This window comes from Spea bombifrons, chromosome 10 (genome assembly GCF_027358695.1).
Source record: "Spea bombifrons isolate aSpeBom1 chromosome 10, aSpeBom1.2.pri, whole genome shotgun sequence".
Lineage (NCBI taxonomy): Eukaryota > Metazoa > Chordata > Amphibia > Anura > Pelobatidae > Spea > Spea bombifrons.
The window spans coordinates 37,270,186-37,403,843 of NC_071096.1; the positions used below are offsets into that span (position 1 = coordinate 37,270,186).

Here is a 133,658-nt window from a genome sequence, read left to right on the forward strand (position 1 = left end):
GTGTTCGTGGACATCTGCAAAAGGATGAGTATATAATGCAGATTACCCTATTCACTATGATACAGAAATGATCGCCCAGCAGAGCACCAGGCGGTGGCAGAGCGTTCAGATGTGATGTATGAAGAGTCCTTTCTGGCAGAGCTTTGGCCACAAACATTCGAATGGATTCCTTGATGATCGCACCGCGACTCCCCATTTTCCAATAATCTACACTGTACTCTGGACATTGACAAAGATCTCCCGGTTCAGGTGAGTCTTTAATATAACATAAATATTGGCATGAGAATGTTTTTTAATATAAAACCCATCTGTATATTGGGAGACATTCTGATATCAGCGAGGTGGTGGAACCATTAATTCAGGTTTGTCTCTCCTTTTTAATGTTCTTGTAGAGTTATTACCTGTGAGCGCATCGCTGTAAGCCAAGCCTGTACCTTTTCCGCAGTCCTGGTGAGCGGGTGGGAAATCACAGCTGGGGGTCCAGGGGTCACTGGCGCAAGGAGAATCGCAGGGTGCAGGTGATGAGCAAGCTGTACCCTTCCTTTCGCAGCCTGGGGAGCTATTAACGGTCTCCAGTGGGGCTCCTAGATCATACACCTATGTTTATAAAGGAAACACACGCTGCATTAAGAAAATTATTGGATATCATTCTGCAGGTCATCACCAAGTAGCTCAGATAACTCGGTGGAAAGCTTTGATACGGACCTACCTGTTACGTTCTTACGGTTCAGTTACCCTTTGTTACCCTTAGAATGTCTATTGAGCTGGCTCCTCACACACTCTGGCTGCATATCCGCGAGTTGTGTTTTATTGCTCTTCATCGCATTTGTTGATGCTTGTTGAATTCAAGTTGTCAATTTCTACCGCGTCCAACCAGAAGGAGCCCCCGTCTGCTGCTGAATGTTAATACACATTACTAATCAAAATACTTTCTAATGTATTCGTGTCTTATAGGAATCATTACCAACCTCTGTCCTATGTGACACCAGCCGGGACTATCCTGCTAACCCACTTGTTTATACCACATCCCTCTGCTCAGAGACCCCCAAAGTACCGAAGCTGATCCAGTTTACCGGATCCATCCGCAGCTCCCACGTCCACTATAGAGCAGCTGTCTGCAGTAAGAGGTAAGCGATACTCTGCGGGATAGAAAGTCATTACCTGCTTATTAAGAACGACGTTGCGGAGACAGACTTTAAAGGGTTTGTGCGGAAGGAGATTGTTGGAACGAGGAGATGACTGCTTAACGCCTCCGAGCTGCAGAACGGTATCCGGCTCCCAAAACCAGCAGAGAATGGCATGCATATCAGACACGGGTCACAGTAACACATGGTGTGGGGCTTTACTATTGCAGATAATATTAAACATGCATAAAAATTATGTCATGACTCTTCAACACTTCCTTTCTCTTCATCCATGCAGATTACAAACCTAGTGGAGCAGCCGCTAGGCATTAATCCCGGTTTATCGTCTGTGACTGCAGTAAAGTCAGCCCTGATCACCAGCCCAAGCTGTCCGTGTGCTCCATACCTTCTGTCCTGCATGATGACTCAGTGGACTTCACAACTCGTTCGATCCTCTGGAAGTAGCTTTCCTCCGATCCCCTCTGTCTCATTTATCAAAGCCGTGCGCCAGCGATCCAGAGTCAGGCTGATTCCCTGCACCGAAGTAAATTAAGTCAGTAATTCATCTTCCCTGACTGCCTGACGTTGACATTTCCTTAAGTAAATGTGACTGCGTGAGATGCGAATCGTTGTGTATTATTTGGTTCCGTGTAGAGTTAGCTGAGGGTCAGTTAGTTGAGTATAATGCAGCTCTGTGTCTGCTCTCAAAGATTCGTCTTCATTCTACTTTTGTGAGTAAAGGAGAATATTTAAGCTTTCCTGTGGCTGCATTAATTACAGGTCTGGCTCATAATGTGATAATTAACTTACTTTATCTTTTATGCGCAGGTCTATCCGATGCCGTTCTGTCTGTAACGTTCACCTGCTCTGGAAAGCCAAGCCTCAGCGTGGTCAGGTCTTGTCTGAAGATGTGCAGGAGCCGGCCCCTCATAATGGAATGGAAACAAAACCACATTAACAGCAGTGCGGCTGGACCCAGAGCAGACTAAGAATGTAATTCAACTGTGATTGTCAATATAGATTTATTACTTTCACTTCATGTTACTCATGACTTCATAATTGTATTTGTAACTCTATGCCTTGTGATCTGTAACTCATTGCACTGTAATTGTGATTCTTTGCATTGTGATTTGTATCTCTATGCTTTGTGCTTTGTTACTCATTGCATGGTACTTGTTACTTTTTGACTTGTGACTTACTTGTTACTCTTTGCATTGTATTTGTGATTCTTTGCTTTGTGATTTGTAACTCATTGCACTGTATTTGTTACTCTGACTTGTGATTTGACTTGACTCTGTATTGTACTGTGTAAACATTCAATAAAAGTGGTTTAGCTCTCTAGTTCTTCTCAGTTTGAATTAATTAAATCACAGAAAGAACCATCCAGAACTAACACCTTCTAAAGAAGCATAGGGGGTATATAATAACTATTTAATAACCATACGTAATAAGTATATAAGGGAGAGAAGGTGCTCTGCCTCTGCTCTCTCGTTGATACTGTTCACCCTTTCTCGATACTCACCCACTGCGATGAAGTTCTTACTGTCTCTTGACACTCCGCGGTGTTGTAATCTGTCTGTGCTGTCGCTTACGAACTCCAGCGATAGATGGCTGTCCGAGCAGTGGCCGATAGGATGAATCCATGCATAGCCGTTACCATGAAATGTTCTCTTAGTCTGCTGGCAGCGTGGCCCAAGGAACGAAGTCAAACAGTGATACCTAGAAAGACAAATGGAAATATTTTAGCTTCAATGGTAGGCTGTCTGAAGTTGGTGATGTAAGGGATAAGTCACAGAGGAACATGGTCCAGAGAATCTGCCTACCTGTAACCGGTAAGAGTCGACGTGCAAGTCCCACCATTCAGGCAAGGGTTTTGGGGCAGAGAATAACAGTTCTGGTAAAATTGTTTCTGTGCAGGACACGTTTCCGACTTGGGGAATTGAGACTATAGATGCGCTACCTCCATCCACGAGAGGCGGGGATCTGCTGACTGCGCTATGGATTGTGCACCCGCCATCCTGCAAACAGCCCATCCATGAACAGAAATCAATGGATACTTGGGAATTCCTTTCCTTCAGAACCGATCGGATCTGTCATTGAGAAGAATACAAAAAAACTCAGTTAAGACGGCACCAAAAACTTATCTAGACACCATCCCAGTTCTGTTGCCATTAGGCACCCCAGGACCAGCTCCCTCCCACAACAAATGCAGATAAAGATGATAAAAACGCATCGCTCTTAGATCTTTACTTTTGTTATAAAGTAATAAACCCCCGGCTGTACCCTCAGAGATTCAAAACCAAGGGAATTATTTCCACAAAACTATGAAAGACAAACAGGATACATCTAGATATCATGAGACTGATAAATATTCTGCGTTATGTAATATCATTAATTTTAAGAGACAGCCGACGTTATTCTTACTCAGTAATAACGCCATAAACACTCTGTCCATACCTTCTCTCTCTGGGCTGTCAATAAGCTCCGTAAGATCTCGGGTTTGTGGCAGGAGGCAGCTCCGCATACTGAAAATGTCACGTCGGTCGCGTTATCCTCTGCGTTCACCACACTGAAGATGTGGATATGGCTGGGATGGGCAGCTGCCATGTCTGCCAGGACGGCCTGGAGCTGGTCACGTCTGCTGACTCCAAACTCATCCATCTCTATGAATTCCTCTGCTGTGATGCCTAAAATGCGGGTTAAAAAGTTGTGACTGAGAAGCAGAGATAGTAACGTATTTACCCAGATAGGAGCGGGGAAGGGAATTGGGGTTACGCACTGAGTAGGACAGGGGTCACTTAATGCCAAGAGCGTTCCTGTCCCACCCTTTCCTTCTATCCCTATGCAGGGATACTACATCATTTTAATGTCTTTATGGTACAATGTACAGGAGTCCAGGGAAATGGTTACATATATATGTAGCTCTGGTGACCTGTACATCACTTCTTTATCTAGTGCAAACTCTATGATGGTCAATCCCATCAAATGTCCCAGCGGAGTCCTACAAGAATCTACCTGAGACCCCTCTGCACGACTTATTACTTACTTGTGAGTCTCAGAGACACCGAGCTGCGGAAGGCGTCACTTCCAATCTCTTGTACATAAATTTTGATAGTAGAGAAGGTATCTGGCCACACACCGTCAGAAACCGTAATATTGAGGTTGTACGTTCCCTGCGGAGGTCTCTCGGTCATTAGGATTGTCCCGTTGTTTTGGTTCAACCAAAAATACCTACAGAAAACAAACTGTCAATGTTATCTTCCTCAGACACGCCTTCTAACTCCCACATACACCAGACACGTCTTCTCTCTCCCTCATACACCAGACACGTCTTCTCTCTCCCTCATACACCAGACACGTCTTCTGTCTCCCTCATACACCAGACACGTCTTCTCTCTCCCTCATACTCCCTCAGACATGTCTTCTTACTCCCTCACACACCAGAGATGTTGTCTTCCTCCCTAATGAATCAGACATGTCTTCTCACTCCCTCATACACCAGACACATCATCTCTCTCCCTCATACACCAGAGATGTCTTCTCACTCCCTCATACACCAGACATGTCTTCTCATTCCCTCATAATCCAGACATGTCCCCTCACTTACTCATACAGACATGTCATCTTGCTCCCTCATATACCAGACACTTCAGCTCGCTCCCTCATACATCAGACACTTCAGCCTGCTCCCTCATACATCAGACACTTCAGCCTGCTCCCTCATACATCAGACAATTCAGCCAGCTCCCTCATACATCAGACATGTCTTCTTCCTCCCTCATACATCATTCTTGTCTTCTCGCTCCCTCATACACCAGACAAAGCTTCTCAGTTCCTCATACACCAGACACGTCTTCTGTCTCCCTCATTAACCAGCCATGTCTTCCATCTCTCTCATTAACCAGACACGTCTTCTCTCTCCTTCATTAACCAGACACTTCTGATCACTCCCTCATACACCAGACACCACTTCACTCTCCCTCATACACCAGACACGGCTTCTCAGTCCCTCATACACCAGACACGTCTTCTCTCTTCCTCAGAAACCAGACACGTCTGCTCGCTACCTCATACACCAGATATGTCTTTTCCCTTTCTTATACAACAGACATGTCATCTCGCTCCCTCATACACCAGACACATCTTTAATCTCCGTCATACACCAGACACGTCTTCTCGTTCCCTCATACACCAGACACTTCAGTTCACTTCCTCAAACATCAGACATATCTTTTTCCTCTCTTATACACCAGACATGTCTTCTCACTCCCTCATCCACCAGACATGTCTTCTCCCTCTCGTATACAACAGACATGTCACCTCGATCCCTCATACACCAGACACGTCATCTCGCTCCCTCATACACCAGACATGTCTTCTTCCACTCTAATACAACAGACACGTCATCTCGCTGCCTCATACACGTCTTCTCTCTCCCTCATACATTAGACATGTCTTCTCTCTCCCTCATACACGAGACACGTCTTCCCTCTTCCTCATACACGAGACACTTCTTCCCTCTCCCTCATGCACGAGACATGCCTTCTCTCCCCCCAAACACCAGACACGTCTTCTGTCTTCATCATACAGCAGACATGTCTTCTTCCTCTTTAACTCAACAGACACGCCATCCTGCTCCCTCATACCCCACACACATCTTCTAGCTCCCTCATACACCAGACACGTCTTCTCACTCCCTCATACACCAGACATGTCTTCTCCCTCTCTTATACAACAAAAATATACCAGACATGTCTCCTCACTCCCTCGTACACCAGACACGTCACCTCGATCCCTCATACACCAGACACATCTTCTCTCTCTCTCATACACCAGACAAGTCTGCTCGCTCACTCATACACCAGACATGTCTTCTCTCTCCTTCATACACCAGACATGTCTTCTCTCTCCTTCATACACCAGACACATCTTCTCTCTCCCTCATCCACCAGACCTGTCTCCTCTCTCTCTTATACAACAGACATGTCTCTTCACTCCGTCATACACCAGACACATCTTCTCAATCCCTCATACACCAGACACATCAGCTCTCCCTCAGATACCAGACATGTCATTCCGCTCCCTCATACACCAGACATGTTTTCTCTCTCCCTCATCCACCAGACATGTCTTCTCCCTCGCTTATGCAACAAATACGTCATCCTGCTCCCTCTTACTCCAGACATGTCTTCTCACTGCCTCATACACCAGACAAATCTTTTGTCTCTCATACATCAGGCATGTCTTCTCTCTCCCTCATACACCAGACACGTCTTCTCTCTCCCTCATACACCAGACACATCTGCTCGCTCAATCATACACCAGACATGTCTTCCCTCTCCCTCATACACCAGACATGTCTACTCTTTCTCTTATACAACAGACACGTCTATTCTCTCCCTCATACACCAGACACGTCTTCTCTCTCCCTCACAAACGAGACACGTCTTCTCTCTACCTCATACACCAGACACTTCTGCTTGTTCCCTCATACACCAGACACTTCTGCTTGTTCCCTCATACACCAGACATGTCTTCACTCTCCCTCATATACCAGACACGTCTTCACTCTCCCTCATACACCAGACATGTCTTCTCTCTCCCGCATACGCCAGACATGTATTCTTCCTCTCTCATACACCGAACATGTCTTCTCTCTCCTTCATACACCAGACACGTCTTCTCTCCCGTATACACCAGACACTTCAACTCTCTCACTCATACAACAGACATGTCTTCTCCCTCTCTTATACAATAGACACGCCATCCTGCTCCCTCATGGACCAGATACATCTTCTCGCTTCCCTCAGACACCAGACATCTCTTCAACCTCTCTGACACAACAAACACTTCATCCCGCTCCCTCATACACCAGATATGTCTTCTCCGTCTCTTATGCAACAAACACGTCATGTCACTCCCTCATTCACGTCTGATCGCTTCCTCATCTACCAGACATGTCTCTTTACTCTCTGATACACCAGACACGTCTTCTCTCTCCCTCATACGCCAGACATGGCATCTCAGTCCCTCCTACACCAGACACATCTTCTGTCTCCCTCATTAACCAGACACGTCTTCTCTCTCCCTTCTTAACCAGACACATCTTCTCTCTCCCTCATTAACCAGACATGTCTTCTCCTTCTCTAATAATACAGACATATCATCCTGCTCCCTCATGCACCAGACATGTCTTCTATCTCCCTCATACACCAGTCACGTCTTCTCTGTCCCTTATACACCAGACATGTCTTCTCTCTCCCTTATACACCAGACACTTCAACTCTCTCCCTCATACAGCAGACATGTGTTCTCCCTCTCTTATACAATAGGCACGTCATCCCGCTCCCTCATACACGTCTTCTCTCTCCCTCATACACCAGACACATCTGTCCTCTCCCTCATACACCTGACATGTATTCTCCCTCTCTCATACACCAGACATGTCTTCTCTCTCCTTTATACACCAGACACTTCAGATCACTCAATCATACACGTCTTCTCTCTCCCTCATACACCTGTCACGTCTTCTCTCCCCCTCAAACTCCAGACACATTTTCTCCCCCCCTTATACAACAGGCAAGTCTTCTCTCTCTCTCATACACGGCTTATCAGTTCCTCATACACCAGACACATCCTCTGTCTCCCTCATTAACCAGCCATGTCTTCCATCTCCCTCATTAACCAGACACATCTTCGATCTCCCTCATTAACCAGACACATCATCTCTCTCCCTCATTAACCAGACACGTCTTCTCTCTCCATTGCAAACGAGACACGTCTGCTTGCTCACTCATGCACCAGACACGTCTTCTCTCTCCCTCATTAACCGGAAACATCATCTCTCTCCTTCATTAACCAGACATGTCTTCTCCTTCTCTTATAATACAGACATATCATCCTGCTCCCTCATACACCAGACATGTCTTCTCTCTCCCTCATACACCAGACACGGCTTCTCAGTCCCTCATACACCAGACACGTCTTCTGTCTCCCTCATTAACCAGCCACGTCTTCTCTCTCCATTACAAACGAGACACATCTGCTCGCTCACTCATACACATCTTCTCTCTCCCTCGTTAACCAGACATGTCTTCTCCTTCTCTTATAATACAGACATATGATCCCGCTCCCTCCTACACCAAACACGTCTTCTCTCTCCCTCATACACCAGTCACGTCTTCTCTCTCCCTCATATATCAGTCACGTCTTCACTCTCCCTCATACACCAGACATTTCTTCTCTCTCCCTCATACACCAGACATGTCTTCTCACTACCTAATACACTAAACATATCTACTCCCTCTCTTATACAACAGACATGTCACCTTGATCCCTCATACACCAGACACGTCTTCTCTCACCCTCATACACTAGACACGTCTTCTCTCATCCTCATACACCAGACACGTCATCTCGCTCCCTAATACACCAGACACGTCTTCTCTCCTCCTCAAACACCAGACACGTCTTCTCTCCCCCTCATACACCAGACACGTCTTCTCTCTCCCTCATACAACAGACACGTCTGCTCTCTCCCTCATATACCAAACATGAATTCTCCCTCTCTCTTACACCAGGCATCTCTCTCCTTTATACACCAGACACTTCAGATCACTCCCTCATACACCAGACATGTCTTCTCTCTCCCTCATACACCAGTTATGTCCTCTTCTCTCCCTCATACACCAGAAACCTCTTCTCACTCCCTCATCCACCAGACATGTCTTCTCTCTCCCTCATACACCACACACGTCTTCTCTCTACCTCATACAGCAGACATGCCTTCTCCCTCTCTTTTACAAAAGGCACGTAATCTCGCACCCTCACACACCAGACGTGTCTTCTCACTCCCTCATACACCAGACATGTCTTCTTCCTCTCTAATACAACAGACACGCCATCCCGTTCCATCATACACCGGATACATCTTCTCGTTTCCTTCATACACCAGTCATCTTTTCACCCTCTTTTATACAACAAACACGTCATCTTGTTCCCTCATTCACGTCTGATTGCTCCCTCATATACCAGACATGTCTCCTCGCTTCCTCATATACGAGACACGTTTCCTCGCTCCCTGATACACCAGACACGTCTTCTCTCTCCCTCATATACCAGACACATCTGTTCTCACCCTCATCCACCAGATACGTCTTCTCTCTCCCTCATACACCAGATACTTCAACTCTCTCCCTCATACAGCAGACATGTCTTCTCCCTCTCTTATACAATAGGCACGTAATCTCGCACCCTCATACACCAGACATGTCTTCTCTCCCCCTAATACAACAGACATGTCTTCTCTCTCCCTCATACAGCAGACATGCCTTCTCCCTCTCTTATATAATAGGCACGTAATGTCGCACCCTCATACACCAGACATGTACATACACCAGAGGACTTCTTCTCTCTAATACAATAGACACACCATCCCGCTTCCTCATGCACCAGATACATCTTCTTGCTTCCCCCATACACCAGACATCTCTTCACCCCCCCTTTACAACAAACACGTCATCCGGTTCCCTCATATACCAGATATGTCTCCTTGCTCCCTCATATACCAGACATTTCTCCTTGCTCCCTCATATACCAGACATGTCTCCTTGCTCCCTAATACACCAGTCACGTCTTCTCTCTCCCTTATACACCAGACATGTCTTCTCTCTCCCTCATACAGCAGACATGTCTTCTCCCTCCCTCATACACCAGACATGTCTTCTCCCTCCCTCATACAACAGACACATCTGCTTGCTATCTCATACACCAGATATGTCTTCTCCCTTTCATATACAACAGACATGTCATCTTGCTCCCTCATACACCAGACATTTCTTCTCGCTCCCTCATAAACCAGACACGTCTTCTCACTCCCTCATAAACCAGACACGTCTTCTCGCTCCCTCATACAACAGACACGTCTGCTCTCTCCCTCATATACGAAACATAAATTCTCCCTCTCTCATACACCAGACTTGTCTCCTCTCTCCTTTATACACCAGACACTTCAGATCACTCCCTCATACACCAGACACGTCTTCTCTCTCCCTCTTACACCAGACACGTCTTCTCTCTCCCTCTTACACCAGACACGTCTTCTCTCTCCCTCTTACACCAGACACGTCTTCTCTCTCCCTCATACACCAGACACGTCTTCTCTCTCACTCATATACCAGACACGTCTTCTCTCTCCCTCATATACCAGACACGTCTTCTCTCTCCCTCTTACACCAGACATGTCTTCTCCCTCCCTCATACACCAGACATGTCTTCTCGCTCTCTCATATACCAGACATGTCTTCTCTCTCCCTCATCCACCAGACACATCTGCTTGCTCCCTCATACACCAGACATGTCTTCTTGCTCCCTCATAAACCAGACACGTCTTCTCGCTCCCTCATACAACAGACACTTCTGGTCTCTCCCTCATATACGAAACATGAATTCTCCCTCTCTCATACACCAGACTTGTCTTCTCTCTCCTTTATACACCAGACACTTCAGATCACTCCCTCATACACCAGACACGTCTTCTCTCTCCCTCACACACCACACACGTCTTCTCTCTCCCTCATATACCAGACACGTCTTCTCTCTCCCTCATATACCAGACACGTCTTCTTTCTCCCTCATTCACCAGACACGTCTTCTCTCTCCCTCTTACACCAGACACGTCTTTTCTCTCCCTCATACACCAGTCACGTATTTTCTCTCCCTCATACACCAGTCACGTATTTTCTCTCCCTCATACACCAGACACGTTTTGTCTCTCCCTCATACACCAGTTACGTCCTCTTCTCTCCCTCATCCACCAGACATGTCTTCTCTCTCCCTCATACACCAGACTCGTCTTCTCACTCCCTCATACACCAGACATGTCTTCTCTGACCCTGATACACCAGACACGTCATCTCGCTCCCTCATACACGAGACACGTCTTCTCTCTCTCACACATGAGACACGTCTTCTCTCTCCCTCATACACGAGACACGTCTTCCCACGTCTTTTTGCTCCCTCATAAACCAGACACGTCTTCTTGCTCCCTCATAAACCAGACAAGTCTTCTCTTTCGCTCATACACCAGATACTTCAGCTCACTCCCTCATACATCAGACATGTATTCTTGCTCCATCATACATCAGACATGTCTTTTCGCTCCCTCGTTCACCAAAGACTTTATCTTGCTCCCTCATACATCAGACATGTCTTCTCATACCCTCATACATCAGACACATCTTCTCTCTCCCTCATACACCAGACGCGTCTTCTCTCTCCCTCATACACCAGACACACCTTCTCTCTCCGTCATACACATCTTGTCTCTCCCTCATACACCAGACATGTCTTCTCTCTGCCTGATACACCAGACACACTTCTTCTTGCTTCCTCATACACCAGACATGTCTTCTCGGTCCTTCATACACCAGACACGTCTCCTGTCCCCCTAATACACCAGACACGTTTTCTCTCCCCCTCATACAGCAGACATGTCTTCTCCCTCCCTTATACAATAGACTCGTAATCTCGCACCCTCATACATCAGTCACGTAATCTCGCTCCCTCATACACCAGACATCCCTTCTCCCTCTCTCATACAACACGTCATCCCACTCCCTCATACACCAGACGTGTCATCCCGTTCCCTCATACACCAGACGTGTCTTCTCTCTCCCTCATACACTAGACATGTCTTCTTGCTCCGTCATACACCAGACATGTCATCCCATTCCCTCATACACCAGAGATGTCTTCTCGCTTCCTCATAGACCAGACACATCATCTCTCTCCCTCATACAGCAGACACGTCTTCTTGCTCCGTCATACACCAGACATGTCTTCTCTCTCCCTCATACACCAAACACATCTTTTCTCTCCCTCATACACCAGACACGTCTTCTCCCTCTCTTATACGCCAGACATGTCTACTTCCTCTCTTATACAACATGTCCTCTCACTCCGTCATTTATCAGACACATCTATCTCCCTCATACACCAGACACATCTGCTCAATCCTTCATACACCAGACTTGTCATCCAGTTCCTTCATACACCTTATAGACCGCCACTAAAGATCGTCCTACCTTAGCAGTGATCCACCTGAATGATCAAAGTCTGACATCTCAAACGCTTGTCATGACATAGAGTATTCCAATTTACCTCTGGATTGATGAATAAATATCCGTGAACTTCTCTGAGACCTCTTTAAGCAACTGGTCAGCCACCGGCCGACATGGTCAACCTATAACCCATTGCGTGTCAATAGTGAAGTGCATTAATGACCATGAAATGCGTGTGTTATTCGAGCAATGGAACTCACCTGGGTATTTGAGAGACGGCGGAATAGTGTTTTGTATCCCATTCATCTTCATCCAGCACAGCGACCTTCCCAATCTCTGCTGATGACCACCTGGCTGTTTTAAACAAGAAAAAATGGTAAGACATTCATAAGTACGTCTGCATTAGCGCCCATCTGTATTTTTAATCATTTGTCCTACATTCTGCTGTCAGGAACTGTACAATATACGATCAGCATGCCCTGCCGGAGAATTAACAAGGACTAATTTCCAATACGTCCCTCCTGTTTAGCTCAGTTAACCGCGGAATGAAAATAACTGACAGCCATTAACGTTGGCTAAAGATCATTCGTTCACTGTTGCTGGTCACTTTCACTTGGCGGCGTTCGCCAGGAGGGATTTTTGGATGTAAACTCATTGTGCAGATTTAAAGCGATCTAATAAATATCAACTCTTATATTTTACATGTCATTAGCCTACTTAAAAAATGTAAAAAAAATAAAAAATAAGAGTGGGCCTGCATGTCTGTCCTTGACGAGGAGATTAATTATTTTATCCTTTGTTTCGATCTCTCGTATGCTTAAATTATTCATTCATTTTATGTACAAATAAAAAAATTCATATTTATAAATCTTCTAGCAAAAAATGACGTGTCTAGAACGACCTTTATCTTACAGCCACCATTCGCCGTGGGTCTCTATAATCAATTTAAAAACAAACATTATTCCTGCCTCTTTATCAAGAGAACGTACGTATAACCAAACTGATGTTCGGGGGGGGGGGGATAGGAAGGGTTATTAAAGACTTGGAGCCAAAACATGTAAAGTAATGCATCTGGGACAGAGAACGTAAAGATATAATTAATAGCTACAATACTGGTCACAACAGCAGAGAAGAGACTATTGAGGCTACTCACTTACAATGTTTTCCCAAACAATAGGTTTGTACAGAGCAGCCAATGCTGGCCCGTTGTCGTTAACATCCAGAAGGTCTAGAATGACAGTTGCGCTTCCTGTTTGAACTGGGATACCCCGGTCTGAGGCTACAATGACCAGGAGGTATTGGGAAGTCACCTCCCGGTCTAGGGCTTTCACCACTTTGACAGCCCCACTTTGGTCAACATAAAACTGACCCAAGACATCAGACTCCGCGTGAATGCCATAAACAAACTGTCCATTTAATTCGGATCAGGCAGTGGGAAACTGAAGAAAAATCACAGTCCCGGACCTCGATGGAAAGGTTAAATCTCCGTTCCTCAGGGATCTCATAATCCAGCTTCTTATTAAGTTTAATTATCACGTGTTTCTCCTTTTGGTTGCTTTCAATAGTGAATGCTTGGCCTGGGTCTCCTCCAACGATGCTAAATGACAATAAAGCGTTTTCTCCGTCATCTTCATCTACTGCCACCACCTGAAGGACGTTAGAGTTGATTTTACTTGTCTCCCAGACGGTAGCATGCCACGTATCCTGGGTGAACACCGGTGCGTGATGGTTTATATCTAGAACATGAATAGTTGCCGTACCGGTGGAACTCATTCCTCCGCCATCTTCAACTTCAATAAGAAGAAAGTATCTGTCTCTTCACGGTCTAGGTTCCCGAGGGCTGTAAAAATAACACCGGTGGTGGAGTCTATGCCGAAGATGCTTCGGTTAAGCAAATCCAGGGGATTGTTAACGATGGAGTAAGTCAGAATAGCATTGGAACCCTTGGTTCAACTGCACTCATCTCCATGACAGACACGTTGGCAGGAGCCTTTTCCAGCACATCTCCACTGCAGGTGCTTCTCTCGCAGATGAAATGCGGTACGTGGTCATTCACATCATCTACATAAATGATCACATCGGCAAATCCTGTGAGGCCATCTCCTTCTTCATCTGTGGCAAGAACCACAAATCCAGAGAGCGTGTTCCTCGCGATCCAGAGGCTTTTGGGCAAATATTCCTCCTGTCCTTTCATTTATGGTAAAAACATTACCGGCTCCGCTTCCATGCAGAGAATACTTCATGGTTCCTTGTTCTCGGTCATCTGGGTCTACAGCAGAAACCTTCACATACGTCAAAGAGTAAACACAGTAGTATTGTTATTATTGGCCAAGAACATTTGAAGAATACCCCTAACCCCCTTGGTTCTGAGAGTTATAAGGAAGATGAAGTCAAACAAATTCTGGAAACATGTTCAAAGTACAAGAGACAAGTGGTGTAGACAGGGATACCTGCAGTACCAAAACCGGTAAGTGTGACAGCTCTTCCATTATGTGACCTTGGTACTCGTTCTGCGAGAAAACCGGAGCCTCATCATTTTTGTTCAACACGTTGATCATGACCGTGGTATAATCTTCCCACTTCCCGTCCGACGCCAGCGCAGTGAGTTCATAGACCGGCACCTCCTCGTAATTCAGTGGCTGGAAAATGAAGACAGCGCCGGTTTCTGGGTCTACATCCAGGGCTCCCCCGTTATTCCCAGCTGTGATCTGATAGCAGATCTTTGCATTCATCCCTGTAACATAAACAAACATTCCGAGAGCTTCTTCCAAACCAAAGAGCTTCCCTTTAAACGGAACGACTTGTATGTCGAGTCAAATGAATGATCCGCATTACTGATAAGCACAGGAATGAGATATTACTAGTTACTGATAATTCCTTTGCTCACCAAACTTATGTAACATGGACTTTATGTAGATTAGCAATTTCTTCTTGGTACAAAAAATCAGTTTATTACCATTCTTTTCTCTTTTGAGAACTAGGGGTGGAAACCCCTGGTCTAGGGGTATCAGTTGAACTATCCTTGGTCACATTCCTAGACCCAGCTGAACTATCCTTAGTCCCATTCCTACATTTATAACTCTTTGGGGGCAGAGCTCTGTAACTCTCTTACAACTCGGTCAACACTTATTTCACCTTCGTCAAGATCAGTGGCACTGACAAGGGCAGCAATGGATCCCACGTCCTGGTCTTCCTGCACGTTAACGTGGTGAACGCGCTGAGCGAAGGCCGGCTGGTTATCATTAACATCGCTGATGAAAACGCGCACGTACGCCGAGTCTGCAGAGACGAGAGGTAGGAGATTAAAATACTTCACAGAGGCACTTCTGTCAGCCGCAATTCCTTAAACTGTCCGCCCGCACGTTAAATGAAAACTAATATGCAGACAATCCGCGGACAGACCCTGCGGCTCGGAAACAACTTATACAGCTGCGTTATTCCAAAGCTCTTGAAGATGAGATGAATGTGGACGGGAATTTGTTTCAATGGATAACACGAGTATAACTGATGCCCCATGTATTGACATGGGGCATCAGTTATACTCGTGTTATCCATTGAAACAAATTCCCGTCCACATTCATCTCATCTTCAAGAGCCATTGGGCTCATTAAAAAAAAAAATTATTTCTGGCCCAATCGCCCCGATAATGCATTTTATTGGGGTTAATTTGTTCTCATTTGCAAACCGTGCTGCTCTTCAGAGGAGCGTTAGGACGTAGATCCTTCTGAACACCATTAAAAATTCATGATATTAGTGAATTTCATTAGCATTGCATAAAAGAATACATTTCATTTTTTGCGCATAACTTAATTTAAATACACAAAAAGTAACATGATTTGCATAAGATTCTGGCAGCTTAAAGTCATTTTATACGAACAGAACTGCATGAGTTAATCCCGGGGTTTCTTTACATGTTGAAAGGTGTGCCCAACCCTAAATATTTAAAAGGTGAGGAGGTAACAGGGCTGAGAGTTACCAACGTAACAATTGACCATCCCTCTGGCACTGCAGCAGGATCAGACTTTGGGGTATCTCAGCAGGATCAGATGTTGGGGTAAAGAGGGGCATGGATATCTCAGCAGGATCAGACCTTGGGGTATGGAGGGGTATGGGTATCTCAGCAGGATCAGACGTTGGGGTATGGAGGGGTATGGGTATCTCAGCAGGATCAGACCTTGGGGTATTAAGGGCTATGAGCACCTCAGCAGGATGAGGCATTGGGGTTTTATGGGCTATGGGCACTGCTTTGTGAACATACATTGGGGTGGTTTGTGGGCAACTTCGCAGGATCAGACCTTGGCGTAGGGAGGGCTATGGGTATCTCGGCAGGACCTTGGGGTGGGGATGGTTGTGGGCAACTATTTAGGAATAGATCTTGGGATTTATGCTGCATTTCGGTTGAGCAGTAAGGCCACTGTGCCAAAATAAACCCCATATTATCCTCACCAGAATTGGGTTGCCCATGTTTTCCAGGTCGAGCAGACTCTGATCCATCTGACGACATAACTTCTAGGAGATACGAGCCCTTGGTCTCCCGGCCAAACGCGGCAGCTGTGTAAATGACTCCCGTCTGGGGATCGATGTGGAACAGAGCATGGTCTCCGCTGCGATCTTCTAAAATAGAATAGGTGATCTGGAGCAAGACAATCAGACCACAGTTAGCGCAGGCTGGCCTGAAAACACTTTGCTGATATAAGGTGGAACTGATGGAAAATCACTGATGCTCTTTGTTGCAAAGGCCTGGAAGCTTTTACTGAACATGTTCTGCCAGGACTACATATATTATTAACGTAACAGTAATGCCGGTGCGCAGGAAATGCTGCGATCCGATGAGCAAAAGGTCTGTCTGCTCTGCCACAAACCAATTTAATTTCTCTTTATTATTTATTTGTGGCTTTAACTGACACGTGACCCCTCGACAATCAACAATCTGGCCCTAATACCAGACAGTGTTATCAGGCGAGAAAACCCCCCTATGTGGCATCAGTAACTCTAATTAACGTGCTGACCCCCTGATCTAGTGTAGATATTGGTATGGCCGTGTCCCACGGATCAGTATGGCCCTGTACTATGAACTGGTATACACCCCTCTCCTATGGATCCGTATGGCCCTGTGCTATGAATTGGTATACACCCCTGTCCTTTGAACCAGTATGGCCTGATCCTATGAATCAGTATTGCCCTGTCCCATGAATCGTAATGGCCCTGTGCTATAAACTGGTATGCACCCCTGTCCTCTTGATAGGTATGGCACTATGCTATGAAATGTTATGGCCTTGTCCCATGGATCGGTATGGCCCTGTCCTGCTGATTGGTATGGCCCTGTCCTGCTGATTGTTATGACCCTGTCCTGCTGATTGGTATGGCCCTGTCTTACAGCTTGGTATGCCCCTGTCCTACAGATTGGTATGGCCCTGTCTTACAGACTGGTATGGTCCTGTTTTACAGATTGGTATGGCCCTGTCTTACAGATTGATATGCCCCTGTCCTACGGATTGGTATGCCCCTCTCCTACAGATTGGTATGCCCCTGTCCTACAGATTGGTATGGCCCTGTCCTACGGATTGGTATGGCCCTGTCCTACGGATTGGTATGGCCCTGTCCTACGGATTGGTATGGCCCTGTCCTACGGATTGGTATGGCCCTGTCCTACGGATTGGTATGGCCCTGTCCTACGGATTGGTATGGCCCTGTCCTACGGATTGGTATGGCCCTGCCCTACGGATTGGTATGGCCATAAAGCACATTGTTTTACATGTGCAAATTACAGGAATATATGCTATGGCTAGAAGGACCAGGGATATCTGAAGAACATGCGTAAATGGGTGCAGATTTTATAAATTGGTACCGCATTTAGTATACCTAGGAACACAGAGCTATAGGAGTCAGAGTGTGCGTGTGATGAGGTTTCACGTATGAACTCACCTCTCCATTCAGTCCGAGATCTTGGTCAGATGCAGACACCCGGAGCACAAATGTTCCCAATTCAAGGCCTTCTGTAACGGTGGCCTCATATATGGACGACGTAAAGAAGGGCACATTGTCATTCACATCTGCAATATGAACAAGTACGGCTTCACATTTGCTCTTCTAGCAGCGCAGGCACAGAATCGATATCCGGAGATTCTACCTGTAATGTTATTGTACACCGTAGTGAAGGCAGCCAATGGCACAGCAGCAACGGTCTGAGCTTAGATCTTCAGGATAAAAGTCCTGGTTGTTTCATGATCTAAAGGTTCAGCTACAAGAACGGAGGCAGAGCCTTCTTCTCGATTTACCGTCAGGTAGAAACGAACGGGCATGTTAGTCTCCGGGACCAATCCTTCCTCTAAATTGTACGTCACACGAGGGTCTCCCAGCAGTGAGGAAGCTTTAACGGTCTGTAGGAATGGCAGAACATTGTGTAATTAACAGTAAATTACAGTAAAAAGAAGCCCTCAACAGCAGGAAGTCCACTCGGAAATGACAGACATTAGAAGGGTGATTAAGGCTCCTTAGAGGTGATGTCTCCATACCCGGTTCCCTCTCACTAGTTTCATATCAGGCCTAACGGGAAGCAGATGTCTAGATGGGTACGATCCCTGGTAGCCGGGCATTCCACTGGTTTCCAGGTCAGAGGTCACGTCATACCACAACAGGCGTATCTCTCATGGTATTTTCCGGAATCACCAGGTCATATCTTTCTTTTTCCCAGACCGGAGGCTGATTCTGAGCATCTTTGATTCGAACGGCTACTTCCACCTGCGTGCTTCTATTTCCTCCGTCCATGGCCGTGACCTCTAGTGTTATTAATGATTTCTGATGGGGAAAAAAAGGTTAAGACAAAAAACTTAATTACATTCACTTAAACCTTCTCCATTCAGCAACCTCCCCGACAAAAAAAACAAACCCAAAAATGCTCTCCCAATTGATTTAAAAGCTGTGAGTGACAGATGGTTGAGGAGTTTCATGCACCACTCACATACTCTGGTACTCAAAGTGTTAATTAGTGGTATGGTACTTGTCCTATAGGGTTTTTCATTCTATCGCCCAACCGATTTCCAATTACAGAGCTAACCAGAGGCACGTAAAAAAAAAAAGACAGTGGACGATTCCCACCAAACAGCTGGCATTCTGCAATGGAGAGTCTCATTTAGCGGTAACCTCGGGGACTCACACGGGGGCCTTCCAATCAGTGTCCAGATGTCATCGTCTGGCCGTAGAGACTTTTGATTTCAGAAAAAGCAAACATGACAGCTTGACAATGCCTTAAAACTATCCAAAAAGCCCCGTTACGTCCCCACTTAAAAAGCATAAAGTTGAAATATCCAAACACAAAGCCACTCGCTGTCATAAGAGATACATTGTAGTTTTGCAACATGTACATTAAACCGGTTACTTAATATTAGGAACAAAAGAGAGATACAAGTGTGCCATATCTTATTATTGCATTATATATAGCGGCTTACAATCCTACTATAAGTCATTATGTATAAAGGGGTCTGGGGTCAGAAGGTGACCCCGCGATATTTTCATTTAAGAGTACTATCACTTGTTGAAATGTAAGGTTCTCTAAACACGGCATGTAAACGCTTGCTACGTTACCCGAGATATTGGCTGGCGAACATAAAGCCCCCCCGTAGAGGTGTTAATGCTTTAGGCCACTGGTTCCTCTCCAGACACGGAGTATGTGATCGTTCCACTCATGCCATAATCGTCATCACGGGCCGCAACGCGGAGGAAGCTGGTTCCCACGGCAGCATCTTCTCTCAGGAAATCTGGGACAAGAATGAAAACATTTGAATTCTATGTTATCCACTGGGGTCCCAAATACCCCATGGGCGAGCCGGCCAAGCTCTTGTGGACCAGTAGATCTAGGAAGACTCTTAACGCTGAATTCCACTTAAAGCTATAATTAGAAGAGGACAGAAGAACATGATGGGGACTTGGTGCTTGTAGAGATCTCATACTCTACCCACGGAGACTCAATTACATTCGTAGTGGTTGTTCTCAAAGCTGGGGTCGTTGTCATTTTGGTCCTGGATCTGTATGTTGACCTGGCACAGCCCGATGAGAGGCTCGGCCGCCTGGTCTGTGGCTTTGATGGTGACGGGGAACTCTTTCTGCTTCTCCCGATCAAAGCTCTGAAGGGTTGTCAGGACTCCTGCGTGGGAAACGTGTTAAAGAAAGCACGGAGGCGATGTGACTGGCAATTCCTGCTATAACACGTAAAAAACATTTTCTCATAAGCTTTTGAGAAAAAAAGCTTGGCTGATTAACCTGACCTACAACCATGGTTAAAACCTGCATCGCCGAGCCTATCTGACCCACTGGTTTTAACAGAATCAAATGAAGCTCCAAGATGTCACCTCTGTTGACCCTGGGGTAGAAGGGTAGAAGCGTATACACCAATCCAGCAAAAAGCATATTAAAAACCTAGAACACAAATACACCGGGAGGAAAGTGTGTCCTCGGTCACCGTGCCGCAGCCCGTCTCTCCATGCAATGTATAAAGGGCTTTAAGGTATAGGAGGCGGTGGCACCTGTGTCCGGATGGATGCTGAATGCAGGAAGAGAGCCCTCGCGATGAACGATCCCGTACTTCACTTGACCGTTGACGCCAACGTCTGCGTCTTTCGCCTCCCCCTGCAGCACAAACGTTCCTGGGGGCCGGTTCTCCAGGACTACGGCGTGGTGACGGTACTGGGCACACTGGAAATAACGTTAAATCCACACATTTCTTTTAGGATCTGGCTACATCTTGGAGCCAAGGACAGTTCTAACACGGCTTTAGTTCATTGGCATCCAGTAAGGGATTATTCTCCTAAGCGGTTTTCTGGAGTTAATGTATGAGGTACCTGATGGAAGATGGGCTTGTTCTGGTTGACATCATCGACTCTCACGACGACCGTAGTCGTGCTGGTGAGGCTGTGAGGACCCCCCGAAGCGTTGTCATCTGTGGCGGTCACATACAGAACATACTCGGCTCCATGATGCTTTGGAAGCAGGTTAGAACCAAGACGGATTATTCCTGTTAAATGGTTTGAGGATAAATCAGTCCATTGTTACAAACCCTTAACCCAGGGTAAGCGATCCCCCTACTCAACTATTTAGGAACTTCAAGTTATAGTTACTGCGATGGAATTCTGGTGAGGAACTCGATTTTATCTTGATGACTCATTTTCTTCTTTATGTAGCAGAATATGCGAGAAATCGTCAGGTCTCTGTAAAAAGCATCGGTGGCATTGGGGGGGGGGGGTTAGTTATGGATGTATACAAAATATAGCTCTATGTACCTTTCTCGGAATCAATAATAAAGCTCCCTTCTTTATTTCCTTCCAAAATGCTGTAAGTCACATGATCTCCATCTGGATCAAAGGCATGTACGGTGGCAACCAGGGTGTTGGGAGCCGCTTCCTCCGATACAAACGTTCTGTATCTGGAAAACAGAGAAACGCTGCCAAGAGACCCATTCAGTGCTACCTCCTACCCCGAGGCTCGGCCAACACCAAACCTATAGGTCTTCTCACCGGCTCTGGCAAAGAAGTTATAGAATGAAGTCTATGCAGTCGCCTTTCATTTATGGATTGGGACAAACTCTCGAGCCTTCGTTGGGAGAGACCTGATGAACCGCAATGTATTACAATGTATTATAGGAACCTTTGGAAACATTAGCAGATATTTCTACGCAGAAACCTAATGGACACAACATTTTTTCCATTAAAATTATCAAAGGAAAGATCTGGAGGCCGGCTCCTAAAACTGTCAGTGTGAGAGATTCCGAGGAAGAGTGACATAGCCCGTCTGCTTCTATAGGAGCTTAACAAGATCTGTGAGCGTTCGGCTAAATAATGTGTGGCAAACGTAATGACTCGTAGAGCCGTAAGCCGCTTACGATGTCATTTGTACGATGCAGACTTTGGTGTATGATACCCCGGGGAGTTATTCTCAAGTACTATTTATTGAGGGGCATTACAGAAAGCCCCAGGCGAGAGCATGGAGCAAGAAGGGCGCATGACTGAGGGGACGACAGGCAGCCCTCTCCCCCTCCCGTTTTCCTGTTTTTCACTAAATTTGCTGAGTCAGCTAGGGGGGCCGGCGGGCAAGGTTGATTGACGGCCCTGAGCTGGCGATTGATAGGTGTGCATCACCTCACTGGGCTTAGGGGTGGGGGCCACTATCTATATAGGAGCCCACCCCGGTTAGGTCACTTTTCTATTGACCAGGAAAGCTTTCCCTCCCTCCCACCCCTCTCTTTTTCTGTTTTTGGCGGTTGGTTATCAAGCTGGCATAGCGCAAGGGTTAACCACCTTAGGTGTGGTTTGACCCGTGGTGCACAGGCCCTCGGCCTAAGTGCAGGACACTCCTTGGGCTTGTGCTTTGGTGAATCCTAGCCGTGACAATGGCTGCCGTGCAGGGGACGCCGGTGGTCTCTACGTTTTACGGTTTTACGCCTGTGCCAGCCGGTTCGGTTGTTTACAATTTAGGGTTATGATTTGTAGCCTTTATATTTGGTTTACAGTTGTTAGTTTTAAGGCTTGTACGTGTCATAAGTAAGTCGGGTGGTGCGGCACGTGCATTGCTATATTATATACTATGTTATATGTGTTTACAAATAAAGTTCATTTTACTATGAATAAAGTTATTTAGATCTGTGTCACGGTGTGGAAGGCGTACAACGGACTGCACCGTGGCCTTATTTTTCCATAGTTGACTATAATAAAGCATTATATTATTTATTTTGTGTTTGTGTATTTATTTCGGGAAGGGGGGTAAAGAGGGCGTCGCATTGGCGCTACCTCAGTCAAGAACAGCCCCGGAGGGAAAAGAAATTGGACGGAGGGGCCACATGAATTTAGTGCGGACAAGGTACCCATGGTCAGGCCTGTTGAAGGGGTTAAGGCATGACTAAGGGAAATTTTGGCACTGAAAGTGTTAAGTTAGTGGCACGTGCAGGGCCAGAAGGGAGGGGGTAATTACCCTCCCTTGGGGGTATATAAGGAAGGGTCGTGGCCTATAGGGGCAACCATTTTAAAGAAAATTTTCCCACCCGTCCCTCCCCTGATTTTGGCATTTTGCCGGGTACTCTGGTTTTAAGCTGGTACGGTGCAGGAGTTAACCATCTAGGTGCGGTTATTTGTGGTGCACAGAGGTGTAAGTGCAGGACACTCCAGGGGCATGCGCCTCTGTGAATCGTAAGGTCATGTGACTGCCGCGCTGGGGGACGCCGGCAGTTTCAGCAGGGATACAGGTGGACACGCCCATACCAGCAGGTTACTTATTTGGTTATTAAGTGGTTATTAAAATGTTTACAATTGGTTATGTTATTTATATATATTGTGTCAAATTTGTTGTGTTTATAATATTTGACACTTTGTAACATGTAAATAAAGGTTGAGTGTCGCGGTGCTGAAGTTATTTCAAGTCCGCACCGTGGACAAATAATTCCATATCTGACATTTAATAAAGCTTTTAAAATAAAGAAGTGTCTCTTGTTTTATTTTGTAAAGAGGTACCGAAACTGGACGCTACTACATTCAAGTTTATTACCTCTCCGAATGGGCTACACATTGAGATTGGCTGCCAGCTTTTAGACCACAAATCAGGCTTTAGATAACCCTCATCTTTCCTCTGCGTGCAAATAGATCCGATGATATCTACGGCAATGAAATCTACAATCCCACTCGGCGAGGTCAACGTGGGGTCTCCATAAAGACCTCAGAGCTCATGCAAACTCAAGCAGAACTGTCCGTCATCAACCATCCTCTTTGTAAAGCTCATAACTCATGCTGCAGATCCTGAGAAACCCGACTTGTAGTCCACTGCCGCCATCAACATCTTAGCTTCCAAAGAAGATCTGCAGCAGCTGTAGGGGTTGTCTGGTTTGTGTAAACCATCACAGCGGGCCGGCATGCATGGGCAGCGGCCCTGCGGTCAGGGGGGCCGCGGGTAGGCGCTCAGGGGCAGCGGGTCCGCGGGCAGGCGCGCAGGGGCAGCGGGTCCGCGGGCAGGCGCGCAGGGGCAGCGGGTCCGCGGGCAGGCGCGCAGGGGCAGCGGGTCCGCGGGCAGGCGCGCAGGGGCAGCGGGTCCGCGGGCAGGCGCGCAGGGGCAGCGGGTCCGCGGGCAGGCGCGCAGGGGCAGCGGGTCCGCGGGCAGGCGCGCAGGGGCAGCGGGTCCGCGGGCAGGCGCGCAGGGGCAGCGGGTCCGCGGGCAGGCGCGCAGGGGCTGCGGGCCCGCGGCCAGCCGCGCATGGGGCAGCGGGCCCGCGGCCAGCCGCGCATGGGGCAGCGGGCCCGCGGCCAGCCGCGCATGGGGCAGCGGGTCCGCGGCCAGCCGCGCATGGGGCAGCGGGTCCGCGGCCAGCCGCGCATGGGGCAGCGGGTCCGCGGCCAGCCGCGCATGGGGCAGCGGGTCCGCGGCCAGCCGCGCATGGGGCAGCGGGTCCGCGGCCAGCCGCGCATGGGGCACCGGGTCCGCGGGCTGCCGCGCATGGGGCAGCGGGTCCTCGGGCAGGCGCGCAGGGGCAGCGGGTCCGCGGGTAGGCGCGCAGGGGCAGCGGGTCCATGGGCAGCGAGTTGGCGCGCAGGGGCAGCGGGTTGGCAGAATATCAACATTCCAAAGCGGATTTCTTGCATCCAGTATCGGCGCATAATTATACAAATCTGCAGATACAAAGTTATAATATAAAGACGCAGATCTGCAGATATAAAGTTATAATATAAAGACACAGATATGCAGATATAAAGTTATAATATAATTATACAAATCTGCAGATACAAAGTTATAATATAAAGACGCAGATCTGCAGATATAAAGTTATAATATAAAGACACAGATCTGCAGATATAAAGTTATAATATAAAGACACAGATCTGCAGATATAAAGTTATAATATAAAGACACAGATCTGCAGATATAAAGTTATAATATAAAGACGCAGATCTGCAGATATAAAGTTATAATATAAAGACGCAGATCTGCAGATATAAAGTTATAATATAAAGACGCAGATCTGCAGATATAAAGTTATAATATAAAGACGCAGATCTGCAGATATAAAGTTATAATATAAAGACGCAGATCTGCAGATATAAAGTTATAATATAAAGACGCAGATCTGCAGATATAAAGTTATAATATAAAGACGCAGATCTGCAGATATAAAGTTATAATATAAAGAAACAGATCTGCAGATATAAAGTTATAATATAAAGACACAGATATGCAGATATAAAGTTATAATATAAAGAGCCAAATCCAGTGAAAGTAACGCGTGGCCGAGCCAACTACCCACAGCCATTAATATCACATTTGTTGCACGAAGTCAGAATTATCCGGCCAATTAAACACGGAACGTCCAGAACACGGCAGAGAACCGAGGGGCATCTAGGGGCGTGCGGGAGGCTTTAAATAACACATAGCAAACAAAAATGGCAGACGGCATTATTACTATTATTATTATTACTTATATACACAATATATACAACGTATCAGCACCAAGAACTTGGAACGATCAGCTTTACACACGAGAGGGGAACCGGCACGCCGCGGCCCAGCGAGCGAATCAAACCCCAGAACATGGACATAAACTCTGCACAAAGAGTAAACAGCGCTACAATATTAACCCTCTGTGTGCCACAGCGGCGTGCGGCCCATCGCAAGGCAAACACAATCGTATCGTTAAAGACATATAAGCGAGCGGCAAACATCTCAGATGCTACATCACAACAGCATAAAACACAGGGTTTAACCCTTTCGGCCCAGTTTGTAAAAAACAAAACAATTTATTGATAAATAAAACCACATGCTTGTCTTATAAACAAACCACTCACCGGCCCTCCGTGTCCTTACTGTAACAGTTCAGCCGGAGTCCAAACAATCCCTCCACGGGGTAGATTTCGGTGTAATAATCCAGACCCCAGAGCTCCACCGATCTGCAACCAATATTATATTCCAGGGCCTTGGCCTGCTGCTTGATTGAGCAGATAATTCCCCAATTCACCCCAAACAGGCTTTTCTTGGGGGGGGGCAGAAAGTTGACAGCAGCCCCCCACACAAACTTGTGGGGTCTTTTGGGTTTCCATTTCTTAATAGAAAGAGTGGATTAAGCGGCAACATCAAAGCAGCTCTTTGGAAATCACTGAACTGCCCAGCAGTCCTGACCCAGGTGGATCAATCAGGGCCGCCCTCTACCTGCAAGATCCACCTCCATTCCTACCAGGAGATCCTGACAGCCTGCGGGGGGCAGACCTCGCAGTAACAATACGTGAATAAACCGTGATATTCATCGGAGGACAGCTACAGGAGCTGTAACAGGGCACCTACAGCATGGAGAGGGGCAATAATAATCATTATTATGTGAACGATGTATAACGGGGCAATATCTGCGCTTTATGCTATAAGATTGGATTATAGTATGTGCTATATAAGGTTTCAGACATGGCGTCTGTTCATCCTCACCCCAGCCTCAGGGTGCACCGGGAAATTAATGGGGTTCATTGTCAACCAACATATTCAATGATGCAACATTTTTTCAAATAAATTATTGTATCGATAACAATAGTAATAATATTATTAATAACAATAATAGCAATACTAATAATAATAATCATAAAATATAACAATACTAATAGTAATAATATTATTTATAAAAATAATAATAGTAATAATAATAATAATAATGATAGATGCCGGAATGTATTAGGGATGTAACACTTGGTGTAATAATGTATCAACGTCCTGATTACTCGTGCTGCATTTTATTATAGCTGAATCATTACAATTGTCTTATTTTTATGACCTCTCAAGTTCTTCTTGACCAGACGGGCTACAGTTCCTTTCATTCAATTGGATGACACCAGCAATAGCCAATAAATCCAGCTACAGACCAAGATCGCAAGCCTCTGTCACCGTCCGCCACAATCTTATACATGACCTCTCTGCTCAGAGAATTATCGGTGAAGACTGGATGGACCGTGATTAACCAATAGAGGGCAAAATGCTTTATTTCACGGGAACCCAAACGGTTAATACAGCATAAGAATATCTCATGACATCCCAATGTTGGAGACCAACGGCATTGACGCGTTGGCACCTGTGACAGTATATTATCATAATGCTGTAGCAACCTATTCTGCAGCACTGCAGAAAATGCAGGCGATCTGCAATTTGCCTCCGCACACGCAGCGAGAAGACAAGAAAGCTACACTGTGTCTCATCTTCTGTTACTGTAACGTCCCGAGAAGATTGTCCCGTGTTCCTTTCCTACTCTCCACACAGATGAGCGCGCCTACGTTCATCCTAGAGAAGACACTCGTGATTAGATGAAGGGACTGGATGTCTTTAAAGGGTTGCGGCAATAATCTTAATTGTCTTGCAGTTGTTTCTTCCTTGTAACTATACTGAGGGATGTTCTGGTGTTCTCACCCTGTGACTGCAGAAGACAAACTTCCGGTGTTTTTTTTTTTTTTTTTTAAGTTTTTAGAGGGTGTAAATGTGTTTCTTTGTGCATGCCCTCTGTATCCGTTCTGGCCAGAGGTGTCATCTTCCCAGGGGACCCCTGTGGTGATTCGTGGCCTAACAGACAAGGACCCCGAGTTATAGGAATTTCATTCCTCTCTTAAGTGGAGGGGTTTCCATCACCTTTACCCCACCATAACTTATTGGCACAGCAAAGATGGGACCCAATTCTTGGGGATGGTGTCATATAATCGGTCATGTGATCAGAGGGGTGTGTTCTTGAAACAGAGTCTGATTTAGGGGCAATGCAGGGACCTCCATGATATATTCTGATCGGAACAACATTATAAGAAACCGTCTGGACTTAAGGACTTAAGGCGAGAGGGGATGCAGAGTGTGGAGATGCAGAGTGATGGCGAGAGGGGATGCAGAGTGTGGAGATGCAGAGTACAGGCGAGAGGGGATGCAGAGTGTGGAGATGCAGAGTGTGTGTGCGCGCGAGAGAGAGAGGACGCAGAGTGAGTGTCTGTGCGTGCGCGAGAGAGAGGGGACACAGAGTGTGTATGCACGCGAGAGGGGGGAAACAGATTGAGCGCAGTGTGTGAGGTGGCGCAAAATGTGAGGGGGCACAGAGTGTGGGCAAGAGTAGACAGAGTTTGAAGATGCACACTGCGGGCAATAGGGGATGTAGAGTGTGAGCGAGAAGGAATGCTGAGTGTGAGCTTGAGGGGCCGAAGAGTGCTGGCGAGAGGGGATGCAGAGTGTGAGGACGCAGAACGAGGGCGAGAGAGGATGCAGAGTGTGAGTGTGGAGACTCAGAGTGTTTGCGCTGAGGGGACACGGAGAGTGCGAGGAGGGTCGCCGAGTGTGAGAGCTCCTGAGGAGGGTCGCCGAGTGTGAGAGCTCCTGAGGAGGGACGCCGAGTGTGAGAGCTCCTGAGGAGGGACGCAGAGTGTGAGAGCTCCTGAGGAGGGACGCAGAGTGTGAGAGCTCCTGAGGCGGGACTCCGAGTGTGAGAGCTCCTGAGGAGGGACGCAGAGTGTGAGAGCTCCTGCAGAGGGACGCAGAGTGTGAGAGCTCCTGAGGAGGGACGCCGAGTGGGAGAGCTCCTGAGGAGGGACGCAGAGTTACGTAGTATGTCCACACGACGGCGCCAAAGTATAACAAATTCTAACTTAATATTGTTAATGGAACTGTCATGCGTACCAGTGACCAGCAGGGGTCAGCATTTTCATGACAGTTATAGATGATATATTTGGGCCTTGCTGCCCTCTGGTGGAGATGGATGATTATTGCACCGAGAGAAGATTCTGGTAAAAGAAATAGTGAGTGTGTTCTTCATGCAGCATACAGATTATGGAAACAATAACATCACAGGGTAAATCAGACTCCATTAAATATATATGTATTCACAGGTTGTCATGCAGTATATGGTGTAATACAGTACATGATGATGCCAAAGGATAACAAATCCTAACTTTACACCATTTAACCTGACATGTAATTACATAGTATGTCCACACGACGGCGCCAAAGTATAACAAATTCCAATTTAATATTGTTCATGGAACCGTCATGCAAACCAGTGACCAGCAGGGGTCAGCATTTTCATGACCGTTATATATGATATGTTGGAGCCTTGCTGCCCTCTGGTGGAGATGGATGATTATTGCACCGAGAGAAGATTCTGGTAAAAGAAATAGTGAGTGTGTTCTTCATGCAGCATACAGATTATGGAAACAATAACATCACAGGGTAAATCAGACTCCATTAAATATATATGTATTCACAGGTTGTCATGCAGTATATGGTGTAATACAGTACATGATGATGCCAAAGGATAACAAATCTTAACTTCACACCTTTTAACCTGACATGTAATTACATAGTATGTCCACACGACGGCGCCAAAGTATAACAAATTCCAATTTACGGTAATATTGTTAATGGAACCGTCATGCAAACCAGTGACCAGCAGGGGTCAGCATTTTCATGACAGTAATATATGATATGTTTGGGCCTTGCTGCCCTCTGGTGAGGATGGATGATTACTGCACCGAGGGAAGCTTCTGGTAAAAGAATTAGTGAGTGTGTTCTTCATGCAGCATACATATTATGGAAACGATAACATCACAGGGTAAATCAGACTCCATTGAATATATATGTATTCATAGGTTGTCATGCAGTATATGGTGTAATACAGTACATGATGATGCCAAAGGATAACAAATCCTAACTTCACACCATTTAACCTGACATGTAATTACATAGTACGTCCACACGACGGCGCCAAAGTATAACAAATTCCAACTTAATATTGTTCATGGAACCGTCATGCACACCAGTGACCAGCAGGGGTCAGCATTTTCATGACCGTTATATATGATATGTTGGAGCCTTGCTGCCCTCTGGTGGAGATGGATGATTATTGCACCGAGAGAAGATTCTGGTAAAAGAAATAGTGAGTGTGTTCTTCATGCAGCATACAGATTATGGAAACAATAACATCACAGGGTAAATCAGACTCCATTAAATATATATGTATTCACAGGTTGTCATGCAGTATATGGTGTAATACAGTACATGATGATGCCAAAGGATAACAAATCTTAACTTCACACCTTTTAACCTGACATGTAATTACATAGTATGTCCACACGACGGCGCCAAAGTATAACAAATTCCAATTTACGGTAATATTGTTAATGGAACCGTCATGCAAACCAGTGACCAGCAGGGGTCAGCATTTTCATGACAGTAATATATGATATATTTGGGCCTTGCTGCCCTCTGGTGAGGATGGATGATTACTGCACCGAGGGAAGCTTCTGGTAAAAGAAATAGTGAGTGTGTTCTTCATGCAGCATACATATTATGGAAACGATAACATCACAGGGTAAATCAGACTCCATTGAATATATATATGTATTCATAGGTTGTCATGCAGTATATGGTGTAATACAGTACATGATGATGCCAAAGGATAACAAATCCTAACTTCACACCATTTAACCTGACATGTAATTACATAGTACGTCCACACGACGGCGCCAAAGTATAACAAATTCCAACTTAATATTGTTAATGGAACCGTCATGCACACCAGTGACCAGCAGGGGTCAGCATTTTCATGACACAATTAAATATGATATATTTGGGCAGTGCTGCCCTCTGGTGGGGATGGATGATCATTGCACCGAGAGAAGCAGCTGGTAAATGAAATAGTGAGTGTGTTCTTCATGCAGCATACTGAATATGGAAACAATAACATCATGGGGTAAATCAGACTCCATATATGTATTTAGGTTCATATGTATATATATACATACAGGGCCGGCCGAAGTTTAAAATGCCGCTTCATTCTTTTTAAACTTCGCCGACGCCATAATCTACCCCCCCCGGTACTTACCTTTAAACAGTCCTGCCACGGTGCCGGCTTGTAATGCTGAGCGCCGGAAATTGACGTCACGTCTGGTATATGAGGGAGAGAGAAGACATGTCTGGTGTATGAGGGAGAGAGAAGACGTGTCTGGTGAATGAGGGAGAGAGAAGACGTGTCTGGTGTATGAGGGAGTGAGGAGATGTGTCTGGTGTATGAGGGAGAGAGAAGATGTCTCTGGTGTATAAGAGAGGGAGAATACATGTCTGATATATGAGGGAGAGAGCTTAAGTGTCTGGTGTATGATGAAGCGAGATGATGTGTGTGGTGTGTGAAGGAGTGATGAGACGTGTCTAGGGTATGTGGGAGCTGGATGACTTGTCTGTTGTATAAGTTTACAAGGAGACATCTCTGGTGTATGAGAGAGCAAGAAGACATGTCTGGTGTATGAGGGGGAGAGAGAAGACGTGTCTGGTGTATGTGGGAGCGAGATGACGTCTCTTGTGGATGAGGGAGAAAGCAGACGTGTATGAGTGAGTGAGGAGACATGTCTGGTTTATGAGGGAGCGAGAAGACGTGTCTGGTGTATGAGGGAGAGAGAAGACATGTCTGGTGTATGAGGGAGTTAGGAGACGTGTGTGGTATATGAGGAAGAGAGAACTGGTGTCTGGTTTATGAGGGAGCGAGAAGACGTGTCTGGTGTATGAGAGAGTAAGAAGACATGTCTGGTGTATGAGGTTGAGAAAAGACGCGTCTGGTGTATGAGGGAGTGAGAAGACATGTCTGGTGTATGAGGGAGAGAGCTGAAGTGTCTAGTGTATGAGGGAGCAGGATGGCGTGTCTGTTGTATTAAAGAGGAAGAAGACGTGTCTGGTGTATGAGGGAGAGAGAAGACGTGTCTGGTGTATGAGGGAGAGAGAAGACATGTCTGGTGTATGAGGGAAAGAGAAGACGTGTCTGGTGTATGAGGGAGAGAGAAGACGTGTCTGGTGTATGAGGGAGAGAGAAGACGTGTCTGGTGTATGAGGGAGAGAGAAGACGTGTCTGGTGTATGAGGGAGAGAGAAGACGTGTCTGGTGTATGTGGGAGTTAGAAGGCGTGTCTGAGGAAGATAACATTGCATTGACAGTTTGTGTTCTGTAGGTATTTTTAGTTGAACCAAAACAAAGGGACAATCCTAATGACCGAGAGACCTCCGCAGGGAACGTACAACCTCAATATTACGGTTTCTGACGGTGTGTGGCCAGATACCTTCTCTACTATCAAAATTTATGGAAGAGAGATTGGAAGCGACGCCTTCCGCAGCTCGGTGTCTCTGAGACTCACAAGTAAGTAATAAGTCGTGCGGAGGGGTCTCAGGTAGGACTCCGCTGGGACATTTGATGGGAAGACTGCCTGGTTTGACCATCATAGAGTTTGCACTAGATAAAGAAGTGATGTACAGGTCACCAGAGCTACATATATATAACCATTTCCCTGGACTCCTGTACATTGTACCATAAAGACATTAAAATGATGTAGTATCCCTGCATAGGGATAGAAGGAAATGGTGGGACAGGAACGCTCTTGGCATTAAGTGACCCCTGTCCTACTGCGTAACCCCAATTCCCTTCCCCGCTCCTATCTGGGTAAATGTTGTTACTATCTCTGCTTCTCAGCCACAACTTTTTAACCCGCATTTTAGGCATTACAGCAGAGGAATTCATAGAGAAGGATGAGTTTGGAGTCAGCAGACGTGACCAGCTCCAGGCCGTCCTGGCAGACATGGCAGCTGCCCATCCCAGCCATATCAACATCTTCAGTGTGGTGAACGCAGAGGATAACGCGACCGACGTGACATTTTCAGTATGCGGAGCTGCCTCCTGCCACAAACCCGAGATCTTACGGAGCTTATTGACAGCCCAGAGAGAGAAGGTATGGACAGAGTGTTTATGGCGTTATTACTGAGTAAGAATAACGTCGGCTGTCTCTTAAAATTAATGATATTACATAACGCAGAATATTTATCAGTCTCATGATATCTAGATGTATCCGGTTTGTCTTTCAGAGTTTTGTGGAAATAATTCCCTTGGTTTTGAATCTCTGAGGGTACAGCCGGGGGTTTATTACTTTATAACAAAAGTAAACATCTAAGAGCGATGTGTTTTAATCATCTTTATCTGCATTTGTTGTGGGAGGGAGCTGGTCCTGGTTTCTAGATAAGTTTTTGGTGCCGTCTTTACTGAGTTTTTTTGTATTCTTCTCAATGACAGATCCGATCGGTTCTGAAGGAAAGGAATTCCCAAGTATCCATTGATTTCTGTTCACGGATGGGCTGTTTGCAGGATGGCGGGTGCACAATCCATAGCGCAGTCAGCAGATGCCCACCTCTCGTGGATGGAGGTAGCGCATCTTTGGTCTCAATTCCCCAAGTTGGAAACGTGTCCTGCAGATGTCCGCTACAGAAACAATTTCACCAGAACTGTTATTCTCTGCCCCAAAACCCTTGCCTGAATGGTGGGACTTGCACGTCGACTCTCACCGGTTACAGGTAGGCAGATTCTCTGGACCATGTTCCTGTGTGACTTATCCCTTACATCACCAACTTCAGACAGCCTACCATTGAAGCTAAAATATTTCCATTTTTCTTTCTAGGTGTCACTGTTTCACTTCGTTCCTTGGGCCATGCTGCCAGCAGACTCAGAACATTTCACGGTAACGGCTATGCATGGATTCATCCCATCGGCCACTGCCCGGACAGCCATCTATTGCTGGAGTTCGTAAGCGACAGCACAGATGGATTATTACTATACAGCGGAGCGTCAAGAGAGAACTTCATCCCAGTTGGTGAGTATCAGGAAAGAGTGTAGCAAGAAGGAGCAGCATCAACTAGAAAGCAGAGGCAGACCACATTTTCTCCCTTATATTGTGTACTTTACATATGGTTATTAAATTGTTATTATATACCCCCCATGTTTCCTTTTGAGCTTTTTTATTAGGAAGATATTTTCGTATGTTTCTTTCTATTCTTTAGTAGATTCAAGCTGAGAAGAAATCGAGAACTAAACCACTTTTATTGAATGTCTACACAGTACAATACAGAGAGTCAAATCATGAGTAAATAATGAGTAACAAATCACGAGTAAATCACGAGTAAATCACGAGGCAAAAAGTAACAAGTACAGTGCAATGAGTTACAAATCAAAATGCAAAGAATCACAGATACAGTGCAATGAGTTACAAATTACAAGGCATAGAGTAACAGATACAAATATGAAGTCATGAGTAACAGTAAATCTACATTGACAATCAGTTGAATTACATTCTTAGTCTGCTCCGGGTCAAGCCGCACTGCTGTTAAGGTGGTTTTGTTTCCATTCCCAAAGAGATTACGAGAGGCCAGCTCCTTCTCATCTTCAGACAAGACCTGACCCCGCTGAGGCTTGGCTTTCCAGAGCAGGTGAACGTTACAGACAGAACGGCATCGGATAGACCTGCGCATAAAAGATAAAGTAAGTTAATTACCACATCGTGAGCCAGACCTGTAATTAATGCAGCCACAGGAAAGCTTAAATATTCTCCTTTACTCGCAGCAGTAGAATGAAGGTGAATCTTTAAGAGCAGACACAGAGCTGCATTATACTCAACTAACTGACCCTCAGCTAACTCTACATGGAACATATAACCAAGACAAGTCACACCAAATACACAACGATTCACATCGCACGCAGTCACATTTACTTAAAGGAAATGTCAACGTCGTGCAGTCAGGGAAGATGAATTACTGACTTCATTTACTTCGGTGCAGGGAGTCAGCCTGACTCTGGATCGCTGCCGCACGGCTTCGATAAATGAGACAGAGGGGATCGGAGGAAAGCTACTTACAGAGGATCGAACGCGTTGTGAAGTCCATGGAGTCATCATGCAGGACAGAAGGTACGGAGCACACGGACGGCTTGGGCTGGAGATTAGGGCTGTCTTTACTGAAGTCACAGACGATAAACCGGGATTAATGCCTAGCAGCTGTAGCACTCTGGTTGCAATCTGCGTTGATGAAGAGAAAGTGTTGAAGAGTCGTGACAATTTTTATTCATGTTTAATATTATCTGCAGTAGTAAAGCCCCACACCACGTGTTACTGTGACCCGTGTCTGATATGCATGCCATTCTCTGCTGGTTTTGGGAGCCGGATGCCGTTCTGCAGCTTGGAGGCGTTAAGCAGTCATCTACTCGTTCCCACAATCTCCTTCCGCACAAACCCTTTAAAGGCTGTCTCCGCAACGTCGTTCTTAATAAGCAGGTAATGACTTTCTATCACGCAGAGTATTGCTTACCTCTTACTGCAGACGGCTGCTCTGTAGTGAACGTGGGAGCTGCGGATGGATCCGGTAAACTGGATCAGCTTCGGTACTTTGGGGGGTCTCTGAGCAGAGACACGGTATAACCAGGTGGGTTAGCAGGATAGTCCCGGCCGGTATCATGTAGGACAGAGGTTGGTAATGATTCCTATAAGACACGAATACATTAGAAAGTTCTTTGATTAGTAACGTGTATTATTACCAATATTTAGTAGCAGACGGGGGGCTCCTGCTGGTGGAATGCGGTAGAATTTGGCAACTTCAATTCAACGAACACTCGACAAATGCGATGAAGAGCAATAAAATACAACTTGCAGATATGCAGCCAGACTGCACGAGGAGCCAGGTCAATAGACATTCTAAGGGTAACAAAGGTTAACTGAACCGTAAGAACGTAACAGGTAGGTCCGTATCAAAGCTTTCCGCCGAGTTATCTGAGCTTCTTTGTGCTGATCCGGCAGAATGATATCTAATAATTTTCTTTATGGGGTGTGTGTTTCCTTTAACACAGGTGTATTACCTAGCAGCCCACTGGAGGCCATTAATAGCTCCCCAGGCTGTGCGAGGAAGGGTACAGCTTGCTCATCACCCGCACCCTGCAACTCTCCTTGCATCAGCGACCCCTGGACCCCCAGCTGTGATTTCCCACCCGCTCACCAGGACTGCGGAAAAGGTACAGGCTTGGCTTACAGCGATGCGCTCACGGGTAATAACTCTACAAGAACATTAAAAAGAGACAAACCTGAATTAATGGTTCCACCACCTCGCTGATCAGAATGTCTCCCACTATACAAATGTGTTTTATATTAAGCCAGTTAGAAGAGGTGCTATTTTTCATGCCAATATTTATGTTATATTAAAGAGACTCACCTGAACCGGGACATCTTTGTGAATGCCCAGAGTACAGTGTAGATTGGAAAACGGGGAGTCGCGGTGCGATCATCAAGGAATCCATTCGAATATTTGTGACCAAAGCTCCGCCAGAAAGGACTCTTCATACATCACATCTGAACGCTCTGCCACCGCCGGGTGCTCTGCTGGGCGATCATTTCTGTATCATAGTGAATAGGGTAACCCGCATTATATACTCATCTTTTTGCAGATGTCCACGAACACTTCTTCCATCCTGGAGGCCACATCCGGTACCTGCTCCCTCATTCTCTCCATCCGCAGCGGACACATTTTCAGGCAACGTTCAGAACATGCAACGCCGACAGCATCATCCTGCGTTTGTCTTCTAAGGACCGGAGCGAATCCATCCACCTGCAGGTACCAAACACAGCATGAAGTCCATACCTTGACACGCGTCATGCTGCACATTGGGTAGAGTCGCGTCCACATCTGAAGCTCCTGATTCAGAGCAGCCGGTAGATGGGACAGCTTTAGGGTCATTGAATTTCAGCCTGTAGATCATAGCGATGGTTCAGCATGACCCGGGGATCTAACGGCACCGTTTGTTTTGTCGAGGTGAGGCATGGGCTTCTAACGGTCTCCTACAATCTCGGAGAGTGGAACAAAGTTGGCTTGGAAAGGATGCAGAATGAGTTCACGCTTCGCTTTAATGGAGGAGGGGAGCACAGAGAGACGACAGCAGCTCACGGGACCTACAAAGAAATTAGTCGTTCCGAGATGCAAGACTCTGGGAAGTCTCAACCAATTGGGTTATCAAGGTTAAAAAAAACAATAGTTACCGATAGTAAGATAAGCATTTACGCTTTCACAACAATGGGCTTTAATAAAACTGTAAAAGCATTTCTAGTGAATGTAAGATTAGAAGCCATCTGTAAATCCATGGGGTATAAAGACTCTCCCTGCCCGTCATTACCTTGAATACACCATGCTGAATTCTCACCGTCCCATCATGCGCTGATCTCCAATTCCTTCTGTGTAATCAGGATGCATAAAGAACGAGAGACTGAACTGGGCAAGTTAAGATTGGTAGCAACCCTGTTATTCATGATGGATCAAGAAAAAGCATTAAAATATAAAAAATATTCAGTACCTTGCATGCTGCAAGAGGATAATTCTTGTGTCTCCATTCGCAGCGCTGATTGCCGGAATCCTGTTGTGTTGCAAGAGGAGGAAGACCATAAACCAAGGAGTTTATCACGGATCTGGGCATAGCCAGGACCTTGAGGACACCAGAAAAAACATCTTCCATTACAACGAAGACCACGTGAGTAAAGCGTTTGTGGGATACAATGTTACATTTTTTATATGTAGTTTGTAGCAAGTTTAAGACTTTGGTCCACTCACCAACTAATACCAACCATGGACAATTACAGGCAGATAATGGGTGGGAGCTGCTGCTGATCCTGGAATTCTGATACAATCCGTACTCCATACGCCTTAAGCCGCTTCATACACAGCTGAAAAGTTAAGGGATAAAGGCCTTGTGTAACGAGATGGAATGTTTTAATTACCTAAATCACACTCAAAATACATTTATGGGGGGAGTAAGCAAGCACAGATTTGGTGCAGGACAGGTTAAATTGGATGAATGCTCGTTTGGCAACTTGCTGAGACGAACGAACCAATCGGTTTTAATTTGAGTGAATGTTCTCTGCAGGACGCATTCAACGTGACAGAGCTCCAGCTGTGTGATCGGAGCAGCGCCGGGCACGCTTTCTGCAGGAAGACCGGAGGGCTTCATGGAAACGGTCCCTTAAGCTGCGATTACGAGACGTCTGTCAGCCTGAAGGAGCCGTCAAAGTACCCCACGTCAGAGCGGAGCTGTTCTTTTACCAGCGGAGATTTCGGCCGATACTTCTACGACGTGTTCCAAGAAGCTGCCTACATCCAGCAAGCGCTTTCATGCGACAGCTTAAAGGTCTATCACGTGGAAGGAGACGGCTCCCCGGCGGGCAGCCTCAGCACGCTGGCGTCATCCGGAGCCGAGGGGGACGTGGAGTACGAGGAGGAGATGAGACGGTGGGGGCCAAAGTTTGTGACTCTCTCTAAACTCTACTCTTACACGGCCGCCGATGATCTGCAGTGAAAGAGCGATGATCGGGAAAGACATCCTATGCTTTTGGCAGAGACTTGCGGTGATATCATTGAGGATTGTGCAGCCGAAGCAACAATGGTTTGATCGGGAGAAGCTGCAGAAATAAAGGAGAAAGCGGACCAAAGAGCTTACAGTCTAACCCGTGGTATCCCCTCGCTCACCTTGGGACGGAGTCCACCGAGTCTGAAGATGTCCAGAACAGCAGCAAACAGGTCTGCAAACCTAGAGCCGGGACAAGAAGCTTGCATTAGTTCTCTAGTTACCCTTTATACCCCCGCGTGACTCCAATTAACGTCTGATCACCGCACCCCTATCAAAGCTTTAACGAGATCCATTTAACGAGCTCCACCCGGGACTGGGATTCGATTTCCTTACGAGGGCCCAATAAGGATACAGGATTTATTTCATTTTAACATTACGGGGCTCATTCGGCCCACCCACGTGGCCCCCCCTGTTCATGCCTTACCGCCGGCATGCATTCACCTGTGCCAAAGCCCCAGCTCCCGCTTCTGTTTTCACCCTTTAAATAAACTCAGTAAAACAATCATTCGGCTCTTTGACCTCAGTTTGTAGTAAAACATTGTCAGGGGCCGGCGATTAAAACAAAATATGCAGACAATTGGAGACCAGCCCAAAACTTCATGAGGCCATTTTTGCTGCACGTGGTAAGTTCCAGCCCCAGTATTTGTTTTGTATAGCGCCATCATATTTAGTAGCGCTGTACAATAGCTAGACAGGGTATAAGTAGTATGTAACATAATTTGACTTAAAACACAGGTGAGGAGGGCCCGCTTGTGTTAATTGGGGGCAAACCCTGCATTTTCAAAGTATATTCGACAAACACATTATTTCAAATAAAAAATACATATATAGAACACCGCTTCTAACAGGATTATGGCCCACGAGAGCTCCTGTATACTGCGAAAGAGCATCTAAAAGTACGAAGTTAACCATTTAAGTGTAACCAAACTACTGAAAAACGTATGTAAAAAAGAAATTACTTTCACAGTATTAACAAACACGCAAATAAATTCCACAACAAACTATGCATACCCCGACCATGCGAGACACTCTGTGACTGAAAGAAACGATCTCTGCTTCTGGGGGGTAGATCTAGAGGGCTGCATTCATTTCAAAATCACAGAATTCACAAACCTTTGCCGGTCCTTCTCCAAGCTCAAGACCAGAGAATCAGCTCCACAGGACCAACCCGCAGCACCAAGAAACACAAAGTTCTGGCTAGAAGACTGGAGAAACGCCCGGGTAAAATAGACTTTTGATTGATTGAGGAAATGAGGTGCAGGTGTGAGTCAGGAGCAGGCAGCCATCTTATGTCCATGGAGAGGTAAATAGTACAAAATATAGCAAAATACATGTAGATATAGCTTGTTTCATGGCAAAACAGCAAAAAGTCTAGTTGTCTTGTGGCGTAATGGTGATTCTATTCCTGGTAAATATATATTATTATAGCGGCTGCGCGTATATCTAAGTCTGCCATCCGTTATATTTCCAGAATATGAACTTTACTTGTTAATCACAAATTCACCCGGCTTTTTGCAATCCATTTATTAAATGCAAGGTTTTTTGTAATATAAATAAAAAAAGGACATATCTCTTACTAATAAAGCTTTCCAACACGCTTGGATTAGAACCAGCAACCCTTGGGATGGAAGGTTGATAGCTTACCATTACGCCACACGGCAGTCACACAAACATTTCTGTTTCACATTTATATACCGCGTCCGTGATCCAGACACAGGCAGGCATTATATATCCACGGGGAGAGTGATTGTCTGTGAGAACTTTGTGGTGTGATGGTTAAGTGGGCTGCCTATGATGCTCAAGGTTGTTGGTTTGATTCCTCCTGGTTGCGTTTGGAAAAAAAATAAACTGCTGTGTAAATATATAATTAGCTGTATGCACCAATTTTTTATTTTTTTTCAGCACAAAATATCTTTAGATAACGGCATAAAAACAGGTGCCTTATCTTGTGATTCATTTCCCATTAGTCCTGACATACACACCGTCACACAAACACATACACAACCACACCGACTCATTCATTCAACCTTAGGCCAACACCACAGACACTGCTACTGTTAGGGCTCATGGGAATTGAACCAGCAACCTTTTGTATGGTGCATAAGACACCTGGCCATTGTGCCACCCGCGTGGCCGAGAATTTCCTCTTTCCGTAGTCCTCTTATACTCACATGCACTCGTTCTAAAACTTATATATATTTACATAAGTCAAGCCGGGGGAACAAATCAGTAACCTTCTGTATCGGAGGATATACACCTAACCTTTGCACCACCAGGTAGTTGGAAATTTCTCCACCCCACAGATATATTACACTCGCCTGCCGCCCCTATGCACATCTCCTCAGGAACAGGCAGGCTTTATACGCCAAATGGGGACACAAAGCACATAATAATGGTGTGGCGTTGTGGTTAGGAGCGATGCCTACAAAGGACAAGGTTTCTGGTTCCCTACCTAAGGGTTCTTGTACCGTGTGGTTGTGTAAATATGAACACAGCCACTCTAACCTATACACAGCTCACAAAAGTATTTTGTCTTATATTTTTAGAGCAAATATTTTTACATAGTGGCATAAAAGTCAGGTGTCCTATCGACTGTTTTATACTTTCCATGATTCCTGACTTACACAGCCACTCAAACACATACAAACACACCAACACCGCAATGTTTATTTGAGCAATCCCTGAACTACAGGGAAAATTGTAAAAGAGAGGTGCAGCTTAGTGAATGAGGGGACAAAGGGACTCAGAACGATGGAAGAACGATGGAAGACTGCATTAACTCTCACAGTCTTCACTCAGCCAGTGTGGCAAATATTTTATTTTGAGTTGTGGGAGCAGAGGGAGTGATTGCATGCTAGGGAGTGTGGAAGGCCCAAGTTTTGTTACAAACATTGCACTGTTACCGGTGTTTAATATATTACTGCACTTGTTTGCACATAAACAATCTCTCATTAAACTATCGGTAGTTGTTTGTTACAAGATGTTTTCCTTACGTTTGTGTGGGGCGGCAGAGCCAGAGTAATCGTCTGCACGGGGACCCGGAACATTCTAAACGTAACCTTCAAACAGGGGGCGGAACCAAACTTATATAAAGGGTAACTAGAGAACTAATGCAAGCTTCTTATTTAGACATAATACATCTTTAACCAAAACATTGCACTGCTAATAATCTTAAACATAACCGTACATTAACCCTAAGCTATTTTTTAGTTCTTGTCCCTCATTTTTCCATTCGCATACCTGCCAACACACCCAACATTTGTGTGGACAGTCCTGCTTTTTTCCAGTTCTGTCCCATCAAATTTAGCTAAATTTAGTATACTAGTGCACGTAGGTAGGTATAGCTGGGTAGTGTAGCACTACAACATTAAATAAATATAATAAAGTAAACAATAAATATAACTTTAAAATAAAATTAAATAATTCATTTGTTGATGCCAGACCAGCCCCCTTCCGGCAACCAATAGAGTCGCACACACGTACCTTCACGGCGCGAACGCATCTGCTGCTGCGGCTCCGATGTGTTCTTAACCCCGTATTAACCCCTGCTACGCAGCCGGGAGAAAACGAAGATGTGTAACGAGATGGAATGTTTTAATTACCCAAATCACACTCAAAATACATTTACGGGGGGGGGGGAGTAGGCAAGCACAGATTCGGTGCAGAACGGGTTAAATTGGATGAATGCTCATTGGTCAACTTGCTGAGACGAACAAAACAATCAGTTTTAATTTGAGTGAATGTTCTCTGCAGGACACATTCAACGCAACAGAGCTCCAGCTGTGTGATCGGAGCAGCGCCGCGCACGCTTTCTGCAGGAAGACCGGAGGGCTTCATGGAAACTGTCCCTTAAGCTGCGATTACGAGACGTCTGTCAGCCTGAAGGAGCCGTCAAAGTACCCCGCGTCGGAGCGGAGCGGTTCTTTTACCAGCGGAGATTTCGGCCGATACTTCTACGACGTGTTTTAAGAAGCTGCCTACATCCAGCAAGCGCTTTCATGCGACAGCTTAAAGGTCTATCACGTGGAAGGAGACGGCCCCCCGGCAGGCAGCCTCAGCACATTGGCATCGTGCGGATCCGAGGGGGACGTGGAGTACGAGGAGGAGATGAGACGGTGGGGGCCAAAGTTTGTGACTCTCTCTAAACTCTACTCTTACACGGCCGCCGAGGATCTGCAGTGAAAGAGCGATGATCGGGAAAGACATCCTATGCTTTTGGCAGGAACTTGCGGTGATAACATTGAGGATTGTGCAGCCGAAGCAACAATGGTTTGATCGGGAGAAGCTGCAGAAATAAAGGAGAGAAAGCGGACCAAAGAGCTTACAGTCTAACCCGTGGTATCCCCTCGCTCACCTCGAGACGGAGTCCGCCGAGTCTGAAGATGTCCAGAACAGCAGCAAACAGATCTGCAAACCTAGATCCAGGACAAGAAGCTTGCATTAGTTCTCTAGTTACCCTTTATACCCCCGCGTGACTCCAATTAACGTCTAATCACCCCACCCCTATCAAAGCTTTAACGAGCTCCATTTAACGAGCTCCACCAGGGACTGGGATTCCATTTCCTTACGAGGGCCCAATAAGGATACAGGATTTATTTCATTTTAAAATAACGGGGCTCACTCGGCCCACCCACGTGACCCCCCCTGTTCATGCCTTACCGCCGGCATGCATTCACCTGTGCCAAAGCCCCAGCTCCCGCTTCTGTTTTCACCCTTTAAAGTTTGAAATAAACTCAGTAAAACGATTATTTGGCTCTTTGTCCTCAGTTTGTAGTAAAACATTGTCAGGGGCCGGCGATTAAAACCAAATATGGAGACAATTGGAGACCAGCCCAAAACTTCATGAGGCCATTTTTGCTGCACGTGGTAAGTTCCAGCCCCAGTATTTGTTTTATATAGCGCCATCATATTTAGTAGCGCTGTACAATGGCTAGACAGGGTATAAGTAGTATGTAACATAATTTGACTTAAAACACAGGTGAGGAGGGCCCGCTTGTGTTAATTGGGGGCAAACCCTGCATTTTCAAAGTATATTCGACAAACACATTATTTCAAATAAAAAATACATATATAGAAAACCGCTTCTAACAGGATTATGGCCCACGAGAGCTCCTGTATACTGCGAAAAAGCATCTAAAAGTATGATGTTAACCATTTAAGTGTAACCAAACTACTGAAAAACGTATGTAAAAAAGAAATTACTTTCACAGTATTAACAAACACGCAAATAAATTCCACAACAAACTATGCATACCCCGACCATGCGAGACACTCTGTGACTGAAAGAAACGGTCTCTGCTTCTGGGGGGTAGATCTAGAGGGCTGCATTCATTTCAAAATCACAGAATTCACAAACCTTTGCCGGTCAATCTCCAAGCTCAAGACCAGAGAATCAGCTCCACAGGACCAACCCGCAGCACCAAGAAACACAAAGTTCTGACAACGCCCGGGTTAAATAGACTTTTGATTGAGGAAATTAGGTACAGGTGTGAGTCAGGAGCAGGCAGCCATCTTATGTCCATGGAGAGGTAAATAGTACAAAATATAGCAAAATACATGTAGATATAGCTGTCTCGTGGCAAAACAGCAACAAGTTTAGTTGTCTTGTGCCGTAATGGTGATTCTATTCCTGGTAAATATATATTATTATAGCGGCTGCGCGTATATCTAAGTCTTCAGAGTAGGTGAATTTGAGTTTCTCTATTATGGACGAATGCACTTGGGATGTAGAAATAGTGAGGCAAACTATAGCATTGGGAATGCCGTTCTGCCGGTGACAGCAGACGAGACGGATTTAGAGTAATAATTACTGATGACTTAAAGGTAAGCAGACAATGCCGTAAAGTGTTGGAAAAATCAAGCAGGGTGCTGGGTTGTATAACAAGAGGCGTTGGTAGCAGGAAGAGTTTCTGCCTTGTATTGTAAAATTATAAATCATCCAAAATGTTATACAAGGAAACATGCTTCTCTACGTATATATTTTGTGCTGTTTCAATAGCATGAGCATCCTGCCATCGTGTACTATTCACCATACATCAATGGGCCCATCAGGAAATACTACTTTACAGAAAGTGTAGTGGATGCATGGAATCAACTTACAGCAGAAGTGGTAGATGTTAATACAGTGAAGACATTTAAGCAAGCATGGGATAGGCATAAGGCTAAGCTAGATATAGGATAAGGCCAGATACTAAGGAAAGGATTCAGAGGTTGGGCAGACTGGATGGGCCGAATGCTTCTTATCTGCCGTCACTTTCTATGTTTAACACAGGCAGGCAGAAGGGACCCTTGCGCTCTCTCGGAAACTTTACTAAAGGAGCCGGTCGACGTTGGGTGCTCATTGACTCTTACTATTAGGTCCCTCAACATCGACATCCCTCACATCACAGTGTAAAAAATACACATCCTGACTGTAAGCAACGTCTGCCATCCGTTATATTTCCAGAATATGAACTTCACTTCCTAATCACAAATTCACCTGGCTTTTTGCAATCCATTTATTAAATGCAAGGTTTTTTGTAATATAAATAAAAAAAGGACATATCTCTTACTAATAAAGCTTTCCAACACGCTTGGATTAGAACCAGCAGCCCTTTGGATGGAAGGTTGATAGCTTACCATTAGGCCACACGGCAGTCACACAAACAATTCTGTTTCACATTTATATACCGCGTCCGTGATCCAGACACAGGCAGGCATTATATATCCACGGGGAGAGCAATTGTCTGTAAGAGCTTTGTGGCGTGATGGTTAAGTTGTCTGCCTATGATGCTCAAGGTTGTTGGTTTGGTTCCTCCTGGTTGTGTTCAAAAAAAAAAAACTGCTGTGTAAATATATAATTAGCTGTATGCACCAATTATTTTTTTTTGAGCACAAAATATCTTTAGATAACGGCATAAAAACAGGTGCCTTATCTCGTTATTCATTTCCCATGAGTCCTGACATACACAAATACGCTGTCACAAACAAACACACCGACTCATACACTCAACCTAAGGCCGACACCACCACCACCGCGGACACCACAACTGTTAGGGCTCATGGGAATTGAACCAGCAACCTTTTGTATGGTGCATAAGCGGGTGTTTGTGAGTATATGTGGGGCAGGCAGGTGCCAGATTTCCTGTTCTGTCTTTTTTCCTGTTTTTTTTTTTTTTCTGTCTTCGTTCCTGTCTTCTTTTCGGGCGAATATTCGTGGACATTCTTCGTGCTCGTTTCATCTTCGTTTTCTCCCGGCTGCGTAGCAGGGGTTACGAAGATTTTTTCCCCCCTGAAGACGAACACGAAGAGCTCCCTGGTGCCCAAGTCTAATAGTTATAGTGGATCTGTGTATTTGTATCATTTTATACTTGGTGCATATGATTAAATGTGGAGCAGGCAGACATCGTATGCATTACTAACCATATAAAAGTATTTTGGTTCTAAACTCCATGAAAGCTGGATCTACGTGTGTAGCGCGTCTGCATGTTCTTCTTATGTTTTTAGAGGGGGTCCGTATGAGTAAATGTAGAGCAGGTGGGCGGCTGACGCCATGTCGTGGTGTGGCGTAACGGTTAGGTGTATCGCCTAAACTGCGACTGGTTTCTGGTTCGAACCCGCTTTGCTCCCGTAGGTAACTGTATAGTGCTTCTAACCCCCTCCTTCTCGTGGCTAATTTATTTCTAATGTTTTTAGAGTCGGGAGATATTAGTATATGTGGAGCCGGTGAGCGCCCATCTCCTGTAATGGAATGGCGTGATGGTTAAGTGAATTGTGTAACGTGTGGCTGGCTGCTGGTTCTCACCCGTCGGTCTGCTGTATGAGCTGATTTCTAATCTTTTAGAGCGGGTACATGAGAGTATTGTGCTGTGGAAACAGCAGCCAGCAAAGATCAATTTGCGCCGGTGATGTAGATGTTAGGTGCGTTACCCACCACCCAAAACGCTACCGGTTCTAATCTCCGTGAAACCCGTGTTGATGTGTGCAGCGTGTCCGTGTGTTTTCTTTTAATGTGTTTAGAGGGGTATATATGAGTATATGTGGGGCAGGGGAAGATCAGGAGCCGTGCTGCAGCTTGGTGTACCGTTTAGGTGCGTCACCTGCCGTTTCTCTTGTTGTTGGTTCTAACCCCCTTAACTCCTGTCGGTAACTTGATGTTGGCTTGAATGTTTTTTTTCTTAAGTGTTTAGAGTGGGGTACATAAGAGTATTTGGGGGACAATCAGTCAAGTCATAACCTGCTGCAGTGGTAGGTTAGGTGTTTGGTGCATTATCTACCATGCAGCGCTTTGTTGGCTCCAACCCCGTGATCTCAGTAAACAAACGTCTGGTGAATGTGTTTTTTTAAAATGTTTTTAGAGCGTGTGAATCTAAGTATATGTTTATCATGCCATGGTGTGGTGTAGTGGCTGCGTGTATTACCTGTAATACAACAGGTGAACTCGCTGTGTATAGTGTGGCTGAGTTATAGTGAGTGTTATAGTGCGTGCGTGTGTGACTTATTTTATATTTGGTGCATGTATGTGTATCAGGCAGCCGGCGAGCTCCCGTTCATGCGGCGGCGTAAAGGTTGGGTGCGTTATTCATGTTGTGAATGATAATTTTAGTCCCTGTGAATGTGTGGTGCGGTTGTGTTGATTGTTATAGTGGATCTGTGTATTTGTATCATTTTATACTTGGTGCATATGATTAAATGTGGAGCAGGCAGACATCGTATGCATTACTAACCATATAAAAGTATTTTGGTTCTAATCTCCATGAAAGCTGGATCTACGTGTGTAGCGCGTCTGCATGTTCTTCTTATGTTTGTAGAGGGGGTCCGTATGAGTAAATGTAGAGCAGGAGGGCGGCCGACGCCATGTCGTGGTGTGGTGTAACGGTTAGGTGTATCGCCTGCAGTGCGACTGGTTTATGGTTCAAACCTGCTTCGCTCCCGTAGGTAACCGTATAGTGCTTCTAACCCACTTTGCTTCATGGCCGATTTATTTCTAATGTTTTTAGAGTCGGGAGATATTAGTATATGTGGAGCCGGTGAACACCCATCTCGTTTGGTGGAATGGCGTGATGGTTAAGTGGATTGCCTAACGTGTGGTTGGCTGCTGGTTCTCACCCGCCGGTCTGCTGTATGATCTTATTCTTAATCTTTTAGAGCGGGTACATGATAGTATTTGTGGAACTGGCAAACCTCCTGACCCAGTTGAGATGGTGGTCTAGGTGTTTGGTGCGTTACCCCCCCCCTCCATACAAGTGGATGCAGGTTCTATTCTCCATGTATCCTGTATATAAACTAATGTTATGTTTTCAGAGTCGGTATAATTTGTATAATTGTATAATTGTATAACAGACAAGGCCCTTTTGCCCCATGGTACTGGTGGCGCATGTCTTAGCTGTGTTCATCACCGTGCTCTTGGCCCCTGGTTCTAATCTCTGTGGTTCCTGTATAACGTATGATTTTATGTTTTTTGGAGTAGGTAAATTTGAGTATATGTGGATGGGACGAGGGCAGCCATCCAGCCGCGTGCGTGGCACGTGTGTTAGGTGTATCGCTCGCCATGCGTGAGGCTCCTGGTTCTAATCCCTGTGCGGCCTGCGTGTAAGGGTGGATATTTGTAACATTATGTTTTTCCAGTGGGTGAATTTGTGTATTTGTATTAGGGATGAGCCGCTCTTCTTCATCTCGAAGGTGGCGCGTGTGATGCGTGTGTCGCACACAGTGCCGTGAGTTCCGGGTTCGAGTCCCAGGAAGTCCTGCGACTAGAGACATTAAGTTATGTTTTTAGACTCTGTGAATTTGAGTATAAGTATTACGGACGAGCAAATTCGGCCTGCCACAAGGGTGGCGCAGGTGTCAAGTGTACTTACTTACCAAGCGGTTTGGTTTCTAGTTCTAATCCCCGTGAGGCCTGGCGAGTGGTTGCGGTGCGGTATGGTCGGTGCGGTGTGTAAGGCGTATGGGTATGTTCGGTGCGGTGTGTAAGACGTATGAGTATGTTCGGTGGTGTGTGAAAGTGCTGTGTGCGTATGTGCGGGTCAGGATGATTGGGGGTTAGAGCCAGTCGGTAGTACACAACACCTTTTATGCTTTTTTCCAATAAATGCTAAAAAAAATTATAATAATACGGCAGCGCACATTTTTTTTTTCAGGGTAAGACCACTGTACGCACAGAGACATTGTCAGTAGCTGTACCGAGCCACACGGAAGTGAGCTATCAGCGCATCATCTCGTAGGCAACACACCGAACCTTCAAGCGAAACCAGACTGGGACCGCAGCATCGAGTACACAACACACCAAACCTTCAAACCACCGCATGGCTGGATGCTCCCCACGGAGCTACAGGGAATCGAACCGGGACCGCAACATATGGCAGGCAGGGCACCTAACCATTACACCATCAGATGATTGAAGGCTCTTCGTCGCCATGAACATATGACGCCTGCGTGTGATGCACCAATACTTATACCATCTAACATAATGCACACAATCTAAAAGGTGCACTACCTATTGCTTAGTGTGTCTAACTGCTTAGTGTGTAGAATTATGGTTTCGGGGGGGGGGCGAATTTGAGTATTTGTATTACGGACGAGCAGCTTTGTCTGTTGCAAGGGTGGCGCAGCGGCAGTGTTTGTTACAGGCCATGCAGGTTGGTCCTGGTTCTAATCCCGTTGAGCCCTGTACGTAAAATTATGTTTTCAGATTGGGCGAATTTGAGTATTTGTATTACGGACGAGCAGATCCATTCATTGGAAGTGTGGCACGCAGGTAAGTTGTGTTACTCGCCGTGCGGAAAGTTACAGGTTCCAATCTCATTAGAGCATCTGTCTCGGTGTATGTTGTGTTTTGTGAGTTTGAGTATTTTTAAGGGACGAGCTCATTCGGCCCATCCAGTCTGCCCAACCTCTGAATCCTTTCTTTAGTATCTTGCCTCATCCTATATCTAGCTTAGCCTTATGCCTATCCCATGCTTGCTTAAATGTCTTCACTGTATTAACATCTACCACTTCTGCTGTAAGGTGATTCCATTTATTCACTACCCTTTCTGTAAAGTAGTATTTCCTGATGGGCCCATTGATGTATGGTGAATAGTACACGATGGCAGGATGCTCATGCTATTGAAACAGCACAAAATATATACGTAGAGAAGCATGTTTCCTTGTATAACATTTTGGATGATTTATAATTTACAATACAAGGCAGAAACTCTTCCTGCTACCAACGCCTCTTGTTATACAACCCAGCACCCTGCTTGCTTTTTCCAGCGCTTTACTGCATTGTCTGCTTACCTTTAAGTCATGAGTAATTATTACTCTAAATCCGTCTCGTCTGCTGTCACTGGCAGAACGGCATTCCCAATGCTATAGTTTGCCTCACTATTTCTACATCCCAAGTGCATTCGTCCATAATAGATAAACTCAAATTCACCTACTCTGAAGACTTAGATATACGCGCAGCCGCTATAATAATATATATTTACCAGGAATAGAATCACCATTACGCCACAAGACAACTAGACTTTTTGCTGTTTTGCCATGAAACAAGCTATATCTACATATAGTTTGCTATATTTTGTACTATTTACCTCTCCATGGACATAAGATGTCTGCCTGCTCCTGACTCACACCTGTACCTAATTTCCTCAATCAATCAAAAGTCTATTTAACCCGGACGTTTCTCCAGTCTTCTTGCCAGAACTTTGTGTTTCTTGGCGCTGCGGGTTGGTCCTGTGGAGCTGATTCTCTGGTCTTGAGCTTGGAGAAGGACCGGCAAAGGTTTGTGAATTCTGTGATTTTGAAATGAATGCAGCCCTCTAGATCTACCCCCCAGAAGCAGAGGTCGTTTCTTTCAGTCACAGAGTGTCTCGCATGGTCGGGGTATGCATAGTATTTTTGTAGAAGTTTATTTGCGTGTTTGTTAATACTGTGAAAGTAATTTCTTTGTTTTACGTAAGTTTTTCAGTAGTTTGGTTACACTTAAATGGTTAACTTCATACTTTTAGATGCTCTTTCGCAGTATACAGGAGCTCTCGTGGGCCATAATCCTGTTAGAAGCGGTTTTCTATATATGTATTTTTTAATTTGAAATAATGTGTTTGTCGAATATACTTTGAAAATGCAGAGTTTGCCCCCTATGAACACAAGCGGGCCCTCCTCACCTGTGTTTTAAGTCAAATTATGTTACATACGGCTTATACCCTGTCTAGCCATTGTACAGCGCTACTAAATATGATGGCGCTATATAAAACAAATACTGGGGCTGGAACTTACCACGTGCAGCAAAAATGGCCTCATGAAGTTTTGGGCTGGTCTCCAATTGTCTGCATATTTTGTTTTAATCGCCGGCCCCTGACAATGTTTTACTACGAACTGAGGACAAAGAGCCGAATGATCGTTTTACTGAGTTTATTTCAATCTTTAAAGGGTGAAAAAAGAAGAGGGAGCTGGGGCTTTGGCACAGGTGAATGCATGCCGGCGGTAAGGCATGAACAGGGGGGTCACGTGGATGGGCCGAGCGAGCCCCGTAATGTTAAAATGAAATAAATCCTGTATCCTTATTGGGCCCTCGTACGGAAATGAAATCCCAGTCCCGGGTGGAGCTCGTTAAATGGAGTTGTTAAAGCTTTGATAGGGGTGCGAACGAACGGATTGGTTCGTTCGTCTCAGCAAGTTGCCAAACGAGCATTCAGCCAATTTAACCCGTCCTACACCAAATCTGTGCTTGCCTACATATCCCCCCCTTTTAAATGTATTTTGAGTGTGATTTGGGTAATTAAAACATTCCATCTCGTTACACAAGGCCTTTATCCCTTTAACTTTTCAGCTGTGTATGAAGCGGCTTAAGGCGTATGGAGTACGGATTGTATCAGAATTCCAGGATCAGCAGCAGCTCCCACCTGTTATCGGCCTGCAATTGTCCATGGTTGGTATTCGTTGGTGAGTGGACCAAAGTCTTAAACTTGCTACAAACTACATATAAAAAATGTAACATTGTATCCCACAAACGCTTTACTTATGTGGTCTTCGTTGTAATGGAAGATGTTTTTTCTGGTGTCCTCAAGGTCCTGGCTATGCCCAGATCCGTGATAAACTCCTTGGTTTATGGTCTTCCTCCTCCTGCAGCGAGACCACAACAGAATTCCGGCGATCAGCGCTGCGAATGGAGACACAAGAATTATCCTCTTGAAGCATGCAAGGTACTGAATATTTTTTATATTTTAATGCTTTCTTGATCCATCATGAATAACAAGGTTGCTACCAATCTTATCTTGTCCGGAGCCACCCTTGGTAGGAATTCCAGCGCTGTATAAACCAATGGCCTTGGGTTAATGAATGACCGATCCGCTGAGCCCCCCCTCCCGGGTTACATGGGAGCTACTGAGGGAGACAATGTGTAAAAGTTTACCTATGATTGTCAGGAGGCAAATCAAGATGATATAAGTATTGCTGATCCAGAGTCCGGGGCTGAAGACGTGACATCCGCTCCCGACGTACCCCTCTGCGCAGAGGTGGGTGAATTCGGCTGGCGAGCGTGGCACGTGCCGTGTTTGCAGGGGTGCCTGGCACATACTGTGTAGACAGTGAGCTTCTATGCTGTTCTCTGTAAGCAGGTATCCGGGGGGGGGCACCTGTGGAGTTACAGGGAGAGAAGGGGTTAAATCTACCATAACAGTGGAAGATCAGATACATTTTAAGCCAGTAAAACTAAATCATGTAAAGTGTTTCAAAATGTTTCTTCCTCTTTCATACAGGAAAACGATTCTCATTATCCCTTGACACATGGGAGTGGTGGTTTAACAATCGAGTGGAGTGAATGCGGTGTATGGAGTGCAGCTGAACTGGGAATGCTTAGAAAGCACAAGGTAGGACCCCAAAGCTCTAATCTCTTCTGAAGTCTTGTGACCCCAGCACGCGTTGGGTGATACCTGCATTCGTGGCTCATCCATAGATCAACGCAGACAAAGCCGCGGCTGCAGGGGCTGCTGCTACAGACGTCTGAGACGCAGCCTTCGGTCACTCCTTCCCGGCTTATAACGGACACCGGCGAGGCCGTCGTGTACTCCATGGGCAGGCGGTAGCCGTTCAGTCTCACGTTCTTTATGCATCCTGATTACACAGAAGGAATTGGAGATCAGCGCATGATGGGAATTCAGCATCGTATGGTGTATTCCAGGGAATGACGGGCAGGGAGAGTCTTTATACCCCATGGATTTACAGACGGCTTCTAATCTTACATTCACTAGAAATGCTTTTACAGTTTTATTAAAGCCCATTGCTGTGAAGGCATAAACTCTTACTATCTAACAATTTTGATTTTTACCTTGATAATCCGATTGGTTGAGACTTCCCAGAGTCTCGCATCTCGGAACGACTAATTTCTTTGTAGGTCCCGTGAGCTGCTGTCGTCTGTGCTCCCCTCCTCCATTAAAGTGAAGCGTGAACTCATTCTGCAGACTTTCCAAGCCAACTTTGTTCCACTCTCCGAGATTGTAGGAGATTGTTAGAAGCCCATGCCTCACCTCGACAAAACAAACGGTGCCGTTAGATCCCCGGGTCATGCTGAACCCTCGGGTGCTGAAGCTCCGCTATGATCTACAGGCTGCTCACCATTGTTGCGGACCTGGACCACCTAACAGTGGAGCACTCTGGGCTCTCGCAGCGAACGCTGAAATACAATGACCCTAAAGCTGTCCCATCTACCGGCTGCTCTGAATCGGGAGCTTCAGATGTGGACGCGACTCTACCCAACGTGCAGCATGGCGCGTGTCAAGGTATGGACTTCATGCTGTGTTTGGTACCTGCAGGTGGATAGATTTGTTCTGGTCCTTAGAAGACAAACGCAGGATGACGCTGGCGGCTTTGCTTGTTCTTAACGTTGCCTGAAAATGTGTCCGCTGCGGATGGAGAGAATGAGGGAGCAGGTACCGGATGTGGCCTCCAGGATGGAAGAAGTGTTCGTGGACATCTGCAAAAGGATGAGTATATAATGCGGATTACGCTATTCACTATGATACAGAAATGATCGCCCAGCAGAGCACCCGGCGGTGGCAGAGCGTTCAGATGTGATGTATGAAGAGTCCTTTCTGGCAGAGCTTTGGCCACAAACATTCGAATGGATTCCTTGATTGCACCGCAACTCCCCATTTTCCAATAATCTACACTATACTCTGCATTCACAAAGATCTCCCGGTTCAGGTGAGTCTTTAATATAACATAAATATTGGCATGAGAATGTTTTTTAATATAAAACCCATCTGTATATTGGGAGACATTCTGATATCAGCGAGGTGGTGGAACCATTAATTCAGGTTTGGGTCTCCTTTAATGTTCTTGTAGGGTTATTACCCGTGAGCGCATCGCTGTAAGCCAAGCCTGTACCTTTTCCGCAGTCCTGGTGAGCGGGTGGGCAATCACAGCTGGGGGTCCAGGGGTCACTGGCGCAAGGAGAGTCGCAGGGTGCAGGTGATGAGCAAGTTGTACCCTTCCTCACACAGCCTGGGGAGCTATTAACAGCCTCCAGCGGGGCTGCTAAATCATACACCTGTGTTTATAAAGGAAACACACACTGCATTAAGAAAATTAGATATCATTCTGCAGGTCATCACAAAGTAGCTCAGATAACTCGGCGGAAAGCTTTGATACGGACCTACCTGTTACGTTCTTACGGTTCAGTTACCCTTTGTTACCCTTAGAATGTCTATTGACCCGGCTCCTCACACACTCTGGCTGCATATCTGCGAGTTGTGTTTTATTGCTCTTCATCGCATTTGTCGAGATGCTTGTTGAATTCAAGTTGTCAATTTCTACCGCGTCCAACCAGAAGGAGCCCCCCCGTCTGCTGTTGAATGTTAATACACATTACTAATCAAAAAACTTTCTAATGTATTCGTGTCTTATAGGAATCATTACCAACCTCTGTCCTACGTGACACCAGCCGGGACTATCCTGCTAACCCACCTGGTTATACTGCATCCCTCTGCTCAGACCCCCAAAGTACCGAAGCTGATTTACCGGATGCATCCACAGATCCCACGTCCACTACAGAGCAGCCGTCTGCAGTAAGAGGTAAGCGATACTCTGCGTGATAGAAAGTCATTACCTGCTTATTAAGAACGACGTTGCGGAGACAGCATTTAAAGGGTTTGTGCGGAAGGAAATTGTGGGAACGAGGAGATGACTGCTTAACGCCTCCCAGCTGCAGAACGGCATCCGGCTCCCAAAACCTGCAGAGAATGGCATGCATATCAGACACGGGTCACAGTAACATGTGGTGTGGGGCTTTACTACTGCAGATAATATTCAACCTGCATAAAAATTGTCATGACTCTTCAACACTTCCTTTCTCTTCATCCATGCAGATTACAAACCCAGTGGAGCAGCCGCTAGGCATTAATCCTGGTTTATCGTCTGTGACTGCAGTAAAGACAGCCCTGATCTCCAGCCCAAGCTGTCCGTGTGCTCCATACCTTCTGTCCTGCATGATGACTCCGTGGACTTCACAACTCGTTCGATCCTCTGTAAGTAGCTCTCATCCGATCCCCTCTCATTTATCAAAGCCGTGCGGCAGCGATCCAGAGTCAGGCTGACTCCCTGCACCGAAGTAAATGAAGTCAGTAATTCATCTTCCCTGACTGCCCGACGTTGACCTTTTCCTTTAAGTAAATGTGACTGCGTGCGATGCGAGTCGTTGTGTATTTGGCGTGACTTGTCTTGGTTATATGTTCCATGTAAAGTTAGCTGAGGGTCAGTTAGTTGAGTATAATGCAGCTCTGTGTCTGCTCTTAAAGATTTGTCTTCATTCTAGTTCTGTGAGTAAAGGAGAATATTTAAGCTTTCCTGTGGCTGCATTAATTACAGGTCTGGCTCACGATGTGATAATTAACTTTCTTTATCTTTTATGCGCAGGTCTATCCGATGCCATTCTCTGTCTGTAACGTTCACCTGCTCTGGAAAGCCGAGCCTCAGCGCGGTCAGGTCTTGTCTGAAGATGAGAAGGAGCCGGCTGCTCGTAATCTCTTTGGGAAACAAAACCACATTAATAGCAGTGCGGCTGGACCCGGAGCAGACTAAGAATGTAATTCAACTGTGATTATTGTCAATATAGATTTATTATTACTTTTACTTCATGTTACTCATGACTTCATAATTGTATTTGTAACTCTATGCCTTGTGATCTGTAACTCATTGCACTGTAATTGTGATTCTTTGCATTGTGATTTGTATCTCTATGCTTTGTGATTTGTTACTCGTTGCATGGTACTTGTTACTTTTTGACTTGTGATTTACTTCTTACTCTTTGCATTGTATTTGTGATTCTTTGCTTTGTGATTTGTAACTCATTGCACTGTATTTGTTACTGACTTGTGATTTGACTTGACTCTGTATTGTACTGTGTAAACATTCAATAAAAGTGGTTTAGTTCTCTATTTCTTCTCAGTTTGAATCAATTAAAGCAGAGAACTGTACAAAATTAACACCTTCTAAAAAAAGCTCAAAAGGAAGCATAGGGGGTATATAAAAACTATTAAATAACCATATGTTATAAGTATATAATATAAGGGAGAGAAGGTGCTCTGCCTCTGCTCTCTCGTTGATACTGTCCGCCCTCGCTACACCCCCACTGCGATGAAGTTCTTACTGTCTCTTGACGCTCCGCGGTGTAGTAATAATCTGTCTGTGCTGTCGCTTACGAACTCCAGCGATAGATGGCTGTCCGAGCAGTGGCCGATAGGATGAATCCATGCATAGCAGTTACCGTGAAATGTTCTCTGAGTCTGCTGGTAGCGCGGCCCAAGGAACGAAGTCAAACAGTGACACCTAGAAAGACAAATGGAAATATTTTAGCTTCAATGATACTGTATGAAGTTGGTGATGTAAGGGATAAGTCACACAGGAACATGGTCCAGAGAATCTGCCTACCTGGAACCGGTGAGAGTCGACGTGCAAGTCCCACCATTCAGGCAAGGGTTTAGGGGCAGAGAATAACAGTTCTGGTAAAATTGTTTCTGTACCAGACATCTACAGGACACGTTTCCGACTTGGGGAATTGAGACTATAGATGCGCTACCTCCATCCACGAGAGGCGGGGATCTGCTGACTGCGCTATGGATTGTGCACCCGCCATCCTGCAAACAGCCCATCCGTGAACAGAAATCAATGGATACTTGGGAATTCCTTTCCTTCAGAACCGATCGGATCTGTCATTGAGAAGAATACAAAAAAACTCAGTTAAGACGGCACCAAAAACTTATCTAGACACCATCCCAGTTCTGTTGCCATTAGGCACCCCAGGACCAGCTCCCTTCCACAACAAATGCAGATAAAGATGATTAAAACGCATCACTCTTAGATGTTTACTTTTGTTATAAAGTAATAAACCCCCGGCTGTACCCTCAGAGATTCAAAACCAAGGGAATTATTTCCACAAAACTATGAAAGACAAACCGGATACATCTAGATATCATGAGACTGATAAATATTCTGCGTTTTGTAATATCATTAATTTTAAGAGACAGCCGACATTATTCTTACTCAGTAATAACGCCATAAACACTCTGTCCATACCTTCTCTCTCTGGGCTGTCAATAAGCTCCGTAAGATCTCGGGATTGTGGCAAGGAGGCAGCTCCGCATACTGAAAATGTCACGTCGGTCGCGTTATCCTCTGCGTTCACCACACTGAAGATATGGATATGGCTGGGATGGGCAGCTGCCATGTCTGCCAGGACGGCCTGGAGCTGGTCACGTCTGCTGACTCCAAACTCATCCTTCTCTATGAATCCCTGTGCTGTAATGCCTAAAATGCGGGTTAAAAAGTTGTGACTGAGAAGCAGAGATAGTAACGTATTTACCCAGATAGGAGCGGGGAAGGGAATTGGGGTTACGCACTGAGTAGGACAGGGGTCACTTAATGCCAAGAGCATTCCTGTCCCACCCTTTCCTTCTATCCCTATGCAGGGATACTACATCATTTTAATGTCTTTATGGTACAATGTACAGGAGTCCAGGGAAATGGTTATATATATGTAGCTCTGGTGACCTGTACATCACTTCTTTATCTAGTGCAAACTCTATGATGGTCAATCCAGGCAGTCTTCCCATCAAATGTCCCAGCGGAGTCCTACAAGAATCTACCTGAGACCCCTCCGCACGACTTATTACTTACTTGTGAGTCTCAGAGACACCGAGCTGCGGAAGGCGTCACTTCCAATCTCTTGTACATAAATTTTGATAGTAGAGAAGGTATCTGGCCACACACCGTCAGAAACCGTAATATTGAGGTTGTACGTTCCCTGCGGAGGTCTCTCGGTCATTAGGATGTCCCGTTGTTTTGGTTCAACCAAAAATACCTACAGAAAACAAACTGTCAATGCAATGTTATCTTCCTCAGACACGCCTTCTAACTCCCTCATACACCAGACACGTCTTCTCTCTCCCTCATACACCAGACACGTCTTCTCTCTCCCTCATACACCAGACACGTCTTCTCTCTCCCTCATACACCAGACATGTCTTCTCTCTCCCTCATACACCAGACACGTCTTCTCTCTCCCTCATACACCAGACACGTCTTCTCTCTCCCTCATCCACCATACATCTCTTCTCACTCCCTCATACACCAGACACGTCTTCTCGCTCCCTCATACACCACACATCTCATCACTCCCTCATATACCAGAGACGTTGTCTTCCTCACTCATAAATCAGACATGTCTTCTCACTCCCTCTTAACCTAGATATGTCTCCTCACTCACTCACACACGTCTTCTCTCTCCCTCATCCACAAGACACGTCATCTCGCTCCCTCATACACCAGACATGTCTTCTTGCTCCCTCATACACAAGACACATCTTCTCTCTTCCTCATACAACAGACATCTCTTCTCGCTCCCTCATACACCACACATCTCATCACTCCCTCATACACCAGACACGTCTTCTTGCTCCCTCATACACCTGACATGTATTCTCCCTCTCGCATACACCAGACACATCTCCTCACTCCCTCATACACCAGACACGTCGTCTCTCTCTCTCATACACCAGACACATCTTCTCTCTTCCTCATACACCAGACACGTCTTCTCCTTCACTCATACACCAGACGTGTCTTCTATCTTCCTCCTTCAGCAGACACATCTTCTAACTTCCTCATACACCAGACACGTTGTCTCGTTCCCACATACACCAGAGACGTTGTGTTTCTCCCTCATATATCAGACATGTCTTCTTACTCCCTCACACACCAGACACATCATCTCTCTCCCTCATACACCAGAGATGTCTTCTCACTCCCTCATACACCAGACATGTCTTCTCATTCCCTCATAATCCAGACATGTCTCCTCACTCACTCATACAGACATGTCATCTTGCTCCCTCATATACCAGACACTTCAGCTCGCTCCCTCATACATCAGACACTTCAGCCAGCTCCCTCATACATCAGACATGTCTTCCTGCTCCCTCATACATCATTCTTGTCTTCTCGCTCCCTCATCCACCAGACAAAGCTTCTCAGTTCCTCATACACCAGACACGTCTTCTGTCTCCCTTATCAACCAGCCATGTCTTCCATCCCCCTCATTAACCAGACACGTCTTCTCTCTCCTTCATTAACCAGACACTTCTGATCACTCCCTCATACACCAGACACCACTTCTCTCTCCCTCATACACCAGACACGGCTTCTCAGTCCCTCAGTCCCAGACACGTCTGCTCGCTACCTCATACACCAGATATGTCTTTTCCCTTTCTTGTACAACAGACATGTCATCTCGCTCCCTCAGACACCAGACACATCTTTTATCTCCGTCATACACCAGATACGTCTTCTCGTTCCCTCATACACCAGACACTTCACTTCCTCAAACATCAGACATGTCTTTTCGCTCCCTCTTACACCAGACATGTCTTCTCACTCCCTCATCCACCAGACATGTCTTCTTCCACTCTAATACAACAGACACGTCATCTCCCTCCCTCATACACGTCTTCTCTCTCCCACATACATTAGACGTGTCTTCTCTCTCCCTCATACATGAGACATGTCTTCCCTCTCCCTCATACACGAGACACTTCTTCCCTCTCCCTCATGCACGAGACACGTCTTACCTTTCCCTCATACACCAGACACGTCTTGTCTTTCCCTCATACACCAGACATGCCTTCTCTCCCCCCCAAACACCAGACACGTCTTCTGTCTCCATCATACAGCAGACATGTCTTCTTCCTCTTTAACACAACAGACACGCCATCCCGCTCCCTCATACCCCACACACATCTTCTAGCTCCCTCATACACCAGACATGTCTTCTCACTCCTTCATACAGCAGACCTGTCTTCTCACTCCTTCATACAGCAGACATGTCTTCTCACTCCCTCATCCACCAGACATGTCGTCTCCCTCTCTTATACAACAAATATGTCATCCCGCTCCCTCTTACTCCAGACATGTCTTCTCACTGCCTCATACACCAGACAAATCTTACTTCTTTCTCATACATCAGGCATGTCTTCTTTTTTTATAAACCAGACACTCCAACGCTCTCCCTCATACACCAGACACGTCTCCTCCCTCTCTTATACAACAGACATGTCTTCTCACTCCGTCATACATCAGACACATCTATCTCCCTCATACACCAGAAACGTCTGCTCAATCCCTCACAGACCACTCATGTCTTCTCTCTGCTTTATACACCAGATACTTCAGATCGCTCCCCTCATACATCACACATGCCTTCTTGCTCCCTCATACACCAGACGTGTCTGTGTATGAGGGGGAGAGAAGACGTGTCTGGTGTCTCTCTCCTTAATGGAACAGACACTTCAGTTATCTTCCTCGTACACGAGACACGTCAGCTGGCTCCGTCATTACACCAGACATTTCTTCTCATTCTTATACATCAGACATGCCTTCTCCCTTTCTTATACAACAAACACACCTATCTCCCTCATACACCAAACACACCTATCTCCCTCATACACCAAACACACCTATCTCCCTCATACACCAGACACGTCTTCTCTCTCCCTCATACACCAGACATGTCTTCTCTCTCCTTTATACACCAGACACATCAGCTCTCCCTCAGATACCAGACATGTCATCCCGCTCCCTCATACCCCAGACATGTCTTCTTGCTCCCTCGTACACCAGACACTTCAGCTCTCTCCTTGAAACATCAGACATGTATTCTTGGTCCCTCATATGCCAGACATGTCTTCTCACTCCCTCGTACACCAGACACGTCACCTCAATCCCTCATACACCAGACACATGTTCTCTCTCCCTCATACACCAGACAAGTCTGCTCACTCACTCATACACCAGACATGTCTTCTCTCTCCTATATACACCAGACATGTCTTCTCTCTCCTTCATACACCAGACACATCTTCTCTCTCCCTTATACAACAGACATGTCTCGTCACTCCGTCATACATCAGACACATCTATCTCCCTCATACACCAGACACGTCTTCTCAATCCCTCATACAACAGACACATCAGCTCTCCCTCATCCACCAGACATGTCATCCTGCTCCCTCATAAACCAGACATGTCTTCTCTCTCCCTCATCCACCAGACATGTCTTCTCCCTCTCTTATGCAACAAATACGTCATCCCGCTCCCTCTTACTCCAGACATGTCTTCTCACTGCCTCATACACCAGACACGTCTTCTCTCTCCCTCATACTCCAGACACGTCTTCTCTCTCCCTCATACCCCAGACACGTCTTCTCTCTCCCTCATATACCAGACACGTCTTCTCTCTCCCTCATATACCAGAGACGTCGTCTTCCTCCCTCATAAATCAGACATGTCTTCTCTCTCCCTCACAACCCAGACCTGTCTCCTCTCTCCCTCATCCACAAGACACGTCATCTCGCTCCCTCATACACCAGACATGTCTTCTTGCTCCCTCATACACAAGACACATCTTCTCTCTTCCTCATACATCAGACATCTCTTCTCGCTCCCTCATACACCACACATCTCATCACTCCCTCATACACCAGACACATCTTCTTGCCCCCTCATACATCTGACACATATGGTTGTTCACGTACATAACAGTCAAGTCATCAAGCTCCAACATACACCAGACGTCTTCTTGCTCCCTCATATATCAGACATGTATTCGCCCTCTCTTATACACCAGACACATCTCCTCACTCCCTCATACACCAGACACGTCGTCTCTCTCTCTCTCTCATACACCAGACACGTTGTCTCGCTCCCACATACAACAGAGACGTTGTGTTTCTCCCTCATATATCAGACATCTCTTCTTACTCCCTCACACACCAGAGATGCTGTCTTCCTCCCTAATGAATCAGACATGTCTTCTCACTCCCTCATACACCAGACACATCATCTCTCTCCCTCATACACCAGACATGTCTTCTCACTCCTTCATACACCAGACATGTCTTCTCATTCCCTCTTAATCCAGACATGTCCCCTCACTTACTCATACAGACATGTCATCTTGCTCCCTCATATACCAGACACTTCAGCTCGCTCCCTCATACATCAGACACTTCAGCCTGCTCCCTCATACATCAGACACTTCAGCCTGCTCCCTCATACATCAGACACTTCAGCCAGCTCCCTCATACATCAGACATGTCTTCTTGCCCCCTCATACATCAGACATGTCGTCTTGCTCCCTCATACATCAGACATGTCTTCTTGCTCCCTCATACATCATTCTTGTCTTCTCGCTCCCTCATCCACCAGACAAAGCTTCTCAGTTCCTCATACACCAGACACGTCTTCTGTCTCCCTCATTAACCAGCCATGTCTTCCATCTCCCTCATTAACCAGACACGTCTTCTCTCTCCTTCATTAACCAGACACTTCTGATCACTCCCTCATACACCAGACACCACTTCTCTCTTCCTCAGAAACCAGACACGTCTGCTCGCTACCTCATACACCAGATATGTCTTTTCCCTTTCTTATACAACAGACATGTCATCTCGCTCCCTCATACACCAGACACTTCAGTTCACTTCCTCAAACATCAGACATGTCTTTTTCCTCTCTTATACACCAGACATGTCTTCTCACTCCCTCATCCACCAGACATGTCTTCTCCCTCTCTCATACAACAGACATGTCACCTCGATCCCTCATACAACAGACACGTCATCTCGCTGCCTCATACACGTCTTCTCTCTCCCTCATACACGAGACACGTCTTCCCTCTCCCTCATACACAAGACACTTCTTCCCTCTCCCTCATGCACGAGACACGTCTTCCCTCTCCCTCATACACCAGACACGTCTTCTCTTTCCCTCATACACCAGACATGCCTTCTCTCCCCCCAAACACCAGACACGTCTTCTGTCTCCATCATACAGCAGACATGTCTTCTTCCTCTTTAACACAACAGACACGCCATCCCGCTCCCTCATACCCCACACACATCTTCTAGCTCCCTCATACACCAGACATGTCTTCTCACTCCCTCATACACCAGACATGTCTTCTCCCTCTCTTATACAACAAAAATATACCAGACATGTCTCCTCACTCCCTCGTACACCAGACACGTCACCTCGATCCCTCATACACCAGACACATATTCTCTCTCCCTCATACACCAGACAAGTCTGCTCCCTCACTCATACACCAGACATGTCTTCTCTCTCCTTCATACACCAGACATGTCTTCTCTCTCCTTCATACACCAGACACATCATCTCTCTCCCTCATCCACCAGACCTGTCTCCTCTCTCTCTTATACAACAGACATGTCTCGTCACTCCGTCATGCACCAGACACATCTTCTCAATCCCTCATACACCAGACACATCAGCTCTCCCTCAGATCCCAGACATGTCATTCCGCTCCCTCATACACCAGACATGTTTCTTCTCTCTGACTCATACACCAGACATGTCTTCTCTCTCCCTCATCCACCAGACATGTCTTCTCCCTCTCTTATGCAACAAATACGTCATCCCGCTCCCTCTTTCTCCAGACATGTCTTCTCACTGCCTCATACACCAGACAAATCTTTTGTCTCTCATACATCAGGCATGTCTTCTCTCTCCCTCATACACCAGACACGTCTTCTCTCTCCCTCATCCACCAGACACATCTGCTCGCTCAATCATACACCAGACATGTCTTCTCTCTCCCTCATACACCAGACATGTCTACTCTTTCTCTTATACAACAGACACGTCTATTCTCTCCCTCAGACACCAGACACGTCTTCTCTCTCCCTCACAAACGAGACACGTCTTCTCTCTACCTCATACACCAGACACTTCTGCTTGTTCCCTCATACACCAGACATGTCTTCACTCTCCCTCATACACCAGACATGTCTTCTCTCTCCCGCATACGCCAGACATGTATTCTCCCTCTCTCATACACCGAATATGTCTTCTCTCTCCTTCATACACCAGACACGTCTTCTCTCCCGTATACACCAGACACTTCAACTCTCTCACTCATACAACAGACATGTCTTCTCCCTCTCTTATACAATAGACACGCCATCCTGCTCCCTCATGGACCAGATACATCTTCTCGCTTCCCTCAGACACCAGACATCTCTTCAACCTCTCTGACACAACAAACACTTCATCCCGCTCCCTCATACACCAGATATGTCTTCTCTCTCCCTCATACACCAGACATGTCTTCTCACTACCTAATACACTAAACATATCTACTCCCTCTCTTATACAACAGACATGTCACCTTGATCCCTCATACACCAGACATGTCTTCTCTCACCCTCATACACTAGACACGTCTTCTCTCACCCTCATACACCAGACACGTCATCTCGCTCCCTAATACACCAGACACGTCTTCTCTCCTCCTCAAACACCAGACACGTCTTCTCTCTCCCTCATACACCAGACACGTCTTCTCTCTCCCTCATACATCAGACACGTCTGCTCTCTCCCTCATATATCAAACATGAATTCTCCCTCTCTCATACACCAGGCATCTCTCTCCTTTATACACCAGACACTTCAGATCACTCCCTCATACACCAGACATGTCTTCTCTCTCCCTCATCCACCAGTTATGTCCTCTTCTCTCCCTCATACACCAGAAACTTCTTCTCACTCCCTCATCCACCAGACATGTCTTCTCTCTCCCTCATACACAACACACGTCTTCTCTCTACCTCATACAGCAGACATGCCTTCTCCCTCTCTTTTACAAAAGGCACGTAATCTCGCACCCTCATGCACCAGACGTGTCTTCACACTCCCTCATACACCAGACATGTCTTCTTCCTCTCTAATACAACAGACACGCCATCCCGTTCCATCATACACCGGATACATCTTCTCGTTTCCCTCATACACCAGTCATCTTTTCACCCTCTTTTATACAACAAACACGTCATCTCGTTCCCTCATTCACGTCTGATTGCTCCCTCATATACCAGACACGTTTCCTCGCTCCCTGATACACCAGACACGTCTTCTCTCTCCCTCATATACCAGACACATCTGTTCTCACCCTCATACACCAGATACGTCTTCTCTCTCCCTCATACACCAGACACTTCAACTCTCTCCCTCATACAGCAGACATGTCTTCTCCCTCTCTCATACAATAGGCATGTAATCTCGCACCGTCATACACCAGACATGTCTTCTCTCCCCCTAATACACCAGACATGTCTTCTCTCTCCCTCATACAGCAGACATGCCTTCTCCCTCTCTTATATAATAGGCACGTAATCTCGCACCCTCATACACCAGGTACTTAATCTCGCACCCTCATACACCAGACATGTACATACACCAGAGGACTTCTTCCTCTCTAATACAACAGACACACCATCCCGCTTCCTCATGCACCAGATACATCTTCTTGCTTCCCCCATACACCAGACATCTCTTCACCCCCCCTTTACAACAAACACGTCATCCGGTTCCCTCATATACCAGACATGTCTCCTTGCTCCCTCATATACCAGACATTTCTCCTTGCTCCCTCATATACCAGACATGTCTCCTTGCTCCCTCATACACCAGTCACGTCTTCTCTCTCCCTTATACACCAGACATGTCTTCTCTCTCCCTCATACAGCAGACATGTCTTCTCCCTCCCTCATACACCAGACATGTCTTCTCCCTCCCTCATACACCATACACATCTGCTTGCTATCTCATATGCCAGATATGTCTTCTCCCTTTCATTATCAACAGACATGTCATCTTGCTCCCTCATACACCAGACATGTCTTCTCGATCCCTCATAAACCAGACACGTCTTCTCACTCCCTCATAAACCAGACACTTCTTCTCGCTCCCTCATACAACAGACACGTCTGATCTCTCCCTCATATACGAAACATAAATTCTCCCTCTCTCATACACCAGACTTGTCTCCTCTCTCCTTTATACACCAGACACTTCAGATCACTCCCTCATACACCAGACACGTCTTCTCTCTCCCTCATACACCAGACACGTCTTCTCTCTCCCTTATATACTAGACACGTCTTCTCTCTCCCTCTTACACCAGACACGTCTTCTCTCTCCCTCATACACCAGACACGTCTTCTCTCTCCCTCATATACCAGACACGTCTTCTCTCTCCCTCATATACCAGACACGTCTTCTCTCTCCCTCTTACACCAGACATGTCTTCTCCCTCCCTCATACACCAGACATGTCTTCTCGCTCCCTCATATACCAGACATGTCTTCTCTCTCCCTCATCCACCAGACACATCTGCTTGCTCCCTCATACACCAGACATGTCTTCTTGCTCCCTCATAAACCAGACACGTCTTCTCGCTCTCTCATACAACAGACACGTCTGCTCTCTCCCTCATATACGAAACATGAATTCTCCCTCTCTCATACACCAGACTCCTCTCCTTTATACACCAGACACTTCAGATCACTCCCTCATACACCAGACACGTCTTCTCTCTCCCTCATACACCAGACACGTCTTCTCTCTCCCTCATATACCAGACACGTCTTCTTTCTCCCTCATTCACCAGACACGTCTTCTCTCTCCCTCTTACACCAGACACGTCTTTTCTCTCCCTCATACACCAGACACGTTTTGTCTCTCCCTCATACACCAGTTACGTCCTCTTCTCTCCCTCATCCACCAGACATGTCTTCTCTCTCCCTCATACACCAGACTCGTCTTCTCACTCCCTCATACACCAGACATGTCTTCTCTGACCCTGATACACCAGACACGTCATCTCGCTCCCTCATACACCAGACACGTCTTCTCTCTCCCTCATACATGAGACACGTCTTCTCTCTCCCTCATACACGAGACACGTCTTCCCTCTCCCTCATACACGAGACACGTCTTCCCTCTCCCTCATACATGAGACACGTCTTCCCTCTCCCTCATACACGAGACACGTCTTCCCTCTCCCTCATACAGCAGACACATATTCTCTCCCCCTCATACACGTCTTCTCTCACCCTCATACACCAGACACGTCTTTTCTCTACCTCATACAGCAGACATGCCTTCTCCCTCTCTTATACAATAGGCACGTAATCTCGCACCCTCATACACCAGGCACATAATGTCGCACCCTCACACACCAGATGTGTCTTCTCTCTCCCTCATCCACCAGACACATCTGCTTGCTACCTCATACGTCATCTATGTCTTCTCCCTTTCTTATACAACAGACATGTCATCTTGCTCCCTCATATACCAGACATGTCTTTTCGCTCCCTCATAAACCAGACACGTCTTCTCGCTCCCTCATAAACCAGACATGTCTTCTCTTTCGCTCATACACCAGATACTTCAGCTCACTCCCTCATACATCAGACATGTATTCTTGCTCCATCATACATCAGACATGTCTTTTCGCTCCCTCGTACACCAAAGACTTTATCTTGCTCCCTCATACATCAGACATGTCTTCTCATACCCTCATACATCAGACACGTCTTCTCTCTCCCTCATACACCAGACACGTCTTCTCTCTCCCTCATACACCAGACACACCTTCTCTCTCCGTCATACACATCTTCTCTCTCCCTCATACACCAGACATGTCTTCTCTCTGCCTGATACACCAGACACATCTTCCCTCTCCCTTATACACCAGACACGTCTTCCCTCTCCCTCATACACCAGACACGGCTTCTCAGTCCTTCATACACCAGACACGTCTCCTGTCTCCTCATACACCAGACACGTTTTCTCTCCCCCTCATACAGCAGACATGTCTTCTCCCTCCCTTATACAATAGACTCGTAATCTCGCACCCTCATACATCAGTCACGTAATCTCGCTCCCTCATACACCAGACATCCCTTCTCCCTCTCTCATACAACACGTCATCCCACTCCCTCATACACCAGACGTGTCATCCCGTTCCCTCATACACCAGACGTGTCTTCTCTCTCCCTCATACACTAGACATGTCTTCTTGCTCCGTCATACACCAGACATGTCATCCCATTCCCTCATACACCAGAGATGTCTTCTCGCTTCCTCATACACCAGACACATCATCTCTCTCCCTCATACAGCAGACACGTCTTCTTGCTCCGTCATACACCAGACACATCATCTCTCTCCCTCATACAGCAGACACGTCTTCTTGCTCCCTCATACACCAGACACGTCTTCTCCCTCTCTTATACACCAGACACGTCTTCTCCCTCTCTTATACACCAGACATGTCTACTTCCTCTCTTATACAACATGTCCTCTCACTCCGTCATTTATCAGACACATCTATCTCCCTCATACACCAGACACATCTGCTCAATCCTTCATACACCAGACTTGTCATCCAGTTCCTTCATACACCTTATAGACCACCACTAAAGATCGTCCTACCTTAGCAGTGATCCACCTGAATGAAAAAAGTCTGACATCTCAAACGCTTGTCGTGACATAGAGTATTCCAATTTACCTCTGGATTGATGAATAAATATCCATCAACTTCTCTGAGACCTCTTTAAGCAACTGGTCAGCCACCGGCCGACATGGTCAACCTATAACCCATTGCGTGTCAATAGTAAAGTGCATTAATGACCATGAAATGCGTGTGTTATTCGAGCAATGGAACTCACCTGGGTATTTGAGAGACGGCGGAATAGTGTTTTGTATCCCATTCATCTTCATCCAGCACAGCGACCTTCCCAATCTCTGCTGATGACCACCCGGCTGTTTTAAACAAGAAAAAATGGTAAGACCTTCATAAGTACGTCTGCATTAGCGCCCATCTGTATTTTTATTCATTTGTCCTACATTCTGCTGTCAGAAACTGTACAATATACGATCAGCATGCCCTGCCGGAGAATTAACGAGGACTAATTTCCAATACGTCCCTCCTGTTTAGCTCAGTTAACCGCGGAATGAAAATAACTGACAGCCATTAACGTTGGCTAAAGATCATTCGTTCACTGTTGCTGCTCACTTTCACTTGGCGGCGTTTGCCAGGAGGGATTTTTGGATGTAAACTCACTGTGCAGATTTAAAGCGTTCTAATAAATATCAACTCTTATATTTTACATGTCATTAGCCTACTTAAAAAATGTAAAAAAAATAAAAAATAAGAGTGTGTCTGCGTGTCTGTCCTTGACAAGGAGATTAATTATTTTTTCCTTTGTTTCGATCTCTCGTATGCTTAAATTATTCATTCATTTTATGTACAAATATAAAATTCATATTTATAAATCTTCTAGCAAAAAATGACGTGTCTAGAACGACCTTTATCTTACAGCCACCATTCGCCGTGGGTCTCTATAATCAATTTAAAAACAAACATTATTCCTGCCTCTTTATCAAGGGAACGTACGTATAACCAAACTGATGTTCGGGGGGGGGGGGGGGATAGGAAGGGTTATTAAAGACTTGGAGCCAAAACATGTAAAATAATGCATCTGGGACAGAGAACGTAAAGATATAATTAATAGCTACAATACTGCTAGAAGAGAAGCAGAGAAGAGACTATTGAGGCTACTCACTTACAATGTTTTCCCAAACAATAGGTTTGTACAGAGCAGCCAATGCTGGCCTGTTGTCGTTAACATCCAGAAGGTCTAGAATGACAGTTGCGCTTCCTGTTTGAACTGGGATACCCCGGTCTGAAGCTACAATGACCAGGAGGTACTGGGAAGTCACCTCCCGGTCTAGGGCTTTCACCACTTTGACAGCCCCACTTTGGTCAACATAAAACTGACCGAAGACATCAGACTCCGCGTGAATGCCATAAACAAACTGTCCATTTAATTCGGATCAGGCAGTGGGAAACTGAAGAAAAATCACAGTCCCGGACCTCGATGGAAAGGTTAAATCTCCGTTCCTCAGGGATCTCATAATCCAGCTTCTTATTAAGTTTAATTATCGCGTGTTTCTCCTTTTGGTTGCTTTCAATAGTGAATGCGTGGCCTGGGTCTCCTCCAACGATGCTAAATGACAATAAAGCGTTTTCTCCGTCATCTTCATCTACTGCCACCACCTGAAGGACGTTAGAGTTGATTTCACTTGTCTCCCAGACGGTAGCATGCCACGTATCCTGGGTGAACACCGGTGCGTGATGGTTTATATCTAGAACATGAATAGTTGCCGTACCGGTGGAACTCATTCCTCCTCCATCTTCAACTTCAATAAGAAGAAAGTATCTGTCTCTTCACGGTCTAGGTTCCCGAGGGCTGTAAAAATAACACCGGTGGTGGAGTCTATGCCGAAGATGCTTCGGTTAAGCAAATCCAGGGGACTGTTAACGATGGAGTAAGTCAGAATAGCATTGGAACCCTTGGTTCAACTGCACTCATCTCCATGACGGACGCGTTGGCAGAAGCGTTTTCCAGCACATCTCCACTGCAGGTGCTTCTCTCGCAGATGAAATGCGGTACGTGGTCATTCACATCATCTACATAAATGATCACATCGGCAAATCCTGTGAGGCCATCTCCTCCTTCATCTGTGGCAAGAACCACAAACCTCCAGAGAGTGTGTTCTTCGCGATCCAGAGGCTTTTGGGCAAATATTCCTCCTGTCCTTTCATTTATGGTAAAAACATTACCTGCTCCGCTTCCATGCAGAGAATACTTCATGGTTCCTTGTTCTCGGTCATCTGGGTCTACAGCAGAAACCTTGACATACGTCAAAGAGTAAACACAGTAGTATTGTTATTATTGGCCAAGAACATTTGAAGAATACCCCTAACCCTCTTGTTCTGAGAGTTATAAGGAAGATGAAGTCAAACAAATTCTGGAAACATGTTCAAAGTACCAGTACCAAAACCGGTAAGTGTGACAGTTCTTCCCTTATGTGACCTTGGTACTCGTTCTGCGAGAAAACCGGAGCCTCATCATTTTTGTTCAACACGTTGATCATGACCGTGGTATAATCTTCCCACTTCCCGTCCGACGCCAGCACAGTGAGTTCATAGACCGGCACCTCCTCGTAATTCAGTGGCTGGAAAATGAAGACAGCGCCGGTTTCTGGGTCTACATCCAGGGCTCCCCCGTTATTCCCAGCTGTGATCTGATAGCGGATCTTTGCATTCATCCCTGTAACATAAACAAACATTCCGAGAGCTTCTTCCAAACCAAACAGCTTCCCTTTAAACGGAATGACTTGTATGTCGAGTCAAATGAATGATCCGCATTACTGATAAGCACAGGAATGAGATATTACTAGTTACTGATAATTCCTTTGTTCACCAAACTTCCGTAACATGGACTTTATGTAGATTAGCAATTTCTTCTTGGTACAAAAAATCAGTTTATTACCATTCTTTACTCTTTTGAGAACTAGGGGTGGAAACAACTGGTCTAGGGGTATCAGTTGAACTATCCTCGGTCACATTCCTAGACCCAGTTGAACTATCCTCGGTCACATTCCTAGACCCAGCTGAACTATCCTTGGTCACATTCCTACATTTATAACTCTTTGGGGGCAGAGCTCTGTAACTCTCTTACAACTCGGTCGCACTTATTTCACCTTCGTCTGGATCAGTGGCACTGACAAGGGCAGCAATGGATCCCACGTCCTGGTCTTCCTGCACGTTAACGTGGTGAACGCGCTGAGTGAAGGCCGGCTGGTTATCATTAACAACGCTGATGAAAACGCGCACGTACGCCGAGTCTGCAGAGACGAGAGGCAGGAGATTAAAATACTTCACAGAGGCACTTCTGGCAGCCGCAATTCCTTAAACTGTTCACCCGCACGTTAAATGAAAACTAATATGCAGACAATCCGCGGACAGACCCTGCGACTGCCAATTCCTGCTATAACACGTGAAGAACATTTTCTCATAAGCTTTTGAGAAAAAAAGCTTGGCTGATTAACATGACCTACAACCATGGTTAAAACCTGCATCGCCGAGCCTATCTGACCCACTGGTTTTAACAGAATCAAATGAAGCTCCATGATGTCACCTCTGTTGACCCTGGGGTAGAAGGGTAGAAGCGTATACACCAATCCAGCAAAAAGCATATTAAAAACCGTGAACACAAATACACCGGGAGGAAAGTGTGTCCTCGGTCACCGTGCCGCAGCCCGTCTCTCCATACAATGTTTAAAGGGCTTTAAGGTATAGGAGGCGGTGGCACCTGTGTCCGGATGGATGCTGAATGCAGGAAGAGAGCCCTCGCGATGAACGATCCCGTACTTCACTTGACCGTTGACGCCAACGTCTGCGTCTTTCGCCTCCACCTGCAGCACAAACGTTCCTGGGGGCTGGTTCTCCAGGACTACGGCGTGGTGACGGTACTGGGCACACTGGAAATAACGTTAAATCCACACATTTCTTTTAGGATCTGGCTACATCTTGGAGCCAAGGACAGTTCTAACACGGCTTTAGTTCATTGGCGTTCAGTAAGGGATTATTCTCCTAAGCGGTTTTCTGGAGTTAATGTATGAGGTACCTGATGGAAGACGGGCTTGTTCCGGTTGACGTCATCAACTCTCCCGGCGACCGTAGCCGTGCTGGTGAGGCTGTGAGGACCCCCCGAAGCGTTGTCATCTGTGGCGGTCACATACAGAACATACTCGGCTCCATGATGCTTTGGAAGCAGGTTAGAACCCAGACGGATTATTCCTGTTAAATGGTTTGAGGATAAATCAGTCCCATTGTTACAAATCCTTAACCCAGGGTAAGCGATCCCCCTACTCAACTATTTAGGAACTTCAAGTTATAGTTACTGCGATGGAATTCTGGTGAGGAACTCGATTTTATCTCGATGACTAATTTTCTTCTTTATGTAGCAGAATATGAGAGAAATCGTCAGGTAAAAAGCATCGGTGGCATTGGGGGGGGCGGTAGTTATGGATGTATACAAAATATAGCTCCACGTACCTTTCTCGGAATCAATAATAAAGCTCCCTTCTTTATTTCCTTCCGAAATGTTGTAAGTCACATGATCTCCATCTGGATCAAAGGCATGTACGGTGGCAACCAGGGTGTTGGGAGCCGCTTCCTCCGATACAAACGTTCTGTATCTGGAAAACAGAGAAACGCTGCCAAGAGACCCAATTCAGTGCTACCTCCTACCCCGAGGCTCGGCCAACACCAAACCTACTGGTCTTCTCACCGGCCCTGGCAAAGAAGTTATAGAATGAAGTCTATGCAGTCGCCTTTCATTTATGGATTGGGACAAACTCTCGAGCCTTCGTTGGGAGAGACCTGATGAACCACAATGTATTACAATGTATTATAGGAACCTTTGGAAACATTAGCAGATATTTCTACGCAGAAACCTAGTGGACACAACATTTTTTCCATTAAAATTATCAAAGAAAAGATCTAGAGGCCGGCTTTTAAAACTGTCAGTGTGAGAGATTCCGAGGAAGAGTGACATAGCCCGTCTCCTTCTATAGGAGCTTAACAAGATCTGTGAGCGTTCGGCTAAATAATGTGTGGCAAACGTAATGACTCGTAGAGCCGGAAGCCGCTTACGATGTCATTTGTACGATGCAGTCTTTGGTGTATGATACCTGGGGAGTTATTCTCAAGTACTATTTATTGAGGGGCATTACAGTTTATTACCTCTCCGAATGGGCTACACATTGAGATTTGTTGCCCGCTTTTAGACCACACATCAGGCTTTAGATAACCCTCATCTTTCCTCCGCGTGCAAATAGATCCGATGATATCTACGGCAATGAAATCTACAATCCCACTCGGCGAGGTCAACGTGGGGTATCCATAAAGACCTCAGAGCTCATGCAAACTCAAGCAGAACTGTCCGTCATCAACCATCCTCTTTGTAAAGCTCATAACCGCTGCAGATCCTGAGAAACCCGACTTGTAGCCCACTGCCGCCATCAACATCTTAGCTTCCAAAGAAGATCTGCAGCAGCTGTAGGGTTTGTCTGGTACAGCATTACAAACTCAACAGCCAGCAGGATAAATGCTTTAGAACCCAACATGTATGCGGTGGAACAATCGGAACCCTTAAGAACCCAACCTTGTAGCCCACTGCTGCCATCAACCTCTTAGCTTCCAAAGAAGATCTGCAGCAGCTGTAGGGTTTGTCTACATCATTTACATAATCTCCCCAGCAAACAGGCTAGATGCTGTAGGACAATAGGAACCATCTGAAACCCAACTTGCACCCTACTGCTGCCATCAACATGTTTGCTTCCGAAGAAGATCTGCAGCAGCTGTAGGGGTTGTCTGGTTTGTGTAAACCATCACAGCGGGTCCGCGGGTAGGCGCGCAGGGGCAGCGGGTCCGCGGGTAGGCGCGCAGGGGCAGCGGGTCCGCGGGTAGGCGCGCAGGGGCAGCGGGTAGGCGCGCAGGGGCAGCGGGTAGGCGCGCAGGGGCAGCGGGTAGGCGCGCAGGGGCAGCGGGTAGGCGCGCAGGGGCAGCGGGTAGGAGCGCAGGGGCAGCGGGTAGGCGCGCAGGGGCAGCGGGTCCGCGGGTAGGCGCGCAGGGGCAGCGCGCAGCAGGCGCGCAGGGCGGGCAGCAGGCGCGCAGGGGCAGCGGGCAGCAGGCGCGCAGGGGCAGCGGGCAGCAGGCGCGCAGGGGCAGCGGGCAGCAGGCGCGCAGGGGCAGCAGGCGCGCAGGGGCAGCGGGCAGCAGGCGCGCAGGGGCAGCGGGCAGCAGGCGCGCAGGGGCAGCGGGCAGCAGGCAGCAGGCGCGCAGGGGCAGCGGGCAGCGGGCGCGCAGGGGCAGCGGGTCCGCGCGCAGCAGGAGTGCAGGGGAAGTGGGTCCGTGGGCAGCGAGTTGGCGCGCGTGGGCAGCGAGTTGGCGCGCGTGGGCAGCGAGTTGGCGCGCAGGGGCAGCGGGTCGGCAGGCATGCGCGCAATGGCAACGGGTACGCGGGCAGGGGCGCAATGGCAACGGGTACGCGGGCAGGGGCGCAATGGCAGCGGGTACACGGTCAGGCGCGCAATGGCAGCGGGTACGCGGGCAGGCGGACCCCTTGTACGCTCCCGGTTTTTCCTCCCCCGTCCCTTTCCCTCCAATTACTCAATCAATTTATCAACATTCCAATGCGGATTTCTTGCATCCAGTATCGGCGCATAATTATACAAATCTGCAGATACAAAGTTATAATATAAAGACACAGATCTGCAGATATAAAGTTATAATATAAAGACACAGAACTGCAGATATAAAGTTATAATATAAAGACACAGATCTGCAGGTATAAAGTTATAATATAATTATACAGATCTGCAGATATAAAGTTATAATATAAAGAAACAGATCTGCAGATATAAAGTTATAATATAAAGACGCAGATCTGCAGATATAAAGTTATAATATAAAGAAACAGATCTGCAGATATAAAGTTATAATATAAAGACACAGATCCGCAGATATAAAGTTATAATATAAAGACACAGAACTGCAGATATAAAGTTATAATATAAAGACACAGATCTGCAGGTATAAAGTTATAATATAATTATACAGATCTGCAGATATAAAGTTATAATATAAAGAAACAGATCTGCAGATATAAAGTTATAATATAAAGACGCAGATCTGCAGATATAAAGTTATAATATAAAGAAACAGATCTGCAGATATAAAGTTATAATATAAAGACACAGATCCGCAGATATAAAGTTATAATATAAAGACACAGAACTGCAGATATAAAGTTATAATATAAAGAAACAGATCTGCAGATATAAAGTTATAATATAAAGACACAGATCTGCAGATATAAAGTTATAATATAAAGACACAGATCTGCAGATATAAAGTTATAATATAAAGACGCAGATCTGCAGATATAAAGTTATAATATAAAGACACAGATCTGCAGATATAAAGTTATAATATAAAGACACAGATCTGCAGATATAAAGTTATAATATAAAGACACAGATCTGCAGATATAAAGTTATAATATAAAGACACAGATCTGCAGATATAAAGTTATAATATAAAGATACAGATCTGCAGATATAAAGTTATAATATAAAGACGCAGATCTGCAGATATAAAGTTATAATATAAAGAAACAGATCTGCAGATATAAAGTTATAATATAAAGACGCAGATCTGCAGATATAAAGTTATAATATAAAGACACAGATCTGCAGATATAAAGTTATAATATAAAGACACAGATCCGCAGATATAAAGTTATAATATAAAGACGCAGATCCGCAGATATAAAGTTATAATATAAAGACGCAGATCTGCAGATATAAAGTTATAATATAAAGACGCAGATCTGCAGATATAAAGTTATAATATAAAGACACAGATCTGCAGATATAAAGTTATAAAATAAAGACACAGATCTGCAGATATAAAGTTATAATATAAAGACGCAGATCTGCAGGTATAAAGTTATAATATAAAGAAACAGATCTGCAGATATAAAGTTATAATATAAAGAAACAGATCTGCAGATATAAAGTTATAATATAAAGACACAGATATGCAGATATAAAGTTATAATATAAAGACACGGATCTGCAGATATAAAGTTATAATATAAAGACGCAGATCTGCAGATATAAAGTTATAATATAAAGACGCAGATCTGCAGATATAAAGTTATAATATAAAGACACAGATCTGCAGATATAAAGTTATAATATAAAGACGCAGATATAAAGTTATAATATAAAGACACAGATCTGCAGATATAAAGTTATAATATAAAGACACAGATCCGCAGATATAAAGTTATAATATAAAGACACAGATCTGCAGATATAAAGTTATAATATAAAGACACAGATATGCAGATATAAAGTTATAATATAAAGACGCAGATCTGCAGATATAAAGTTATAATATAAAGACACAGATATAAAGTTATAATATAAAGACACAGATCTGCAGATATAAAGTTATAATATAAAGACGCAGATCTGCAGATATAAAGTTATAATATAAAGACGCAGATCTGCAGATATAAAGTTATAATATAAAGACGCAGATCCGCAGATATAAAGTTATAATATAAAGAGCCAAATCCAGTGAAAGTAACGCGTGGCCGAGCCAACTACCCACAGCCATTAATATCACATTTGTTGCACGAAGTCAGAATTATCCGGGCAATTAAACACGGAACGTCCAGAACACGGCAGAGAACCGAGGGGCATCTAGGGGCGTGCGGGAGGCTTTAAATAACACATAGCAAACAAAAATGGCAGACGGCATTATTACTATTATTATTATTACTTATATACACAATATATACAACGTATCAGCACCAAGAACTTGGAACGCTCAGCTTTACACACATGAGAGGGTAACCGGCACGCCGCGGCCCAGCGAGCGAATCAAACCCCAGAACATGGACATAAACTCTGCACAAAGAGTAAACAGCGCTACAATATTAACCCTCTGTGTGCCACAGCGGCGTGCGGCCCATCGCCAGGCAAACACAATCGTATCGTTAAAGACATATAAGCGAGCGGCAAACATCTCAGATGCTACATCACAACAGCATAAAACACAGGGTTTAACCCTTTCAGCCCAGTTTGTACTTTAAAACACAAAACAATTTATTGATAAATAAAACCACATGCTTGTCTTATAAACAAACCACTCACCGGCCCTCCGTGTCCTTACTGTAACAGTTCAGCCGGAGTCCAAACAATCCCGATCTGCAACCAATATTATATTCCAGGGCCTGCTGCTTGATTGAGCAGATAATTCCCCAATTCACCCCAAACAGGTTTTTCTTGGTGGGGCAGAAAGTTGACAGCAGCCCCCCACACAAACTTGTGGGGTCTTTTGGGTTTCCATTTCTTAATAGAAAGAGTGGATTAAGCGGCAACATCAAAGCAGCTCTTTGGAAATCACTGAACAGCCCAGCAGTCCTGACCCAGGTGGATCAATCAGGGCCGCCCTCTACCTGCAAGATCCACCTCCATTCCTACCAGGAGATCCTGACAGCCTGCGGGGGGCAGACCTCGCAGTAACAATACGTGAATAAACCGTGATATTCATCGGAGGACAGCTACAGGAGCTGTGACAGGGCACCTACAGCATGGAGAGGGGCAATAATAATCATTATTATGTGAACGATGTATAACGGGGCAATATCTGCACTTTATGCTATAAGATTGGACTATAGTATGTGCTATATAAGGTTTCAGACATGGCTTCTGTTCATCCTCACCCCAGCCTCAGGGGGCACCGGATAATTAATGGGGTTCATTGTCAACCAACATATTCAATGATGCAACATTTTTTCAAAGAAATTATTGTATCGATAACAATAATAATAATAATATTAATAACAATAACAGCAAAACTAATAATAATAATCATAAAATATAACAATACTAATAGTAATAATATTATTATTAACAATAATAGCAATACTAATAATAATAATCATAAAATATAACAATACTAATAGTAATAATATTATTAATAAAAATAATAATTGTAATAATAATAATAATAATAATAATAGATGCTGGAATGTGTTAGGGATGTAACACTTTGTGTAATAATGTATCAACGTCCTGATTACTCGTGCTGCATTTTATTATAGCTGAATGATGACAGTTGTCTTATTTTTATGACCTCTCAAGTTCTTCTTGACCAGACGGGCTACAGTTCCTTTCATTCAATTGGATGACACCAGCAATAGCCAATGAATCCAGCTACAGACCAAGATCGCAAGCCTCTGTCACCGTCCGCCGCAATCTTATACATGACCTCTCTGCTCAGGGAATTATCGGTGAAGACTGGATGGACCGTGATTAACCAATAGAGGGCAAAATGCTTTATTTCACGGGAACCCAAACGGTTAATACAGCATAAGAATATCTCATGACATCCCAATGTTGTAGACCAACGGCATTGACGCGTTGGCACCTGTGACGGTATATTATCATAATGCTGTAGCAACCTATTCTGCAGCACTGCAGAAAATGCAGGCGATCTGCAATTTGCCTCCGCACACGCAGCGAGAAGACAAGAAAGCTACACTGTGCCTCATCTTCTGTTACTGTAACGTCCCGAGAAGATTGTCCCGTGTTCCTTTCCTACTCTACACACAGATGAGCGCGCCTACGTTCATCCTAGAGAAGACACTCGTGATTAGATGAAGGGACTGGATGTCTTTAAAGGGTTGCGGCAATAATCTTAATTGTCTTGCAGATGTTTCTTCCTTGTAACTATACTGAGGGATGTGGTGGCGTTCTCACCCTGTGACTGCAGAAGACAAACTTCCGGTGTTTTTTTTTTTTTTTTAAGTTTTTAGAGGGTGTAAATGTGTTTCTTTGTGCATGCCCTCTGTATCTGTTCTGGCTAGAGGTGTCATCTTCCCAGGGGACCCCTGTGGTGATTCGTGGCCTAACAGACAAGGACCCCGAGTTATAGGAATTTCATTCCTCTCTTAAGTGGAGGGGTTTCCATCACCTTTACCCCACCATAACTTATTGGCACATCAAAGATGGGACCCAATTCTTGGAGATGGTGTCATATAATCGGTCATGTGATCAGAGGGGTGTGTGCGCGCGAGAGAGAGAGGACGCAGAGTGAGTGTCTGTGCGTGCGCAAGAGAGAGGGGACACAGAGTGTGTGTGCACGCGAGAGGGGGGAAACAGATTGAGCGCAGTGTGTGAGGTGGCGCAAAATGTGAGGGGGCACAGAGTGTGGGCAAGAGTAGACAGAGTTTGAAGATGCACACTGCGGGCAATAGGGGATGTAGAGTGTGAGCGAGAAGGAATGTTGAGTGTGAGCTTGAGGGGCCGAAGAGTGCTGGCGAGAGGGGATGCAGAGTGTGAGGACGCAGAACGAGGGCGAGAGAGGATGCAGAGTGTGAGTATGGAGACTCAGAGTGTTTGCGCTGAGGGGACGCGGAGAGTGCGAGGAGGGTCGCCGAGTGTGAGAGCTCCTGAGGAGGGTCGCCGAGTGTGAGAGCTCCTGACGAAGGACGCAGAGTGTGAGAGCTCCTGAGGAGGGACGCAGAGTGTGAGAGCTCCTGAGGAGGGACGCAGAGTGTGAGAGCTCCTGAGGAGGGACGCAGAGTGTGAGAGCTCCTGAGGCGGGACGCAGAGTGTGAGAGCTCCTGAGGAGGGACGCAGAGTGTGAGAGCTCCTGCAGAGGGACGCAGAGTGTGAGAGCTCCTGAGGAGGGACGCCGAGTGGGAGAGCTCCTGAGGAGGGACGCAGAGTTACGTAGTACGTCCACACGACGGCGCCAAAGTATAACAAATTCCAACTTAATATTGTTAATGGAACTGTCATGCGTACCAGTGACCAGCAGGGGTCAGCATTTTCATGACAGTTATATATGATATATTTGGGCCTTGCTGCCCTCTGGTGGAGATGGATGATTATTGCACCGAGAGAAGATTCTGGTAAAAGAAATAGTGAGTGTGTTCTTCATGCAGCATACAGATTATGGAAACAATAACATCACAGGGTAAATCAGACTCCATTAAATATATATGTATTCATAGGTTGTCATGCAGTATATGGTGTAATACAGTACATGATGATGCCAAAGGATAACAAATCCTAACTTCATACCATTTAACCTGACATGTAATTACATAGTATGTCCACACGACGGCGCCAAAGTATAACAAATTCCAACTCAATCTTGTTAATGGAACCGTCATGCACACCAGTGACCAGCAGGGGTCAGCATTTTCATGACATGCAATTAAATATGATAGATTTGGGCAGTGCTGCCCTCTGGTGGGGATGGATGATCATTGCACCGAGAGAAGCTTCTGGTAAAAGAAATAGTGAGTGTGTTCTTCATGCAGCATACATATTATGGAAACAATAACATCACAGGGTAAATCAGACTCCATTAAATATATATGTATTCATAGGTTGTCATGCAGTATATGGTGTAATACAGTACATGATGATGCCAAAGGATATCAAATCCTAACTTCACACCATTTAACCTGACATGTAATTACATAGTACGTCCACACGACGGCGCCAAAGTATAACAAATTCCAACTTAATATTGTTAATGGAACTGTCATGCGTACCAGTGACCAGCAGGGGTCAGCATTTTCATGACAGTTATATATATAATATATTTGGGCCTTGCTGCCCTCTGGTGGAGATGGATGATTATTGCACCGAGAGAAGATTCTGGTAAAAGAAATAGTGAGTGTGTTCTTCGTGCAGCATACAGATTATGGAAACAATAACATCACAGGGTAAATCAGACTCCATTAAATATATATGTATTCACAGGTTGTCATGCAGTATATGGTGTAATACACTACATGATGATGCCAAAGGATAACAAATCCTAACTTCACACCATTTAACCTGACATGTAATTACATAGTATGTCCACACGACGGCGCCAAAGTATAACAAATTCCAATTTAATATTGTTAATGGAACCGTCATGCAAACCAGTGACCAGCAGGGGTCAGCATTTTCATGACATGCAATTATATATGATATATTTGGGCCTTGCTGCCCTCTGGTGAGGATGGATGATTATTGCATCGAGAGAAGCTTCTGGTAAAAGAAATAGTGAGTGTGTTCTTCATGCAGCATACATATTATGGAAACAATAACATCACAGGGTAAATCAGACTCCATTAAATATATATGTATTCATAGGTTGTCATGCAGTATATGGTGTAATACAGTGCATGATGATGCCAAAGGATAACAAATCCTAACTTCACACCATTTAACCTGACATGTAATTACATAGTACGTCCACACGACGGCGCCAAAGTATAACAAATTCCAGCTTAATATTGTTAATGGAACCGTCATGCACACCAGTGACCAGCAGGGGTCAGCATTTTCATGACATGCAATTAAATATGATATATTTGGGCAGTGCTGCCCTCTGGTGGGGATGGATGATTATTGCACCGAGAGAAGCAGCTGGTAAATGAAATAGTGAGTGTGTTCTTCATGCAGCATACTGAATATGGAAACAATAACATCATGGGGTAAATCAGACTCCATATATGTATATAGGTTCATATATATATATATATACATACAGGGCCGGCCGAAGTTTAAAATGCCGCTCCCCCCGCCGACGCTGGGGGGGGCGGCTTTTTAAACTTCGCCGACGCCATAATCTACCCCCCCCCCGGTACTTACCTTTAAACAGTCCTGCGGCGAGTCTCCCTGCTCTGCCACGGTGCCGGCTTGTAATGCTGAGCGCCGGAAATTGACGTCACGTCTGGTATATGAGGGAGAGAGAAGACATGTCTGGTGTATGAGGGAGAGAGAAGACGTGTCTGGTGAATGAGGGAGAGAGAAGACGTGTCTGGTGTATGAGGGAGTGAGAAGATGTGTCTGGTGTATGAGGGAGAGAGAAGATGTCTCTGGTGTATGAGGGAGTGAGCAGACATGTCTGGTGTATAAGAGAGGGAGAATACATGTCTGATATATGAGGGAGAGAGCTGAAGTGTCTAGTGTATGAGGGAGCAGGATGGCGTGTCTGTTGTATTAAAGAGGAAGAAGACGTGTCTGGTGTATGAGGGAGAGAGAAGACGTGTCTGGTGTATGAGGGAGAGAGAAGACGTGTCTGGTGTATGAGGGAGAGAGAAGACGTGTCTGGTGTATGAGGGAGAGAGAAGACGTGTCTGGTGTATGAGGGAGAGAGAAGACGTGTCTGGTGTATGAGGGAGAGAGAAGACGTGTCTGGTGTATGAGGGAGAGAGAAGACGTGTCTGGTGTATGTGGGAGTTAGAAGCCGTGTCTGAGGAAAATAACTGCATTAACGGTTTGTTTTCTGTAGATATTTTTAGTTGAACCAAAAAAACGGGACAATCTTAATGACCGAGAGACCTCCGCAGGGAACGTACGACCTCAATATTACGGTTTCTGACGTGTGTGGCCAGATACCTTCTCTACTATCAAAATTTATGTACAAGAGATTGGAAGTGACGCCTTCCACAGCTCGGTGTCTCTGAGGCTCACAAGTAAGTAATAAGTCGTGCGGAGGGGTCTCAGGTAGATTCTTGTAGGACTCCGCTGGGACATTTGATGGGGAGACTGCCTGGTTTGACCATCATAGAGCTTGCGCTAGATAAAGAAGTGATGTACAGGTCACCAGAGCTACATATATATGTAACCATTTCCCTGGACTCCTGTACATTGTACCATAAAGACATTAAAATTATGTAGTATCCCTGCATAGGGATGGAAGGAAATGGTGGCCCTTGGGACAGGAACGCTCTTGGCATTAAGTGACCCCTGTCCTACTCAGTGCGTGACCCCAATTCCCTTCCCTGCTCCTATCTGGGTAAATACGTTACTATCTCTGCTTCTCAGCCACAACTTTTTAACCCGCATTTTAGGCATTACAGCAGAGGAATTCATAGAGAATGATGAGTTTGGAGTCAGCAGACGTGACCAGCTCCAGGCCGTCCTGGCAGACATGGCAGCTGCCCATCCCAGCCATATCCACATCTTCAGTGCGGTGAATGCAGAGGATAACGCGACCGACGTGACATTTTCAGTATGCGGAGCTGCCTCCTGCCACAAACCCGAGATCTTACGGAGCTTATTGACAGCCCAGAGAGAGAAGGTATGGACAGAGTGTTTATGGCGTTATTACTGAGTAAGAATAACGTCGGCTGTCTCTTAAAATTAATGATATTACATAACGCAGAATATTAGTCTCATGATATCTAGATGTATCCGGTTTGTCTTTCAGAGTTTTGTGGAAATAATTCCCTTGGTTTTGAATCTCTGAGGGTACAGCCGGGGGTTTATTACTTTATAACAAAAGTAAAGATCTAAGAGCGATGCGTTTTAATCATCTTTATCTGCATTTGTTCTGGGAGGGAGCTGGTCCTGGGGTGCCTAATGGCAACAGAACTGGGATGGTGTCTAGATAAGTTTTTGGTGCCGTCTTAACTGAGTTTTTTTGTATTCTTCTCAATGACAGATCCGATCAGTGCTGAAGGAAAGGAATTCCCAAGTATCCATTGATTTCTGTTCACGGATGGGCTGTTTGCAGGATGGCGGGTGCACAATCCATAGCGCAGTCAGCAGATCCCCGCCTCTCGTGGATGGAGGTAGCGCATCTTAAGTCTCAATTCCCCAAGTCGGAAACGTGTCCTGCAGATGTCCGGTACAGAAACAATTTTACCAGAACTGTTATTCTCTGCCCCAAAACCCTTGCCTGAATGGTGGGACTTGCACGTCGACTCTCACCGGTTACAGGTAGGCAGATTCTCTGGACCATGTTCCCGTGTGACTTATCCCTTACATCATCAACTTCAGACAGCCTACCATTGAAGCTAAAATATTTCCATTTGTCTTTCTAGGTGTCACTGTTTCACTTCGTTCTTTGGGCCACGCTCCCAGCAGACTCAGAACATTTCACGGTAACGGCTATGCATGGATTCATCCTATCGGCCACTGCTCGGACAGCCATCTATCGCTGGAGTTCGTAAGCGACAGCACAGATGGATTGTTACTACACCGCGGAGAGTCAAGAGACAGTAAGAACTTCATCGCAGTTGGTGAGTATCAGGAAAGGACGTAGCGAGGAGGAGCAGCATCAACTAGAAAGCAGAGGCAGACCACATTTTCTCCCTTATATTGTGTACTTTACATATGGTTATTAAATAGTTATTATATACCCCCCATGTTTTCTTTTGAGCTTTTTTATTAGGAAGATATTTTCGTATGTTTCTTTCTATTCTTTAGTAGATTCAAGCTGAGAAGAAATCGAGAACTAAACCACTTTTATTGAATGTCTACACAGTACAATACAGAGAGTCAAATCACGAGTAAATAACGAGTAAATCACGAGGCAAAAAGTAACAAGTACAGTGCAATGAGTTACAAATCAAAATGCAAAGAATCACAGATACCGTGCAATGAGTTACAAATGACAAGGCATAGAGTTACAGATACAAATATGAAGTCATGAGTAACATGAAGTGAAAGTAATAAATCTACATTGACAATCAGTTGAATTACATTCTTAGTCTGCTCCGGGTCCAGCCGCACCGCTGTTAATGTGGTTTTGTTTCCATTCCCAAAGAGATTACGAGCGGCCGGCTCCTTCTCATCTTCAGACAAGACCTGACCCCGCTGAGGCTCGGCTTTCCAGAGCAGGAGAACGTTACAGACAGAACAGCATCGGATAGACCTGCGCATAAAAGATAAAGTAAGTTAATCACATCGTGAGCCAGACATGTAATTAATGCAGCCACAGGAAAGCTTAAATATTCTCCTTTAATCACAGAAGTAGAATGAAGACGAATCTTTAAGAGCAGACACAGAGCTGCATTATACTCAACTAACTGACCCTCAGCTAACTCTACATGGAACATAACCAAGACAAGTCACACCAACTACACAACGATTCGCATCGCACGCAGTCACATTTACTTAAAGGAAATGTCAACGTCGGGCAGTCAGGGAAGATGAATTACTGACTTCATTTACTTCGGTGCAGGGAGTCAGCCTGACTCTGGATCGCTGCCGCACGGCTTTGATAAATGAGAGAGGGGATCGGAGGAAAGCTACTTACAGAGGATCGAACGAGTTGTGAAGTCCATGGAGTCATCATGCAGGACAGAAGGTATGGAGCACACGGGACGGCTTGGGCTGGAGATCAGGGCTGTCTTTACTGAAGTCAGACGATAAACCGGGATTAATGCCTAGCAGCTGCAGCACTGGGTTTGTAATCTGCATGGATGAAGAGAAAGGAAGTGTTGAAGAGTCATGACATAATTTTTATGCATGTTTAATATTATCTGCAGTAGTAAAGCCCCACACCATGTGTTACTGTGACCCGTGTCTGATATGCATGCCATTCTCTGCAGGTTTTGGGAGCCGGATACCGTTCTGCAGCTCGGAGGCGTTAAGCAGTCATCTCCTCGTTCCAACAATCTCCTTCCGCACAAACCCTTTAAAGGCTGTCTCCGCAACGTCGTTCTTAATAAGCAGGTAATGACTATCACGCAGAGTATCGCTTACCTCTTACTGCAGACGGCTGCTCTGTAGTGGACGTGGGAGCTGCGGATGGATCCGGTAAACTGGATCAGCTTCGGTACTTTGGGGGTCTCTGAGCAGAGGGATGCAGTATAACCAGGTGGGTTAGCAGGATAGTCCCGGCTGGTATCACGTAGGACAGAGGTTGGTAATGATTCCTATAAGACACAAATAAATTAGAAAGTTCTTTGATTAGTAACGTGTATTATCACCAATATTTAGTAGCAGACGGGGGGCTCCTGCTGGTGGAACGCGGTAGAATTTGGCAACTTCAATTCAACGAACACTCGACAAATGCGATGAAGAGCAATAAAATACAACTCGCAGATATGCAGCCAGACTGCACGAGGAGCCGGGTCAATAGCCATTCTAAGGGTAACAAAGGTTAACTGAACCGTAAGAACGTAACAGGTAGGTCCGTATCAAAGCTTTCCGCCGAGTTATCTGAGCTTCTTTGTGCTGACCTGCAGAATGATATCTAATAATTTTCTTTATGGGGTGTGTGTTTCCTTTAACACAGGTGTATGATCTAGCAGCCCCTCTGGAAGCTGTTAATAGCTCCCCAGGCTGTGCGAGGAAGCGTACAGCTTGCTCATCACCTGCACCCTGCAACTCTCCTTGCATCAGTGACCCCAAGCTGTGATTTCCCACCCCCTCACCAGGACTGAGGAAAAGGTACAGGCTTGGCTTACAGCGATGCGCTCACGGGTAATTACTGTATAAGAACATTAAAAGGAGACCCAAACCTGAATGAATGGTTCCACCACCTCGCTGATATCACAATGTCTCCCAATATACAGATGGGTTTTATATTAAAAAAATTCTCATGCCAATATTTATGTTATATTAAAAAGACTCACCTGAACATCTTTGTGAATGCAGAGTATAGTGTAGATAGGAAAACGGGGAGTCGCGGTGCGATCATCAAGGAATCCATTTGAATGTTTGTGACCAAAGCTCCGCCAGAAAGGACTCTTCATACATCACATCTGAACGCTCTGCCACCGCCTGGTGCTCTGCTGGGCGATCATTTCTGTATCATAGTGAATAGCGTAATCCGCATTATATACTCATCCTTTTGCAGATGTCCACAAACTTCTTCCATCCTGGAGGCCACATCCGGTACCTGCTCCCTCATTCTCTCCATCCGCAGCGGACACATTTTCAGGCAACGTTAAGAACACGCAACGGCGACAGCGTCATCCTGCGTTTGTCTTCTAAGGACCAGAACGAATCCATCCACCTGCAGGTACCAAACACAGCATGAAGTCCATACCTTGACACGCGCCATGCTGCACGTTGGGTAGAGTCGCGTCCACATCTGAAGCTCCCGATTCCGAGCAGCCGGTAGATGGGACAGCTTTAGGGTCATTGTATTTCAGCCTGTAGATCATAGCGATGGTTCAGCATGACCCGGGGATCTAACGGCACAGTTTGTTTTGTCGAGGTGAGGCATGGGCTTCTAACAGTCTCCTACAATCTCGGAGAGTGGAACAAAGTTGGCTTGGAAAGGATGCAGAATGAGTTCACGCTTCGCTTTAATGGAGGAGGGGAGCACAGAGAGACGACAGCAGCTCACGGGACCTACAAAGAAATTAGTCGTTCCGAGATGCAAGATTCTGGGAAGTCTCAACCAATCGGGTTATCAAGGTTAAAAAAAAATTGTTACAGATAGTAAGCGTTTACGCTTTCACAACAACGGGCTTTAATAAAACTGTAAAAGCATTTCTAGTGAATGTAAGATTAGAAGCCATCTGTAAATCCATGGGGTATAAAGACTCTCCCTGCCCGTCATTACCTGGAATACACCATACAATGCTGAATTCCCATCATGCGCTGATCTCCAATTCCTTCTGTGTAATCAGGATGCATCAAGAACACGAGACTGAACTGGGCAAGTTAAGATTGGTAGCAACCCTGTTATTCATGATGGATCAAGAAAAAGCATTAAAATATAAAAAATATTCAGTACCTTGCATGCTGCAAGAGGATAATTCTTGCGTCTCCATTCGCAGCGCTGATCGCCGGAATTCTGTTGTGGTCTCGCTGCAAGAGGAGTAAGACCATAAACCAAGGAGTTTATCACGGATCTGGGCATAGCCAGGACCTTGAGGACACCAGAAAAAACATCTTCCATTACAACAAAGATCACGTGAGTAAAGCATTTGTGGGATACAATGTTACATTTTTTATATGTAGTTTGTAGCAAGTTTAAGACTTTGGTCCACTCACCAACTTAATACCAACCATGGACAATTACAGGCAGATAATGGGTGGGAGCTGCTGCTGATCCTGGAATTCTGATACAATCCGTACTCCATACGCCTTAAGCCGCTTCATACACAGCTGAAAAGTTAAGGGATAAAGGCCTTGTGTAACGAGATGGAATGTTTTAATTACCCAAATCACACTCAAAATACATTTATGGGGGGAGTAAGCAAGCACAGATTTGGTGCAGGACGGGTTAAATTGGATGAATGCTCGTTTGGCAACTTGCTGAGACGAACGAACCAATCGGTTTTAATTTGAGTGTATGTTCTCTGCAGGACACATTCAACGTGACAGAGCTCCAGCTGTGTGATCGGAGCAGCGCCGCGCACGCTTTCTGCAGGAAGACCGGAGGGCTTCATGGAAACGGTCCCTTAAGCTGCGATTACGAGACGTCTGTCAGCCTGAAGGAGCCGTCAAAGTACCCCGCGTCAGAGCGGAGCTGTTCTTTTACCAGCGGAGATTTCGGCCGATACTTCTACGACGTGTTCCAAGAAGCTGCCTACATCCAGCAAGCGCTTTCATGCGACAGCTTAAAGGTCTATCACGTGGAAGGAGACGGCTCCCCGCCGGGCAGCCTCAGCGCGCTGGCGTCGTCCGGAGCCGAGGGGGACATGGAGTACGAGGAGGAGATGAGACTGTGGGGGCCAAAGTTTGTGACTCTCTCTAAACTCTACTCTTACACGGCCGCCGATGATCTGCAGTGAAAGAGCGATGATCGGGAAAGACATCCTATGCTTTTGGCAGAGACTTGCGGTGATAACATTGAGGATTGTGCAGCCGAAGCAACAATGGTTTGATCGGGAGAAGCTGCAGAAATAAAGGAGAGAAAGCAGACCAAAGAGCTTACAGTCTAACCCGTGGTATCCCCTCGCTCACCTTGGGACGGAGTCCACAGAGTCTGAAGATGTCCAGAACAGCAGCAAACAGATCTGCAAACCTAGAGCCGGGACAAGAAGCTTGCATTAGTTCTCTAGTTACCCTTTATACCCCCGCGTGACTCCAATTAACGTCTGATCACCGCACCCCTATCAAAGCTTTAACGAGATCCATTTAACGAGCTCCACCCCGGACTGGGATTCGATTTCCTTACGAGGGCCCAATAAGGATACAGGATTTATTTCATTTTAACATTACGGGGCTCATTTGGCCCACCCACGTGGCCCCCCCTGTTCATGCCTTACCGCCGGCATGCATTCACCTGTGCCAAAGCCCCAGCTCCCGCTTCTGTTTTCACCCTTTAAAGTTTGAAATAAACTCAGTAAAACGATTATTCGGCTCTTTGTCCTCAGTTTGTAGTAAAACATTGTCAGGGGCCGGCGATTAAAACAAAATATGAAGACAATTGGAGACCAGCCCAAAACTTCATGAGGCCATTTTTGCTGCACGTGGTAAGTTCCAGCCCCAGTATTTGTTTTATATAGCGCCATCATATTTAGTAGCGCTGTACAATGGCTAGACAGGGTATAAGTAGTATGTAACATAATTTGACTTAAAACACAGGTGAGGAGGGCCCGCTTGTGTTAATTGGGGGCAAACCCTGCATTTTCAAAGTATATTCGACAAACACATTATTTCAAATAAAAAATACATATATAGAAAACCGCTTCTAACAGGATTATGGCCCACGAGAGCTCCTGTATACTGCGAAAGAGCATCTAAAAGTATGATGTTAACCATTTAAGTGTAACCAAACTACTGAAAAACGTATGTAAAAAAGAAATTACTTTCACAGTATTAACAAACACGCAAATAAATTCCACAACAAACTATGCACACCCCGACCATGCGAGACACTCTGTGACTGAAAGAAACGATCTCTGCTTCTGGGGGGTAGATCTAGAGGGCTGCATTCATTTCAAAATCACAGAATTCACAAACCTTTGCCGGTCAATCTCCAAGCTCAAGACCAGAGAATCAGCTCCACAGGACCAACCCGCAGCACCAAGAAACACAAAGTTCTGACAAGAAGACTGGAGAAACGCCCGGGTTAAATAGACTTTTGATTGAGGAAATTAGGTACAGGTGTGAGTCAGGAGCAGGCAGCCATCTTATGTCCATGGAGAGGTAAATAGTACAAAATATAGCAAAATACATGTAGATATAGCTGTCTCGTGGCAAAACAGCAACAAGTTTAGTTGTCTTGTGCCGTAATGGTGATTCTATTCCTGGTAAATATATATTATTATAGCGGCTGCGCGTATATCTAAGTCTTAGAGTAGGTGAATTTGAGTTTATCTATTATGGACGAATGCACTTGGGATGTAGAAATAGTGAGGCAAACTATAGCATTGGGAATGCCGTTCTGCCAGTGACAGCAGACGAGAGGGATTTAGAGTAATAATTACTGATGACTTAAAGGTAAGCAGACAATGCCGTAAAGTGTTGAAAAAAGCAAGCAGGGTGCTGGGTTGTATAACAAGAGGCGTTGGTAGCAGGAAGAGTTTCTGCCTTGTATTGTAAAATTATAAATCATCCAAAATGTTATACAAGGAAACATGCTTCTCTGCTTATATATTTTGTGCTGTTCCAATAGCATGAGCATCCTGCCATCGTGTACTATTCACCATACATCAATGGGCCCATCAGGAAATACTACTTTACAGAAAGTGTAGTGGATGCATGGAATCAACTTACAGCAGAAGTGGTAGATGTTAATACAGTGAAGACATTTAAGCAAGCATGGGATAGGCATAAGGCTAAGCTAGATATAGGATAAGGCCAGATACTAAGGAAAGGATTCAGAGGTTGGGCAGACTGGATGGGCCGAATGCTTCTTATCTGCCGTCACTTTCTATGTTTAACACAGGCAGGCAGAAGGGACCCTTGCGCTCTCTCGGAAACTTTACTAAAGGAGCCAGTCGAGTTTGGGTGCTCATTGACTCTTACTATTAGGTCCCTCAACATCGACATCCCTCACATCACAGTGTAAAAAATACACATCCTGACTGTAAGCAACGTCTGCCATCCGTTATATTTCCAGAATATGAACTTCACTTCCTAATCACAAATTCACCTGGCTTTTTGCAATCCATTTATTAAATGCAAGGTTTTTTGTAATATAAATAAAAAAAGGATGTATCTCTTACTAATAAAGCTTTTCGACACGCTTGGATTAGAACCAGCAGCCCTTTGGATGGAAGGTTGCTAGGTTACCATTACGCCACACGGCAGTCATGCAAACAATTCTGTTTCACATTTATATACCGCGTCCGTGATCCAGACACAGGCAGGCATTATATATCCACGGGGAGAGTGATTGTCTGTATGAACTTTGTGGCGTGATGGTTAAGTTGTCTGCCTATGATACTCAAGGTTGTTGGTTTGGTTCCTCCTGGTTGTGTTCGAAAAAAAAAAACTGCTGTGTAAATATATAATTAGCTGTATGCACCAATTATTTTTTTTTCAGCACAAAATATCTTTAGATAACGGCATAAAAACAGGTGCCTTATCTCGTTATTCATTTCCCATGAGTCCTGACATACACAAATACGCTGTCACAAACAAACACACCGACTCATACACTCAACCTAAGGCCGACACCACCACCACCGCGGACACCACAACTGTTAGGGCTCATGGGAATTGAACCAGCAACCTTTTGTATGGTGCATAAGCGGGTGTTTGTGAGTATATGTGGGGCAGGCAGGTGCCAGATTTCCTGTTCTGTCTTTTTTCCTGTTTTTTTTTTTTCTGTCTTTGTTCCTGTCTTCTTTTCGGGCGAATATTCGTGGACATTCTTCGTGCTCGTTTCATCTTCGTTTTCTCCCGGCTGCGTAGCAGGGGTTACGAAGATTGCCCAAGTCTAATAGTTATAGTGGATCTGTGTATTTGTATCATTTTATACTTGGTGCATATGATTATATGTGGAGCAGGCAGACATCGTATGCATTACTAACCATATAAAAGTATTTTGGTTCTAATCTCCATGAAAGCTGGATCTACGTGTGTAGCGCGTCTGCATGTTCTTCTTATGTTTTTAGAGGGGGGCTGTATGAGTAAATGTAGAGCAGGAGGGCGGCCGACGCCATGTCGTGGTGTGGTGTAACGGTTAGGTGTATCGCCTGCAGTGCGACTGGTTTATGATTCAAACCTGCTTCGCTCCCGTAGGTAACTGTATAGTGCTTCTAACCCCCTTTGCTTCATGGCTGATTTATTTCTAATGTTTTTAGAGTCGGGAGATATTAGTATATGTGGAGCCGGTGAACACCCATCTCGTTTGGTGGAATGGCGTGATGGTTAAGTGGATTGCCTAACGTGTGGTTGGCTGCTGGTTCTCACCCGCCGGTCTGCTGTATGATCTTATTCTTAATCTTTTAGAGCGGGTACATCAGAGTATTTGTGGAACTGGCAAACCTCCTGACCCAGTTGAGATGGTGGTCTAGGTGTTTGGTGCGTTACCCCCCCCCCTCCATACAAGTGGATGCAGGTTCTATTCTCCATGTATCCTGTATATAAACTAATGTTATGTTTTCAGAGTCGGTATAATTTGTATAATTGTATAATTGTATAACAGACAAGGCCCTTTTGCCCCATGGTACTGGTGGCGCATGTCTTAGCTGTGTTCATCACCGTGCTCTTGGCCCCTGGTTCTAATCTCTGTGGTTCCTGTATAACGTATGATTTTATGTTTTTTGGAGTAGGTAAATTTGAGTATATGTGGATGGGACGAGGGTAGCCATCCAGCCGCGTGCGTGGCACGTGTGTTAGGTGTATCGCTCACCATGCGTGAGGCTCCTGGTTCTAATCCCTGTGCGGCCTGCGTGTAAGGGTGGATATTTGTAACATTATGTTTTTCCAGTGGGTGAATTTGTGTATTTGTATTAGGGATGAGCTGCTCTTCTTCATCTCGAAGGTGGCGCGTGTGATGCGTGTGTCGCACACTGTGCCGTGAGTTCCGGGTTCGAGTCCCAGGAAGTTCTGCGACTAGAGACATTAAGTTATGTTTTTAGACTCTGTGAATTTGAGTATAAGTATTACGGACGAGCAAATTCAGTCTGCCACAAGGGTGGCGCAGGTGTCAAGTGTACTTACTTACCAAGCGGTTTGGTTTCTAGTTCTAATCCCCGTGAGGCCTGGCGAGTGGTTGCGGTGCGGTATGGTCGGTGCGGTGTGTAAGGCGTATGGGTATGTTCGGTGCGGTGTGTAAGACGTATGAGTATGTTCGGTGGTGTGTGAAAGTGCGTATGTGCGGGTCAGGATGATTGGGGGTTAGAGCCAGTCGGTAGTACACAACACCTTTTATGCTTTTTTCCAATAAATGCTAAAAAAAATTATAATAATACTGCAGCGCACATTTTTTTTTTCAGGGTAAGACCACTGTACACACAGAGACATTGTCAGTAGCTGTACCGAGCCACACGGAAGTGAGCTATCAGCGCATCATCTCGTAGGCAACACACCGAACCTTCAAGCGAAACCAGACTGGGACCACAGCATCGAGTACGCAACACACCAAACCTTCAAACCACCACATGGCTGGATGCTCCCCACAGAGCTACAGGGAATCGAACCAGGACCGCAACATATGGCAGGCAGGGAACCTAACCATTACACCATCAGATGATTGAAGGCTCTTCGTCGCCATGAACATATGACGCCTGCGTGTGATGCACCAATACTTATACCATCTAACATAATGCACACAATCTAAAAGGTGCACTACCTATTGCTTAGTGTGTCTAACTGCTTAGTGTGTAGAATTATGGTTTCGGGGGGGGGGCGAATTTGAGTATTTGTATTACGGACGAGCAGCTTTGTCTGTTGCAAGGGTGGCGCAGCGGCAGTGTTTGTAACATCCCATGCAGGTTGGTTGTGGTTCTAATCCCGTTGAGCCCTGTACGTAAAATTATGTTTTCAGATTGGGCGAATTTGAGTATTTGTATTACGGACGAGTAGAACCATTCATTGGAAGTGTGGCGCGCAGGTAAGTTGCGTTACTCGCCGTGCGGAAAGTTACAGGTTCTAATCTCATTAGAGCATCTGTCTCGCTGTATGTTATGTTTTGTGAGTTTGAGTATAAGTATTTTTTAGGGACAAGCTCATTCGGCCCATCCAGTCTGCCCAACCTCTGAATCCTTTCTTTAGTATCTTGCCTCATCCTATATCTAGCTTAGCCTTATGCCTATCCCATGCTTGCTTAAATGTCTTCACTGTATTAACATGTACCACTTCTGCTGTAAGGTGATTCCATTTATTCACTTCCCTTTCTGTAAAGTAGTATTTCCTGATGGGCCCATTGATGTATGGTGAATAGTACACGATGGCAGGATGCTCATGCTATTGAAACAGCACAAAATATATACGTAGAGAAGCATGTTTCCTTGTATAACATTTTGGATGATTTATAATTTACAATACAAGGCAGAAACTCTTCCTGCTACCAACGCCTCTTGTTATATAACCCAGCACCCTGCTTGCTTTTTCCAGCGCTTTACTGCATTGTCTGCTTACCTTTAAGTCATCAGTAATTATTACTCTAAATCCCTCTCGTCTGCTGTCACTGGCAGAACGGCATTCCCAATGCTATAGTTTGCCTCACTATTTCTACATCCCAAGTGCATTCGTCCATAATAGATAAACTCAAATTCACCTACTCTGAAGACTTAGATATACGCACAGCCGCTATAATAATATATATTTACCAGTAATAGAATCACCATTACGCCACAAGACAACTAGACTTTTTGCTGTTTTGCCATGAAACAAGCTATATCTACATATAGTTTGCTATATTTTGTACTATTTACCTCTCCATGGACATAAGATGGCTGCCTGCTCCTGACTCACACCTGTACCTAATTTCCTCAATCAATCAAAAGTCTATTTAACCCGGGCGTTTCTCCAGCCTTCTTGTCAGAACTTTGTGTTTCTTGGTGCTGCGTGTTGGTCCTGTGGAGCTGATTCTCTGGTCTTGAGCTTGGAGAAGGACCGGCAAAGGTTTGTGAATTCTGTGATTTTGAAATGAATGCAGCCCTCTAGATCTACCCCCCAGAAGCAGAGGTCGTTTCTTTCAGTCACAGAGTGTCTCGCATGATCGGGGTATGCATAGTTTTTTTGTAGAAGTTTATTTGCGTGTTTGTTAATACTGTGAAAGTAATTTCTTTGTTTTACATACGTTTTTCAGTAGTTTGGTTACACTTAAATGGTTAACTTCATACTTTTAGATGCTCTTTCGCAGTATACAGGAGCTCTCGTGGGCCATAATCCTGTTAGAAGCTGTTTTCTATATATGTATTTTTTATTTGAAATATTGTTTGTCAAATATACTTTGAAAATGCAGGGTTTGCCCCCTATGAACACAAGCGGGCCCTCCTCACCTGTGTTTTAAGTCAAATTATGTTACATACTACTTATACCCTGTCTAGCCATTGTACAGCACTACTAAATATGATGGCGCTATATAAAACAAATATTGGGGCTGGAACTTACCACGTGCAGCAAAAATGGCCTCGTGAAGTTTTGGGCTGGTCTCCAATTGTTTCCATGGTTTGTTTTAATCGCCGGCCCCTGACAATGTTTTACTACAAATTGAGGACAAAGAGCCAAATAGTTTTACTGAGTTTATTTCAAACTTTAAAGGGTGAAAACAGAAGAGGGAGCTGGGGCTTTGGCACAGGTGAATGCATGCCGGCGGTAAGGCATGAACAGGGGGGGTCACGTGGGTGGGCCGAGCGAGCCCCGTAATGTTAAAATGAAATAAATCCTGTATCCTTATTGGGCCCTCGTTAGGAAATTGAATCACAGTCCGGGGTGGAGCTCGTTAAATGGAGTCATTAAAGCTTTTTTGGGGTGCGAACAAACTGATTGGTTCGTTCGTCTCAGCAAGTTGCCAAACGAGCATTCAGCCAATTTAACCCGTCCTGCACCAAATCTGTGCTTGCCTACATATCCCCCCCCCATAAATGTATTTTGAGTGTGATTTGGGTAATTAAAACATTCCATCTCGTTACACAAGGCCTTTATCCCTTCAACTTTTCAGCTGTGTATGAAGTGGCTTAAGGCGTATGGAGTACGGATTGTATCAGAATTCCAGGATCAGCAGCAGCTCCCACCTGTTATCGGCCTGCAATTGTCCATGGTTGGTATTAGTTGGTGAGTGGACCAAAGTCTTAAACTTGCTACAAACTACATATAAAAAATGTAACATTGTATCCCACAAACTCTTTACTCACGTGGTCTTCGTTGTAATGGAAGATGTTTTTTCTGGTGTCCTCAAGGTCCTGGCTATGCCCAGATCCGTGATAAACTCCTTGGTTTATGGTCTTCCTCCTCTTGCAGCGAGACCACAACAGAATTCCGGCGATCAGCGCTGCGAATGGAGACACAAGAATTATCCTCTTGAAGCATGCAAGGTACTGAATATTTTTTGTATTTTAATGCTTTCTTGATCCATCATGAATAACAAGGTTGCTACCAATCTTATCTTGTCCGGAGCCACCCTTGGTAGGAATTCCAGCGCTGTATAAACCAACGCCCATGGGTTAATGAATGACCGATCCGCTGAGCCCCCCCTCCCGGGTTACATGGGAGCTACTGAGGGAGACAATGTGTAAAAGTTTACCTATGATCGTCAGGAGGCAAATCAAGATGATATAAGTATTGCTGATCCAGAGTCCGGGGCTGAAGACGTGACATCCGCTCCCGACGTACCCCTCTGCGCAGAGGTGGGTGAATTCGGCTGGCGAGCGTGGCACGTGCCGTGTTTGCAGGGGTGTCTGGCACATACCGTGTAGACGCAGTGAGCCTCTGTGCCGTTCTCTGGAAGCAGGTATCCGGGGGGGCACCTGTGGAGTTACAGGGAGAGAAGGGGTTAAATCTACCATAACAGCGGAAGATCAGATACATTTTAAGCCAGTAAAACTAAATCATGTAAAGTGTTTCAAAATGTTTCTTCCTCTTTCATACAGGACAACGATTCTCATTATCCCTCGACACATGGGAGTAGTGGTTTAACAATCGAGTGGAGTGAATGCGGTGTATGGAGTGCAGCTGAACTGGGAATGCTTAGAAAGCACAAGGTAAGACCCCAAAGCTCTAATCTCTTCCGAAGTCTTGTGACCCCAGCATGCGTTGGGTGATACCTGCATTCGTGGCTCATCCATAGATCAACGCAGACAAAGCTGTGGCTGCAGGGGCCGCTGCTACAGACGTTTGAGACGCAGCCTTCGGTCACTCCTTCCCGGCTTATAACGGACACCGGCGAGGCCGTCGTGTACTCCATGGGCAGGCGGCAGCCGTTCAGTCTCACGTTCTTTATGCATCCTGATTACACAGAAGGAATTGGAGATCAGCGCATGATGGGACAGTGAGAATTCACCATCGTATGGTGTATTCCAGGGAATGACGGGCAGGGAAAGTTGTTATACCCCATGGATTTACAGACGGCTTCTACTCTTAAATTCACTAGAATTGCTTTCAGTTTTATTAAAGCCCGTTGTTGTGAAAGCATAAACGCTTATCTTATTATCGGTAACTATTGTTTTTTTACCTTGATAACCCGACTGGTTGATGCTTCCCAGAATCGTGCCTCTCGGATCGACTAATTTCTTTGTAGGTCCCGTGAGCTGCTATCACTCTGTGCTCCCCTCCTCCATTAAAGCGAAGCGTGAACTCGTTCTGCATTCTTTCCAAGCCAACGTCATTCCACTCTCCAGTGTATATTTTATGGTTGGGAAGTGTGACTGTGTTGGGACCATCACCGAGATTGTAGCAGACTGTTAGAAGCCCATGCCTCACCTCGACAAAACAAACGGTGCCGTTAGATCCCTGGGTCATGCTGAACCATCGCTATGATCTACAGGCTGAAATACAATGACCCTAAAGCTGTCCCATCTAGCGGCTGCTCTGAATCAGGAGCTTCAGATGTGGATGCGACTCTACCCAACGTGCAGCATGACGTGTGTCAAGGTATGGACTTCATGCTGTGTTTGGTACCTGCAGGTGGATGGATTCGTTCTGGTCCTTAGAAGACAAACGCAGGATGACGCTGTTGGCGTTGCGTGTTCTTAACGTTGCCTGAAAATGTGTCCGCTGCGGATGGAGAGAATGAGGGAGCAGGTACCTGATGTGGCCTCCAGGATGGAAGAAGTTTGTGGACATCTGCAAAAGGATGAGTATATAATGCGGATTACGCTATTCACTATGATACAGAAATGATCGCCCAGCAGAGCACCAGGCGGTGGCAGAGCGTTCAGATGTGATGTATGAAGAGTCTTTTCTGGCAGAGCTTTGGGCACAAACATTCGAATGGATTCCTTGATGATCGCACCGCGGCTCCCCATTTTCCAATAATCTACACTATACTCTGCATTCACAAAGATGTCCCGGTTCAGGTGAGTCTCTTTAATATAATATAAATATTGGCATGAAAAATAGCACCTCTTCTAACTGGCTTAATATAAAACACACTTTATATTGGGAGACATTCTGATCAGCTAGGTGGTGGAATCATTCATTCAGGTTTGGGTCTCCTTTTAATGTTCTTGTACAGTTATTACCCGTGAGCGCATCGGTGTAAGCCAAGCCTGTACCTTTTCTGCAGTCCTGGTGAGCGGGTGGGCAATCACAGCTGGGGGTCCGGGGGTCACTGATGCAAGGAAAGTCGCAGGGTACAGGTGATGAGCAAGCTGTACCCTTCCTCGCACAGCCTGGGGAGCTATTAATGGCCTCCAGTGGGGCTGCTAGATCATACACCTGTGTTAAAGGAAACACACTGCATTAAGAAAATTATTAGATATCATTCTGCAGGTCAGCACAAAGTAGCTCAGATAACTCGGTGGAAAGCTTTGATACGGACCTACCTGTTACGTTCTTACGGTTCAGTTACCCTTTGTTACCCTTAGAATGTCTATTGACCTGGCTCCTCACACAGTTTGGCTGCATATCTGCGAGTTGTATGTTAGTGAATATTGGTAATAATACACATTACTAATCAAAGAACTTTCTAATGTATTCATGTCTTATAGGAATCATTACCTACCTCTGTCCTACATGATACCAGCCGGGACTATCCTGCTAACCCATCTGGTCATACCGCATCCCTCTGCTCAGAGACCCCCAAAGTACCGAAGCTGATCCAGTTTACCGGATCCATCCGCAGCTCCCACGTTCACTACAGAGCAGCCGTCTGCAGTAAGAGGTAAGCGATACTCTGCGTGATAGAAAGTCATTACCTGCTTACTAAGAACGACGTTGCGGAGACAGCATTTAAAGGGTTTGTGCGGAAGGAAATTGTGAGAACGAGTAGATGACTACTTAACGCCTCAGAGATGCAGAACGGCATCCGGCTCCCAAAACCTGCAGAGAATGGCATGCATATCAGACACGGGTCACAGTAACATGATGTGGGGCTTTACTACTGCAGATACTAAATATGCATAAAAATTGTCATGACTCTTCAACACTTCCTTTCTCTTCATCCATGCAGATTGCAAGCCCAGTGGAGCAGCCGCTAGGCATTAATCCCGGTTTATCGTCTGTGACTTCAGTAAAGTCAGCCCTGATCACCAGCCCAAGCCGTCCGTGTGCTCCATACCTTCTGTCCTGCATGATGACTCCGTGGACTTCACAACTCGTTCGATCCTCTGTAAGTAGCTTTCCTCCAATCCCCTCTGTCTCATTTATCAAAGCCGTGAGTCAGCGATCCAGAGTCAGGCTGACTCCCTGCACCGAAGTAAATGAAGACAGTAATTCATCTTCCCTGACTGCCCGACATTGACATTTCCTTTAAGTAAATGTGACTGCGTGCGACTCGAATCGTTGTGTATTTGGCGTGACTTGTCTTGGTGATATGTTCCATGTAGAGTTAGCTGAGGGTCAGTTAGTTGAGTATAATGCAGCTCTGTGTCTGCTCTTAAAGATTCGTCTTCATTCTACTTCTGTGAGTAAAGGAGAATATTTAAGCTTTCCTGTGGCTGCATTAATTACAGGTCTGGCTCACGATGTGATAATTAACTTACTTTATCTTTTATGCGCAGGTCTATCCGATGCCGTTCTGTCTGTAACGTTCTCCTGCTCTGGAAAGCCGAGCCTCAGCGGGGTCAGGTTTTGTCTGAAGATGAGAAGGAGCCGGCCGCTCGTAATCTCTTTGGGAAGGGAAACAAAACCACATTAACAGCAGTGCGGCTGGACCCGGAGCAGACTAAGAATGTAATTCAACTGCAATTACTGTCAATGTAGATTTACTATTACTTTCACTTCATGTTACTCATGACTTCATCATTGTATTTGTAACTCTATGCCTTGTAATTTGTAACTTATTGCACTGTACTTGTGATTCTTTGCATTGTGACTTGTAACTCTATGACTCGTGATTTACTCGTGATTTACTCGTGATTTACCTGTGATTTACCTCTCTGTATTGTACTGTGTAAACCTTCAATAAAAGTGGTTTAGTTTTCTATTTCTTCTCAGTTTGAATCAATTAAAGCACAGAAAGAACCATATAAAATCTTCCTTCTAAAGAAGCTTAAAAGGAACCCTACAGGGGATATAATTATTTAATAAGCATATGTAATAAGTATAAAATATAAGGGAGAAAAGGTGCTCTGCCTCTGCTCTCTAGTTGATGCTCCTCCTCCACCTCCCTACATCCTTTCTTGATGCTCACCAACTGCGATGAAGTTCTTACTGTCTCTTGACGCTCCGCTGTGTAGTAACAATCCATCTGTGCTGTCGCTTACGAACTCCAGCGATAGATGGCTGTCCGAGCAGAGGCCGATAGGATGAATCCATGCATAGCCGTTACCGTTAAATGTTCTGAGTCTGCTGGTAGCGTGGCCCAAGGAACGAAGTCAAACAGTGACACCTAGAAAGACAAATGGAAATATTTTAGCTTCAATGGTAGGCTGTCTGAAGTTGGTGATGTAAGGGATAAGTCACACGGGAACACGGTCCAGAGAATCTGCCTACCTGTAACCGGTGAGAATCGACGTGCATGTCCCACCATTCAGGCAAGGGTTTTGGGGCAGAGAATAACAGTTCTGGTAAAATTGTTTCTGTGCCGGACATCTGCATGACACATTTCCAACTTGGGGAATTGAGACTAAAGATGCGCTACCTCCATCCACGAGAGGCGGGGATCTGCTGACTGCGCCATGGATTGCGTACCCGCCATCCTGCAAACAGCCCATCCGTGAACAGAAATCAATGGATACTTGGGAATTCCTTTCCTTCAGCACTGATCGGACCTGTCATTGATAAGAATACAAAAAAACTCAGTTAAGACGGCACAAAAAACTTATCTAGAAACCATCCCAGTTCTGTGGCCATTAGGCACCCCAGGACCAGCTCCCTCCCACAACAAATGCAGATAAAGATGATTAAAACGCATCGCTCTTAGATCTTTACTTTTGTTATAAAGTAATAAACCCCCGGCTGTACCCTCAGAGATTCAAAATCAAGGGAATTATTTCCACAAAACTCTGAAAGACAAACCGGATACATCTAGATATCATGAGACTAATATTCTGCGTTATGTAATATCATTAATTTTAAGAGACAGTCGACGTTATTCTTACTCAGTAATAAACGCCATAAACACTCTGTCCATACCTTCTCTCTCTGGGCTGTCAATAAGCTCCGTAAGATCTCGGGTTTGTGGCAGGAGGCAGCTCTGCATACTGAAAATGTCACGTCGGTCGCGTTATCCTCTGCATTCACCACACTGAAGATGTGGATATGGCTGGGATGGGCAGCTGCCATGTCTGCCAGGACGGCCTGGAGCTGGTCACGTCTGCTGACTCCAAACTCATCCTTCTCTATGAATTCCTCTGCTGTAATGCCTAAAATGCGGATTAAAAAGTTGAGATAGTAACGTATTTACCCAGATAGGAGCGGGGAAGGGAATTGGGGTTACGCACTGAGTAGGACAGGGGTTACTTAATGCCAAGAGCGTTCCTGTCCCACCATTTCCTTCTATCCCTATGCAGGGATACTACATCATTTTAATGTCTTTATGGTACAATGTACAGGAGTCCAGGGAAATGGTTACATATATATGTAGCTCTGGTGACCTGTACATCACTTCTTTATCTAGTGCAAACTCTATGATGGTCAAACCAGGCAGTCTTGCCATCAAATGTCCCAGCGGAGTCCTACAAGAATCTACCTGAGACCCCTCCGCACCACTTATGACTTACTTGTGAGTCTCAGAGACACCGAGCTGCGGAAGGCGTCACTTCCAATCTCTTGTACATAAATTTTGATAGTAGAGAAGGTATCTGGTCACACACCGTCAGAAACCGTAATATTGACGTCGTACGTTCCCTGCGGAGGTCTCTCGGTCATTAGGATTGTCCCGTTGTTTTGGTTCAACCAAAAATACCTACAGAAAACAAACTGTCAATGCAATGTTATCTTCCTCAGACACGCCTTCTCTCTCCCACATACACCAGACACGTCTTCTCTCTCCCACATACACCAGACACGTCTTCTCTCTCCCTCATACACCAGACACGTCTTCTCTCTCCCTCATACACCAGACACGTCTTCTCTCTCCCACATACACCAGACACGTCTTCTCTCTCCCACATACACCAGACACGTCTTCTCTCTCCCTCATACACCAGACACGTCTTCTCTCTAACTCATACACCAAACACTTCAACTCTCTCCCTCATACACCAAACATGTCTTCTTTACCAGACACCAGACACTTCAACTCTCTCCCTCATATGCCAGACACGTCTTCTCTCTCCTTCATACACCAGACATGTCTTCTTGCTCTCTCATACACCAGAGATGTCTCCTTGTAAACTTATACAACAGACAAGTCATCCAGCTCCCACATACCCGAGACATGTCTCATCACTCCTTCACTCACCAGACACATCATCTCGCTTCAACATACACCAGACACTTCAGCTCTCTCCCTCATACACCAGACATGTCTTATCTCTCCCTCATACACCAGAGACGTCTCCTCGTAAACATATAACCCAGACAAGTCATCCAGCTCCCACATACCCAAGACATGTCTCATCACTCCCTCACACACCAGACACGTCTTCTCTCTCCCTCATCCACAAGACACATCATCTTACTCCCTCATACACCAGACACTTCTACTCGCTCCCTCATACACCAGACACGACTTCTCTTTCCCTCATACAGCAGACATGTAAGCCTGCTCCCTCATACATCAGACGCATCTTCTCTCTCCCTCATACACCAGAGACGTCTCCTCGTAAACATAGACAAAAGAAAAGTCATCCAGCTCCCACATACCCAAGACATATCATCTCGCTTCATCATACACCAGACACTTTAGCTCTCCCTCATAAATCAGACATGTCTTCTTGTTCCCTCATATATCAGACATCTATTCTCCCTCTCTTATACAACAGACACATCTGCTCACTCCCTCATACACCTGAAATGTCTTCTCTCTCCCTCATACACCAGACACGTCTGTTTGTTACCTCATACACCAGACATGTCTGCTCACTCCCTCATACACCAGACATATCTCTCTTCCTCATACACCAGACATGTCTTCTCGCTCCCTCATACACCACACGTCTTCTTGCTCCCTCTTACACGAGACATGTCTTCTCTTTCCCACATACACCAGACATGTATGGTTGTAACACTTACACAACAGGTAAGTCATCCAGCTCCAACATACATCAGACAAGTCTCTTCACTCCCTCATATACCAGACATGTATTCTCCCTCTCTTTTACACCAGACACGTCTTCTCGCTCCCTCATACACCAGACAAGTCTTCTAACTCTCTCATACACCTGACACATCTGCTCGCTCCCTCATACACTAGACAAGTCTTCTCCTTCCCTCATACACCAGACACGTTGTCTCGCTTTCTCATACATCAGACATCTCTTCTTACTCTCTCATACAACAGACACGTCTGCTTACTCCCTCATACACCAAACACGTCTTCTCTCTCCCTCATACACCAGACACTTCTTCTCTCTCCCTCATGCACCAGACACGTCATCTTCCTCCCTCATACACCAGACATGTCTTTTCTCTCCCTCATACACCAGACATGTCTTCTTGCTCCCTCATACAAAAGACACATCTTCTCTCTTCCTCATACATCAGACACGTCATCTCGCTCCTTCATACACCAGACATGTCTTTTCTCTCCCTCATACACCAGACATGTCTTTTCTCTCCCTCATACACCAGACATGTCTTTTCTCTCCCTCATACACCAGACATGTCTTTTCTCTCCCTCATACACCAGACATGTCTTCTTGCTCCCTCTTACAAAAGACACATCTTCTCTCTTCCTCATACATCAGACATCTCTTCTCGCTCCCTCATACACCACACATCTCATCACTCCCTCATAATCATACACTTCTACTCGCTCCTATTATACACCAGACATGTCTTCTATCTCCCTCATACACCAGACATGTCTCCTCACTCCCTCATATACCAGACACTTCTGTCCGCTCCCTCATACACCAGACATGTCTTCTTGCTCCCTCATATATCAGACATGTATTTGCCCTCTCTTATACAACAGACGCGTCTTCTCACTCCCTCATACACCTTACATGTATTCTCCCTCTCGCATACACCAGACAAGTCACCCAGCTCCCACATACACCAGACACGTCTCCTCACTCCCTCATACACCAGACACGTCTGCTTACTCCCTCATACACCAGACATGTCGTCTCTCTCTCTCATACACCAGACACATCTTCTCTCTACCTCATACACCAGACACGTCTTCTCCTTCACTCATACACCAGACGTGTCCTCTATCTTCCTCCTTCAGCAGACACATCTTCTAACTTCCTCATACACCATACACGTTGTCTCTCTCCCACATACACCAGAGACGTGGTGTTTCTCCCTTATACATCAGACATGTCTTCTTACTCCCTCACACACCAGACACATCATCTCTCTCCCTCATACACCAGACATGTCTGCTCACTCCCTCATACTCCAGACATGTCTCCTCACTCACTCATACAGACATGTCATCTTGCTCCCTCATATACCAGACACTTCAGCCCGCTACCTCATACATCAGACACTTCAGCCCGCTCCCTCATACATCAGACATGTCTTCTTGCTCCCTCATACATCATTCTTGTCTTCTCGCTCCCTCATTCACCAGACACGGCTTCTCAGTTCCTCATACACCAGACACGTCTTCTGTCTCCCTCATTAACCAGCCATGTCTTCCATGTCCCTCATTAACCAGACACGTCTTCTCTCTCCTTCATTAACCAGACATGTCTTCTCCTTCTCATATAATACAGACATATCATCCCACTCCCTCATACACCAGACATGTCTTCTCTCTCCCTCATACACCAGACACTTCTGATCACTCCCTCATACACCAGACACCACTTCTTTCTCCCTCATACACCAGACACGGCTTCTCAGTCCCCCATAAACCAGACACGTCTGCTCGCTACCTCATACACCAGATATGTCTTCTCCCTTTCTTATACAACAGACATGTTATCTTACTCCCTCATACACCAGACACATCTTTTACCTCCTTCATACACCAGACACGTCTTCTCGTTCCCTCATACACCAGACACTTCAGTTCACTTCCTCAAACATCAGACATGTTGTATGATGTCTGGTGTATGAGGGAAAGAGCCCTCTTTTCGCTCCCTCTTACACCAGACACATCTTCTTGCTCTCTTATACACCAGACATGTCTTCTCACTCCCTCATCCACCAGACATGTCTACTCCCTCTCTCATACACCAGCACCAACAGACATGAAACTTCGATCCCTCATACACCAGACACGTCATCTCGCTCCCTCATACACGTCTTCTCTCTCCCTCATACACTAGACGTGTCTTCTCTCTCCCTCATACACGAGACACGTCTTCCCTCTCCCTCATACACGAGACACGTCTTCCCTCTCCCTCATACACCAGACACGTCTTCCCTCTCCCTCATACACCAGACACGGCTTCTCAGTCCTTTATACACCAGACACGTCTCCTGTCCCCCTCAAACACCAGACACGTCTTCTCTCCCCCTCATACACCAGACACATCTTCACTCTCCCTCATACAGCAGACATGTCTTCTCCCTCCCTTATACAATAGGCGCGTAATCTCGCACCCTCATACATCAGTCACGTAATCTCGCTCCCTCATACACCAGACATCCCTTCTCCCTCTCTTATACAACACGGCATCCCACTCCCTCATACAACAGACACATCTGTTCTCTCCCTTATACACCAGACAAGTCTTCTCTCTCCCTCATACACCAGACACGTCTTATCCCTCTCTTATACAACAGACATGTCTTCTCACTCCGTCATACACTCGACACGTCTGCTCAATCCCTCATACACCAGATACTTCAGTTTGCTCCCCTCATACATGAGACATGTCTTCTCTCTCCTTTATAGACCAGACACTTCAGTTATCTTCCTCATACACGAGACACATCAGCTCGCTCCCTCATACACCAGACATTTCCTCTCATTCCCTCATATACAAGACACGTCTTCTCTCTCCCTCATAAAAAAGACACGTCTGCTCGCACACTCATACACCAGAGTTGTCCCATCCCTTTCATATACAACAGACATACTCATCCCGCTCCCTCATATACCAGACATCTCTTCTCTCCTTCATACACCAGACATGTCTTCTCCCTCATTTATACACCAGACACCTCAGTTATCTCCCTCATACACCAGACATGTCTTTTGGCTCCCTCATACACCAGACACATCTGTTCTCTCCCTCATACACCAGACACTTCTCTTGTCTCCCTCATACACCAGACACATCTCTTCTCTCCCTCATACACCAGACATGTCTTCTCACTCTCTTATACACCACACGTCAACTACCTCTCTTATACAACTGACATGTCCTCTCACTCCGTCATTCATCAGACACATCTATCTCCCTCATACACTAGACACGTCTGCTCAATCCCTCATACACCAGACGTGTCATCCCGTTCCCTCATACACCAGACATGTCATCCTGTTCCCTCATACACCAGACATGTCTTCTCGCTCCGTCATACACCAGACATGTCATCCCGTTCCCTCATACACCAGAGATGTCTTCTTGCTTCCTCATACAACAGACACATCATCTCTCTCCCTCATACAGCAGACACGTCTTCTTGCTCCGTCATACACCAGACACGTCTTCTCTCTCCCTCATACACCAGACACATTTTTTCTCTCCCTCATACACCAGACACGTCTTCTCCCTCTCTTATACACCAGACATGTCTACTTCGTCTCTTATACATCATGTCCTCTCACTCCGTCATTCATCAGACACATCTATCTCCCTCATACACTAGACACGTCTGCTCAATCCCTCATACGCCAGACGTGTCATCCCGTTCCCTCATACACCAGACATGTCATCCTGTTCCCTCATACACCAGACATGTCTTCTCGCTCCGTCATACACCAGACATGTCATCCCGTTCCCTCATACACCAGAGATGTCTTCTTGCTTCCTCATACAACAGACACATCATCTCTCTCCCTCATACAGCAGACACGTCTTCTTGCTCCGTCACACACCAGACACGTCTTCTCTCTCCCTCATACACCAGACACATTTTTTCTCTCCCTCATACACCAGACACGTCTTCTCTCTCCCTCATACACCAGACACGTCTTCTCCCTCTCTTATACACCAGACATGTCTACTTCGTCTCTTATACATCATGTCCTCTCACTCTGTCATTTATCAGACACATCTATCTCCCTCATACAACAGACACGTCTTCTCAATCCTTCATACACCAGACGTGTCATCCGGTTCCTTCATACACCTTATAGGCCGACACTAAAGATCGTCCTACCTTAGCAGTGATCCACCTGAATGATCAAAGTCTGACATCTCAAACTTGTCGTGACATAGAGTATTCCAATTTACCTCTGGATTGATGAATACATATCCATCAACTTCTCTGAGACCTCTTTAAGCAACTGGTCAGCCACCGGCCGACATGTTCAACCTATAACCCATTGCGTGTCAATAGTGAAGTGCATTAATGACCATGAAATGCGTGTGTTATTCGAGCCATGGAACTCACCTGGGTATTTGAGAGACGGCGGAATAGTGTTTTGTATCCCATCTTCATTCTTCCAGCACAACGACCTTCCCAATCTCTGCTGATGACCACCCGGCTGTTTTAAACAAGAGAAAATGGTAAGACATTCATAAGTACGTCTGCATTCGTGCCCATCTGTATTTTTAATCATTTGTCCTACATTCTCCTGTCAGGAACTGTACAAGATACGATCATCATGAGCTGCCGGAGAATTAACTCCAATTTCCAATACGTCCCTCCTGTTTAGCTCAGTTAAGCTCGGAATGAAAATAACTCTGACAGCCATTAACGTTGGCTAAAGATTATTCATTCGCTGTTGCTGCTCACTTTCACTTGGCAGCGTTTGCCAGGATGGATTTTCGGATGTAAACTCATTGTGCAGATTTAAAGCGATCTAATAAATATCAACTCTTATATTTTACATGTCATTAGCCTACTTAAAAAATGTAAAAAAAAATTAATAAAAAATAAGAGTGTGCATGCGCGTCTGTCCTTGGCAAGGAGATTAATTATTTTTTCCTTTGTTTCGATCTCTTGTATGCTTAAATTATTCATTTTATGTACAAATCTAAAATTCATATTTAGAAATCTACATAAATGATCACATCGGCAAAGAGGCCATCTCCTTCTTCATCTGTGACAAGAACCACAAACCTCCAGAGAGCGTGTTCCTCGCGATCCAGAGGCTTTTGGGCAAATATTCCTCCTGTCCTTTCATCTATGGTAAAAACATTACCGGCTCCGCTTCCATGCAGAGAATACTTCATGGTTCCTTGTTCTCGGTCATCTTGGTCTACAGCAGAAACCTTGACATACGTCAAAGAGTAAACACAGCAGTATTGTTATTATTGGCCAAGAACATTTGAAGAATACCCCTAACCCCCTTGTTCTGAGAGTTATAAGGAAGATGAGGTCAAACAAATTCTGGAAACATGTTCAAAGTACAAGAGACAAGTGGTGTAGACAGGGATACCTGCAGTACCAAAACCGGTAAGTGTGACAGTTCTTCCATTATGTGACCTTGGTACTCGTTCTGCGAGAAAACCGGAGCCTCATCATTTTTGTTCAACACGTTGATCATGACCGTGGCATAATCTTCCCACTTCCCGTCCGACGCCAGCACAGTGAGTTCATAGACCGGCACCTCCTCGTAATTCAGTGGCTGGAAAATGAAGACAGCGCCGGTTTCTGGGTCTACATCCAGGGCTCCCCCGTTATTCCCAGCTGTGATCTGATAGCAGATCTTTGCATTCATCCCTGTAACATAAACAAACATTCCGAGAGCTTCTTCCAAACCAAACAGCTTCCCTTTAAACGGAATGACTTGTATGTCGAGTCAAATGAATGATCCGCATTACTGATAAGCACAGGAATGAGATATTACTAGTTACTGATAATTCCTTTGCTCACCTTTTTGGTACAAAAAATCAGTTTATTACCATTCTTTACTCTTTTGAGAACTAGGGGTGGAAACCCCTGGTCCAGGGGTATCAGTTGAACTATCCTTGGTCACATTCCTAGACCCAGTTGAACTATCCTTGGTCACATTCCTACATTTATAAGTCTTTGGGGGCAGAGCTCTGTAACTCTCTTACAACTCGGTCACACTTATTTCACCTTCGTCTGGATCAGTGGCACTGACAAGGGCAGCAATGGATCCCACGTCCTGGTGAAAGCCGGCTGGTTATCATTAACATCGCTGATGAAAACGCGCACGTACGCCGAGTCTGCAGAGACGAGAGGCAGGAGATTAAAATACTTCACAGAGGCACTTCTGGCAGTCGCAATTCCTAAAACTGTCCGCCCGCACTAATATGCAGACAATCCGCGGACAGACCCTGCGACTGGCAATTCCTGCTATAACACGTGAAGAACATTTTCTCATAAGCTTTTGAGAAAAAAAGCTTGGCTGATTAACATGACCTACAACCATGGTTAAAACCTGCATCGCCGAGCCTATCTGACCCACTGGTTTTAACAGAATCAAATGAAGCTCCAAGATGTCACCTCTGTTGACCCTGGGGTAGAAGGGTAGAAGCGTATACACCAATCCAGCAAAAAGCATATTAAAAACCTAGAACACAAATACACCGGGAGGAAAGTGTGTCCTCGGTCTCCGTGCTGCAGCCCGTCTCTCCAAACAATGTTTAAAGGGCTTTAAGGTATAGGAGGCGGTGGCACCTGTGTCCGGATGGATGCTGAATGCAGGAAGAGAGCCCTCGTGATGAACGATCCGTACTTCACTTGACCGTTGACGCCAACGTCTGCGTCTTTCGCCTCCACCTGCAGCACAAACGTTCCTGGGGGCTGGTTCTCCAGGACTACGGCGTGGTGACGGTACTGGGCACACTGGAAATAACGTTAAATCCACACATTTCTTTTAGGATCTGGCTACATCTTGGAGCCAAGGACAGTTCTAACACGGCTTTAGTTCATTGGCGTTCAGTAAGGGATTATTCTCCTAAGCGGTTTTCTGGAGTTTGATTTAATGTATGAGGTACCTGATGGAAGACGGGCTTGTTCTGGTTGACGTCATCGACTGTCACGACGACCGTAGTCGTGCTGGTGAGGCTGTGAGGATCCCCCGAAGCGTTGTCATCTGTGGCGGTCACATACAGAACATACTCGGCTCCATGATGCTTTGGAAGCAGGTTAGAACCCAGACGGATTATTCCTGTTAAATGGTTTGAGGATAAATCAGTCCCATTGTTACAAATCCTTAACCCAGGGTAAGCGATCCCCCTACTCAACTACTTAGGAATATCAAGTTATAGTTACTGTGACGGAATTCTGGTGAGGAACTTGATTTTATCTGAATTTTCTTCTTAAGGTAACAGAATATGCAAGAAATCGTCAGGTATCTGTAAAAAGCATCGGTGGTATTTTACAAAAGAACGCTCTACGTACCTTTCTCGGAGTCAATAATAACGTTTCCTTCTCTATTTCCTTCCAAAATGCTGTAAGACACATGATCTCCATCTGGATCAAAGGCATGTAGGGTGGCAACCAGGGTGTTGGGAGCCGCTTCTTCCGATACAAACGTTCTGTATCTGGAAAACAGTCCCCAGAGTACAAAATCAAGTCCCTCCGCAGAGAAACGCTGCCATAGAACCATTCAGTGCTACCTCCTACCCCGAGGCTCGTCCAACACCAAACCTAAAGGTCTTCTGAGCCGAAAACTCATCCCAGTCCGACCGGCCCCGGCAAACCACTTGTGAGACGTTATAGCATGAAGTCTATGCAGTCGCCTTTCATTTATGGATCGTATTGGGACAAACTCTCGAGACCCGATGAATCACAATGTATTACAAAGCATTAGGTTATAGGAGTGAAGCTGATACGCCGGCTGTAATATTTTACGCCATGAAAAAAAAAAAAGGCCGAACCGTGACCTTCTCCCTGGCAGAGATGTAATAGACGTTCTATGCCCGGCTTTAAAACGTATTGCGCTCTCGTCTTCAAAGAATCGCGGGAATTACAGACATGTCATCGATGCTAATAGGTTAAAAAAGAAAAAAATAATTGCATGACTTTATGATAAACGAATTTGTGCAAGCGGAATAAATATGAAACGAGAAAACCCTGAATGAGAAAAAAAGGGTTCCCAGCGGCCATTACGCGGAGACGTCTGCTCTGTCCGGATCACACGGCGGCAATTCCAAGGAGACCGGAGAGGAGATTATTGGGGAATCCCTCGTTTCTCCAATACGCAGGACCCTCACTCACGAGTTTCTCCAATAAGCCGGCCTGTGGGAACTCCTTAAGTCCAGACGGTTTCTTATGATGTTGTTCGGATCACAGAATATCGTGGAGTTCTGCTTTGAGGTCCCTGCATTGCCCCTAAATCAGATTCACAGAGCTTACAGAGAGAGAGCGCATGGCAATACATATCCGTGGGCTCTGATCACCGCAGGTTATAACAGGGATCGCTCCATAGACTCCCACAGATTTCTCTATTAATTGTTTAAAAGCAGAACACACAGCAAGATTTTACATGTGGGGCAGTCACCATGGAGACCAGTGTGATGTTTGCCATGTAGCACTTTGTCCCAGAGTTCCGAATAGACCCCTTACCGGTGCCGTCCAGCACTCTGAGGAGACAGCGGTGTTTGGCAGCGGACTCTCTGTCCAGGGTCCTGAAGAGGGTCACGGCGCCGGTCTCCCAGTTCACCCCAACAGGACAGTCCCCTGGGGAGAGCGGCTGGAACGAGGAGACATTGAGTTCTCCAGGTTCCAGGGCGCTCACAGCAGAGCCCGGGGCGGCGTCTTCTGCTATGGAGATGGCATAGAACGCCTGGGGCACGGAGGATGCCCTCTTCCGCCTGAAGATGCCCGGAGAAGCCTCCTCTTTACTGAGCACCGAAAATGTCTTGGCCCTGGGGCAAATCCGCAGCTGTCGGGGGGGGGTGGCGCAACAGGGGCTGGCCGTGGTACAGAAGTAGTCGTTGATGGGCTCGGCAAAGTACACCAGCTCGGCGTTGGTCCCTTGATCCGGATCATGGATCTGAACACCACGAACCTCAGCCCCGCCATCTCATCCAGGCTGATCGTGGAGCGGTTTACGAGGGCAAACTGCTGGCCGCACAGTCCCAGCCTGAACACATACCGGGAGTTCTCCTCCCTGTCCAGCACCTGGGTGGTCTTCAGAGACAGCTGGGCATACCTGTGGTGGAAATAGACCTCAAACAGAGACCCCCTGTCCCCGAGCAGCTCCAGATGCAGCCGGCAACCTGTTACCCCGGAGCACCAAGGCTGGGGGCTGATCCTGTTCAGGGGGATGTTTAACCCATTCACTTTAGTCTCTATGGGCCAGTTCTCCTGCATTGACCCGGAGAAGACTTTTAGGTCCTTCATCAGTCCAGGTGGCCAGAGACACCAGAGCCGACCTGGAAAGGAGGATGCAGAGCAGGCAGCCCCTGAGCCGGGTCCTCATCACACCCAGCAGGCTGGGAAAAGGGGATTCAATGGAAACAAGAAGATACAATGTATCAAAACCCAGCAACATCTGCGATCCTCCTGGAGCTGAAGGCAGTTTGATGCAGAAAGCCAGCGATTTGGTCAAGTTGGTGCTTTTAGGGCACCCCCTATGGGTGGAGAAGGAGACCTTCAGCCTGCTCTCTGTGTGTGGCAGAGACATCAAGGGGTCTGCTAGGATGTGATGGGAAGGGAGAGGAGGCGGCATTTCAGTTACCAAAACAATCCTTTGATATACGAAGCGATGCGTGAGACGGGGCACGAAGAACGTTCAGAATTACCGTAGAACGAGGCAAAGAACGGCGGAATTGAGATTCATCCTGTAATTAAATCGGTGAGCTTTCCATTGGGGACAATATACGATGTGTTAACTCTCGGTGTGCCAGCGCCGGTCTTTTGGCCACTTGAAGGGTCAACAAGGTCACAATGATGACAAGACAAATTGCCGTTCGGAGGATGTCCCCCTTTCTCTATATTTACGTGTATCAGTGATATTATCTGATATTATCGCACATCCACAAACCAGAAAGTCATAAAAAATTTGAGGGGGAGTCCTAAAAAAACACCCATCCAAAAAAATATTTTATTTTTTCTGCCCGTAGGCTTAAAAAAGTGAAAAAGTGAATTTGAGGCTTTTTCTTCTGTTCTAGAAGGTATTTCAAATGTTACGCGTCGGGTTTTTTCCTTAAGACCATTTCCCCCCCCCCAGTAACATTTTTATTCTTCAAGTGACCTTTGGAAACATCTGCAGATATTTCCACGCAGAAACCTACTGGACACAACATTTTTTCCATTAAAATTATCAAAGGAAAGATCTGGAGGCCGGCTCTTAAAACTGTCAGTGTGAGAGATTCCGAGGAAGAGTGACATAGCCCGTCTGCTTCTATAGGAGCTTAACAAGATCTGTGAGCATTCGGCTAAATAATGTGTGGCAAACGTAATGACTCGTAGAGCCGGAAGCCGCTTACGATGTCATTTGTACGATGCAGTCTTTGGTGTATGATACCCCGGGGAGTTATTCTCAAGTACTATTTATTGAGGGGCATTACAGTTTATTACCTCTCCGAATGGGCTACACATTGAGATTGGCTGCCAGCTTTTAGACCACACATCAGGCTTTAGATAACCCTCATCTTTCCTCCGCGTGCAAATAGATCCGATGATATCTACGGCAATGAAATCTACAATCCCACTCGGCGAGGTCAACGTGGGGTCTCCATAAAGACCTCAGAGCTCATGCAAACTCAAGCAGAACTGTCCGTCATCAACCATCCTCTTTGTAAAGCTCATAACTGCTGCAGATCCTGAGAAACCCGACTTGTAGTCCACTGCCGCCATCAACATCTTAGCTTCCAAAGAATATCCACAGCAGCTGTAGGGTTTGTCTACATCATTCACATAATCTCACCAGCCAACAGGCTAGATGCTGTGGACAATAGGAACCATCTGAAACCCAACTTGTACCCTACTGCTGCCATCAACATGGAGCTGCTTGCCTGCGCGCAGGGGCAGCGGGTCCGCGGGCAGGGGCAGCGGGTCCGCGGGCAGGGGCAGCGGGTCCGCGGGCAGGGGCAGCGGGTCCGCGGGCCGGCGCGCAGGGGCAGCGGGTCCGCGGGCCGGCGCGCAGGGGCAGCGGGTCCGCGGGCCGGCGCGCAGGGGCAGCGGGTCCGCGGGCAGGGGCAGCGGGGCGGCACGCAGGGGTAGCGGGCAGCGGGTACGCGGGCAGGCGGACCCCTTGTACGCTCCCAGTTTTTCCTCCCCTGTCCCTTTCCCTCCAATTACTCAATCAATTTATCAACATTCCAAAGCGGATTTCTTGCATCCAGTATCGGCGCATAATTATACAAATCTGCAGATACAAAGTTATAATATAAAGACGCAGATCTGCAGATATAAAGTTATAATATAAAGACGCAGATCTGCAGATATAAAGTTATAATATAAAGATACAGATCTGCAGATATAAAGTTATAATATAAAGACACAGATCTGCAGATATAAAGTTATAATATAAAGACACAGATCTGCAGATATAAAGTTATAATATAAAGACGCAGATCTGCAGGTATAAAGTTATAATATAAAGACACAGATCTGCAGATATAAAGTTATAATATAAAGATACAGATCTGCAGATATAAAGTTATAATATAAAGACACGGATCTGCAGATATAAAGTTATAATATAAAGACGCAGATCTGCAGATATAAAGTTATAATATAAAGACGCAGATCTGCAGATATAAAGTTATAATATAAAGACGCAGATCTGCAGATATAAAGTTATAATATAAAGACACAGATCTGCAGATATAAAGTTATAATATAAAGACACAGATCTGCAGATATAAAGTTATAATATAAAGACACAGATCTGCAGATATAAAGTTACGATATAAAGAGCCAAATCCAGTGAAAGTAACGCGTGGCCGAGCCAACTACCCACAGCCATTAATATCACATTTGTTGCACGAAGTCAGAATTATCCGGGCAATTAAACACGGAACGTCCAGAACACGGCAGAGAAACGAGGGGCATCTAGGGGCGTGCGGGAGGCTTTAAATAACACATAGCAAACAAAAATGGCAGACGGCGTTATTACTATTATTATTATTACTTATATACACAATATATACAACGTATCAGCACCAAGAACTTGGAACGATCAGCTTTACACACGAGAGGGGAACCGGCACGCCGCGGCCCAGCGAGCGAATCAAACCCCAGAACATGGACATAAACTCTGCACAAAGAGTAAACAGCGCTACAATATTAACCCTCTGTGTGCCACAGCGGCGTGCGGCCCATCGCAAGGCAAACACAATCGTATCGTTAAAGACATATAAGCGAGCGGCAAACATCTCAGATGCTACATCACAACAGCATAAAACACAGGGTTTAACCCTTTCGGCCCAGTTTGTATTTTAAAAAAACAAAACAATTTATTGATAAATAAAACCACATGCTTGTCTTGTAAACAAGCCACTCACCGGCCCTCCGTGTCCTTACTGTAACAGTTCAGCCGGAGTCCAAACAATCCCTCCAGGGGGTAGATTTTGGTGTAATAATCCAGACCCCAGAGCTCCGCCGATCTGCAACCAATATTATATTCCAGGGCCTTGGCCTGCTGCTTGATTGAGCAGATAATTCCCCAATTCACCCCAAACTGGCTTTTCTGGGGGGCAGAAAATTGACAGCAGCCCCCCACGCAAACTTGCGGGGTCTTTTCGGTTTCCATTTCCTAATAGAAAGAGTGGATTAAGCGGCAAAATCAAAGCAGCTCTTTGGAAATCACTGAACAGCCCAGCAGTCCTGACCCAGGTGGATCAATCAGTGCCTCCCTCTACCTGCAAGATCCACCTCGATTCCTACCAGGAGATCCTGACAGCCTGCGGGGGGCAGACCTCGCAGTAACAATACGTGAATAAACCGTGATATTCATCGGAGGACAGCTACAGGAGCTGTAACAGGGCACCTACAGCATGGAGGGGGGCAATAATAATCATTATTATGTGAACGATGTATAACGGGGCAATATCTGCGTTTTATGCTATAAGATTGGACTATAGTATGTGCTATATAAGGTTTCAGACATGGCGTCTGTTCATCCTCACCCCAGCCTCAGGGGGTACCGAAAAATTAATGGGGTTCATTGTAAACCAACATATTCAATGATGCAACATAAAGATGCAAAAGTTATAATATAAAGACACAAATATAAAGTTATAATATAAAGACGCAGATCTGCAGATATAAAGTTACGATATAAAGAGCCAAATCCTTATCACATTTGTTGCACGAAGTCAGAATTATCCGGCCAATTAAACACGGAACGTCCAGAACACGGCAGAGAACCGAGGGGCATCTAGGGGCGTGCGGGAGGCTTTAAATAACACATAGCAAACAAAAATGACAGACGGCATTATTACTATTATTATTATTACTTATATACACAATATATACAACGTATCAGCACCAAGAACTTGGAACGATCAGCTTTACACACATGAGAGGGGAACCGGCACGCCGCGGCCCAGCGAGCGAATCAAACCCCAGAACATGGACATAAACTCTGCACAAAGAGTAAACAGCGCCACAATATTAACCCTCTGTGTGCCACAGCGGCGTGCGGCCCATCGCCAGGCAAACACAATCGTATTGTTAAAGACATATAAGCGAGCGGCAAACATCTCAGATGCTACATCACAACAGCATAAAACACAGGGTTTAACCCTTTCGGCCCAGTTTGTATTTAAAAAAAAAAATACCCGTATTTGCTCCTATTGGGACATTGCAAAAATCAGCCCATCCCCGCTCGAACCCGGCTCCCTCTGTTAAAATCTGTACCGCCGTCGCTGTTCGGGCTCAGTGCTGACATGTTGTAGAAAATCATTCATGTAAAATAAAAATCATGCAACGTCACGGTGTCTTCTGTGTTACTGAGTGCATGTTCACGTGGGACTCCTTAATAAAGAGGTACTCTGAGAATCTGAGTAACAGCAGGGGCGATCCTGAGCTTAACTCTGCTACCTCTGCATCCAGCTGCAGGAAACCCCGCTAGAGAAGTGACCTTTCTCCATGGCAGGTAATATGGGCAGGGCTCTCCACCAAATGTATGGGTTTGTCTCAGTCTGTCATTTCTAGTCTTGTCAGACCCCTTGAATATATGCATTGTAAGAAACGCTGCATACAGTGTTTGCGCTATATAAATACAAGATGATAATAATCATATAAACCGACATCAGGACCCTTCATGTCACCTGCAGTGGCGTTTATTGCATTTGTTGCAGATGCATTTCATTAACCAGCAGCTTCTCTCTGTGCAATGATTATCCATCCCCACCACAGGGCAGCAATGAACCTATGATATGTATACATATACATATACACATATGAACCTATATACATATATGGAGTCTGATTTACCCCAGGATGTTATTGTTTCCATATTCAGTATGCTGCATGAAGAACACACTCACTATTTCATTTACCAGCTGCTTCTCTCGGTGCAATGATCATCCATCCCCACCAGAGGGCAGCACTGCCCAAATATATCATATTTAATTGTGTCACGAAAATGCTGACCCCTGCTGGTCACTGGTGTGCATGACGGTTCCATTAACAATATTGAGTTGGAATTTGTTATACTTTGGCGCCGTCGTGTGGACATACTATGTAATTACATGTCAGGTTAAATAGTGTGAAGTTAGGATTTGTTATCCTTTGGCATCATCATGTACTGTATTACACCATATACTGCATGACAACCTATGAATACATATATATATTCAATGGAGTCTGATTTACCCTGTGATGTTATTGTTTCCATAATCTGTATGCTGCATGAAGAACACACTCACTATTTCTTTTACCAGAAGCTTCTCTCGGTGCAATAATCATCCATCCCCACCAGAGGGCAGCAAGGCCCAAATATATCATGTATAACTGTCATGAAAATGCTGACCCCTGCTGGTCACTGGTACGCATGACAGTTCCATTAACTATTAAGTTGGAATTTGTTATACTTTGGCGCCGTCGTGTGGACGTACTACGTAACTCTGCGTCCCGCCTCAGGAGCTCTCACACTCTGCGTCCCTCCTCAGGAGCTCTCACACTCGGCGACCCTCCTCGCACTCTCCGCGTCCCCTCAGCGCAAACACTCTGAGTCTCCATACTCACACTCTGCATCCTCTCTCGCCCACGTTCTGCTTCCTCACACTCTGCATCCCCTCTCGCCAGCACTCTTCGGCCCCTTAAGCTCATACTCAACATTCCTTCTCGCTCACACTCTACATCCCCTCTTGCCCGCAATGTGCATCTTCAAACTCTACTCTTGCCCACACTCTGTGCCCCCTCACATTTTGCGCCACCGGACACACTGCGCTCAATCTGTTTCCCCCCTCTTGCACGCGCACAGACACTCACTCTGCGTCCTCTCTCTCTCTCTCGTGCACACACACACTCTGCATCTCCACACTCTGCATCCCCTCTCGCCTGTACTCTGCATCTCCACACTCTGCATCCCCTCTCGCCATCACTCTGCATCCCCTCTCACCTTAAGTCCTTAAGTCCAGACGGTTTCTTATGATATTGTTCTGATCAGAGTATATCATGGAGTTCTGCTTTTGAGGTCCCTGCATTGCCCCTAAATCAGACTCTGTTTCAAGAACACACCCCTCTGATCACATGACCGATTATATGACACCATCCCCAACCGCTAGGCCACGAGACAACTGGAAATGTATATTTAAAAGCAGCTCCGGTGATCCTTTGCTATATGTGTATGGTGGGTATACGTAACCGTTAGGCCGCTAGACAGCTGGGCTTTCTTCCTCCCCATGGACATATGATGCCTGCCTGCTCCTGACTCATAATCACGGGGTCTAAAACCTTTCATACACACACACAGCCGCTATAACACTACACTTTCATACTGGGCTTTCTTCCTCCCCATGGGCTTATGATGCCTGAAGGCTCCACTTATATTCACACTCTAAAACCTAACGTATACACACAGCCGCTGTAACACCACAGCACCGACGGGGATGGAACCGGTCACACTATACACTTGCATACAGGAGTTAAAACCAGCAATTATTGCATAAATACCAAAAAAAAACTTGATCACAGGGAAAAGTTTTAAGAATTTATTATGTAAACAAACACTAAAATGGATACTGTTATATCACATAACACAATGGGTTAACGGTGTACATTTGTCATGAAAGAGTTAATCCAATTGGGTCAAATCTCCTGCATAATTTCTGGTCAGTAACTAACCCTTTACATCCAGTGTATACACAAAAAATACAGAAAATATGTAAACAAAAAGGTATGCAGGTACATAAATGGTTAATACATTTTGGTAATAAGTTTACTAACATACAACGAATGCCTTTACGTGTTAAGGAACAAAGGGTTAATGCTCATGATCTGTAAAATATCACATGACCGTTCATCATAATTCATCCACCGTGATTTGCTACCCGGGAACGTCTCGTGAAACGCACAGCGGCAAAAAGAAAGGTTTGGCAAATGTTCTTATCTCGAAGGGTGGGAAAAATCACTCAAATCCCACAAAAAAAAAAAAAGATGGCGGCGGCTGCGGCGGCGTCCGTAATACTGGAGGTCTGATTGTCCACATTCACCGGGTACTCCACGCTCTACGCAAACACATAAAACAAACAATAAAAAGAGATCCGGCCACGGCAGGAAAAGAATCCCAGATACGTCCAATGACCTTGGATCCAGCAGAAGATCCCTTTCCCTCCCCACGGAGTTTAAACGGGGATCGGGGGTCCGGGGCATGCGCTGCTCCATGCGGGTCCCACGCGTTACTTTACAACAGGTTGTCTCGTAAGTCTGTAGACATTAAATGTTTTGTTCTTAAACACTCTGGTGAAGTACTTGGTGTAAGAAGCCAGGTCTTTCTTAATTTCATCGCAGAAACGAGGGTGAGGCGAGGGCTTCAGATCAGGATCATTATCGCCGGGGCCGTCCATGATCTGTTACAGAGAAACCCGTGGAGAGAAGGTGACCGCACTTTACAACCACAGAGAAATGAAACAAAAAGGAGCCAAAAACACTCTTATTAGCATGGTTCTTACGTGTCCGTTATCGACATCCAACAAGTCACGCAGGCGGCAGCCCCGTCCGTGGCGTCTTTCATAGCATATACTGTCCTCTAGGATCACATAGTCAGTCCCGAAGGATCTCAGTATACTGTGAACGTCTTCGGGGGATCTCTTCGCATAGACCTGGTAAACCTAGGATCATATAGAGGAGGATTACTTACATGATAAGAGCCGGGATTAGAATGAAAGCAAATCCCTCCATTATTAATAGTAATATTATTCAAATGTTAGATCAAACGTAGGAGAGTATAGAAACGCTGGTGCCCGATACACAAACCCTGGTGCCCGATACACAAACCCTGGTGCCCGATACACAAACCCTGGTGCCCGATACAGAAATAGAAACCCTTAGCTCTCAGAATCTTCCGTTTAACATGCAGGCCGTCAGCTGGAAGATCTTGGGGTTTGGGTGGAGAAACTGGCCCTGATGAAGAAGGTCTCTCTGAGCAGGAAGTCTCAGGGGGGTCCTGAGAATGATCAAGTCCGTATACCAGGTGCGCCTTGGCCAGTTTGGAGCTATCAGAATTACTGATGCGTGGTCGTTCTTGATCTTCTGGAAAACTTTGGAGATCAGAGAAGAGTGGAAATACGTAGGTGAGCCTAGATCTGAGTGAAAGCGTCCACAAAGGACGGCTCTTTGGATTGAGGGAAAAGAAGGTGGGGACCTGGGCATTGTTCCTGGAAGCCATCAGGTCGGTATCGGGCAGTCTCCACTCCAGGACCATGAACCTGAAGGCTGCAGGATTCAGAGACCACTCGCCTCCCAGGACAGGAGCTCTGCTCAGGAAATCCGCATGATTATTTAATGAGCCCTTGAAGTGAATCACGGTCGGGGTAGTAGAACGGGCTTCCGATCAGAAGGAGATCCTAAGAGTTATGGGAAGCAGACAAGGGATCCCTGGTACTTCTTTGCTTGTTGATATTCGCCACTAACGACCGGTTTGTCAGAGTGCAGCAGTATGTTCTTGCCAAAACAGCAGCGGTTCCCAATGACGCAGGCATTTTCCACCGCAAGCAACTCCAGGCAGTTGGAAGGAAGGAGCCGAACAGCAGGAGACCAGAGGCCTTGAACAAATCCGTCTTGATAAGTGGCCCCCCATCCTCTCATGCTTGCGTCGGTGGTCAGGATTTCCTTGGCCGATAAAGACCACATTTTCCCTGCTGCTAGGATGTCCCTTCGAAGCCAACAGGTGAGAGAGCTCTGACATGAGAAGGGACGCAGGTGAGCTTGTCGAGGGCGAGCAGGCTCCTGTTTCAATGATGCAAAAGAAGTATTGCTGGTACTTGCCACAGTAGTTCCAGTGAGGGTATTAGACACAGGCTTCTCAGATGGGAGCAAAGAAGTTGCCTCTAGGACATGATGTGAAGAGGCGGCAGGGTGAACAAACACAGTCCCAATATGAAGAGGGGAGGCCTAGGTGGACGTGTAGGGCAGTATGTGATAAAGTGCCCCTTCTTACCACAATAAAAGCATAAGCCATTATTCCGTCTTCTAGCCTTTTCTTCAAGGGACAGTGTAGTTCGGAGTACCCCAATTTCCATGGGTTCCTCAGTGTCCAAGGTAGGTGTGCCTATAGGATCCTCTGGGATGATAGGAGTACTTGTAGGAACTTCTGTATCCATAGACACCTCATACGGCTCAATATAGCAGGGCAAACCTAGGTCACGCTTACGTCTTTTTGAGCTCTTATGATCTGCAATGTAGTCCTTGCGAATGCGCTGTTTGCGAGAGCGAGTAGAAGGACAAGGAACAGAGGGATGGTGGGAACCTGCTAACAGAGTCCACAGCCTTCAAAAAGGAGTCCCAGGTGTCCAAAACAGGGCTTTTGGTGGTTAGCAGTTTGTGTGCCCAGGTTTTCAGTTGCCCTGACAACAGGGTGATAGCAGTTCACACTTTAACAAAATCTGTAGCATAGGTGCATGGTTTGAAGGAGAAGAGTAACTCGCAATCCACCTTAAAGGTGCTGTATTTAGAGCGAGTGCCAGAGAATTTCTCAGGTAGAGCAACATCAGGTTCAGGATATACAGGTTCCTGTGTATGGTGTACTGTCTCTTTAAATAAAGCAAAGTCCCGCTGCAATTCATGAAGAGATTGGGATAGCTGCGACACCTGCAGGGTAAGGGTACTGAGCGTCTTACGTAACTCTGCGGACTCCATAATGGTGAGTTCATTCTGTCAGGCTCATTATATTGCAGCCCTTAACTGGATGTTGGAGTCCAGAGCGCAGTGATTTAAATAAACTTCACAAAGGACACAAGCAGAATGTTTGGTTGTAGGTTATATTACAAAAGCAAAGCAAGGCATCTCACCAGAAGCAGCAGAGTAGGAGGCATATCATGCATATGAGGGTAGAAAAGTCCAGGCAAGTATTCAAAAAGGTCTGGGACAGGCAGCAAGCAAAAAAGGGGAAATCCAGTAGGCAGGCCGGGTGAAAGCGGCAGGCAGGCAGGCAGGCAGGCAGGCAGGCAGGCAGGCAGGCAGGCAGGCAGGCAGGCAGGCGTCTGGCATGAACCATGGCTCTAAAGAACTTAATGAACGCACACCGCTGTTACTGGGAGGCAGGGATATAAAGCCTGTTCATCAGATCAGGTGTGAGTCGTCTAGGCTTCAGGTGAGGGAGGCAAGGTAATGGTATAACAAAACACAGCTGAACATAAATACACAGCACATTCAATTATATACATAGCAAGATATGCATACATGGTACAGGATGCCACAAAGAACAGGCAACAAGGCAAAGAACACGGGATGGAGTGAGGAGCGGAGATGTATAAGGGGAAGAGGGCAAAGGTACATAAAATACAGACAGAAATAAACAGGACAGCAAGCTGTGGAGAGGAGTTTAACTCCAGGCAGACCTCTTAAAGGGGCGGCCACGCGTGGCAGTTTCCAAGGCTGGGGCTGAACCCTGACACATTTATTAACACAGCCCCGGCTATGACTGAACATTCAGAGATTTACACATCAATCAAATACTAACTCCCACATATTATCACCATACTGCATACATACATACATACATACATACATACATGCATGCATGCCGTCACTTTAACATGGTGACATCAAATACCCACGGCGGTGCATATAAGTATGTGTGAGTTTGGAGCAATCAGGTATTAGGACACACGTCTTACTTATTGAATTCAGGTGTTCCAATCAGACCCATTTCCACAGGTGTACAAGATCAAGCACCTCGCTGTTCAGCCGGCATTCACTAACATTTGTAACACACACACACAGGTTGTTCAGGGGACATGGGGGAGGCGCTGCGTTGGTGGGGTCGCAGGGGAATCACTGCGGTTGTAGGGACACGGGGGAGGCACTGCGTTGGTGGGGTTGCGGGGGAGTCACTGCGTTTGTGGGGTCGCGGGGGAGGCGCTGCATTGATAGGTTTGCGGGGGAGTTACTGCGTTCGTGGGGTAGCGTGGTAGGGACGTGGGGGAGTCACTGCGTTGGTGGGGTCGTGCAGCAGGCACTGTGGTGGTAGAGACGCGGGGGAGTCATTGTGTTGGTGGGGTCGCGTGGCAGGCACTGTGGTTGTTGGGACGCGGGGGAGTCACTGCGGTTGTAGGGACGGGGGAGACACTGCGGTGGTGGGGTCGCGTGGCAGGCACTGCTGTGGTAGGGACGCGGGGGAGTCACTGCGGTGGTGGAGTCACTGCGGTGGTGGGGTCGCGTGGTAGGGACACGGGGGAGGCACTGCAGTTGTAGAGACGCGGGGAGACACTGCGGTGGTGGGGTCGCGTGGCAGGCACTGCAATGGTAGGGACGCAGGGGAGTCACTGCGGTGGAGGGGTCGCGTGGCAGGCACTGCGGTGGTGGGGTCGCGTGGTAGGGACGCGAGGGAGGCACTGCGGTTGTAGGGTTGCGGGGAGACACTGTGGTGGTGGGGTCGCGTGGCAGGCACTGCGGTGGTAGGGACGCGGGGGAGTCACTGCTGTGGTGGGGTCGCGTGGCAGGCACTGCGATGGTAGGGACGCGGGGGAGTCACTGCGGTGGTGGGGTCACGTGGCAGGCACTGCGATGGTAGGGACGCGGGGGAGACACTGCGGTGGTGGGGTCGTGTGGCAGGCACTGCGATGGTAGGGACGCGGGGGAGTCACTGCGGTGGTGGGGTCGCGGGGGAGGCACTGCGGTTGTAGGGACGTGGGGAGACACTGCGGTGGTGGGGTCGCGTGGTAGGGACGCGGGGGAGTCACTGCGGTGGTGGGGTCGCGGGGGAGGCACTGCGGTTGTAGGGACGTGGGGAGACACTGCGGTGGTGGAGTCACTGCGGTGGTGGGGTCGCGTGGTAGGGACACGGGGGAGGCACTGCAGTTGTAGAGACGCGGGGAGACACTGCGGTGGTGGGGTCGCGTGGCAGGCACTGCAATGGTAGGGACGCAGGGGAGTCACTGCGGTGGTGGGGTCGCGTGGCAGGCACTGCGGTGGTGGGGTCGCGTGGTAGGGACGCGAGGGAGGCACTGCGGTTGTAGGGTTGCGGGGAGACACTGTGGTGGTGGGGTCGCGTGGCAGGCACTGCGGTGGTAGGGACGCGGGGGAGTCACTGCTGTGGTGGGGTCGCGTGGCAGGCACTGCGATGGTAGGGACGCGGGGGAGTCACTGCGGTGGTGGGGTCGCGTGGCAGGCACTGTGATGGTAGGGACGCGGGGGAGACACTGCGGTGGTGGGGTCGTGTGGCAGGCACTGCGATGGTAGGGACGCGGGGGAGTCACTGCGGTGGTGGGGTCGCGGGGGAGGCACTGCGGTTGTAGGGACGTGGGGAGACACTGCGGTGGTGGGGTCGCGTGGTAGGGACGCGGGGGAGTCACTGCGGTGGTGGGGTCGCGGGGGAGGCACTGCGGTTGTAGGGACGTGGGGAGACACTGCGGTGGTGGGGTCGCGTGGTAGGCACTGTGACAGGATAAGTTTTTGATATTTCTGCCTTGCAGTATGCAGGATTTTTCTAGACTAAAGGAAGGGAACCAGTTAGTTATACACTCTCCATACTGCAGGGCAGCACTTTATCTGGGCTCGTTGCTTTTTTTGTTTTGTTTTCTCTGAATAAAGTAACATAAGGATCGAAAGCTGATCGGAGCGCTGGGATTCCGTTCTGTGTTTGGAGAACGTTACCTGTCTGACTGCATTGTGCCAACTGCAAAGTTTGGTGGGGAGGGATAATGGTCTGGGGCTGTTTTTCAGGGTTTGGGCCTCTTGCTTCCCCTGAAGGGAGATCTTAATGCTTCAGAATACCAAGACATTTTGGACAATTCTCCGCTTCCAAGTCTGTGGGGATTGTTTGGGGAAAACCCTTTCCATTCCAGCGTGACTGCGCCCGGCACACAAAGCGAGCTCCATAAAGACACGGTGGAATGAGTCTGGGGTGGAAGAACTTGACCTGCCTGTTGGTGTAATGGTCCGCTGTCCCAATACTTTTTACCATATAGTGTTTACTCGTATGCACCTAAGGGGGTGTGTATGAGTATGTGAGTAAAGCATCATATATCCATAGGGGGGGTTGAGAGTCTAGCTCTCAGGAGGCGTAAAGGAAACATGTATTACTTATAATCGCTGGTTCACGCCCAATCAGATCCTGTATAGTGTTTAGAGGGTGGGGGGAATATATGTGTGTTAGAAGCATGCAGGCCTCATATATCCACCGGAAGCGTTACTTTCTAACTATCTCGTTGGTCTAGCGGTTAGGTGCGAGTCCTGGTGGTTCGGTGCGGTGCCTGGCGAATGGAGCGTTGTGGGTTTGAGTCCTGCTGACTCCGCTTACTGAATGAGATGCGTTATGCAGGCACTCGCTCTACTTTCATGCTCTGGTGTTTAATTACAAGTCTTTAAAAATATATGTGATAACTTTATATAATTTTTTTTATTATTATTAACGCGTAAAAACGCAAAAGGCCACTGCCCGGTTCTTTCCCCTTGATTACTGACTCAATTGCACACCACACACATACACACCGAGCACACCACACCGAACATACCACACTGCATATGCCACACCACACATGAGTCAGTAATCGTGAGTCAGTAATCACGGGGATAGAACCAGGAACCTTCTGCATTGTAGGAACGTCGCCTACTGCATGCACCATGGTTGTGGCTCCCAGAATGTGCTCGTCCGTAATAGATAAACTCAAATTCACCTACCCTGAAAACATAATAGTCATGCGCCCAAACACCGGCTCCGGGGAGATCAGAACCAGCAACCGCTCGCACGGCAGGCAACGCACCTAACGTCTACACCACCGGCACAACTGGAGATCCGGAGCCTGCCTGCCCCACATATACTCACAAACACCCGCTATAACATAATACATATACGCACCGCCGCAGGGAATCGAGCCAGCGATGCGTTATACCGCGGGTAACACACCTAACCGTTACACCACAGCATTACATGACACCCAGTGCCCTCCTGCCCCACATATACTCACATGCACCCGCTATATAATAATAATACACATACGCACCGCCGCAGGGAATCGAGCCAGCGATGCATTATAACGCGGGTAACACACCTAACCATTACACCACAGGATTACATGACACGCAGTGCCCTCCTGCCCCACATATACTCACATACACCCGCTATATAATAATACATATACGCACCGCCGCAGGGAATCGAGCCAGCGATGCGTCATACCGCAGGTAACGCACCTAACAGTTACACCACAGCATTACACGACATGCGGTGCCCTCCTGCCCCACATATACTCACATGCACCCGCTATATAATAATACATATACGCACCACCGCAGGGAATCGAGCCAGCGATGCGTTACACCGCGGGTAACACACCGAACCGTTACACCACAGCATCACATGACACGCGCTGCCCTCCTGCCCCACATATACTCACATGGACCCCACATAAAATAATACATATGGGCACCACCGCAGGGAATCGAGCCAGCAATGCGTTATACCGCGGGTAACACACCTAACCGTTACACCACAACATTACATGACACGTGGTGCATCTGAGTAACAGCAGGGGCAATCCTGAGCTTAACTCTGGATTTAAGAGTTAACCCAGCTAGAGAAGTGACCTTTCTCCATGGCAGGTAATATGGGCAGGGCTCTCCACCAAATGTATTGGTTTGTCTCAGTCTGTCATTTCTAGTCTTGTCAGACCCCTTGAATATATGCATTGTAAGAAACGCTGCATACAGTGTTTGCGCTATATAAATACAAGATGATGATAATCATATAAACCGACATCAGGACCCTTCATGTCACCTGCAGTGGCGTTTATTGCATTTGTTGCAGATGCATTTCATTAACCAGCAGCTTCTCTCTGTGCAATGATTATCCATCCCCACCACAGGGCATATATACATATGAACCTATATACATATATGGAGTCTGATTTACCCCATGATGTTATTGTTTCCATATTCAGTATGCTGCATGAAGAACACACTCACTATTTCATTTACCAGCTGCTTCTCTCGGTGCAATGATCATCCATCCCCACCAGAGGGCAGCAAGGCCCAAATATATCATATATAATTGCATGTCATGAAAATGCTGACCCCTGCTGGTCACTGGTGTGCATGACGGTTCCATTAACAATATTAAATTGGAATATGTTATACTTTGGCGCCGTCGTGTGGACATACTATGTAATTACATGTCAGGTTAAATGGTGTGAAGTTAGGATTTGTTATCCTTTGGCGGCATCATGTACTGTATTACACCATATACTGCATGACAACCTATGAATACATATATATTTAATGGAGTCTGATTTACCCTGTGATGTTATTGTTACCATAATCTGTATGCTGCATGAAGAACACACTCACTATTTCTTTTACCAGCTGCTTCTCTCGGTGCAATGATCATCCATCCCCACCAGAGGGCAGCACTGCCCAAATATATCATATTTGTGTGTCATGAAAATGCTGACCCCTGCTGGTCACTGGTGTGCATGACGGTTCCATTAACAATATTAAGTTGGAATTTGTTATACTTTGGCGCCGTCGTGTGGACATACTATGTAATTACATGTCAGGTTAAATAGTGTGAAGTTAGGATTTGTTATCCTTTGGCATCATCATGTACTGTATTACACCATATACTGCATGACAACCTATGAATACATATATATTTAATGGAGTCTGATTTACCCTGTGATGTTATTGTTTCCATAATCTGTATGCTGCATGAAGAACACACTCACTATTTCTTTTACCAGAAGCTTCTCTCGGTGCAATAATCATCCATCTCCACCAGAGGGCAGCAAGGCCCAAATATATCATATCTAACTGTCATGAAAATGCTGACCCCTGCTGGTCACTGGTGTGCATGACGGTTCCATTAACAATATTAAGTTGGAATTTGTTATACTTTGGCGCCGTCGTGTGGACATACTATGTGATTACATGTCAGGTTAAATGGTGTGAAGTTAGGATTTGTTATCCTTTGGCATCATCATGTACTGTATTACACCATATACTGCATGACAACCTATGAATACATATATATTTAATGGAGTCTGATTTACCCTGTGATGTTATTGTTTCCATAATCTGTATGCTGCATGAAGAACACACTCACTATTTCTTTTACCAGAAGCTTCTCTCGGTGCAATAATCATCCATCTCCACCAGAGGGCAGCAAGGCCCAAATATATCATATCTAACTGTCATGAAAATGCTGACCCCTGCTGGTCACTGGTGTGCATGACGGTTCCATTAACAATATTAAGTTGGAATTTGTTATACTTTGGCGCCGTCGTGTGGACATACTATGTGATTACATGTCAGGTTAAATGGTGTGAAGTTAGGATTTGTTATCCTTTGGCATCATCATGTACTGTATTACACCATATACTGCATGACAACCTATGAATACATATATATTTAATGGAGTCTGATTTACCCTGTGATGTTATTGTTTCCATAATCTGTATGCTGCATGAAGAACACACTCACTATTTCTTTTACCAGAAGCTTCTCTCGGTGCAATAATCATCCATCCTCACCAGAGGGCAGCAAGGCCCAAAAATATATCATATATAATTGCATGTCATGAAAATGCTGACCCCTGCTGGTCACTGGTGTGCATGACAGTTCCATTAACAATATTAAGTTGGAATTTGTTATACTTTGGCGCCGTCGTGTGGACATACTATGTAATTACATGTCAGGTTAAATGGTGTGAAGTTAGGATTTGTTATCCTTTGGCATCATGTACTGTATTACACCATATACTGCATGACAACCTATGAATACATATATATTTAATGGAGTCTGATTTACCCTGTGATGTTATTGTTTCCATAATCTGTATGCTGCATGAAGAACACACTCACTATTTCTTTTACCAGAAGCTTCTCTCGGTGCAATAATCATCCATCCTCACCAGAGGGCAGCAAGGCCCAAAAATATATCATATATAATTGCATGTCATGAAAATGCTGACCCCTGCTGGTCACTGGTGTGCATGACAGTTCCATTAACAATATTAAGTTGGAATTTGTTATACTTTGGCGCCGTCGTGTGGACATACTATGTAATTACATGTCAGGTTAAATGGTGTGAAGTTAGGATTTGTTATCCTTTGGCATCATGTACTGTATTACACCATATACTGCATGACAACCTATGAATACATATATATTTAATGGAGTCTGATTTACCCTGTGATGTTATTGTTTCCATAATCTGTATGCTGCATGAAGAACACACTCACTATTTCTTTTACCAGAAGCTTCTCTCGGTGCAATAATCATCCATCCTCACCAGAGGGCAGCAAGGCCCAAAAATATATCATATATAACTGTCATGAAAATGCTGACCCCTGCTGGTCACTGGTGTGCATGACGGTTCCATTAACAATATTAAATTGGAATATGTAATACTTTGGCGCCGTCGTGTGGACATACTATGTAATTACATGTGAGGTTAAATGGTATGAAGTTAGGATTTGTTATCCTTTGGCGGCATCATGTACTGTATTACACCATATACTGCATGACAACCTATGAATACATATATATTTAATGGAGTCTGATTTACCCCAGGATGTTATTGTTACCATAATCTGTATGCTGCATGAAGAACACACTCACTATTTCTTTTACCAGCTGCTTCTCTCGGTGCAATGATCATCCATCCCCACCAGAGGGCAGCACTGCCCAAATATATCATATTTGTGTGTCATGAAAATGCTGACCCCTGCTGGTCACTGGTGTGCATGACAGTTCCATTAACAATATTAAGTTGGAATTTGTTATACTTTGGCGCCGTCGTGTGGACATACTATGTGATTACATGTCAGGTTAAATGGTGTGAAGTTAGGATTTGTTTTCCTTTGGCATCATCATGTACTGTATTACACCATATACTGCATGACAACCTATGAATACATATATATTTAATGGAGTCTGATTTACCCTGTGATGTTATTGTTTCCATAATCTGTATGCTGCATGAAGAACACACTCACTATTTCTTTTACCAGAAGCTTCTCTCGGTGCAATAATCATCCATCCTCACCAGAGGACAGCAAGGCCCAAAAATATATCATATATAACTGTCATGAAAATGCTGACCCCTGCTGGTCACTGGTGTGCATGACAGTTCCATTAACAATATTAAGTTGGAATTTGTTATACTTTGGCGCCGTCGTGTGGACATACTATGTAACTCTGCGTCCCTCCTCAGGAGCTCTCACACTCTGCGTCCCTCCTCAGGAGCTCTCCCACTCGGCGTCCCGCCTCAGGAGCTCTCACACTCTGCATCCCTCCTCAGGAGCTCTCACACTCTGGGTCCCTCCTCAGAAGCTCTCACACCCTGCGTCCCTCCTCAGGAGCTCTCACACTCTGCGTCCCTCCTCAGGAGCTCTCACACTCGGCGACCCTCCTCAGGAGCTCTCACACTCGGCGACCCTCCTCAGGAGCTCTCCGCGTCCCCTCAGCGCAAACACTCTGAGTCTCCATACTCACACTCTGCATCCTCTCTCGCCCACGTTCTGCGTCCTCACACTCTGCATCCCCTCTCGCCAGCACTCTTCGGCCCCTCAAGCTCACACTCAACATTCCTTCTCGCTCACACTCTACATCCCCTCTTGCCCGCAGTGTGCATCTTCAAACTCTACTCTTGCCCACACTCTGTGCCCCCTCACATTTTGCGCCACCTCACACACTGCGCTCAATCTGTTTCCCCCCTCTCGTGTGCGCACAGACACTCACTCTGCGTCCTCTCTCTCTCGTGCACACACACACACTCTGCATCTCCACACTCTGCATCCCCTCTCGCCTGTACTCTGCATCTCCACACTCTGCATCCCCTCTCACCTTAAGTCCTTAAGTCCAGACGGTTTCTTATGATATTGTTCCGATCAGAGTATATCATGGAGTTCTGCTTTTGAGGTCCCTGCATTGCCCCTATATCAGACTCTGTTTCAAGAACACACCCATCTGATCACATGACCAATTATATGACACCATCCCCAACCGCTAGGCCACGAGACAACTGGAAATGTATATATTTGACACCTTCATGCCCCTGACTCAAATATAATCACATGCACTGCTAAAACCTTAACATATACACACAGCCACTATAACACTATATACAAGGGGGCCCCCGAACCAGCATTTCTGTGTATGGTGGGTCATGTTTCCCCTTGATAAGGGCGTTTGTTCACACCGAAACTGGTTGGTGTTTCCAGAAATAAAGACTATTATCCTGACTGAGTTTTCTACTTTCTTTTCATTCATGATTGAGCGTGATACGTTTGTATCCGGTGAGTACCCACTCACTCCTCTGTTTCCCCGGTCTCTCTCATTGAGAGTTTTTTTTATATATTCACTGTTGCTACCTACACAGTGGAGTTCACATTTATAAGCAGCTCCGGTGAGCCTTTGCTATATGTGTATGGTGGGTATACGTAACTGTTAGGCCGCGAGACAGCTGGGCTTTCTTCCTCCCCATGGACATATAATGCCTGCCTGATCCTGACTCATAATCACGGGGTCTAAAACCTTACATACACACACACAGCGGCTATAACACTACACTTTCATACTGGGCTTTCTTCCTCCCCATGGGCTTATGATGCCTGAAGGCTCCACTTATATTCACACTCTAAAACCTAACGTATACACACAGCCGCTGTAACACCACAGCACCGACGGGGATGGAACCGGTCACACTATACACTTGCATACAGGAGTTAAAACCAGCAATTATTGCATAAATACCAAAAAAAACTTGATCACAGGGAAAAGTTTTAAGAATTTATTATGTAAACAAACACTAAAATGGATACTGTTATATCACATAACACAATGGGTTAACGGTGTACATTTGTCTCCTGAAACTCATTTCTCGACGCACTCTTCGGTTCCCTTTTGATGATGCGCGCGGCGTTCGGGGGGCTCCTGTGGAAACATGGCGTTTCTCCAAACCTCTTCAACAGCACGTGGAATATTAAGTCGCCTAAATCCTATGAAGTGTATGTCCTCAAAGGGACCTGCGACCAGAATTTTGCCTTAATTAACCAGACCTCTAATGCACTGTGGCCATCAGAATAAAAATGCCTACTTTCCAATTGGGACTACAACACCCATCATCCTTTGAAAGTTTACCAGTAAGCTAAGATCACGGGGGCAAGCCAATGGCTACCATGCGGTTAATGCACAGACTGATGCGTGTGTGTGTGGATGATGAGACTTGCAGCCCACCCCGCATTCCAATTTGCTATACATTTATGAAAGAGTTAATCCAATTGGGTCAAATCTCCTGCATAATTTCTGGTCAGTAACTAACCCTTTACATCCAGTGTATACACAAAAAATACAGAAAATATGTAAACAAAAGGTATGCAGGTACATAAATGGTTAATACATTTTGGTAATAAGTTTACTAACATACAACGAATGCCTTTACGTGTTAAGGAACAAAGGGTTAATGCTCATGATCTGTGAAATATCACATGACCGTTCATCATAATTCATCCACCGTGATTTGCTACCCGGGAACGTCT

General features: G+C 45.9%; 4 protein-coding genes, 5 long non-coding RNA genes and 1 pseudogene across 9 annotated transcripts; 5 read left to right on the plus strand and 5 right to left on the minus strand.

The window, feature by feature from the left end:
• The first annotated feature begins 238 nt into the window (after window positions 1–238).
• Window positions 239–1,552, plus strand: LOC128467551 (uncharacterized). The gene is made up of 3 exons (XR_008345740.1): window positions 239–249; window positions 955–1,127; window positions 1,423–1,552. It is a non-coding gene; the product is annotated as an uncharacterized LOC128467551 (long non-coding RNA).
• Window positions 1,553–2,795: 1,243 nt separating this feature from the next.
• On the minus strand, window positions 2,796–12,566 carry LOC128468043 (uncharacterized). Its single transcript, XM_053449814.1, has 5 exons — window positions 12,445–12,566; window positions 4,171–4,355; window positions 3,582–3,811; window positions 2,948–3,214; window positions 2,796–2,843 (listed from the first exon to the last, which is right to left on the minus strand). The coding sequence occupies exons 2-5, from the start codon at window positions 4,316–4,318 to the stop codon at window positions 2,796–2,798; spliced, it is 693 nt and encodes a 230-aa protein (XP_053305789.1). The 5' UTR covers window positions 4,319–4,355; window positions 12,445–12,566.
• Window positions 12,567–13,329: 763 nt separating this feature from the next.
• LOC128468044 (neural-cadherin-like) lies at window positions 13,330–70,419 on the minus strand (annotated as a pseudogene).
• Window positions 54,363–55,380, plus strand: LOC128467547 (uncharacterized). The gene is made up of 3 exons (XR_008345736.1): window positions 54,363–54,421; window positions 54,715–54,873; window positions 55,262–55,380. It is a non-coding gene; the product is annotated as an uncharacterized LOC128467547 (long non-coding RNA).
• Window positions 70,420–83,189: 12,770 nt separating the features above from the next.
• LOC128467546 (putative neural-cadherin 2) lies at window positions 83,190–85,003 on the plus strand. The gene is made up of 4 exons (XM_053449211.1): window positions 83,190–83,291; window positions 83,655–83,932; window positions 84,037–84,234; window positions 84,762–85,003. The coding sequence occupies exons 2-4, from the start codon at window positions 83,896–83,898 to the stop codon at window positions 84,884–84,886; spliced, it is 360 nt and encodes a 119-aa protein (XP_053305186.1). The 5' UTR covers window positions 83,190–83,291; window positions 83,655–83,895; the 3' UTR covers window positions 84,887–85,003.
• Window positions 85,004–85,136: 133 nt separating this feature from the next.
• On the plus strand, window positions 85,137–86,360 carry LOC128468045 (putative neural-cadherin 2). The gene is made up of 3 exons (XM_053449815.1): window positions 85,137–85,304; window positions 85,549–85,672; window positions 86,238–86,360. The coding sequence occupies exons 1-3, from the start codon at window positions 85,222–85,224 to the stop codon at window positions 86,358–86,360; spliced, it is 330 nt and encodes a 109-aa protein (XP_053305790.1). The 5' UTR covers window positions 85,137–85,221.
• Window positions 86,361–98,293: 11,933 nt separating this feature from the next.
• Window positions 98,294–100,138, plus strand: LOC128467549 (uncharacterized). The gene is made up of 4 exons (XR_008345738.1): window positions 98,294–98,319; window positions 98,953–99,125; window positions 99,414–99,572; window positions 99,964–100,138. It is a non-coding gene; the product is annotated as an uncharacterized LOC128467549 (long non-coding RNA).
• Window positions 99,980–101,001, minus strand: LOC128467550 (uncharacterized). The gene is made up of 3 exons (XR_008345739.1): window positions 100,898–101,001; window positions 100,596–100,793; window positions 99,980–100,071 (listed from the first exon to the last, which is right to left on the minus strand). It is a non-coding gene; the product is annotated as an uncharacterized LOC128467550 (long non-coding RNA).
• Window positions 101,002–101,552: 551 nt separating this feature from the next.
• LOC128467036 (uncharacterized) lies at window positions 101,553–108,129 on the minus strand. Its single transcript, XR_008345674.1, has 3 exons — window positions 108,035–108,129; window positions 102,127–102,311; window positions 101,553–101,769 (listed from the first exon to the last, which is right to left on the minus strand). It is a non-coding gene; the product is annotated as an uncharacterized LOC128467036 (long non-coding RNA).
• A 552-nt stretch (window positions 108,130–108,681) lies between these two features.
• On the minus strand, window positions 108,682–111,306 carry LOC128468046 (neural-cadherin-like). The gene is made up of 8 exons (XM_053449816.1): window positions 110,960–111,306; window positions 110,554–110,726; window positions 110,234–110,401; window positions 110,060–110,126; window positions 109,670–109,779; window positions 109,444–109,462; window positions 109,026–109,309; window positions 108,682–108,845 (listed from the first exon to the last, which is right to left on the minus strand). The coding sequence occupies exons 1-8, from the start codon at window positions 111,165–111,167 to the stop codon at window positions 108,816–108,818; spliced, it is 1,059 nt and encodes a 352-aa protein (XP_053305791.1). The 5' UTR covers window positions 111,168–111,306; the 3' UTR covers window positions 108,682–108,815.
• Between the last annotated feature and the right edge of the window lie 22,352 nt (window positions 111,307–133,658).

Excerpts from the sequence above, each read along its gene's own strand:
- LOC128468046 (XM_053449816.1), bottom strand. The coding sequence starts at position 111,167 with ATGGTTCTATGGCAGCGTTTCTCTGCGGAGGGACTTGATTTTGTACTC. Across the intron at positions 110,402-110,553 it reads ACAAGCCCGTCTTCCATCAG|TGTGCCCAGTACCGTCACCA; the intron begins GTACCTCATACA and ends CGTTATTTCCAG. Across the intron at positions 109,780-110,059 it reads CTACCCCAGGGTCAACAGAG|ACTCGGCGTACGTGCGCGTT; the intron begins GTGACATCTTGG and ends TCGTCTCTGCAG.
- LOC128468043 (XM_053449814.1), bottom strand. The coding sequence starts at position 4,318 with ATGACCGAGAGACCTCCGCAGGGAACGTACAACCTCAATATTACGGTT. Across the intron at positions 3,812-4,170 it reads GGTGTCTCTGAGACTCACAA|GCATCACAGCAGAGGAATTC; the intron begins GTAAGTAATAAG and ends CCCGCATTTTAG. Across the intron at positions 2,844-2,947 it reads TCGACTCTTACCGGTTACAG|GTATCACTGTTTGACTTCGT; the intron begins GTAGGCAGATTC and ends TTGTCTTTCTAG.
- LOC128468045 (XM_053449815.1), top strand. The coding sequence starts at position 85,222 with ATGAGAGAGGGGATCGGAGGAAAGCTACTTACAGAGGATCGAACGAGT. Across the intron at positions 85,305-85,548 it reads GTCATCATGCAGGACAGAAG|GTTTTGGGAGCCGGATACCG; the intron begins GTATGGAGCACA and ends CATTCTCTGCAG. Across the intron at positions 85,673-86,237 it reads ACGTCGTTCTTAATAAGCAG|GTGTATGATCTAGCAGCCCC; the intron begins GTAATGACTATC and ends CCTTTAACACAG.
- LOC128467546 (XM_053449211.1), top strand. The coding sequence starts at position 83,896 with ATGGTGGGACTTGCACGTCGACTCTCACCGGTTACAG. Across the intron at positions 83,933-84,036 it reads TCGACTCTCACCGGTTACAG|GTGTCACTGTTTCACTTCGT; the intron begins GTAGGCAGATTC and ends TTGTCTTTCTAG. Across the intron at positions 84,235-84,761 it reads TAAGAACTTCATCGCAGTTG|AGATTACGAGCGGCCGGCTC; the intron begins GTGAGTATCAGG and ends CCATTCCCAAAG.